Source organism: Sinohyriopsis cumingii, chromosome 5, assembly GCF_028554795.1.
Source record: "Sinohyriopsis cumingii isolate HCF-2022 chromosome 5, ASM2855479v2, whole genome shotgun sequence".
Lineage (NCBI taxonomy): Eukaryota > Metazoa > Mollusca > Bivalvia > Unionida > Unionidae > Sinohyriopsis > Sinohyriopsis cumingii.
In genome coordinates, this window is record NC_142965.1 from 51470297 (window position 1) to 51614475 (window position 144179).

The 144179-nt window shown below is 35.6% G+C and overlaps 2 protein-coding genes across 6 annotated transcripts in view; one reads left to right on the forward strand and one right to left on the reverse strand.

Annotated features, from left to right (window-relative positions):
- The first annotated feature begins 32215 nt into the window (after positions 1-32215).
- Positions 32216-91421, forward strand: LOC149799154 (A disintegrin and metalloproteinase with thrombospondin motifs 4-like). The gene is made up of 26 exons (XM_089958144.1): positions 32216-32281; positions 36097-36163; positions 36868-36937; positions 38514-38775; positions 39225-39378; positions 41031-41236; positions 43671-43757; positions 46084-46184; positions 53738-53866; positions 59245-59361; positions 60145-60239; positions 64060-64136; positions 64633-64910; positions 65707-65773; positions 66365-66500; positions 68937-69121; positions 71827-71947; positions 73325-73414; positions 74542-74711; positions 77412-77481; positions 78446-78526; positions 80273-80515; positions 80982-81092; positions 81820-81920; positions 83968-84082; positions 85446-91421. Exons 1-26 carry the CDS (start codon positions 32216-32218, stop codon positions 85526-85528), a joined length of 3282 nt encoding a protein of 1093 aa, XP_089814270.1. The 3' UTR covers positions 85529-91421.
- Positions 91422-112485: 21064 nt separating this feature from the next.
- The window catches only part of LOC149799155 (A disintegrin and metalloproteinase with thrombospondin motifs 18-like), a 55969-nt gene continuing 24275 nt past the window's right edge, over positions 112486-144179 (reverse strand). The window contains exons 15-20 of one of the 5 annotated variants that reach the window (XM_089958303.1): positions 139387-139476; positions 122857-123035; positions 122242-122323; positions 120353-120385; positions 113053-113125; positions 112486-112597 (exon numbers count right to left, since the gene is read on the reverse strand). In XM_089958303.1, the coding sequence (XP_089814429.1) occupies positions 113082-113125; positions 120353-120385; positions 122242-122323; positions 122857-123035; positions 139387-139476 (428 nt within the window). In that variant the 3' untranslated portion in view covers positions 112486-112597; positions 113053-113081. Of the gene's footprint in view, positions 112598-113052; positions 113126-120352; positions 120386-120609; positions 120705-122241; positions 122324-122856; positions 123036-139386; positions 139477-144179 lie in introns of all 5 variants that reach the window. The other 4 variants (XM_089958302.1, XM_089958300.1, XM_089958301.1 and 1 more) reach the window with 4 other exon arrangements.

The window sequence follows — 144179 nt, forward strand, 5'->3', positions numbered from 1 at the left end:
AATATTAGTTTTGTCGCACCCACTGTCTCATATGTGGCATTTGCATGTTAGTTCGACTGTTTGGAGGTGTCACGAAAAACCTATTCTAAAAATTTTAGAGACATTCCTATTTTTGGCATTTTCTTACCTCTCATGTTCAAAACGATTTAGTATAAATTTGTTTATCAACACGCGATTGAATCGGTTGTTGTTTAAAAGCAATTCACATGATTGCGCACATGGTATTTTGTTAAAACTTTTTCACGCGGTCTTGATAGTAATGTAACGATTCAGGACGAGACGTACATTGGTTTGCAAATATAATGTAATGTTAATTGTCGCATATTCGAATTTGAACCGGTAAACAATGAAATCATACAGCTGATAAATATAATGTGATGTTATCGGTCGTTTCAACGTGTGTTAAAATACAATAATTTCAGTTAATGAAATTATAACTGAACTTCATTGTTGTTCGTATTGTTTTTCTTTCAAATCTAAATAAATCATGCAGATAAATCTATATTTCACCTTCATTTGCTACAGAGTTTGTTTAACTAAATGTATGAATAACCTCATGTAAGTACGAAAAGCGTATGCTTTTGAACAACACCATTGGGGACTGTTAAACTAAAATCATCTATAGCTGTGATTTTAATATTCATAAATGGTTAAAGGTGTCCAGAACTGAACTGATGACCGACTGCACAACTACAATATTTGTTTCAATACAAAACGTGCAAAATCTAGTGTCGTATGTAACTTTCAGTGTCAGCTATCAAAGAGCTTCCTCCAGAATGGGCAATATAGACTTGTAACATAAGATGCCACTATGGTCCCGCCAAATCAAGGAGTTTTTTGTATTTAATGAAACTTATGGTGCAACTACACAATGCCTTATTGAAATATACACTTGCCTTTACAGACAAAAAAAACGGCCTTCCAATCAAATACTAACTCTTGCAAAATTAATATAGATTGTAGCCCAGAACAATGGTGTGTAGATGATGGTTGTTTGTCTGTTGTCTGTTGGTCTGTTAGGATAGATGTTAATTATCATGGTATAACATATTCCATTCTCCAATTTTATGACACTGTGGGTTTAAACTAAATAACAGTCAGGAAGTGAAAGCAACAATTTTAGTAAAATCAGCAAATAATTTATTTCCCTAGAATGAAAAATGAAATGTCACATATCATACTACGTTTTATCAGAAATCCAGAAGTACGGGATGAAATCTAATAGTCCTGAATGTGCTTATGCACCAATAGTCTTGAATTTGATGCTGAAAGGCAATGATACACTCCAGTATGATTTTGAATGAGTAGTCTATAGTCCCAAGTAGTGTTGAGTCCAAATAGTCAATAAGCACTTTGTAATTCCAATATAATAAAACTATTTTTCGCACTGTAATATACGCTTTTTATGTTTGTTTACTTGCATTATTGGCAGGAAGCATAAATATTTTAAATAATTTACCTCCATATTGATATACCTTGAAAACAAATGTATAAACATATTTTTCGATGTATATCTTTCATATTTTGGACTTAGTCTATTCAATTAATTATACAATTTATATGTTCAAAATCTGCTCTGAAATTTTATTAAATAACAAACACATTTAATGCATGTTAACAGTACAGACAAAACCTAATTATCTTTTACTAAGGTTATATATTTTCGTGTGTATAAAATACGTTCCCACAACACAATCATTTATGACAACAAAATAACACATGTGCGGATCATTTTGTTTTGTCCTACATTTATATTCCTCCTTAGATCGTCAAGTTGGGTTTAAAATCTTCACAATACTTTCAAAATGTATATATATATATATATATATATATATATATATATATATATATATATATATATATATATATATATATATATATAACTTTAATTAAACGAAACTCTAATTTTTAATAATTTTTAAAACTTTTTGATATTTAACATTATGAATCGGATATTATAGAACAATAGTTCTCAAAAGTTCTTTTTCTCACGGTGCATTTGAACACTGCTGAGGGTTTCGGCAGACAACGTAATGATTGCTGATGGTATCGGCGGACTACATAATGGTTATTCTTATTGTTGTTTGTATCGTTATCTAACTATTGTAAAGCTCTTTGCATAAAGCGCTACATATGAAAAAGAAGTCATTAATACATGTTATGTTTCCACAAAATAATAGCACACAACTGCAGTTCAGGTTCTCGATTGTTCCTCAACCTTTCAGAGGACCACCGACTGGATCTGTTGGATTACAAGCGGTACGCGCATCACAGTCTAATGTAGGTATACCACTGAAAGAAATCGCTCCAAGTTTCATTTTAAACTGTAATATATAAATCATTCTTCGTCACTGATGTATGAGACTGAAATGTAGTAATAATCTAAAAATGTTTTGTTTTTTATGTCTCATAAAAAGCTGATAAACAGCTAAATGGTTCCCTCTTAAAAAAACAATAGAAAAATTATAAAATGTTCACAGAGATTTGATATTTAAATATGTTTAACTATTGTCCTTTCTCACAGATTTCCACAGAAATAATTCATAATAACAAAATGACAACACGTTTGGCGATATTCCGTTCTCACGAACATTTTCCATGAATGTGTTATGCCGAGTACCGGTACTTGAGATATTGGCAAGGAAATATGAATATATCACGTAGGTTTGGCTTAAGGAGGTCAGGGAGGACTCGGCCATACATGCGAGCCTATCAACGAACATTGAAACTTAAGTGAAAGTCTTATGCAGAATATATGTGTGTGTATGTTTCTGTATGTGTGTGTATGTTTTTGTATGTGTGTGTGTATGTTTCTGTATATGTGTATATGGACGCGCGTGAGTAGAGACTGCTTATATTTGAGTTCACATTGTTACCAATTACAATGAGACCAACACTTTTCACTGACTAACAGTCGGATTGTATAGATACTTCGTAAAATTGTCAGATCATTACTCTCAAGAAAACTAAAACTAAGTATTGACTTTTGAATTGATATAGTCTCAGAAATTGAATTAAGAAAATGTCTGAAGACCAACTCTCACTCTAAATATCGTACTTAAAACCCAATCTCTAACTCGCTGAATTTGAATTAAGAAAATTTCATAAGACCAACTCTCACTCAAAATATCATACTTAAAACCTAATCTCTATCTCACTGAAATAAGCATATATTTAAGAGAAGGGCCGACATAAGTCAGTGCAACTCTTAGCAGCTGCGCAAATATTAATGTATCTATTCGCGAAGGCATACAATGCACAGAAATGAAAAAAAATAACCGGCTCTATCTTAATAGTTTAATATGGTTTCTCGTTGACAGTCGTATAATACAAATACAGTATTTACATTCAGGGCAGAAGTGAAAAGCATTTGGCAACATACCACAGTTAGATTTAAATCTTAGTTTCAAAACATTTAACCTGTTGAGCGTAAAACACACAAAAAAATAGTTTTACTTCAAACATATATAGCGCCACAGCAACAGTAGAAAGTAATTTATATGCATTCATGAAAGTATAATGAAATGTCATTAGCGGATCGCTTTATTTAATCTTAACTAGCGTCTCAGTAGATGTTTGTAATTAATTGCAACGCGTCTATCAATGATGAAATAATATACTGAAGACTCCATTCACCTGTAGATGATAGAAAGAATTATTCTTATGTAAATATATGTACGGTCTGTGAGAAAATGCATACAAACGAGGTAATAAGTACTTTTCCAAATGCTCGATCATAGAATTTGGCTTGTGCTTACATATATCAAATAATGTGACATATAAATTACATAAAAAAATAACTGTATTTGCCAATAGGCCAAATGACCCATATTGATTCATACGAAATTTGCTGATGCCATTACAGAAACGTTAATAAGAAAGGGGTAGGTCCTGTATGAGTCAATTTCGGTCCAATTACCAAAGTCGGACAATTTTTTGTTAGATAAAATCTCATTCGGCATTGTTTTGTGTTAACTGATTAAGATTTTGGTGAATGCGCTCAAAACAGAGGTTCCATAGCATTCAAAGTTATGTCCTCCTGACAATATGCTAGATTTAACTCCATGAAATCCTGCATTATTATCTATTTTCTGCAGTCATGTTTAAAAATTGATGTGACTTGATATTCCTTAGTAAAGTATTTGCAAAACTTACATTATCTTTTTTATGTGACTATGTTGTGTCATGTATGTATGTATGTATGTATGTATGTATGTATGTATGTATGTATGTATGTATGTGTGTGTATGTATGTAAGTTTGTATGTATGTATGCATGAATGCATGCATGTATGTACGCACGCACGCATGCACGCACGCACACATCTGTGCATGCATGCGTGTATGTATGTATGTATGTATGTATGTATGTATGTATGTATGTATGTATGTATGTGTGTGTGTATGTGTGTATGTATGTATGCACGCACGCACGCACGGATGTATGTATGTATGCATGCATGCATGCACGCACGCACGCACGCACGCACGCACGCACGAATGCATATATATATATATATATATATATATATATATATATATATATATATATATATATGTATATATGTATGCATGTATGTATGTATGTGTGTGTGTGTATGTATGTATGTATGCATGAATGCATGCATGTATGTACGCACGCATGCACGCACGCACGCACGCGTGCATGCATATATGTATGTATGTATGTATGTGTGCATGTATGTATATATGTATGTATGTATGTTAAAGGTTCTGATTAGTTTTTCCACAGGCAAAATGACATTTTAAAATAGTATATGCACCCGCACATAGGACACACCTAACACATACGTGTGTGATGTAATATGGGTAAATACAGCATGAGCAAATAAAGCATAGAAGGCAAAAAGCATGTTGAAAATGTTGGTATATTCTGGCTTAGATCTCGGCTGACTCGAATAAAGTCTACATAGGCAATTCTGTCATATTTTACAGTTCTGAGAAAGTATCATTGTATCAAAGATGTTTGTCCATGGAAAATGGCCCACATCTTTCAAGATTGCTGTCTGCGAATGGTGAGTACAGAAGCTATTGTTGTGAAGCGAGGAATTGGTAAAACTATATTGTACATACTAGATGTTATTTATACTGTCGTTGCCAATAATATATCTGCTGCTTGAAATCATTTGCAACGTTGATAGGTTTGTGCAGGAGGGGTCCCGCATTCATAGATGGATGATCGAAAACAGACTCATTTTGCAATTGTCAAATAGGCAGCTGGTGTCACTTAACATTTGTATGCGTCCAAAATATTGTCACGAGTTGTTGAACACTACCAAATGACCACCCGATGGATCCGTCTACTCATTGACCCGCCATATTGATAGACTCCTTGACAGGCGCACGACACCTAAACTTTTCCATACCCTCTATATGCCGTGATGAAGGATTTTCCTAGGTGTAGACGGTTTGAAAGTTAGTATACAGGTAGCAGACAGTTTTCCAGTGTGTGAACAACATACCAAATGTGAAAACACAATGGCTTTTAATAATTAAATAAGAAGACTGAAAAGCTGCTGAGGTGCATGGAGATTACTTTGAGGGGTGCATTGATGTATGTATGTATGTATGTATGTATGTATGTCTCTCTCTCTCTCTCTCTCTCTCTCTCTCTATATATATATATATATATATATATATATATATATATATATATATATATATATATATGTGTGTGTGTGTGTGTCTGTGTGTGTGTGTGTGTAACTTTTAAATACCCCACGTATGTATGTATGAAAAATATCTGACAGTTGTAATCGCTTCAGTCTTCATATCCATACACTACTTGAAGACCTATTATCAGTTATACTATTTTTATTTATTTATTTGCTGTATGTTATACCTTTGCAGGATAAATATCACTGTAAGAAAAAGCTTATCCAAATCAAGATCAATAAGAGTGTCATCAAGCAAACATAATCTTGATTTTCCCATGAACAGTGGAAGCGTTTGTGATTAAACCAATTTATTGTATGAAACATATTTTGCGTCTAAATATATTTTACACTCATATACCACCTCGCCCGCCATCTCCTTTCCCCATTTAAATATTGACTACAAATTTAAATATTGAGCACTGTCACCAGATGAATTTTATCATACGAGATAACATGGAAGCAATTCGATTTTTATACATCTGTAAAATCTAACAAGAGAGAGAGCGGAGCAAGTATAGGTACGAAGTCGAAAAGGAGAAAACATGATAATGCGATAACGTATAACAGACACTTCACACAAAGAACTGATATCTGTAGCTATGCTTGCGTATCTTAATTGAATCTCTTAATGTACATAAATATACCTTAATAACATTATTTTTTTTAGATGTTCTCATTATTGTACACCTGAGTTAGACTTAAAAGCATTTTTCATATTGTGTATTGTGTACTAAAATTATATTTTAGGTGCACGTGGTAGATCTACTTAGTTTATCCAGATAAAACAAATGTATCATGAGAATAGTTGTAATATGATAAACGAAAATGTTGGTATAAAAGAGGAAAGGAAAAGGAAATAAAATCAAGACAGGCATTATCGGTATGTAATTTTCATGAGAGAACAGGAAAATCAAAAGCTTTGCTGCACCCTCTCTCTCCATTGTTTCCTAAAACCTAAAACAACAACAACAGAAACATAAGAAATCATGATCAGATGCATTTTATTCACAAAGATAGTCAAAATAACAAACATAGTCAAAATAACAAAGATAGTCCAAACAACAAAGATAGCTAAAATAACAAAGACAGTCAAAATAACAAAGATATTCAAAATAACAGCGATGGTCAAAAAAAGTTTAAACTAAACTAATTACTAATTAAAGAAATAAAAACTGTCAAATGATATATTGTATATACTCTCAGAATTGTGAATCCCATCTTACAAGGCTCTGTTAGAATTATCACGAAAACATTTCTCTAGTTGGTGTTTGTTCGATGTTTGCAGACTTATGTACCGCAAGTTAAATAACAAAGATATATAATAACACTAAGTACTACAGAAAAAAACACAAAATATCTTATAAATTTTTTTCTTTATAATAATGACTTTTATCTTCCCATTGTATAGTAAACCCAAAAAGTGTAAATGCAATACTCCCCGACGCTAAGTTTAACTGGCCTTGGATTGAACTCATTTTGTTTATCTGACAGTAATATCACTTAAAGGCCTGTTCATAAGTGTATATTTAATTGGAACACTTATTTTTGGTCGGATTGCTTCTATTATTGCCGTAATTCACACAGCTGTCAAAACCGTTACCCCAAAAACTCAAGGGGCGATGACTTTTCTTAAATGGAAAGATAAAAGTATGCAGAGGGATAAAACAGATTTGAATGACTTTGTAAATCTATAGAATGGCGCGTAATATATGGGCCTTGCTTTAATGAAGATAGTAGACCACGAATCACTTTCAATTTAATATTTAAAACTAATTTGACTTTCAAGAGATAGATTGAGATAAATGATTGTCAGAAATTGCATCGCTTAACTGATACAATTACGACGAATCTATTTCTGTTTTAATTAAACCACTCTGTGAACTAACCCATGATACACGATTTTGTACAATAGAGGTATGGGGCCCATTTTCAAGTTTTCACTAAAACGTAATGACCGCACACGATTAGAAATAAAACTTCCCAGGCCCCCACCCCCACCTCCACCCCAACCCCCGAAAAAACTGCTATCAATTTGTAAGATTGAACATGTAATAATTTTCAAGGCCACAAATCAATCAAACATTGAGAAAAATAACTATTATGCACTCAAAATGTTTTCACAATGCCATAATTAAATACCATAGTCTAATCTTTACATCCAGTATATCGTCTCCTGATACCTCCATTTACCTTCGATTAATTCAATGTATAACGTACGTACAAAAACCAGACGTATAACCAAGAAGATACACAAAGGAGTCAGCAATTGCTATTACATAGTTATATTCTGAATCGAGAATATATTGCTTAACATTTCCACCCCTAAAGACAGAAAAGATTGTAAAGAAGAAAAATAATAAACAAAACAGAATTTGTCAAACATACTCAAATCTAATATTTTATAATGGTTTGGAATAACTGGAACCTCTTTCTCGTGAACATACGAATGCGACGGCTATTTCTGATCGTACATGGGAGGATTCAGGAGTAAACTCTAAGGGGTTGTTTCGGTTTGCATAAATTGGTCCAATTTCTTGTTGGGTAACCTATTTTAGTTTTTTATTTTGAAAATTGTAGTGTTTTACAGCACGAAGAGCTTTTGATCTAACCACCAGAATGTACTGTAAATCCACCCCAGAGCTAGTTAACAAATTCGATAATAGTCGTAATTTTGACTCGGCCAACTCGATCTACTTCTTAAATGCTTTGATTTGTTACTTTACACATTGTATTTTTAAAAAAGAGAAGATACTATAACAGAAAAATAAGGTCACACAATCATGAACCTTAGACTAATGAAAATAAATATGTAAACTTAAGGAAAACATATGGTTGCTTTAATTATAATGGTTAGTTTCATAAGTATTATACGATACACAACAATGCGATTTCTCACAATCAATACTTTTGTAGGCCAGTTTCATAAACATGAATGTAAACGTAACCTCAGTTTTTAAATTGTTTCCATTTTAAAGTATTTAGATAAATATCATTGTTAAAGATATTGTTCTGAGATTAGAGAGCCTATTGATAAAAATAGAAAGTGTTGATACTGATGCCAACAATTGATTAGCTACACTACTGATTGATTTGGGTGATTTTAATTTTTGTATGGAGGATGTATATCGTGGAATGTTTCTTTTCTGTGTCATTGGTGCTGGGAACAACATCGAACGGGTGCACTGTTCAAATATTTTTTTCCTTCTGATTTCTTAGAGCTTTTCATTTAAGGTCGTTGCGCAAAGAATTCAGCACTTTGTGGCAATTAGCAAACTCATACGAAAATCAAATGCAACAGCCCTAGTTACTGCCCCTTAATTATGTGTCTGTAGCTGTGTGGTTAACTGTTGGGTAGCTGGAGGTACAGTCATCCGGTTAAAGTAACCATATAGGCACCAAATTAAGTGTCAAATAAAAAGTCAGGGGTAAATACTTCTCTGAAAGTGTATTTATTTCTATATATGTCTTGAATCTTGACATGACTCCATAAATCAACAGACATCGTAGCAATATTACTGAAATTTTTTTAAAGTTACGTTAAACGCCTAAACCATACACACACACATTCTGTCTTCGATATTATATAAAAATTCTATAAAATATTATATAAATAGATATATTAAATATACATATTACATCCCCTCATAAGAAAAAGAAATACTTAAGCAAAAAAGCTCTTTTTATTGCTATAAGTCAAACGGTTAAATAAACATAAGAACATCTTAATAAATCTTACTTAAGGTAAGATTTTATTAAGTAAAATCTGATTTTTGTTTTTCATGAAAGTAAGAAGGTCTGATCACTAAGAAAACTAATCAGAGAAGAAGCTAAACTAATGTAAACTTCAAAGTGTTGTAATGCCAATATCAGAGCCAAACATTTCTTCCCGATTGTGGAATAATTTTTCTGGTTTATTTTATATTTTTGTTTAGAAAAATAGCACACTGTATGATCGACACCATTTTTGTCTTCTTATAACAATACTGCTCCAACATCACTTGCATTAACAGAGAGTTTAAACGACTGACTTAAATTCGAAGCTGTAAGAACTGGTACACTCTTAAGTATGGCCTTTAACTTATAAAAAGTCTCCTGTCATTTTTCAGACCAATGAAACTTAGTTTTCTTGCGCAATAAATTTGTCAGGTTTTCAATTGGAACAAAATTTCCAACGGTATCCATTCATACACCAAAATCAGATTAGTTGCTTTTTACTAATAAAGCATAGGGAATTCAGAGATAGACTTGACCTTAGCGTCTATAGGTTTAACTTGTTCGTGTCCCACGATATGTCCTATAAATTTTACACTAGCACTGCAAAGCTCACCTTTAGAAAAATACATTGTCAAACTTGTATCAGTGGTTCTGTCAAAGAATTTCCGAATTCTCACTAAATGGTCTTTCCAGATGTCGATGTAGATGATGACACCATCGATGCAAGCATCACAGTTATGTAGACCAGATGTAATCATGTTCATTAAACGTTGAAAAGTATTTGGCGAACCTTTCGTACCAAACGGCATCACTTTATATTGAAAAAGTCCATCTGGAGTCCCGAATGCCGAATTTCTTTGTCCTTTCCGTCAGTGGAATTTACCTATATACTTTTAGAAGGTCAAATTTGGAGACATACTTTGCATTTCTAATTTTATCAATGCAGTCATCGATTCTTGGTAACGACAACGAATCTAGTCACACTGTTCACTTTTCAATAATCAGTGCACTGCGGGAAGTATTATCTGGTTTTCAAACAAGTATTCATCGTGAACTCCAGTCACCTTTACTCGGTTCTATGAAATCATTCATCAGCAAATACTGAATTTCTTTTTCAAGCATTCCCTTTGAGAGGGTTCATCATATACGGGTGTTGTTTCATTTGTGTGCAATTTACAATTTCAGCGTCATTTTAGAATGTATTCGTTTTTGTAAGAACATCTTTAAATAAGTGCTAATACTAAAGTTCTAACTGTTTATGTCCATTCTTTTCTTCTTACTGCAAAGGTGAAAGTTTCTGGTCCAGATTATTCATAATTTCTGAATTCAGAAGATGTGCTACTCCAACATCAGTAGAGTCCGATAGCATTCCTTGGTTTAAATGCTCAATGAGTGGGACAGGTACAACTAAATTAATTATATGATTAACCTGGCTATCTCTCTCAACATACTCCTTTAACATATTTATATGACACAGTTGTTTTTGTTTTTGCCTTTCATGAGTATGTATGATATAATTTAAATCATTTACTTTCTTTTCAACTGTGTAAGGACAGACTACCTGGCCTGAAGAGGATTTTGTGGTACGGGCAAGAGAGCCAGAACTTTATCACCAGGCTGAAAATTCCTTTTCTTTGCATTTGTTTCATACCCAAATTTCATTTTTGACTGAGTAGAGTGCACGTTATTTCTTGCAACCTCACAAGTCTTTGACAACTTAATCGAGAAGATTAAGAAAAAGTTTCTCTTTTAAGAACTTCAGTGGTCCACGCACAGTATGTCCAAAAAACTAGCTCAAAGGGATTGAATCCCAAAGAATCTTGAAATAATTCCCTAACAGCAAACAATAGTAAATGAATGGCTTCATCCCAATCTTTAACCGTATCAAAACAATATGATCGAATAATATTTTTCAAAGTCTGATGAAATCATTTTAAAGTCCATTGGCCGTTTAGGGTGATAGGCAGAAGACTTTAATTTTAGATGCCTAATTCGTACGTAACTTGCCGGAAAATTCCAGACATGAAATTTGACCATTGATCAGATTGGACAGATTTGGGAAGGCTAAATTTAATAAAAATCTTTATCAAATATTTTACTATTGTTTTAGTTGTAATATTTCCTAAAGGAATTGCCTCTTGGAACCTTGTTGACACACACACTATGGTCAACAAGTATTGGTTACCTGACTTGGTCTTAGGTATGGGACCAACACAATCTACCATTATTCTGCCAAATGGTTCATCAAACACAGGAATAGGATACAGACGAGCCTAAGGTATCTTCTGACTGAGTTATCCTACCATTTGACAAGTGTAACAAAATCGGCAGTATTTACAATTATCACCTTTAATTGTTTGCCAATTGAGGTGATCCAATGTCTTGTGATAGATCCTATTAATCCCTAATTGACAAACCAAAGGCGTTTTATAGACCAGACTAAGACTTTCCTATCTGTACGATTTTGTCAATATAATTTGATAGTTTATTGACCACTCGTCACCAACATGTACCTTAGATGGCCTCCATTCTCATAAAAAATCCTATTTTGAATGAAATAACAAACACGTACTTCTTTTGCTTCAGTTTCACTAATAGCCCATTGAAACAAACAGCTGATCTCAAGAGCTTTTCCCTGTTCGACAACAAGTGATCATCGTTTGTCACCCTGATTAGAATAAAGAGAACGAGTAGTTAAAAGAGAATCGCTATTATCAATGCACGAAGGAGAAGTGAAAGTGACCTCATCAAAAGCCTGATTGACTTTCTGATTCAAACAAGGCAGGTCATTTACAAGTGGATTATCCACAACCTTATCTCCAGCTAGGTCACTGCCTAGTACAAAAAGGAACACCCTCAATGGGTAAAGAAATACTATTCCAATTGTGACAGGTCCTGAGACAAAGTCTGATGAAATATTTACACAATAGAGAGGAACATTAACAAAGCCACACTCTACTCCCCTAATAAGAACACTCATTAGAAGAAGACTTTTCAGAAAAAGGAAACGTACTTGATAATAAAAGACTCTGAGAAGCTCCAGTGTCCCTTAAATTTTTATAGGCATAGGTCTGTCCGAATTACCAATGAGAGATATTGAACCCTTCGACATGAATGGTTCATAATTCTCAATCATAAAATCTGACTGGAATTTATTAGACCCAACAAATGTATTGTTTTCAGTACATGATCGTGACATTGTGCTCTTAGAAATAAGAACATTTGAAACAGGTCTCTCTTTATTATGATGCTGATTTTGCAATTTGTAACAATCAGAAATAACGTTTCCTTTCTTCTTGCAATAGGTACACGTAAGAAGAGATAAAGTGTTCTGATCAATCTTATCAGAAACTTGATTTCTAAAAGCTTTGCCAGATTGAAATATGAAAGGGATCGTAATAGGCTGATTTATACTTTTAACAGAAGACCGCTGAGTGGAAGACTTACTAACGAAAGAAACTTTATGAGCTAAGAAATATTCGTCAACAGTACGAGAAGCATTTTCTAATATTTCGGCTATTATATTCATCAAGATAAGTAATAACGTCACCATGGTCGCAGTTCTTGAACCATTCAAGTAATACGAGATGTCTGAGATTTTCGTAATCTTAATCAACTTTCTTGGCTAAGCACCACCTATCAAATAACTGCTCTTTTTCTCATACAAATTCGATATGAGTTTGTCCAGCTTTTTATAGTTCCTGAATTTTTGTCGATAATCCTCAGGGACTAATTCGAAACCCTTTAAGTAGCATTCCTTAACCAGAACATAACCAGCACTTTGCTGTACTGACAGGGAAGCTTAGATGTCTCGGGCTTCGCCAAAAAAATGCACACTGTAATAATAGAGTCCAATGCTCTCTTGTGAATTTCGAATTTTCAGCAATTTTTTCAAAATGAACAAATATATTTATCTACTTCTTTTTCCATAAAAGGGACATTAACCTAATGTTCTTAGTAACATCAAAACTTAAATTTGTATGTAAAGTGGGGATGTGCTTTTCACTTGCCAGCTCTAATTCTTGTAATCTAAATTGATATTCCCTTTATTCCTTTTCTCTTTCTCTCTGCAATTCTCTGTCTTCATTTTCGTTTTGCGTTTGCATTTTCATTAGTTTCTCTCATCTTTCTGTAATTGATTGTGTGTGTCTGTCTCCTCTTTCTCCAATGGCATTTTCCCCCTCCCCCTTCCTCAGTATCTAATTACATGTGCATTTGATTTTTCCTGTTATCTATCTGAAGCTCAAGCATTCATAACTGTAATTCCATCTTGTATTTTAATTTTAATTACTTTACCTTTATGTTAGAGTTTGATTTAGACTTACTAATCAAATCCAAAACATTCTTTTCCACCATATATTAGACGAATTTTTAAAGAAACCTTTGCTTCAGAAAGATAATATTTTCTGTCAAGCTGAAACAATTCATCATTTTTCAAGCAGTCTAACTGCTCCTGGGTAGGATTTGAAATAAAGAACTGCACCTTAGATGACATTGTATAAAGCTTGTTGATTTCACTAAAGATTTCTAAAATGTGAAATAATATTTGTGATTTTTAAAATTCAGAAACTAGGGAAAATGTAAATTTAAAAACAAAGTTATCTGAAATATTTTAGCGAAATTCGTATCCCAACGAGCGCCCAATTTTCTGTTATGATTCTATGCTCTTTAAATAAGTAACAGAAAAGCGTGAAATACAACAAGCTTTGTAAAATTTAAGAAATAATTTTTTTCCTTAAAATACAGAGTGAAAATGAGAAAAAAGAACTTACATGCAAAATAAATCCTAAAATAATCCAAGATTTACAGACACAAGTCCTAATAATTTAAAGTCCTGAATACAACTCAGTAAAATTCCTTCCTGAAGAGATACAAAGCTGAAGGCAATGACGTGTCTGTTATAGCTTATGGAGTGCTGATGTGTCCAGTCTTTTGTTGAATGACAGTAATATAATTCCAGGTTTGATTCCAGCATAAATTCTAGTGAATGTCTTTATCCAAGAATTTTATCCGAGCACTTTCGTATTTCCAGAGAAACAAATTGCTTGACTTCAATAATTTGAATAAAATAAACGTCAGTCCAAACTTGTCACAACATAATACAAATCCTAGATGTTAAAGTACAAATAGTAAAATGTTCACAGTAACAGTATGTATGGGTCTCTACTTGACTTCATATCACAATTAGCATTTTATAAAGAAACATTACCTAATGGAAAATAACCTTGTAGAATGATCTAATGAGCCTTGTTTACTTACAAGACAACAACCTCTAATATTCACTTCGGAAACTCCAAAACCCTGACCCATATCAACATATTTACTTGTTAGTTTACCTGAATAAAAATCCTGATATTAAGTTCATACACATAGAGAGTAACAACGCTATTATTAGTTGTTTACATAAAATGAAATAAACAAAATGCAAGAAAAAATCAGGTCAAGCAGAAATTAACTCAGTTTTGGATAAAGTCAAGTCCAGCATACAATGTAACTTTAAAACAGTATGTAACGAAATAAAAAAATTAAAACTAATAAACAAACAATTAAATTAAATACATATAACACCTATCTAGACACCTCTATTAATTACTTTTTATGAGACCAATGTTAACGCTTATACTTATAAACGGATGAATAGCATCAGGAACATTGATAACTATCGTGAGGCTAGACCTCCTATATTATAAATTTATTAATAATCGGAAAGGAGCTAAACCCATTAGAATATAAACTTTAAAAGACCTTTATAAACTTGAATGGTAATTGTCAGCAGCTCTGTTGTCCGAGGGAAATGTTTTACTGTTGTTTAAAGGAAGACCTGAATATGGGCAACTACTTTTTACTATTACCTGGGAATGATAAAGTTTAGGACTTCCAATCAAATACGCCCCTTGAAACCGGTCGTTGGAACAAGATCTAATGATTGTGATAAAAGTGACATCGGAGGTATGTTAAACAAATGATATCTGATGTATGTTTCTAAAACCGTTCTATTTTAAAGTTACAAACCTTATTTGCATTCAATAACCGAACACTTCTCAAACATCTTTACAAATTTGTTGCTGCAATACTGAATATAATATAATAAAATTTTTGTTATTTGTGGAAGCGGAAAATTGTCATGCTTCATAATGATATACTAGTTTGTCTCTTTTACAACTTTTGTACAATGCAAGATAGTTACTGTATTCTCCCTTAACAATGTTAAATTTATGTACTCAAATGACATGACATTACCTCCAAATGTTCATTCTTGCTCTGACTTTAAAGTTGACCAGTGACGTGATTTATATCTCCATAGGTTAGTGACGTCGCCTTATAATATTGTAGCAGTTGTTTTATTCTCATATGCCACTTTTGTGTAGCCTGAGATGTTCCTTTCTTTGATAAAAGTTTCTTTTTCTGTTTAGTAAACAGCGTCAATATCTGATGTATTCAATGACCGTCAAAGTGCATAGATGCCAGCTCAATTGACAAACAATGGAATCACTAATTTTGTTTGCGACTGCCTCTTGTACTAAATTGACAAACAATGGGATCACTCCTTGTTTTAGAGCGCCTCATGAATAAACTAAATTCATTTCCAAGATTTTAAATATATAAAGACTGCAAAGAATAATTGATATCACATTTCAATTACTAGTATGGTGAAAAGGAAGACTTCATTGTTGAAGATCAGTGTACCATATTAACGGGGAATTGAAACCTCAGCAGTCAAGCTGATTCATGCTGAATGGATAATTGCGTTTCAAGCAAGAATTTACGAAAGATGAGATCCAATTATTCGCCGTTTTAAGAAAGCTGGACGTGTTCAATTCAATAATTTCAGGATTATTTACATGGCAAATTTAGTGGGGTGTGAGCTTGAGCTAGTGTCAATATATACAATGTTTCATTGTTAATTGTGTTGTTCATTGGGATTGGAAATGTATGACACGTGATGTCACAAGGATTTAAACTATTCAACAACAGTTTCAGTGGAATTAAAACCCCAAATTTCAACATTCTTCAATGCAAATAAAGCTTGGAAGAAAAAATGATTTGTTTTCAAAATCTTACATTAACCGTGCTTTGAATAAAATCAAGATGTTAGGTTGAAACGACATTCAAATATTCAGTTTAGAATTAAGATATGCCACTTCTTAATTCTGTCCCCGAAGTCGCTCGTAATTCTGTCTTGTTCAAGAGTGCTCCAAAAGAAGTGATGTCATCATTCGACAAATCTAATAACAACGACACTCGTATAGGGCGGACAAATTGATTCTAGAGGGAATGAAGAGAGGCAGACCCGGTTCTTTTAAGTGGGTCTGAGAAGAAAACGCGTGCATTAGATGAAAATAAGACTCTGGAGAATATTAGTTATCAGCTGTTGCACTGGAATACTTTGAAGGGCAAGTATGGGCTGAAGACCACCCAGCAGTTGCCGATTTAAATATTAATTGGTAAGCATACGACACGGACTTGCAAAAATTAATGTACTTTAGAAATGCCTTGAGCGAAAATATGCTCAGAAATGCTTGGTCTAGTACTGTATAATATCAAACGCAAAATGATAAGAACATATTTAACAAGGATTATCTACTGTCTGCGACATAGCGTGGTGTTGGTTTCTTATGCTTGCAGCGCTGACGTCATCAAATCTTGTGTTACTGTTTTCGACTGAAATTAGTTGACCCACGGATGTCGCCCATCAACTTCGGATTAATTAGTACGCATCTGGAAAATGACAGGGTTTCTCACTTCGAAGGAGAAATTGCATGCCTCATAACGTGACAAAACATCGATGTTAGCACTTTTTAATGGCATCCAACGATGTTTAGGATCAATATATTTCAATATTCAATATCATTCAGATGATTTAGCATATGCAGTATTTTTTGCACTTAACAGTGGCATTGGGGCTTTAAGTCTTTGATTTAGGTTTTGTTATCAAACATATCCGTTTCTTTAAGTCAACGTCGCAACTTCAACATTGTAAGTCAGTGGTATGAAAGTTGATATTCATTGATATGACAAATATGCAGCAAGATAAAAGTAAGAGTTAAATAGCGTATCGTTCATTAACATTCCATTGTCGAGACTTGTCTTCCTTGGCGACTTTGTGTGGTTTTTCTTCATTATAGGATATTTTATACAGTATTTTATACAGTAATTTCAATATTTAATATAAATAGTATCTGTAAATTGTTTGTTTGTTTGTATTTTATTGTTTTGGCGGCGGGGGTATATATAAAAAGAATTCAAAAGTACCGCTGAAAGTTCCGCCATTACAAAATGTTGTGGTATATTCAATCTCTTGATATGTTTTTAGCATTTTCAGTAAACAGAGACAATGTGTAACCATCACTTTAGGGACATGCCTAAAGTCTGATTGAAATCGATTGTATTATGTATCAAATCGCCTGAGTGAAACGGACATTTAATTGCAGTTGCTTAAATACGAGTACTTACTCCCTAAATTAAATTTGCTCCACCTATCACAAATTGCCGTCAATTACATTTTTATCAAAAGTGAGACTTCAAAAGAATTGAACCTTTTTATGCACAAGATCTAATATAATTGTTACATTATTTCGTTCGAAAAGACACAAAAATGATTGACTGACTGGGTATGCTTACGGTGGGACTCATGGCATAAAGAGATTGATTTTGAAGACAACTATACCCCACAGATCGCGTTCGATTGGCATGCGATGATAGCGTTCAAAGAATATATAACTTCAAAAAAAGTTTTTAAAAGAAGTAACTGAAAACTTTTCAGCTGATAGTCATATAGGCATCAACTGAATAAAGCTGCCACTAGCTTTACGGCATAAAACGAAAATATCTATCGCACGGTATTTTGCACAAATGAAAGACTAACAATAAATAAAAAAGACTGAGTGTGTGAAGTCATGATTTTTAACTTGGAAAGCCCTAGATTTCAAATTGTGTAATTGTTTAAAAATTGTAATACAAATTGACAGCCTAATAGTGTACAAACCTACTCTCTACAGACTCTTGTAAAATTAAAATCTTCCCTATTAGTATCGATCCAGTTTTGATCTCTGAAATTCGTATGATGGTTTGGTGTTTTTCATACATATGATAATCTCTATGCTAGTGTATGTTATGATTATCGAAGCATTGATCATTCGTGTCGATAAGACTATTTGATCTGCATGTCTTTGAACTCGACTTTGAAAAGTGGTTATTGATAGATATGTCGCATTAAAATAAAAGATGCTCTTCCATAAAAACTGATTCATGTAATATTCACACAGAACGCACAAACTGACGTATTGGTTATTTGTTGCGGCTTAATCCCAATATTTTTATTTAAAAATTGCACTTACCTGCATAAAGGTATAGCAGCAAGAAAACAATACAGTAATAGCTGTATTCTTAACAGACCTATCTAGGACAAAAACCTACAAAACCACCATGATTAAACTAAACGCAGAAAATAAACCAAAATTGTTGAACAAAGATGAAATTTACTATGTCCGAAAGGACGTGTATAAAAAAGATCACGTGTCACTTCGAAATCTTACTCATATTTAAAACCTAGAGAACAATTCTGAGAAACATTGATATAAGTTCTTATTTACTACTTCTAACACCAGACTATAAGCTAGTTCTGATATGTTGGTAACGCTACAATGACAACGTCATTTGCTCATTTTAACATATAACGGCTAAGAATATTTTTAAAGGAAAATTGCCTTTCCTTTTCTATTGGTGTATTTCCAATAGCGACTACTGTGTCCTTATAGACAGTGTAAGCATATAAAAAAACGTAGGACGGTATCACTATTGTGAATCTTGTGTAATGTTTTTGTCCTCAATACACATTTTATACAAAGGATTTTACATGTACCAAAAAAATAATAATTCTGAACTGAATAATATCTGAATCAGCCCATTACTATTTGTAAAACCCAGGATGAAAGACTTGAATTTGCGATTTGATTTTGCAGCTGTAAGTAAACTGAGCATACTTTCTTTTTATTTTTTAAATATATTTTATATAATCATTCAGATATAATTACTTGAAATTCAACGGGTCTATATTTCTAAAGGAAAGATAGAAAGTGATCCATTGTATTTAACACACAGTTTCTTTTGTGATTACTTGTTTGCATTTTGATTTAAACAGTGCCCTTTTCTGATGTGAATATGAGCGGATGTACAATGTACGATGAAATAACAGTGTTGATAGTACAGTGGTCTCCGTATCTATTAAATACAATCTTCAGGTACAATACTTGCGTTACCAATTACAATATAAATCTTTCTTGATGTGTAAATTAAAGAATTCGGTTAATGATATGTGGATCATTCCTTTACACAAATAAACCCAGATCCAACCAGATGAATTTCATGGACATATTCGATCAAATGTTTCATGTACACATAAATATATTCTAGTAAATATATCAAATTAACAGAGTAGTTTGGAACCATACCTCTTTGCGTCAACTTTAGATTTAGCTACCATAATAAACATTTGGAAGGAACAAAAAAAAGCAAATAAATACATACTTTATCAATACCTCATATTATGTTCTATTACATGATAACTATCCTGTGTGTAGCTTTATTGAATGTACTTTATTTCTACTGACAGGGACTTAGTTTTACTGTTACAATGATAATTCAAAGGTATATCGTGTGCAGAACCAATAGCCAATCAATACCGATAGACTCCGTGACGAATTGATTTCGATACGGTTAAATTTGTTAACAGTGGCAAAAGATAGTTCGCTTCGACCGCATTGGTTGCATGCCTCAAGTAATTAATGCCTTTTAAGAAAGGTGACTCTGGAATATTCTTTGCGAACATAAACCATTGGCACAGATTTGTCAAATAGTGTTGCATAAAAATATAGTGACTAGATTTATTGTGTTGTGATCAGCGCTCTTGTAATACTGCTATTCTTAACCAAAGAATATATCCAACACTAACTGGCTGATATATTGAAAGCCTATCAAGTGTATATTCCATAAAGGAGGCATCAGCAATTCCAAAACCCAAAACTTTTCATAAGTTCCAAGACTAGGTGCTTAATTGTATAGTACAATATTGTTATAACGTCATAAGGAATAATGTGATTTAGTGTATATAGATTACTACAACTGTGTTTAAAGACCGACCGGAAATTGCAACACTATCCAGTACTTGCGTGTGAACTTCAAAATGCATAGATCAAACTTTATGGCATCATTTTTTTGGCTTTTGTATATACTTTTGGTTGCAAAATCATCACTATGTACGGTAAGTAAATTCTTATTATAAAATATATTTCTGTTGACAACAAGTTCTAACAAATGAAACAATAACTGAATTTTACATATCTTCGATTAATTGTAACCTTTCTGATCATTTTAATGAAATGAAATGTTAAATGAAATGGTTAAATCCACAATGTAATACACGTTGTTTGTATTTACAGTTTCTTTACAATCAACTATAAAACGACTGCCACAATACATCATAAGACTATAAATATTAATCATGATGGCAAATATTCGTGAGAATTCAGAAAAAATGCACATGTCCATCAAGAGGAAACAAAAGAAATGTTAGAACTGTTTGCATTCAAAGTAATGTTCCAAAGAACTTTAAAAAAAATGGACTACAGCCTCAATGACGTTAATCATACGTTCCATTAATAATACTGTAAAATACATAAACCAATTACAGATTTCCTAAAATATTATGTCTAAAAATAATTGTATTTAAATTATTAGTATCCCAATATTTCTAAGGATCTTTAAATTTTGTTCAGTAAGATTAATCAACTTAGATCAATGGACTTTGATTACATGTGGTCATTATAAAATAAATTACCCACCAATGTAAAAATTTCAACATTACATATTGCACACAGGATTGTCAACCGTACAGCTACCTATCATGAATATTTTGATCATGTCTCGTATGCAATGTAAACATTTATATCTTGACTTAGATAAAATACTTTTATACTTCAATAAACACTTGCATGTGTTGCGTGTGTGTGTGTGTGTGTGTGTGTGTGCGAGGGAGAGAGATCTGGATTTTTAACGTAGCTTTAACAATTTTAGTCATATCGCTTCGACGTCTGCAATGTGGCAGTTTATCAAGCAGTGGGGCATCATGTCGCCGACATGTAACATCATGTCCCATCCACTCACATTATCCTGATACAAGGCCGACCAGTCCTAACACTAACCCCTTAATGCTGAGAGCCAAGCGAGACAGCTGCTTGTACCATTTTATTATTTTTTGTATGTCTCGGCCAGGGCTCGAACCAGCGTCCTCCCGCATCCGAGGCGGACGCTCTAACCACTTAAGCCAAAGATCGGTGTCCTTGAAACGAAAATGGATTGGCTTTCTGCATAATTGTTTTTTCCTGCCTTGCAAGTCTATATTATAGAAGATTCTTGTGCAAGTATATGAGTCAGCACTGATTCGTAACCGTAGCAAACACAATTTTGAGTTGACGCCCATTATGGGTGATACATTTCTTAAGGCGTTATCCATTTATATTAAGAAACATGTCAGTAAATAAGCAGAATTAGTGATAAAAAAAAATTACTGCGTACTTTGTAATTAGTGACACATGGTATGCCCAAAACATGATTATAATTGAAAAATCATGTTCTCTACTTACTGGCGATGATCGTACCGTGGCCTGTCTCATTGATTGCCAAATAAAGGTTATCTTCAGTTCACGGTGTATATGTTTCTGAACTCCACTAACAAGCGATATGCCCATCCAGATTCATCAGAACCACATACGCTATTGGATTTCGGGATGGATTCTAACAGGCGTTCGCTGCTACCTTAGCCACCTGAGTAGATTAACTAAACGAAATACTTCACGTTTCTTTCTCCCACAATGAGGACGGGAGGATTGTATTTTGTACATACAATAGCTGTTTGCAAGTTTCTCATTTAAACAAAGAAACATCTTTACTTGTTTACTGAGCTGAATAGCAAGCTTTAATTTAGACCGAAGACTATCGTACATTAAATTTCGGGCAAAAAACATGATTCAATGTACCCTACTGTGGGATTCACACTAAATCGTAATGAATATTAGGGATCAGACTTGTGCGATGTTGGATTATGTCACTTAAAAAAATAATATATTTTTACATAGAAACGGCTCAAGCAATCCAAAACCACAAACATATGATGGTTGCTGTGAATTATATATGCTACTCTTAATGGAATATCCCATGAAAAGAGACATGAAACTAAAAGGAATAGAAACTCGAACCCTGCTACTGAATGCCCCTAAAACAATGAATGAATACTTAATAATTGATAAATTTAGAGAGGCTGAATATAATAGTAGTTTCGTACATAAAGTGTATGTTGGTGTATCAAGTTCTGCATTTTCAGACATGACACATGATTCACATAATATATCTGTTAATGGTTTCAAATATGACACATGATTCACATAATATATCTGTTAATGGTTTCAAATATGACACATGATTCACATAATATATATGTTAATGGTTTCAAATATGACACATGATTCACATAATATATCTGTTAATGGTTTCAAATATGACACAATGATTCACATAATATATCTGTTAATGGTTTCAAATATGACACATGATTCACATAATATATCTGTTAATGGTTTCAAATATGACACTTGATTCACATAATATATCTGTTAATGGTTTCAAATATGACACAATGATTCCTACAGAACATCTGTATCCAGAACAAAGAGTAGGAACGGACGATTTAACGAAGTTCTTTAATCACAAACTATTCTCCAATATGTTGTGTACGTTTTGCCCGATATGTTTCTTTTAAATGAGAGCAATGGCGTTTATTAACAAATAAACAAGTATTTTTTCTTGTTGTTTTAATAAGAGACAGAAGTCAACGTACGTTCAAAGTTCAGTCTGTCCCTCAGTTCACAGCACTATAAAATAATTAGGTAACATGAGATTCAATATTGAATACGTTATAATGTAATGATCACTTGTTACTGAGCTGCGCAGTATGCGTTCATTTCAAAAGCAGACATTTTTAATTTTTGTGAAGTGCAAGTCCATGGCTGGGCCCACACTGCTTATAGTGGGTGACCTTGGTTGGGTGGGTGACCCACCCTGCCTACAGTGGTTTACCATCCTTGGGTAGGAGACCCACACTGCCTACGGTGGATTTCCTTCTTTGGGTAGAGGACCCAAACTACTTACTTAGGTTGTATTGGTAGAGGAACCACACAGCTTACAGTGAGTTACCTTCCTTAGATATGGAACTCACACTACTTGAAGTGGATACATTCCTTGGGTATGGGACCACACTGCTTTAAGGGTTACCTTTCTTTGGTACAAGATCCACACTACTTACAGTGGGTTATCTTCTTTGGGTATGGGATCCACACTGCTTACAGTCGTTACCTTCCTTGGGTAAGGGACACTGCTTACAGTGGGTGATTCCCTTGGGTATGAGACCCACACAGCTTACATTGGGTACCTTCCTTGGGTAGGAAAATACTGTCACATCTCAGTAAATATGGCTGTAAAATAAACACAATTTATACTGCATTTGCTGCAATATTTTCTCTATAATACATTTAGTAAAGCATTCAAAGATTTCGTCAAATACTTAGGATAATGTTAGCAATTATTTGCTTGCATTGAATCTGTCCGCGTGGGTTTGAGTCTTGGTCTTGGACTGTGTGGTTATATGAGAAAGCTTGTCAGTCGCTTTCTGTGGGTGCTTGGTTCTTACCAGGGTTTTACCTGGTTCTTCTTCCACCAGTTCTAATGACCGCCATATGTATATGCGCCGAGAAATGGTGTTAAATCCAGAACAACAATAACAACAACAACAACAACAAAAAACTTGCAGTAAAGAAGCGCAGGCTGAATATGTTACACTGTAGGATCTTATAGACATCATTTTATAATGATGTCGTTACAGTGAAGCGCAGCTCATCCGTTCTAAGCAGGCTGGTTCTTTTCCACTATTTAATTTATTTAAATAAGATATATGAATAGGTTCCAGTCAATGCTTGTGTACTAGTGCGCAGATGGGATGTTCTAAGGTTCAGGTGGCCCAGAGGTCAAGACAGTTTTATGGCTGCGATATATTCTAAAAGAATGTGAGCTGTAAGCGACGTCGACTGTGCAGTGATGTGCAAACTATTAACAGGTACAACGCTGCATTTTAGAAACTTATATATATGAAGGAAGAAGGATGATAAATCTGGATTGATCTTTATACAAACGTGCAACTCAGTGGATAGACTCCCATTAGAGTTCATTTTATTACGAAGTCACTACGTTTCAGAATAATATATTAAATTTATTTTGAAATCTGGAGTGCGAACTACAAAATTAAAGCAACAGTAATCTATATTTAATTGTAGAATGCGAATGCTTTTTCATCATAGACTTTTGTCGTACGCCCAAATATTATAAACAGTCTCCCTCTTATTTCACCTGATTACATAAATATGTAATTATGCGGTTATTAAAGGATACATAAATGCTGAGACGTGTCCATAGAAGATCAAATTAGTTAAAGTACAGTTACATTGTATTGGACACAGATCTGTGTTCAAGCTTTACATTTCTAAAAATATAAATTAGTCGTTTCATAGCATCTGTATCACCTAACGTACTTTTTGTACTAATCGAATGCTTCTTTAAAACTCGCAATCAAAGTAAAGCAAAGTGCATAAATTATGATACCTTGAAATGATTCAATTACTGGTGAATATATGATACAGCGAAAAGACTCGAAATTACCTGCCATAAGTCAAACAGTTTTTCTTTTATTTACTTTTATTTTTAATTGGGTTTTTTTTGGTTTTTTTTTAATTGTTTTCTTTTGTTGTTTTTTTTTCTGGCATAAAAACTTGTAAATAATTGAAGAAAACGATAACAAAAAGAATGAATCTAAGAACCCTGCCCATCCTTAAAGATTAATATTTGGAGATAGGTGTTTAGTTATGACATCAAGTATTTAGCTACTAAAATCAATGAAGTAAGTATATCTCATCGGCTTGCAAAAGAATAATCGAACATAATTCATTATTATTTACTTTATAACTGTTCTTTGACCCTATTAACGTGTAAATGTTTACAACCCTTTCTGAGATCTATTGAAAATGGAGAAATGACAAATAATAGACAATTGTGTTCTCCTGCAGAGGATGTTACCCTGCTTTATCGACATTGTTAGGAAGTTATGTAGCCCGATCACCGATAATAACTTGATTTTCTTTCTCCACAGAGGCTTATCGGGACCGATAGTATGTCAAGGAGCACGATATTGGTAGAGAGAGAGAGAGAGAGAGAGAGAGAGAGAGAGAGAGAGAGGGTAGGGAGGGAGAGTGCGTGTGTGTGTGTGTGTCAAAAGACGCTGGAACATAGCCGTAGATACAGGTATTCATGCATAATAGACACGTTTCTCTGGCGACCCAGTAAATAAGGTCTCGTCTAAGTCACACAGTCAAGAATCCATAAAATACCAAATATACACCAAACAGATTGTAAAGTGATATGCCTGGGTTCTACAGGCGAGTGCGCCATACCAAGAATTTAATATTGCCGTGGATAAAAGGCAGTCGAGCTTAGCAGGCACACTCGCATCGTAACACAGTAATTATCGATCATCGCAAAAGATGAGTGTGTGTGTCTGTGTGTCTGTGTGTGTGTGTGATTTGGATTTATAACGTAGCATTCACAATTTTTCAGTCATATCACTACGAGGTCTGCAGTGTGACAGTTTATTGTGATGTCTAGCACTGGGGCATCATGCATGATGTCCCACCCAGTCACATTATCCTGACACCAGGCCGACCAGTCCTAACACTAACCTCTTAATGCTGAGCGCCAAGCGAGGCAACTGTTGGTACCATTTTTATGTCTTTGGTATGACTTGGCCGGGGATCGAACCCACGACCTCCTGTATCCGTGGCCGACGTTCTAACTACTAGGCCATCGGAGCAGTGACCAAAAGATATTGATATGAAATAAAATTAAATATGGAAAAATAATATTATCATACAAGTTAGATAATTTCGACCTCTACTAAGAGTCCATCCTTTAAGAGAAGTGCCCTTTTTGGGCCCAGGACGGCATGACAAAATATTGTCTGTTGTTTGACCCAGGAAACGATGACGTAATATTGCCCATTGTTTGGCCAGGGACGGCATATGCATAATATTGTCCAATTTTGTCTTAGGACGACCTGACAAAATATTGTCCATTGTTTAGCCCAGGAAGGGCATGACGTAATGTTGTCCATTGATAGGCCCAGAACGACTAAAATTTTCTTTGGAAATCCCCAAACGGTCAGTCTTTGTGTTTGTACTCTGACAATGAAAGGCTTTCTTGGTTCAAAATGTGTCAACATCTGATTATTGCTAATAAACTACAGACAGACAGACAGATGGGCATGTACCTTGCATTGTCAGTAATTAAAACTGAAATTTTTTATAAATCTACAAGGTCTTAGAAAATAATTCAAATTGTCAGTTCCACTCAATTTAGTTTAAAAAATTTAATAACTAACTTTTATATGCATACGCTAGCAGGGCAGAATCTCTTATTATCGTTGTTTTATTGTGTCCATAGGCCTTTGTGTTTAGTATTTCTTGTAATACAGGTTAGTCAAACACACAGGTTAAATCACATGCTTTCCAAATTCCTTCATTATATAGCACTTAATCTTATCAGTTTTCACTTGTCATACAATTCATGATAATACTAGACATTTTCATTTTGATCTTTAAAAAAAAATAAACCTAACTTTGACGGGTCTACCCTGTGTGTTGACTCTTCTGTAAGTATTTTAAGACTGGATAAGACACTGACTTCTAAAGTGTTGTATATCTGTTTTAAGAAAATGTTTGGAAATATGATATAAAATTGGATGTTTATGTCTATCTGTCCGTCTGTCTGTGTGTCTATCTAACTACCTACATAACAACCTACCTACCTACTTGCATATGTATGCATGTATTTATGTATGCATGTATGTATGTATGCATGCATGCATGCATGCATGCATGCATGCATGTATGTATGTATGTATGTATGTATGTATGTATGTATGTATGTATGTATCTGTCTGTCTGTCTGTCTGTATATCTATCTATCTATATATCTATCTATCTATCGTCCTTTCTTTTTTGTCAGAATATTAATATTATAAATACCTATGCGAAAATTTTGTTCCAGCGCTTCAGTAAAAATAAAGGTCAGGTAAGTGTCAATCTACCAAAGAACATATGTAAGTATTGACTCAGTATTGATTTCCAGGTGTGACAAGCGGCTTGATATGTTCTGAAAGTCAGGTGAACAAATATTATTTTATACCATCAAAAATATATGTTATATACAAGCAATCTGGAAACTTGGTAACTTTATGCTTACAAAAGCTTAAATATCTTTGTACTATTTATGACATTACTGCGTTTGATTAAACTCGCCTTATAGTCTACAAGGAGATATTTACTTATGCATCAAACAATGACGAATATTTTCCTCAGATTGTTCCTTGACATTTTTGTTTTAAGCTTGTGAGTTAAATATTGTAGATTAAAACAGTGAATGTATGTATATAAAGTTTTATCAAATTCACTCACAACGAGTCTGCCTACACGTGTATATCTTATTCTGTCGTTTGCTTGCTTTCATGTCTGTTTAAGATGATTTGGGGAATAAAATAAAGTAATAAAACTGGATTCGCAAACTACGCAAATCTCCGTTTTCTGGAACGCCTTATATTCTGTTGATTCGATCGCCTACGCTCTCCCAGACGATTATTAACTAGCATTTTTATAAATTTAGTTTGCTGCAAAAGACATCCGTTTTTTCAGTCGAATGCCTTGACATCAGATGTTTTTCTTGAGATCTGATTAAAGGAACTAAAATCGGCTTTATTTGCTTATTGAATGATTGTTGTGTGTGTATATATATATATATATATATATATATATATATATATATATATATATATATATATACACATACATAGAGAGGGAGAGAGAGGGAGAGAGAGATATGGGTGAGGAGGATGTTTTTGTGTGTGTGTGTGTGTGTGTTATTTATAATAGTGCAATGTTCAGAAGCATGGGTTGTAGATTTGCTGGTATGTTCTAACACACATTATCAGTAACATTTAATGTCATTAAAAGTTTTAATAATATTTAGTACCTTAATAAATTTCTGATGTTTATGAGTAAATGAATTCACCTGTTGACATTTGTTCATTACCTGTACGCATTATTCAATGGCTTTATTGATTAATAACATCAGATTTATTGTGAGTTTTATTTCTTAACATTTAGTGCATTTAAGGTTTTGATCGCTCTAACAAGAAATATTAGTTACAAGGTGTAAATTGTTTACAAGAAATTCATACATTTTATACGTATTTTTATCTCTAACGGTCGCGTTTGAAAAATATATAATTACGGGAAAATGTGTTCTCTGCAAAGGAACAAGTACAGCGATTACACAAACAAAACAAAGTATGGGATCAAATACATTCTTAACAAATTACTCAGTTAACAACACAATAAATATAATCGGTACAATTTCAGCATCAAGTGAAATTGGCCTTCAGGTTCTCTGCTTTGTGTTCAACAACCATATCAATATCAGATTTCCTACGTACTGTACAAGAAATAACGAAAATCATAAAATATTTAGACCGCCTGTAGTAGACCTTGTGATAATTGTGTCCTTTCTTATACAATGAAGCAAGAGGACACGCTACTTTCATAATACGTACAGTTGAATCACATACTTCTATATTATATTCCTTTAATTAATTGCCTTGATTGAAGATGTTATTTTTAAACATTTATTACATCGATTAAGTACGTGTTTATTTTACGTTTATAAAAAGGGTAAAATAATTTACTATTTAAAGACACGACAAGAGAGTCAGATGTTATTCTTAGCTACAATGATCAATTAGGTCCCACTGTTCTTAAGGAACGAACGTTAGGTCAGAATGATAGACTAAGAGACAACCGAAGAAGCTAGAATGATGTCAGGGGACGGGGACGGATGCGGTTGTTGCACCGCGCGCCAGAGGTCTTGAGGCGCCAAAACTTCTTTGGGCCATCATCTCATTCCCAAAATTACGAAGGCCTACAGCTTGTGATCGAAACACCTACCCATCGGACAATAAGACACTGAACTGGATCGAGCATAACGTACACACATCCAACAATCGTTTACATGTCATTCAGCCATTATTTTGTTTTATTTATTTTGTTATATCCAATTACGTCAAACGTATACCACTTGTATACGTTAAGAATACGTGTAAAGGAAGGAGTAAATGCTCTCTAATTTCGTATATGAATATATCAGCGATACGAACGACTACACGGAATTGCAAGAAACTGGTATCATCATTTTGTTTATACATCTTTCTTAATTATTACCAACCCGATAAGTAAGCTAAAAGTAAAACTAAACTTAAAAGATATATTTTTACCTCAGACAACATTATCCAATGTGAAATTTGGCCCGCTTGTAGGAATCTGTTAACAATCTGGAATAAGTTAAAAGTAAAACTAAACTTAAAAGAGATCTTTTTACCTCAGACAACATTATCCAATGTGAAATTTGGCCCGCTAGTAGGAATCTGTTAGCAATCTGGAATCAAGAAAGTGAAATATTCTTTCTATCAAACATAGATTATAGAAAGAAAGGCCACATCTGTGTATATTTTCGAAACACAATCAATACCTGCTTGGTTGGGACTTGCACGTTCTAAGATATTTTGCATTACAGGTCTTTTGTTGGTCAGGAATGTGGTTATTATATACCTTGAGTGCTAACAAGTACACACTGTATTGACGAAGATAAACCATCATGGTCTGAGCCTATAGTGCAAAAATGTACCCATATATATCAATGAATGTCTAGAAACACGGGTGAAGATCACTCGTTTAAAGTAACCAAGCATGTAACAAAATATACCGTGATATACTTGCGCGAGTAAAGATATAAGCCTCATTATATCTGAATACAAATCAAGGATACCCAATACGTAACACTGTACTTTAATTAGAGCTGGCAGCAGGACCCATAACATATCTACGTTAAGATACAATACAATGGCAGCTTAGTGCATACAGTGCCGTCAAGTTTGAACATACGGATAACTAAGAGATGTCAGAAACAGGCTGCAGATTTACTGATGTATTTGTTATGAAATACCATTGAAAACAAGCAGGAACTTTAGATATATCGAATTATTTAATATAAAAAATGTGGAATGCACGTTTCATGAGATATTATTAAAACAAGATTAAATAATTAAATATCAAGGGTGCATTTACACTGTATCCACTATCGACTATAATACGATATATGACATAGCATACACGTCTCTTGAAATGCTATTGAAAACAAGCTACAATAATATAATATAATGAGTAGATCAGAGATATTATGGCATCAGCGATTTTAAATGTTTAATTACCATATCTTGCGATTTTGTTGTGGACAATATTAATATATTCTGAACCGTTTCCACCTAAAGACAAGATCTAACAAAATAAGGATCAATTATAAATGACAAGCATTCTTGATTACCGTTAAACTGTATCCTTCTGTATTTTTATGTGCAGTAATTGCGGTAGCTTAGTTGGCAGAGCGTCGGACTCGTAATCCAAGGGTCGTGGGTTTTGATAACAGCCCAAGCCAGCCTATATTAGCTGCCCCGGTCTTTCCTTGGAAAAAGCACTTAGCTAACATTTGATCGAGACAATGGTAGAATTGAAGTTTCAAATCATTCTCTGTCTTTTACAATGTGGCGAGTGTCATCTTCTGTAAGTGCTACCAAATTTAATTTATCACATCCCGTAACATAATGAGAGAATAAATGAGAATTATTGTCGTCAAGTTTATGTTCTTCTTATTTTCAGACTAATTGAAATTATTAAAATTTACAGCGATTTACCTGCAAAGGAAGGTGCAGAGGGTTAAGTTGTTTTGATGGGCTAGATTCGCATTGAGGACCCGTGTTTGAAAACTATTACATTCGATGATTCGATGAAACATCTTAGATGGTGAGGGCATGAATAGAGTAGGTGGATCTACCTCATCTTAACCTTACATACTTTCAAATCAAGTATCTCGGCCTTCGTTTTCGATAAAATATAACAATGAGTGTTGTGTTACGAAATGCATCAAAAGTATCCGTTGGTACGAATCTTCGAGGTGTGAGTATGGCATGTGTAATTTGGTAGAGAGAAAAATAGTGTAATCTAAAACTTCAATCGCTGTTTAACAAATCAAAATCCAGCTAAGAGCAAACACGATTGAGAAGCAACTTTCATGCGAAATTGAGGTCAAATTTCCTATATGCAATCAATGCTATTTAAACAGTAGGGGTATAAATGAGGTCAAAGTTCCTATATGCAATCGATGCTATTTAACAGTAGAGATCAAAGTTCCTCTATGTAATCAACGTTATTTAAACAGTAGGGATATAGCAGGGTAATAATATATCCCAGTCCTTCATGCAAGTCTATTTGTTTTTTGGAAACACAGCTGGGTTTCCACGATGTAGATTCTACTTGATTCATCATATTTTAATATGATTGTGTAAACAAGTGCTCTAATATTAAATGAGACCATAGTTAACATAGAAAGGAAAGACGTGCATGATTCTTCAATAGATATCGGACGACTTTTGTTCAAGATTGATTGCAGAAACATTGCAAGTCATTTTGAAGAAAAACCAAGCAGGTATACATTCTAAGATTAAACTGCATATAAGCTTATAAATTATAATCAGCGATTAATAAATTATTACTGGAGAGAAAAGTTATTATGCAGCTCTCTCCCCCTCCCCCGCTGGTAAACGGTACCCATCGCATGGTAGACTGGTGCGCGCAGGTAAGGCGATGGGTGTCGTTTACCCGAGGACATGGATTCGAATCTCTGCAGAGTAAGAATTACAAATTATCTAACATGTGTGATAGTATTATTTGCATTAAGCATTGACTCTGCCTAGTATTATCAAGCACGTTCATGTAGATTACATAGAACAGTGATAGTACTTTCCTTTTATTGGGTGTATATTTGTACTCTCTCTCTCTCTCTCAATACATTTTTTGACATTCATATGATCACACACACACACACACACACACACACACACACATCTAAAATACTTGTATATTATTCATATATATGGTTTTGCGTATCTCTTAAATTATAAGTAATATTTTAATTTTGAATTTTGTTCAAGTCCATTTGCGTACCAACTTTTCTCTTAAATTTCCGTTTTGCTCTAAAAGCATATCTGCTTGCATATTACATCTCTTTATCGAAACCAAGCTATAATATTTTGTATGCAGCAAACTGCGCATTGGTTTTTTATTTAATGAAGCGATGAACTGAGCCTTTGAATAACAAGGTGACATCAGATCTTAAAATCTTCCATCAGATTTATCAGACTGTGTATAGCGTAAACCATAAACCAGTTCTTCTTTCTCTCTCTCTGTCTCTCTGTCTCTGTCTCTCTCTCTCTCTCTCTCTCTCTCTCTCTCTCTCTCTATATATATATATATATATATATATATATATATATATATATATATATATATATATAAACAGTTCCTATATATGAAGTCAAACAAAATACAATGAATGGCCGTTAATTGCATATTATAAAATTAAGTATTTTGCATAAATAATACACGATTTAACGTAAGATACTATTTTCTCAGTTTCTTTTAATTTGATAAAAAATAGTTCATTAGAAATGTTATATACTTTCTTTTTCTTCTTTATATATGATTTTTGTGATGGCTTCATTTACCATTTAATTTCGCAGATATATATATATATATATATATATATATATATATATATATATATATATATATATACCTACCTTCCTTGCATAAATTATTATAATGTTTGATATCAATGTGGCTTTCAATTTAATCGCCTTTTTTAAATAGAGAGAACGTTTACGGACTCGTTTTAGTTTGATCTCAACCGTGACGGTTGTGGTATAAAAATAAATAGAGCTTCTTTTTCTTCAAAATTGTCTTGAAACCATATTACCATTATAGAAAATCACGATATGATAGTTTTTCCTTTTAGGCGAGTTTATAATTTAATATCTCATATTTAACCATACAATTTTACATTCATTATGCTATTTTGTTGTGCATCATACAATATAAATGAATTGGAAAAGATAAGTCATAAATGGATGGATACACATATATTAATATAATTCCTCATCGTTATCCAAAGTTGTTAACAATATCTGCAATTCACATAACATCAGCTAGAATATCGGTAGAAAGAGCTACACAATTTCGAGTTAGGTATCATTTTCACATTGTTGTTATGTAAGTCATCTTTAAGTTGAGTTAATTTCATTTAGGTGAAAAATGTTGATAAACAATCGGCGAATTATGCAACAAATCCAGAGCTGTTAACGATTTGATTTCGTATAGTAAGTTTGCTATAACTTGTTTTATATCGCTGTTTTTAGTGAATCAAAGCTGCCTTGTTTTAATAGAAGTCATTTTTTTTTCGCTCACCAACCTTCTAATCATAGACGTGGTACTATAGAATGAGATAATGAAATGAAAATACTAATCACCAGCCTGTGTCTTGCATAAGCTGTCCGGAGTTTGTCACATGAAAAAAATCAGCTAATTTACTAAAATTCTCGAAATGTTCATTTCTGTATCAAGTATATTTGACACGAGGGTGCATTCAAGTTTAGACCTAGCGAACTTACCATAAAGCAAGTGATTTCTAAAGAAAAGTTGAACTCTGATTGTGAAACATGATTCTTAAACACTAATCAAATGAATCAAATGCATGATACAGGTGTTAGTTGTGTTTACAAATATTATCGTTTTCCTTTCCGAGACACCACTCAATTTTGAAGAAAACGAGACTATTAACTGTAGTACAATATATAATTACTCCCATACCAGCGATCATAAAAGCGTCAAACTTATCGCTATATAATAAGCTACCAATGAATTACATCTGGTACAAACCGTCTCCATATACAATGTTACCTTTTCTCTCCTCCGCGAAGGTGTATTTATTGTACAGTGTAAATCTAAACAAGATCACTTTCACAACAGAAATATTTAGGCTAAATATTTCGAGAGCAATTAAGTGGTTTAGCCTACCTAAAGATTTATTTATATTCAACTAGCTCCACCTCTCCATTTGTTAAATATTTCCTTAATTAGTTTTGTATTATACTTAACGCAGAGGGAGTTCGTATCGAACAAGTTATAATTGCAATTTAATGGTTTATATCATCAACAACAAAAACATTTTTTTTTTAGTGCAACTTCAACAATAGGGTTTGTGAACAACTTTGATAACGTACTTTCTTTCTGAAAATATTGCCCTGGCTGTTGACAGTTTATAAATTCCGTTTAGCGTATTTGCTCTTATAAACACTCTACTAGACCTTACGGTGAATTGTGATACAGTGGACATTTAAGAAATGAAACGGCTATTGCTACACATATTGTCAATATAGTAATCTATGACTAAACACAAATAAAAGATATAAAAAAATTGAAAGAAGACAAAAATGAATGAAAAACTTACCTTACATTTAATACATTAGTACAGTTTGTGATTTTCCAGGATATTGTTTGTAACATTTATTTTATATCATACATGTTACAAGAGGAAATAAATATATCAGATATCTAGGTGACAATTGCTGACAATACTATGTTGAGAATAGTCTGCGTTTTTTAAGATTCTAATGAAAAGGACTGACCATTTAAATATCTCCTCTCTCTCTCTCTCGCGCGCGCATTCATTATTATTATTATCATCTCCAAGCAATTTGTCACATTTAGCCCAGTTTCAAAATATGTTTCAACATTTATAAAGGTGTGTACTAATGTGATAGCTTGTGATACGTTTGTATCTTTAAAATCAAGACCATACAATAGCTTAATACTGAGAGAGAGAGAGAGAGAGAGAGAGAGAGAGAGATCATATACATTTTTTTATTTGCCAGTTCTCTTAAAGATTCTCGTCAGCCACTTGGGTATCTGGTATTGACTGAAACCTGTATAGTCATTACTTTTTATTTTGTTAATAAGGCTGTCTTATTTTAATCATACCAGTTCTTTTGAAAATGTTCATGCGTCCCATTGTTTTCATGTTTTATGTACTTTTGTAGATTTTATATTTGAAACAATATTATAAAATATTATTTACTGAAAGATACTGAATGTCGGCAAAAATGTATATGTATATTGATGATGGGAGTGAACACTCACTGCTGTCGTATCTACGGAGGAGTCACTATATTACCTTGAATACGAAATATTGTATAATTTGGGGAAGTCATATGTTGTGATCATTATGTTCAATGTTTAATAACATAGATAATACATGTGGTAGGGGACCCAGCTTGCAGAGTGGTCTTACTATGCCCGGCCGGTTCTTTTTTTATTTTTTTCGTCAACTGGAGCGCGTGGCCCCGAAGGCAATAGGTCCAAGGCAACCGCCTTGCTCGCCTTTCCCCAAAGCCGGTTCTGGTACTTACTGGGGCTTTCACGCGGTTTTCCTGCACTACGTATACTGGCCGTCGTGTATAACCCGTCATGTGCTGAAAAATGGCGTTAAACCCAAAACAACAGCTTAACATTATATGTTACAAAATTACGTATAGCGTTCTCTTTCTCTCATTGCAGGAGAATGATTATATTAAGAACAATCCCATGCTGCAGGATTTCATCGATGCACATCAACTCAATAAAGGTAAAACAAAATGGCTACTGCTGACTGAATGAGAAATGTGGTTCAGAAAATACTTGTATTTCTTACAACATTCGGGACATTGGATGCTACTAATAATATTGTAATCAGTCATGAAATTATACATTTGTAACAATGGATGGAAATTATTTATACTAGTATACCACATTATGGATGGAGTTTATGTATACTAGTATACCACATTATGGATGGAGTTTATATATACTAGTATACCACATTATGTATGGGGTTTTGTGTATACTAGTATATACCATTGTGTATGGGGTTTATCTATACTATTATACCACATTATGTATGGGGTTTATATATACTAGTATTTAACATTATGTTGGGGTTTATGTATACCAGTATACCACATTATGAACGGGATTAATGTATACTAGTATACCACATTATGGATGGGGTTAATATGTACTAGTATATTACATTCCTTAATCGAAATCAAACTGTGATTTTCGAATGTTTATTTCCAAAGTTATTATGTTACGGACTTATGTTAATGTAATACATTGCTTGCTATTAATAATCGAGTTAAAAGTGACAATTTGTCTCCTGAGCGATGATAGCGTTTGAAATATTTATTTTAAGAGGATAATTTCAGTCTGCCTTAGATTTTTGTTATAAATTGTGTCGACTGAATTATCTTCTATAATCCTATCTGGTCATTATGATTTATATTTCTTCAGAAGACCTTGAGTTTGATGTATCAGTCTTGGAGGAATACATAGAACATGATGACTCAACGAAGAAAAATAGGTAAGACTTTCAACATTATTTTCCACTGATATCATAGAGAGAGGTTTAATCATCGTCACTATCAGTAGATATTCCTGCAGAATATTGTAATAGAATCCACACAATGACAATACATTTTAACTCGGTGTTAATTTATTCATTGATAAAATCGACGGGATATTTAAACAGGTTTCCAACAGAATTCAACCCTTCATGTGTCAAGGTACTAATACAATTTTTGTAATGACATGTTATCATTTCCATCCATTAAAAATAAATGAAAACACGACGAGGGCAATGTAGATACGACCAAACAGTCAATAAAATCCAGGATAAACACAGGAAATTAACTTCAGTCATCTCTATAAATGAATATGCCTAAATCCACCATCCTGTTGTGTGTGCATTGGCAATTCCTATCATTTCAATTGCGATCAGTAACAGTATTAAGCTGGATTCTTATCTTGGGGACTCTGACAGTAATAGCTTTGATTGTACCCTGTACATATTAAATTTGAAAGATTGCAGTACTCAGAGTATGAGGTATCACAGCATGTTCGGTCTATATTAAGCTACAAAAACAATAAAAACCAGGAAGAACACATATTCGGTTTTTATGTCCAAATTGCAGTTTATTTCGGTCTGGCTGTTTCAGCTTAGAGAATACTAAATCCATGTATACGTTAATTCAATAAGAAGTATTTCCTGATAGAGCAATTCTTGCCATAAAATAATGAAATATAATGTCTCAGTGATGTCACAATATAGATCACTTTCCTTGTTCTGAAATATATTTATTATTAGTGGCATTTGGTCATTTCTTTTTATTAGTGGTATTTGGTCATTTATTTTCAAACTGATATTTATTCATTTGTTTTTATTACTGGCATTTGGTCATTTCTCTTGCGAAGAAGGACCCAAATAATAATAATAATAATGATAATAACAATAATAATAACTGAATTTCAGACAGAACATATTCGGCTCATCTCTGTGCGACACAGAGCTTTTCCGGTTTCTCTGCTCACAACTGAAATTTCACCTCCAAAACCTGTTACCTCTTACCTCCACCACACACATACAACCCGAAACCCCTTTTAGGGTATCTGTATCATGGTGGTTGTCAATTCGCGTGTGGACGAGTTGGAGATAAACAGAACTAAACATTGATCCACCGTAGCGTTATAAAAAAGGCTGTTAAATTCGAGATTTTGAAAACATCATAAAAAGAAAACACGAATAATATCTTCAGTTTCAAAGAACTCACCTAGATTCGTATAACAATAGCTGGAATTCAGGAAATATTGTTTAGTAAACTTGACCACCGGGGATATGATGTTAAAAACAAACAACTGGTCTTTCGTGAATTTTACACAAAATTATAAAACATACACAAAATGTGTGCTTATGGTCTTAGAGGAAATTTCAAATAAAGGATGTGGGGGTGAGTATGTGAGTACAGATTTCGTTCTCAATTTCACTCCTCTGCAATAAAAGATTTCCGTATTCATTATTTGAAGTAATATAATGGATTTTTATATTCAGTAGCCTACACATCATATTTACATAATGTGACATTGACAATTTTATATCTTAGTATTCAAAGTCATGACCTTCGCCGTAGAAAAAGATCTGGATTTACCGACACCCCTGTGCAGTTATCCCTAAAAGCATACGGAGAAGAGTTCACGCTTGAACTGTGGCACGTGCAATCAGTGCTTGACCCTGATGCTACCGTAGTTATACGTTCAGGAGATGGAGAAGAAACAAAATGGACAGGGAACCATCCTGACTGTTTCCTTCGAGGCGTGGTGGCGTCACATGCAGGGACCGCATCCATGTCTTTCTGTGACGAACTGGTATAATTGGTTTCTGTGTGCACCTGTATTTTGACACAGATAAACATATATATAGCAACAGAATATGTCTCCAATTAGTGTGTCGTTTAGATGAAATGAATTTTCTGTTTTGAACGAAATAACGATAACAATGACGTAGAAAGATTATTAAAACAACAAGACATTTTTAAGTCGTCTTTATATTAAAAAATATGAATATACAAACTAAAAATACCTACACTATTATAAAAGTATTTGACTTTGTGGTATACTTTTTATATTTAAACGTTGAACAAGGTTTTGAAACGCCCAGTATAACTCTATTTTACATAATGTAGAATCATTTATCAAATCTTAAAATCTTAAAATTTATTTCAGAAACTTCGATAACTATTGGATGTTGAACTTTTAGTCAGATTGTCCCTAATATTATCTAATGTACTATAATATCATGCGATTTTATTGTACAGGTAGGAACAATGAATGACGGGATACATGAGTATCACATTGAGACATTGCCAAAATATTTGCTAGAAACCGGAGATTTTTATGGAAATGTCCTGGTAGCTCGGAGGAGCGTAGCCTCAGTTCCACTGGGATCTCCAATTTTTCCCAATCCAACCGGTTTGTATCCCTATCCACTGTTCTTTACTTATTTTACCATTTCAGTCTATGCAAAAATCCATCCGATATCTCAATGGCGTTTAGTGTGCATATTTACTTGCTAACATACAGACCATCATAGACTCTTTGCTTTATATGCACAATGAAGGATTCAGAACTAACGTAAAGAACCTTTTGTCGCATGTCTGATGTGATGTGATTTGCATTTTTAACGTAGCTTTAATATTTTTTCAGTCATATTGCTACGATGTCTGCAGTGTGGCAGTTTATAGTTTTATAGTGATGTCTAGCACTGGGGCGTCATGCCGCAGACATGTAGCATCATGTCCTACCCAGTCACATTATTCTAACACCAGGCCGACCAGTCATAACACTGACCTCTTAATGCTGAGCGCCAAGCGAGGCAGCTGTTAGTACCATTTTTGTAAGTCTTTGGTATGACTCGGTCGGGGATCGAACCCACGACCTCCCGCATCCGAGGCGGACGCTCTAACCACTAGGCCACCTGAGCGGTCGCATGTCTGATACCTACCTGTTTATATAAACACTATTCTGAGAGGCAAATTTTAGTTATTCAGGTCTGTTTAGTGAAACTAAAACGACAGTTCCCTCTTAAACTTAGAACATCGATTAGAGTGATGAAACGTTTTCTTTACAAAATACAGAGGCATTTGTTTCGATTAAAACAAAAATGTGAGGTTTCAAACACTTATTAATTATGAAATGGAGGTTAATATTGTTAATATTTGTCTGCAATGTAGGTAAATATTGTTTATATTGGTATTTAATGGAGGTAAATAATGTTTATATTGGTCTGAAATGGAGGTCAATATTGATTCCAGGCATCCTGATATTTATCTACTAAGAACCTTGAGTATACAACACTTTTTCTGAAGCATATGTTCATGCTTTTGGTTATAGAACATAAACAAAAAACGCAGACTACCAATCAGGACCAGAAACAGCAAAGGAAATATAAACAAATAACATAACAATCTGCCAACTACTACCAAAAACAGCGAACATTTGCACTAGAGTAAAGTATATCCCTCAGAATGCGAAGTTTAGCTGATTCGTTTCCGGAACGTACAAAATAAAAGCCGTACTCAAAAGAAAAACATACTTGTAAATCTATAAAGAACAAAACCAGGCCTGGTACTAGGGCAAGGCGAACGAGGCAACCGTCGTGGGCGCCGCGCTTTCAGACAGTGCAATTATTTTGCTTGTGGCCCCGCGCTCATCGCTTGCTGCCTTGGGCCATGCATGCTGCCTTGGGCCTTTCACGTCCTAGGGCCAGACCTGAATAAATATGCAATCAACTTAACGTAGTTGATATGATTTCTCAGTAAAGGTGTAAATGCGCACGAACTATCGATATAAATGGCCAAGAAAAGCCAGAAAAGACACTCGACTAAGAAGTTAGTGAAAATATAACGAACAAGATCAGCTTTTAAATTCAAAATAATAGATACGTGAATGGAAGAGAATAGCATAGCACTTTCAGCTAAGGACCTTTCTCATGAACGTGCACAATGGGATCTTGTTCCCTGAGATTGACCTTCAGATTATGTAGCATTTCCAGTTTGACCTTTGGTTATCACGGGGTGGGAATATACCCTGTTTCCCGTTCTTACTAGTATGTTATTTTTTAGAGCTCGGACCCAATTATGGGATAGACTTTAACGCGTCCATTTACAACGAGGAGAACATCAGGCAACGCCGCTCCACGACTAACTCCTCGTTTGAGATTGAGACGGCCTTATACGTGGACCAGAAGATGTACGAGTACATGGAGAATGTGTTAATGGCAACAACTACAGAGAAAAAGATTGACCTGCTCATGTTAACATGGAATGGGGTAATTTACGTTATATTTACAAGGAAAATGGTGTAATTTTAGTTATCTGTACATGGAACGTGATTGTCTAAGTTATCTTAATATATAATGAAGTAATGTTCGTTATCTTAGCTTTGTCTGTCATGAGAACACAAACTATGCCTTGTCTTATAATAAAGGTATATAGAAATGGTTGCTACTACTACTAATAATAATTGACTGTGGTAAAGAAATTCGCTTCAATGTAAGTATAGCACGGTTACTGTCAGAATTTTACCATAATCTGGTATTGTACACGCTGAAAGAGAACAAGAAAATATGAAATTATTAACTATCTGCCAACTAAATTAAAAGATTCCCACATTTACCACTGAGTTGTACTGACTCATGTTTCTGTATCAAGACCATTTTTTTTTTTCATTTTTATCCCCCCCCCCTACAAATTATGTAACAGGGGATAGTTTCGTAAATTGACCCCTGGCAATTTTGTTAAATTTACGGCTGTGGTATGACTTTTTGAGCTATTATTGTCACATAGTCACTGCACACTATGTAGCCACTGAAATACCAATAGTCGGTTAAGAACCAGAGCTAGCCACTTATATAAGTAGACACGTTGGTTCAATGCAAGTAGAATATCTCAAAAACTGCCTGGATGATAAATATTTTGAATTGCATCAAGCTATTAAGTATACAATGGTTTTCAAAATTGTTGCCGATGGAAAGGGCTTGTGTTTGCACTGTGAGCATAACGTGTCCTCAAAAACGGACTTCGGACATGATCAATGCATGAATAAATTTGGGGGTTGGTTGCATCAACATTTTATGCTATGAATTTCCACTGACTTGTCAGGTCAAGTGAATGATATTCTTATGTTTTGCTTTATTATACCTGTCCAAAAAATATGGAACTTTGTGTCCTCACTTCTGTATTTTTTAATGATTTTTTTTATGTTAGGCAGGTATGTGCAACTTTAAATTTGTGCATAAAAACTGTCCCTTGCACCCCTTGAGGTTGAACTTTGTGCATCATAGTACTATTTCTTCATTATAGTTACTATATATGGACTATCACATTTTGGTGCTTGAAATCAATTAAACAATTTATCATTGAGTGTATAATTATGAATAAACAGCTTGATTAAAACGTAATATACAAACCATAATTGCAATTAAAATATAAATATGTATGTACTGAATTGTAGGTGCTTATACAGAATCCAGAATGATAAAGTCCTAATGTGCGTTGTTTCATTATCCACATAAATCAGTGTCGGCCAAGCGTCGCAGTAGTGTTACTTTATCTCATAAACCTCTGGGTAAACATTGACAACACTCAGTATATATCTGATTCATATGGCATCCATCTACAACTCGGATATTGTTTATGGATTCAGTCTCATTGGTCCCTATGTCAATTCAAACACCAAATGTAGGCAAATTTCAATTACAATGATACGGTGAAATGCTCTTGACCAGACTTGTATATGCAGCTTATAACACGAAGACTTATCATAAAGGTTATGGATTTTGGGTATGACCTCTGGATCTGTTTGTATATGTGTGGTCCTCTCTCTCTCTCTCTCTCTCTCTCTCTCTCTCTCGTTTGCGTGTGTGATAATTTGCCACAAAAGCGTAGATATCTATCGAAAGAGATCGATCGAAATTTATGTACAATTTTAAGAGACATTATTTGATGAGACCATTCAAGATATAAGATGCAAAATACAAGAAATTTTAGTTAGCGTTGATTTATAAATTACATAGAAGCATTAGCTCTGGACGAGTTATTTTCCCAGCATGTCATAGCATAGATAATTCATATGTCAGTAGATAGCATATCAATTTACAAAGATCTTCATTTATGATGACACTTGTCCAATTATACCTTTAGTGGAAGTTTCTCTCTTTTCAAAACATCATAAATAAATAAGTCAATTTACATATATTAAATATATTAGGGCTATCTTCAAATCTAATCAATCGAATCCAAATTAAGATTCGTCAGATATGAAATTTATAAATTATTCCTGACTCTTATTTCAAAGTAACATATTCTAAAACTGTTTCAATAAGTTCTTAACAAATTACATTTACATAATTGCATTGCCTACGTTTCTTTATTGTACACTGTCATTCCCATTTCAATCTAAAGATTATTAGCGTGTATTATCAGTTTGCATAAAGACCTTCCATGATGCAGACCATGAACACAGATATGGTAATATACTTATTTTATTAAGTTTTTACTTAATAGAAATATATATATATATATATATATATATATATATATATATATATATATATATATATATATATATATATATATATATATATATATATATATATATAATCAATAATTTTCCACCAGTCTTTAATTTAATTATCCCACGTTAGTGCTTAAGGCTTCTGACATCGAATGTTTATTCTCTTTTTTCTTTCCAATGTTTACAAGGTACAAGCTGAATATAGCAAACACGAACAGCTGGGTTACAACGTCACTATACTTATTAAGAATATCGTATTCTACCAGACCAATCCTGTAAGTTAAATCAGTCATGAAGTCTAGCTAAACTACTTTCTCTTTATTTCTTTCTCTCTCTCTCAATATATATATATATATATATATATATATATATATATATATATATATATATATATATATATATATATATAATGTATGGATCAGGTATAACTATTTGCTAGTAAAGGTGTTCAGTCACCGTTCCGGTGTATTTCAGTTAAATGTTTGTGAGAAGACGGATGTAGGTACAGGTGGGTATGTTTATGCTAATATAAATAGAATTTCGATAGATTGTGCGCACATGTTATTTTTATGCTGATATAAATAGAAATTCAGTACAGAATGTGTCATTTTATCGTTATACGAATATAAAAATAATTTTAATACATGATTCGTAATTTTATCTTTATGGGAACAGAGCTATGGTGTAAATGTAGCCTATGAGACTGAGATCAGGATTCCATGTACTTATAATGTCAAAAATGCAACTCTGGGTGCTTCGAGCAGGAAGGTTGATATGGCACACCAATAATATCAAATGCATCCAATAACTTTAACATGAATTAGACGTTGGCATCGCTGATACGATCTTACGAAACCATTGTTAGGTACACAAAGGTTGTTATTCGGATCATCTCTTAAAACAGTATCTATTATCGACAGAATATAACATCAACGTCTGCCATCATCAATGGGTCACATTGTCATTGCCTGTCACGCCACTAATTTACACGCGGCATGATTGTTAATAATACTTTGAAAATGTATCAACAACTACATGTCACCTTTATGTGCGGTTGCGGTCAGCATACGTTAATGTTTGTGAGCTCATTTTTTTTTAAAATGAAAATATGAAACAAACAGAAATAGATACAGATATTGATCTAAAGTTTGTCTAACGTACCACTGTATGGAGTAAATAAGAAGCAAGTTGTACTCTGCTCTTTAGATTTGAATCTACAAAAATATAAATGCAAACATATCAAGAACGGTAAAATGGATATTTTTGTGACTGAGCCAGAGTTGGATTTGCATTTAAGCCATTTTTTGAAATTTTGCTAATACTGTACATACTGTTTTAAGAGGCAATACGCAAGGGGGTCGTGAATATAAACATATCATATATACCCTTTTATAAGCTGAATCCAACTGCCAAACCCACCAACAAACAACACAAAAACTCATCTACGGCTTGTTCCACTGATTAGTCCTACGAAAGTGCATATACTCGATCTGTCGGCGTATGTATAGACGGCAGATCCGGGTCTGTGCGGCTTGTAGTTGGAAAAGACTTATAGGCGAGGATATACGATAGTTTGTGACAATATTCTCACACATTTTCGGTCTGTAGTTCATAAAACACTGTCATTAGTCTATTGTCTGTTAGGCTCAAACAAGCGTCAAACTTGAACTTCTACATTAGTCATAACGAACGATGTTACATATTTTTAATTCTGAAGTAACTCTCCAAACAAATTCCTGCTTATTACTGTTCTTGTTAGATAGGCAATTAAAACACGTGTAACCCTGTTTGTGTCTCCTTATGGTCAGATAAACCACCTTAGAACGTTTAATTCATTAATGCGACCGCTCTGGTGGCCTAGTGGTTAGAGCGTCCTCCTCGGATGCGGGAGGTCGTGGGTTCGATCCCCGGCCGAGTCATACCAAAGACTTACAAAAATGGTACTAACAGCTGCCTCGCTTGGCGCTCAGCATTAAGAGGTTAGTGTTAGGACTGGTTGGTTTGGTGTCAGGATAATGTGACTGGGTGGGACATCATGCTACATGTTTGCGGCATGATGCCCCAGTGCTAGACATCACTATAAACTGCCACACTGCAGACATCGTAGCGATATGACTGAAAAATTGTTAAAGCTACGTTAAAAATCCAGATCACACACACACACACACACACACACACACACACAAACACACACACACACTTCATTAATGCCATTCTATAAGAGACGTTTATAGATACATATATTTTATTTGTATTATAATTAAAATCCATAGTCCACACTAGTACAATACAATTCTGTCAAATTACGAATAGTTTGTGTAAAATGTAATGAATTGAAAATTCCAAAGTAATGAGATTTTTCTTATATTATTTACCCGAGCAGACCATGCTGCAAAATGATAACTATCAACTAATATTGAATATATCGGTATTCTGTACACTTATAGTGTATTAATTTACAACTGAATTGACAAATTGAAATGATTAATGAAGCACAAATTCCATTCCACAATACGTAATACAAAACATAGGCAATACGATTTTTCTCTCACTTAAATGAATATTAATAGGAATAAAACTGTTTTTATTACGTGCTTTCAGGCCTGGTACATCTCATCAACAGTCCTAACGGTCAACTTAAATTCCATCTGCAATGGAACGAAAAATGAATTATCCTACGATCATGTCCATCTTCATACAGGGTACGTGATTAATCTGAGTGCACTATTAGGGTCAAACCATAATTGGAAAGGGGTGGAGAGACAAAGCCAAAATCAAACTGCCCCCTTCCCCCGTGAACGCCCATGTCATCGATTTGCAAATGTGTTTGTTTTCATTGTTATAATATAATTTTGTTTAAATCTCTTTGCATGCATAAAGTCATCTACAGATATGATTAACATATCGGAAAATTGGCTAGAGAAGATGTCATCAAATCAAATTTCAAATTATTGAATATTGTTGTGATATATATGGTCATTATCGTAGGTCATATCACATATCATTAAACAAAGTGATCAAAATTTTATTAAAAAACGATTTCATAATATGAGATCTGAAATATACAATAAATATAAAAATATGAAAAATAAGTTTTTTCCACATCCCACCTTTCACTATACATTGCTGCAGTTCTTGGTTCTACTCCAGGCAGACATATTGAAAAGTACGTGATGATCCATCAAAAATCTGTGGTATACTCCAGGGCTTCCTGTTTCTGACCGTCTAATTGGCCATCGAAAGACACCACACAAAGTAACTTGCGTATAATATTGATCGTACAAGTTTGATACATTTTTGTGCGATCCCTGTAAGATAAATGGTGATTTGGAAAGAGCTAACAGCCCCTTTACGCATTGCCTGTGCACTTGTCCAAGGCTTTTTCTAGTCAAAGGGAAATCCCGTGGGTACATGGGGCTGGAGGGTGGAGGTATGTTTGTGGTGTGTTCATTCTTGGAGACATTCTCGTCAAACGGAAGATATAATTCATTTACACGCTGCGATGCTATTTCATGTGTAAAATGCAATAAAAAATTATTTCTTCCCGTTATGATATAATTAACTGAAGCAGAAATTACGTTACATATAATCTAATTTTAATGACAGTACTTGTAACATTGTTCAAAATGATAACGTTTGCCAAGAAATATAAACAAAGGTACAACATCACATATAAATGTGTTAATCCAAAATCTCATGGTAAAGAGTCTAAAGGTACGGATGCTTGCCACGTTTATAACAAAAGCGAAGAGGTTCATTATTCAGTAATGGCAATGAGGTTTATGGGTCAATGTATATCATAAACTGGTATTCTGGCGTCGATGACATGTCAGACAGTTTGTTTGTAGAAGGCTGCGAGATTATGTACCTCCATTGATCAGATGAACTGGCGTTGCTCCCCACCATTCCTACTTGCTAAGGTTGATCTCGTTGAGGCGGGTCAGGTTGGTGGAATTTGGGTCGTCAAAGTTCTCCAAGATGTCCTCGTCCTTTTGAAACATATCGGGCACGCACCCAAACCTCATTGTTATTATCAACCAGGTGTACTAATCTAAATACTGGCGAGTAGCTGCAAGCTTGCTTGCCGCACTAATCGACAAGTGCTTTCTACGATTAGTAGAGTGCGACTTGGAAAGTCAAAGGCAGAACACACAACAGTGCTGCGCAACTTAACCAAGCACAGTCTCTATACGAAAAATAATGTCACAACCAGGCTACAAACCATCATGTATGGAACAGGTGCGCTGGATGACAAGCCGAAGCCATCAGAAGACACACCACTTTGGTGGTAGTGGATGAGATCAAGCGACGTGTCAAGTAACTCAGCATTAATTCTCTGCCGTACCCAACATACCCAGGATCGCAGGATGGATCCCGTACTTTACGCGGTCAGTATCTCTTGTTCTACCTTTCACAGGGCCCCCGGTGGCGTGCGTCGTTTGCACGTTAACGTAAATATTATTCCTGACCTTCATGTGTTTGTCGCATTCGTTGATGTAGAGTCGGAACTTTTCCTCCGATACAGCGTTATCGCGCAGCGCCCTGGACACACGGTCCAGGATTGTGTTTAGTTTGGCCTTCGTGAGTATGCGTTCTGAACTTTGCAAACAATGCCATGATCAAAGACAGCAGGCCACAAACCATACGCAATTCCCGTCACACCACTTTCTATATTTCCACAACGGTCAGGGAGACATCAAGCGCCATTTACCACAACTGTATCGTTTTTAGAGACCCCGCCATAGTTCGACCTCCACGCGCAGTATGCGCTCCACCGACAAGAATCTTTTCAGCGGAGAATTTGTCGACCGACAAACTGCGTGTACATAGTGATGTCACCTCAGTTTCCAGGGTTAAACGGAACTATGAATGTTCAGCAAGGGCGGACATTATGGTAATACCGTGAACTCATGCCTTAAAAGTTTGGACCTGTCATGTGACATAGCCCACGTCTACCAGGAATCTAAGTGTTTGGGGTTGAGATGATATCTGTGATGTGGCACAGCGCATCTTTCTCCCAAACGAAATGGGTTTTAAGGCTCCTGTCGAATGTGAGCGTGGAATTTCGAAGATACGAAGAGATTGGAAGTGGCGATGGATATCAAGTAACCAAACTACGCTCTGTCGTCATAACAATCTTGTCCAGTCCGCCCCTGAAGAAACTTTATGTTTTAGCAAAAGCGCGATTATCTTCAGGCTGCCGATAGTGTTTTCCATTTTACTTGGGTGAGGATTACACGATGTCTTTCAGATGTCATCGTGCTTTTGTGTATGGTAATTGGGCCTCAAAAGATGTTTGCCACGGAAACGTCCACAACTCTCATTCGTTCACCACCCGTTCGAGCACCAGTGTTCTATCAGTGAGAACAGCGGAGACCGGCTGATAGTTGTTGTTCCCAAACAGCCAGAAGTAGACCTATAAGTACAGGTTCATTACAGACTGATTGAACATCTCGAGGTGTCCCAGATTGATATAATAGTTCATGTAAATGTCAACGAAGTCCTTCTGGCTGATTTTAAGGCATGTGTCAACATTCCGACCGCAGTCCATTAAGCGTAGAATCGGCCGTAAGACGCGGGTCACATTTGTGGCTTCATCGTCCGACAGAATTTCCATTTCCTCGGAGTACCATCCCAATGGTCATTAGCGGCCGTCATCGTAAATTTGGCCTTGTCGTCCTTTGGGAACATTATTGCCGTGCGGCGCTGCGGGCTAAGTTTGGTATGATTGTTGAGACATCGACGTCTTCGGGGCAGACTACCGAGATGATCTCCATTGTCACGGAAAGAGCTGACTCTTTCGCACTGAACCTAACTTGCGTCACCCCTTTGCGCCCTTACCTACCGTTGTTCCTCTTGGTGGATTTCCTAGTGCTCGTAGCTGCCTGGTCGCGGTCCGTTGGTCTTGTATGCCGTGTCGACCTCGGACGAAACTAAGAGCGCGTTGTTTGCAGGTCGGTCGCTTAACAGCCTTGATCAAGCGCTGGGCCAGCTGTATTTGACTTTCAGAAATGGATGGGAATGGGTGACTGGGTCAAACGCCAGAACCTTCAAACCATGTAAGTAGTACGGGAGCTGTCTGCTCCTAGATGAACCCCCTCAGCTGGGCGGTCACTGTTTTCCCAAGATGTTTAAAGGTGATTCCAATGGTTGCCATGACGCTATATAGAAGAAGTCAAATACCTGGTAGTAAATCTCTCTATTTAAGTCTTGAAAGTTGGACATTCTACGAGGAAGTCAAGGAGAAGCCGTTGGCAGATGGCCCTGGCTGGATGAGAAGGCTTCAATGGGCTAGTTGAATGCACAGTAAGCCCAGAAAAGCATTTCCACGCAGATTACAAGCTCTTCCACTTCTCAGAGGCAATATACTGCGTTACTACCCCTTCGCCTACCCCAACAACCTTTGTTCCATTTGTGGCTTGCTCGGTGGCTTCTTGGTTGCTGGTGCCTGCTCTTTGGGGATTTCGAGTAACTGGTTGGCAGGCTAATGCTTATCCATTTTGTACCTGTATATGGGTAGAGATTCTACCAGTTTAATAAGAGCTACTATGTCTTGAGGCATCAGATCCAATGCCACCAGAGTTTCTTCCTCAACTCCTGCTTCGCGATTATGAACTCGATAGTTGCCTGTGCCATCTTGGCGTGCTCACCAGGTTAGATAACAGGCGCGTTTTGTTGAATCCTCAAAGAGCAATCTGCTGCTCGTTCTCCTTGACCAGAAGTACTTGGAGCAGATATTTTCGTTCAACAGGAGTATCGTGTTTAATGCGCATTCCATCTTCGCAAGTGGCATGACATGAGAATGGCAAGAAGATGGGGAAAGATTGGAAACGCAGGAGGACTCTAATTGATGTACTCCAGTACATATAAGAGATGCATCATGTGGCGTGCATATTCTGTTGACATTTCAACTTCTGCCTTACAAAAATTAGGAGAACCATAATGGTGTTGTCGCGTATGGCGATCCATGTGGAAGTAGAGCTTGGTCAGGAACATACGTCGGCGTTTGCGTATATCTCGCGGTCGAAGAGGCTGGTGGATTGTTTTTGGAGCCACATTGTGGCCGAGAAGTTAGAAACGTCCATCTATAACTTTAAACTCACCAAAGAATCCTTTAAATTGCCAAACCTCTACCTTCCCTGCAAACGAAATACCGATTTGGTCGCTGATCGTATGCTGATCATCACCAGCGACATGCATACGCTCAGTGTAGTCTGTGCGGTCTGCATGGCCAACATGTTAACGTTCTTGGAAAAAAGGCGGAGAGCCCCGCTGAGGCAAAAGCGTGATTGAGAAATTGCTGTTAGCCTCGGGAAGCTTGAGTTATGCGCTGAGACAAGTATCTTAGGTAGAAACTCCTGCCACTCCACAACTGCTTAGTGCCGGGAAGGTGGCACGACATTTGTCCAGACCATCTCAAGCCCGTTGAGGCCCTTGTAACATCATATAATCCGCATGCTGACGTACTCGTACAGCCAAGACCACAATTTCCGGCACAATGCCGACTTGCTCTTTATTCTCGACCTCAGCCGCTACTTTGCTTCGGGCTAAATAAAATTCAAGCTGGCAACCTTAAACAGGAAGTTTGTCCCATCGAACATTAGCTAGCCCAGGTGTCTGGCCGGTCAATATTTTGTCGTTTTCGGAGTACCTGGCGGACAGAATAGCCGTGTCAAAACTTATATTGTCCATATTCTTGACATCGATGACAGATTTGGTTGGAGTACACTTGGGTGCACGGAACAGGCGGTACTGCGAAATGAAGAGGTCTAGTTTTATATACATCGCGTAGTGTCAGCCGGAGCCTTCAAATATGTAATTTTCAATGCGCTTTTGGATCGCAGATTTGTATTGGGAGACCAGAAGTTCTACCTCGTTGCGGCTCATGGTGTTGGGGCTACAGAAGTAGGCTGTGACCTGGACGCCTTTCTGCTGACCTAGCAGGCTTTCTCGAGTTGGGACGTCAATACCAGGCTAAACTTTACTCCTCTGCGTCAGCCTTACAGGTATGCCAAGCGGGAACCAGTGCAAGTAGCTCTTTTTTACAGATTGGCTTTCGACACCCCTTCTCTTTACTGTTGTGGGCGTGAATTGTGCCTGATCTGGATCATGGGTAATGCTTCCAGTGGCGGTGACATCTCTAGTCTTTGCCGTTCAGCCTAGTTGTCTGGGGATGGGTTTAGGAGATTGTCCTCGGGGTTCGACTTGACACTACGAAACAATAATTGCTTGTTTGCGTTCCAGGCCCTGGATCCCAAAATTGCTGCCAAAATATCATTGTATTCGGTGATCTGCCCCTCCGGGAGCAACCCGGTCATTCGTGTAATTGACCGTTTCCAATTACAAACCATACTTTCATCTCTAAATAGCTGGTTCCTGTCATGGGCAAAATAATACCTCCAATTATGCATCAGCAGATTGCAAGGAACCTTGGTAAATTCTTACTTTAATATTTTTTTAGTTTCGTTGCCTTTTTCATGCCTCTTCAGAGATGCTAGTTGCCAGAAGGTTTCTACGACAGACACACTTGCTCATTGCCAGAACGTTTCTACGACAAGCAAATATGCTAATTGCCAGAAGGTTTCTACGACAAGCCCAGATACTAGTTGCCAGAAGGTTCCTACGACAAGCACATATTCTAGTTGCCAGAAGGTTTCTATCACAAACAGATGCTAGTTGCCAGAAGGTTTCTACGACAACACAGAAGCTAGATTCCAGAAGGTTATATCGACAAGCACAGATGTTAGTTGCCAGAAAGTTTCTACAAGCACAGATGCTAGTTGCCAGAAGGTTCCTACGACAAGCACAGATGCTAGTTGCCAGAGGGTTTCTGTGACACCATATGCTAGTTTCCAGAAGGCTTCTATGACAAGCCCAGATGCTAGTTGCCAGAAGGTTCCTACGACAAGCACACATGCTAGTTGCCAGAAGGTTTCTACTACAGGCACAGATGCTAGTTGTCAGAATGTTTCTACGACAACACAGAAGCTAGTTGCCAGAAGGCTGCAACGACAAGCACAGATGCTAGTTGTCAGAAGGTTCCTACGACAAACATAGATGTTAGCTGCCAGAAGGTTTCTACGACAAACACACGTGCTAATTTCCAGAAGGTTTCTACGACAAACATAGATGCTAGCTGCCAGAAGGTTTCTAAGACAAACATAGAGTCTAGTTGCCAGAAGGTTTTTACGACAAACACACATGCTAGTTGCCAGAAGGTTTCTACAAGCCGAAATGCTGGTTGGCAGAATGTTTGTGCGACAAACATATATGCTAGTTGCCAGAAGGTTTCTACGACAAGCATAGATGCTAGTTGCCAAAAGGTGTCTACGATAAGCACACATGCTAGTTGCCAGAAGGTTTCTCCGACAAGCATAGATGCTAGTTGCCTCAGGGTTCCTACGACAGACACAGATGCTAGTTGCCAGAAGGTTTCTATGACAAACATATGCTAGTTTTAAGAAGGTTTCTATGACAAACCCAGATGCTAGTTGCCAGAAGGTTCCTATGACAAGCATATATGTTAGTCACCATACGGTTTCTACGACAAACACAGAAGCTAGTTTGCTAGAAGGTTTATACGACAAGCATAGATGTTAGTCACTAAAAGTTTTATATGGGTTAGGCAAACTCGCGATTCTTCTACGATTGACCATATCAAAATATAGTAAAACTTCACCAACAAATTTGGACCATTTTCTGCAAGTGGCAACTTTAAATAGGTTTGGTTCACATTTGAATGGCCTCATCAGAACCATGCTATGATGTTAATCTGCACAGGAATTAAGTTACAGAGTCTCCATTTTAATGAAGTTTCACTGCATTACATAGTAGGTTCTTTCAAGTATGGCGACCAAGTTAACATATGTAAGTCCTGACTACCTTAGCCGTATTTATATGTTTCTCAGTCTTAATGTCGATTATCAGTTCAGTTAAAACAGACGTAAGTCAATATATTTATTTTGAAGTTGTTTGTGGTATGTTCCAAACTGGTTTAGCTTGATATTATGGAATAGTGGTTGAACTTCGAAAAATGTACGAAAAGTAGTGCTCCTCCATATTCTTATTGATATCAAAGACATTTTGAGTCCTAGTTTTCATTTCAGTAAAATATTGATCTGCCTCATGACCACATACATACAATATTATCCAAACAAGGTCTTGCAAAATATTAATTAAGTTAATTCAAGCTATATATGAGTAAATTCATTGTCGCTCTCTTTAACGTTCCATAAATTATTTTGCTTCATTTTAGTCAAACGGGTACGACGACATCAGGCTTCGCATATGTGAGTGGTGCGTGTAAACCGTCCCAACGTTGTGCAGTCAGCTCAATACGGACCTTTTCATTGTATTACATCTCAGCACACGAACTCGGACACACGTAAGCAGTTGCAAAAACACATATAAACATTCGTTCGATCTGCCAATTGACGATTTCTTTATGTTCCCTAAATTGATATGTTGTTCTCCGGTTAGTATATAATTATTGCTGTGATCCACCAAAGGACTAATTGTTCAAAACTCAGTTAAAGACCATCTATTGATCAAATTTTGGTATTTGCTTCGTAGGTTGGCAGAACAACCTTATATATATATATATATATATATATATATATATATATATATATATATATATATATATATATATATATATATATATATATATATATTTAGCCGGTACCAATACAATTATCTAGCCTGTATGATAATATTAAATATTCGTGTTTAATAATTTAACAAAAATGTTAATGGTATCAATATTTTTCTGGCAATTATAAATAAATAAATAAATCAATCAATCAATCAATCATATATATATATATATATATATATATATATATATATATATATATATATATATATATATATATATATATATATAGACAGACAGACAGACAGATAGATAGACGGATGGATGGATGGATGGAGATGGATGGATGGATGGATGGTTGGGTGGATGGATGGTTGGATGGATGGATATATAATAGATAGATAGATAGGGAGAACGAGAAAGAGAACAAACTTGAAAAGTTGAACGAATCTAGTATGTGAAGGTCGCCTTCGAGATATATTGATCCCTATTGGACAAGCAAATAACAACTAAAAACACAAACACCTACAAAATATATAATGACATCATGCTACGGCATTGAAACCAAAATCAAAAATACAGTCCATATATATATGTTTTTAATAACCTGTAGTTTGTCAAGAGCTTTCGACTAGTTAATGGTGCCTGTCGATAGTGAACGTTATACAATTGTTTACATGAAAAAAGAAGATACTACAAATGCAATGAATTGATTACTTCAATGGCTGCATATGAGCTGGGATGTCGAAATTCATACGCGCTCTAAAACGACGTAAATATTATTCAGAGCGATGCTAATTATTCAGCTGTTACTGACTCCATATTGCATATGTAACAATAATTGTTTATTGATACTCACTTTCAGGTCAACAAACTATGCTATGAATCAGGTATTTTTGTTTGTGATTAACTTTTTCATCCTTAAAATATCATGTTGAACATTCCATTCCATTACTGACACAATCGTAATTGGTCAAGTGGTCGTCCTTAACATATCATATTGTACGTTCCATTCAAATACTGACACAATCGCAACTGGTCAAGCGGTCGTTCTTACCATATCATGGTGTACATTCCATTTTATTACTGATACAATCATAATTGGGCAAGTGGTCGTCCTTAACATATTATGTTGTACATTCCATTCCAATACTGACACAATCGTAACTTGTCGAGCGGTCGTCCTTAACATATCATGCTGTGCATTCCATTGTAATATCGTGATTTGTCGAGCGGTCGTTCTTACCATATCATGCTGTACATTCCATTCCATTGTTGCGCAGTCTAAAAGCGTCAAGTTTTTCAGCTCTTTAAGTGATAAATCATAATTATAAATAATTATTGAAGTTATTATAAAATCAGTTTTTTTTTTAATTTTCTTCTTTCTTTGGTTGTTTAATAAAATATTTTCTGTTGGTGTAGAAATGGAGCTAGTCTTCTTGAATACCCAACTCGATATAGGTACCACATATCAAACACGGGATCAGTCATTATATTTAGAAAATGGCAATTTGCTAAATGAATGAACATAAACATTTAGATAAACTGCAGTGGATTACTTTTTCTTTTGTTAAACAGAAAATAAAATAGTTAAGAATTTTTAGTCATGAAGAGTTCCAATTGTGTAGTATATCGAGGTAACTAACATTAAGGAAAACAACATCGTTACTACCGTTGTCTAGAAAGGAGTCACATGCACATTAAATCGAAAGACAAAATCAAATCCCAAGTTGTAGGAAGACACTGGTGTTTATTTTTTTATCAGGATTCATGCGACAAATAGCTGAAGACCTTTCTGAGGCCACATTTTGAATTCTGAATCCGTTATAACAATTTTTTCTTGATCGTTGTATTTAATTGGACGTTCACAAAGATTAGAAAGAAGAAAAGTCTTTGGATGAGACCATTCTTAAAGTTTTCGAACTTTCTTCTTGGGCGTTAATCTTGGGCGACCTGTTTTTAGATGTACGATCAAAAAACACTTTCTCTGAAGCTCTTGATCGAAATAGCCTTATCCCAAATAATTAACATCAGAACAAAAATAAAACGGATACTCTTCGGCAGTTCCTATTATATTTTATTTCCTTCTCTCAATTTCTGAGCACCAAAATAATAGTCGCGAAACGATGGTATTTTCATTAGGTGAGAATTTTCAAGAGAACATTTCCTTTTTCGCGTACCAAGCACCGCCTCCCCGAACACGATCCAGCAAAGATCTAACAACACACATGATCACTGTGCACCATCGTCGCTAAGAAAGCCTTTCTGCTATCTAACAATTAACCATCTAATTTTCGATATATATCCCTACGCTAGAAAGATTGGCGAACATGTATGTTAAGAGTCTAACCAAATAGTTCGAAGCATTTGGTTTCCTTACTTTGTTTGTTATGATTGCTTGGCAAGGTCAATCAAATATATGATTGAATTTTAATGTAAACAAAAAGAAATATTTGTAACATTGTGCTAAGATGCTTATTTGTAAAACGAATATATTCGTACTCTTTGGAGCTTTAGCGTTATTACCGTAAATCTTCAGTTAACGAGATGCGTAGCTTTCGCGTTTTCTAGTGCAATCGTCCAAGCTTGTTCTGGAAACCGAGGTGGTTGATCGTACTCGAAGACAAGGTACAGATCGTGCTTGGCCACACCCCTGGTTTTTCGGTGCAAAACCACGATCCTCCAAATGTCTACATCGTCATGCTGCTCTTCTTTCTTAGGTGTATAGACTTCAATTTCTTACACCACTACTCCTTTGCTCGATTTTTTTTTGTGGGGGATGATTGTTGTTTTTTAGCTGGAAAACTAGGACGTTTCCAGGTGCCATCCATACAAGTACTAAGATGTACACAACCACAGGCGAGCATTTCTATAATAAATAAATTCTGATTTTATGGTGACGCCTAGGTCTGTTCGACATGTTTCAGATCTATGGAATTCCCGTTACACGAATCATTCTGCATAGACAGGAACAAGTGAAACGAGACCTTTGTCGAATGATCTCTATTGTCGGAGCCAAGAAACGGTTTGGAATTGACACCAACCGGCTATACTGAATATGGAAGAATAGGCAAAACGCCACAACAAACACATTTATCCCCAAGAAAAATCTAGCAATGATGTTGGGGTGCAATAAATAGAAGTCAATACACCTGTGGATGAATAACACCTAAGACAACATCTTAGACACAAAACAAGCAACAACGACAAAAGAGTCGCTGAATACTAGCAACAATTCGAGCAACGCTTGCCAGAATGAGACTTCGAGCAGAAAAGAGGGTGGCCCTATGACCAAACTTTACCAGCTACATATATTTACATAGGGGCAAAAGGGTGAAAATGCATTTAGCTAGTACTACTTTCGTGACAAATTGCAGATTTCCATCACCGTAGAGGAAATCGCATAAGTTACCACATCAAATGGTGTTAACATAACTCTTCTAAGATACCACCTGATCGACCTGTCGAATGGGAAAAAGCCTGAAACTTTGTAAACTCATTTACTAATATTTTTATTATTAGTAACTATCAACAAGTGCGTAAGCATCTATTTATACAACCGATGCGATTCTACGTTCTTCAAAATAAACCCTATGCACGTACACCAAATCCAGCTATTCATAATCACTACAATTTACAGTTATGAATAAAAGTTACAGAAATTAGAAAACAATCAAAGACCCGGATTTTAATTTTTTATAGATTAACATAATAATTTTCACTTCGTGGTAACAAGCATCCTCATATAGAATCAAAAGATAACAATGTTCGCCTTCCTTGGTTATGCATGCAGGTAAGAACTTCAACCTACAGTGATTTATGTTAGATGAATCCGGAGTAACTATGTATGTAGTGAACAGTTAGCTTGTGTAAGATATAGTTGAATCCCTAAATTCACAACTTGGTTCCGTCCATTTTCAAGATGTGAGCTAAGTAGAGAGTGTACGACTTGGATTTCATTCTCATAAAGGGCGAATTTTAATTTTCTAGCCTCATTATAATACTGACTACATATAATTTCGTCAATAACCTATCCTACTACAAGATTTACCTTTGCACTTTGATATCAGTTTTGTCTACATTTGTAACTTACACAAATAGCTTGTATACAAATTAATTTCTGTCAGAGGCATTTAGATTAGCTGCGTATTTAGACAGTTGATCGTTGAATCTTCAAATAAATTTGTCTGCTGCACAAGACAGCCTATGTAAAGGACTAAGCTAATTTCCATTTTCTAAATAAGGTGTTGAATTGAACACAGGAAAATCGATGAGTGCCGTTACTTGCGAACCCCGACTCAGTTCTCAGTACAGGACGAAATATGGTTCACTAGTCTACGTTGTAATGTTTTATATTCATATGTGTGTATATCTGTATTTGAACAAGGAAATTACCAAAACACTGAATCGGGATGAAAAGTAAATTTACAAGGACTACATTAAAAACATCGTAAACAGAATCACCTTAAGAAAACGATGGGATTAAATAATCAATGATAGGCAATCTCGCATCAGTCAAGTATAACAAAAAAAAAAAAAAAAAACTATCAACAACTGTTGGTTATATACTTTCTCGTAACACAGACATTTCCATTTTTTGAAGTGATAGTGTGTGCACTATATCATATATGTTTTAATAATCAACAAACGCGTTATAATAAAACATTGTAAATACTAAACAGGTCGCTCCGGTGGCCTAAGTGGTTAGAGCGTCCGCCTCGGATGCTGGAGATCCTTTATTCGAATCCCGGCAGCATCATGCCAAAGACATTTACAAATGGTACTAGCAACTGCCTAACTACCTCACTTGGCGACATGGTAACAAAGTGCCAGACATCACTATAAAAGTCCACACTGCAGACAGTGCAGCAATATGACTGAAAATTGTTTGAAATCTCCTTTGAAATCCAGATTACATACACACACGCCACCAAATATAAACTTAAGCTGCCACACTGCAGACATCGTAGCGATATGACTGGAAAACTGTTAATGCAACGTTAAAGTCTAAATCACACACACAGACCAAATATAAAGAATAGCTTCTATTATTTAGAACACATTGTTGCTATTACTAGTAGTACTAGTGTCATAATTAGTACCAGCAGCAATAGCAGCGCAATCATACACATTAAAGAATTCTGAACTCTTTTTTTCCACATTTCCAGACTTAGTTTTTTGCATGATGTTGACGTTGGTTGTCCCGCACCTAACGACGGTATCATGGGAACTAAAGGTTGCAACTGGAGCACGTGCAGCAAAGCCGCGCTGGAGCATTTTATCCAGTAAGTATCTTAAAATATAGCAATGTTTGTTACGCAACACTGTTTACGTAAGACATAGTCCATTTGAACATTGCTAAAATATGTATACACTTGAATGGCAGAACGTTATCTAACAAACTGTAACCGACATATCACTTTAGCCTTGACTTTGCCAATTGTTTGAGACGATTGTGTTTGTGAGAATGAGAGAGTAAGCGATTTTTCAACCCAAATATCAACAACGTAGTCTGTACTAACAAACATTCGCTTGCAGTATTTGAATATGACACTGAAACTAATAATTTTATTTCACTTAAATTGATCACACGTAGTAAAACCTGTCTCATCCGACTCGCATCATTCCAGTTAGTGAAGTGGGACATATGTCTATATTGGACTATCCAGTATGACTTCTTGGATTCTCGATAAATAAAGCACGATCGTTTCGCCATATCAAGAATTAGTTGGATATAAATTCAGATATGCATGACTCGATTGTACAAAGTCATAACTATCCTCATGTAATATTGTTATTTTATTAACTTTGAATCTATTTCATACCTGAAGGATTAAACGAACTTACGTTTCATATAAAGGAGAAACTCGTTCATTCGAAGTAGTTGTCGACATAAGAAACGTCGTTGACAAAAATTAGTTTGGATTCATTGTTTTGGGCAGTATTAAATCTGTATGCTTGTGGGGATATCTGTTATATATATATATATATATATATATATATATATATATATATATATATATATATATATATATATATATATATATATATATAACTTTTTGTTGCAGATCATCTTCAGCTAGCTGTCTTTTTGTAACAAATATAGACGAAGCGGACGTACCCGTTGACTTAGTGAATAGGTCTCTTTCAGGACTATGGATGGGTAAGATTTTTTAAGGGAATGTCGAACGTATGTTTGTATTGGTAACAAAAGGCCCAAAACAAAGTAATCGATAAAATAAAATAAAAAAACAAGAGAATGAGTTATACGGACATAATTTGAGAAAAAATGAATATTTTAGCACATGATTTCAGTGATTATTTGGTTAGTTATTGCCCCATATCTTATTTCAGTCGAGTCTAAAACGTTACAAATGATGTCATTGCGTGTCAGTCTAAACTACTCTCCGGAGATGGAGGCAAACAGTGCCACTACCTGCAGTTCCGCTCCTGTCTTAATTTCCTTTGAAAGAAGGACTGGTATGGGGTGTAGGGGGGTCTATACAGATATGAACTCCTGAGAGAGTGACATATGTAAGGTGAATTTGTTTACATTTGCAAAATATACATTAGAGAGAATGTTGGCATACCTCTATGATATTTTCATGTACTGTGGCTGAATTTTCTTTGGATATTGTATTTGTATTAATTGTACAAGATCTAAGAACACAGCAAATCAAATGAATGTTCTCGTGTGCTCAAAAAGTCAGCCTGAACTACTCGGAAGTACACTATCTTTCAGCAGAATTTTGCCTGACTAGACAATGCAAACTTCTGAAAGTGCAGTGAATGGATTACCATATATACAAAATGTAAAACGTTATACACTTTTCTTTTACATTTGACTTCTGAAATCCAGGAAGTAAAAATGACCAAGAGGAGCTATCAGTTTCTACAGAAAAATTGCAGGTATCAGTTTAGCGTGGCAATGTCGTTTCGAGAGAGGTTAGAGTGCCACCAGAGAAGACGTTTCCATGGCATGACTGAGTCAGAACGTCCCCGTCTGTTTTCAACGAGAGTCGAACGAGAGTGACTGCCTCAGCAAGAATCAGACGTAATCAAGCTGATACTTCCCAGATTTGTTAGATTTTGGTGGACGAATATCTGGCTAGATTAGCAAAGATCATATGTTGATAATGAATAATAGGCGTTGAAAAAGAAAACTAGTTTACGATGTTACAACAAAGAAAAATAACATTTGAACCTTTCAATGCTATTTCTGTAACTTTGAATACAAAATAAGTCGTTTAGCTTCTAAAGCTTCAAACGGTGGCTTATGCTTCTATTTCGGATGAGAAGACATAAAATTGTTGTGACCTCAAGAAGGTTAATAGGAAAAAGGCAAAACCTATGACGAGTGCTGATGACTTACTTCTCGGAACACGTCTAAGCTGGTGGATATAGCCCGTGACACTGTAAACATGTTTCGCGATACAACACATGAGTGAGTTGACCTTTCCAAAGAATTATAGGTTACTGCATTTGTATGGGAAAATATGAAGTGAGATTTTCTGATGGAAATACTGTATGACCTTGCATGACCTTGGGAATGCAGTATATCCATCCGTCAAAACGAGTTCATATTTTCCCATACAAATGCAGTAAACTTTTTATTACATGCTCAATTTTTTATTCTACTTAAGGCTTAATTATGTAAACAAAAATACACTACATGAAACAAACTGAATGTATGCCGTATTCCAAACTAAATACACAAGCGCAGATTCATCATTAAACAACAACAACATTATTACGCACATAACTCCGATCTGATAAATTTACACTTAGTCGCGCGCTAGACATAACTTACGAAAGAAAATGGCGTTTTGGTCCACTTAAAATTTGAATTTGGAGTCATATTGTGAATGAATGCGCATTGCAACAACTTTTCCACTTGATCTGGAATGAATAGAGTTTGGTATTTTTGTCGATTTTTATGACATATCGTGATTATGCACTGGATTTATCTGTGCCAATTCTACATGAAATACATTGGATTGAAGCAGCAAGGGAGAATCGTGTTGACAGCTGCAACTGTGTTTCCGTTCTGTCATTGAATGTTTGAAATCATAATGTGTGGAAAATCTGAAGTCCTTCAATTGCAGTTATCAAAAAAACGCTATGGGATTTAATAATTATTTTCATTTTTAGTGCAGTAAGGAGGATGTAATTGCACTTGGAATATAGTCAAAATTACAGTACAATTTCAAAATGCATAATCAAGCTTGAGAACCCATGACATGGCTCATGTAACTTGGATTTGCAGAAATTAGAAAGTACATTTTGAGGAAATTCTTTCGTATTTCAAACTATTTTACTTCTTTTTTTCCAACTTATACATTATTACTTTGCGAAAGGGTCGAGTTCAAAATCAGTCGTGTTCATATATAATTTTCGTGTTTTGTTTCTTTTCACCAATGCTCAACCGTATTCCGATTTCACAACAAACATTCAGATTACATTCTTTAGGATACGAAGGAACAGCCCGCGAGCGAGCAGACGTCATTATATAAAGCAGATATCACGTTGTATCGCAGCTGAAGTGCTAAACACATTATGATACCGTTCATTCATTCCTTTATATAGAAACGAAATTGGATTCAGTCAAGATTTTAGTGTACAAAAGTTAGGAAATGACGGACTTAAGTTTAGATCATCAAGGGATCGAAACCGCGTTTATGCAGCGGTATCATGTAAAAGAATATGAGCTAGGAGGACTAGGGAAAATTACCCAAGTGTTTTCGGACAAAAATATCAAACTCTTCACAAGATAATGTTGTTAAACAATGCCCTCTCTCCATATATCGTTGGACCCAGGGTCAGTCACATCTTTTATTCCCTAAAAGTCATATGTACGCTGACTTTGTTATCAATAGCAAATGACAACAGTGCAAGACCTACCGTCACGAGCGTATCTACTTTCCGTTATGTTTGACATATTCCATGTAATACAAAGTAAACAACAGAACAAATGATTCTGCAAGAATCTTACAGAAATGGAATTACGGTGGTAGTGGTCTTTTCAGAGATGTGAGAATACTACATGGAAAGCAGTTGATGCAATGTTCGAATGTATTTCAGTGTCAGTTCACTGAAATTATCATGTTTTACATTTAAACCACTTCTCATCTTAAGCAGTTACTTAAAATTTTCCTTTGACTGATTTCAAAGAACATTTGGAGACCCGTTAAGTAATTTAAATCTGTTTCAGCTTGAGAAACTAATACGATGAACTCATTTTATTAAATTCATTTAAAATGAGCACTCGTGTAAGACCCTCCTTAAGAAACACATGATACCCCATTAGTTGCGCACATATTAAATTAAAGCCCCCAAAACACACAATTTACTCTATCAGTTACAACGAATCAATATAAAGCCTTCATACTAGTGTGTTGTGTATTTCTTTATTCGTAATTCTTGTAGCTTACACATAGAAAGTAAGACCATACTAATACCAGATTAAACATTACTATTTTAAAATTGAAGAAATAATTTCAACTTATTTTGCTGTTTTCGATCTGTTTGAAATGTTGTACGTTTTGCAGTGGACAGCTACACAGTCATCAATATATAGTAAAATCACGATATATAAGGACTACGTGATGTTGATTAGAGCATGTTTTATGCAGTTAAAGCAAAAAGAAAAAAACTAATATTTATTTTGTTCAAAAGTAAATTTGAGCGTCTACAAGGGAACGGATAATTTTATAACCCCGATATAGAGCTAATTCTTTTGTTGCTTACGTAATTTTAATGTGTGAAGTGCATATACCGTACGATGTGGACGTAACAATATTAAAATTATAAAAGGCTTGGGTTGAATTAAATGCACGTAACAGAATTCAGAGCGCTTTGAGCAACGAATCAGCCGTTGATTTTCTATTTATTTTCGTTTTAGTTATTTTATGTTTTTGCTATAATCATAACTAGAGCGATCGTGAGTGTGAGTTTAAAGGAGTTTAACTTTTTTACTTTGACAGGAATGATGTATACTGATGATGAATATTGTGAATTTTTACATGGATCTGGGTGGAGATTCAGAGAATTTCCTTACTGGGTATATCTCTCTCTTTCTCTTTTTCTCTCTCTCACTCTCTCACTCTCTCTCTCTCTCTCTCTCACACACACACACACACACACACACACACACAGTACGATGGACAGTCTATAATGCTAACTTGAAGAACTGCAATTTAGAATTGCATTTCAGTCTTAATTTCATTTCAAAAAGATGACCGATTTGAATGTGTGTTGTTTGCTTCATATATGTTGACCTAAATGTAGTGTAAGTGCATCTTAATTAAGAAGCACGTGTAGACAGGATAATTCATATAGCATAATTACGAAATTGTTATGAATATAATTTTTTACTTATGATTTTCGTCTGCAGGCGAATCGCTTTTACCATAATGTTGACGTAATAGGAAATACTAGAAGAGTGTGACGGTCGAACGGGGTGGGGAAGGTAAGGGATACACCAGCAAAAAGTAATCGTGGGAACATACTGTATTGTCACTGCTTTATTAATAAAAATGTTTCACTTGCACTAATAGGGGGACTGTTCTATGCATAGCTGCGCTGATATGAATACGAGTTCCTTTACATACGGCAAGATGACTAACTACATATCAGCCATACCTGCTCGTTATTGCGGAGATGGGAAGGTGTGTATTGGTTATGAGAATTGCAATATCTGGGCAGCCACGGGCCTAGACTTGTCCCTCTTCACCGTGGTCCAGGGGGGCTGGGGAGAGTGGGGGTCATGGACCTCCTGCTCCCGGACATGTGGCAGAGGAATGATGTATCGACAGAGAAAATGTGACAATCCAAAGTGAGTTTACATCCGTCTGTAACATCTACTAATCGAATACTGGATTTTATTATGGCATCACAAATCAGCCGCACTTTTCTTTTGGCTTAATAAGTGTCAGAATAATTTAACCATTACCATAAATCCAGTTGTGTATTCGATATATTTAATAGTCTTAATACCAAACTATATAGCTTTCGGTATAATTTTAAACACGATACCTGAGTAGGAAAATTAAAAGTAAAGTCATTTTCAGCATTATTGTAATTATATAGCGAGTGTCAAGAAATATCATCGCTTTCAATTTTATGGATATAATATATAATAGAATTTGCAGCTTCTTTTCGATAGGAAGCACGAAAGAAAGGCAACCCGACAGATAACATTAAAACAAAAGCAGACCGATAGGTAACATAACACAAAGGCACCCTGACAGGTAGCACAAAAACAAAGGCAGACCGATAGGTGGCATAAAAACAAAGGCAGACTGACAGTTGGCATAAAAACAAAGGCAGACCGATAGGTGGCATCAAAACAAAGGCAGACTGACAGTTGGCATAAAAACAAAGGCAGACCGATAGGTGGCATAAAAACAAAGGCAGACTGACAGTTGGCATAAAACAAAGGCAGACTGACAGTTGGCATAAAAACAAAGGCAGACCTAAACTAAGAATCTACAGTAAGAACACATTGGGAACAGTTTCGAATCCACATTGTTGAAGTGCATTTATCTAACTCATTATTATCATGGCTATGGCTATTAATTGACATAATGACTTATTTTGTCAACCAATTAAATGATTCTTTCCGTACGCAGACCAAGGAATGTTCCGGAATGCAAAGAAAGCGAACCTGAATATGACGCTGTAGCATGCAACATAAATGTGAGTACAACATGTTGGATACATTGACCAGTTTAATATTTATACAGACTTCCTTATTTTGATATCTACAACACCCCCCTCCCCCCAAAAAAATAAAAAAATCAAGTAATTAATTTTTACTTTATGGTAAGATTGGCAAACACGAAAGAGCGCTATTTTGACGTTGGTAAAGAAATGTTGAGTATAGAGATTATTGTGTCTGCTTTGACCACATCATATCGAAACATTTTAAAATAATCCATACTCTCACATATGCAAGTATGTACGCAGATATTCTCTCTCTCTCTCTCTCTCTCTCTCTCTCTCTCTCTCTCTCTCTCTCTCTCTCTCAGGATTCATGTGCAAATAGGTTTTTATTGTTATTATTAATTCATTTACACATCAGTATATTGCATTGAATTGAATATTTGTTTTTTTGCATACAACAAATAAATCAATTTTCGTTCTATTCTGATATTTACAGACAAAAAGAGAAGCTAGTATGCATACGTATAACAGAAATATTTAAGTGGTTGATCGAAAGGGTTTTATTGTATAATATATCCACACACACAAAAACATGAAGTTACAAAAAATGACTACTCACTTCAGCTCTGTGACAATGATTCAAGCGTCGCATCTACGCTGAGGAAACAGAGAGCTGGGGAAACCTGTGCACGTCAGATAGCTCACGGACTTGTGAATTCCACTGTGTATGATGGAACGGGTGATTGGTTTTTCTATGGTGGTAAGGAGTGTGATGTGCTTAAATTAGATAGATAGATAGATAGATAGATAGATAGATAGATAGATATAGATGGATGGATGGATGGATGGATGGACGAACGGAAGGACTGGCGGACGGAAAGAAAGACGTACATAGATAGATAATTAGATGGACGGCGCATGGATGGATGGATGGATGACTTGGACGGGCGGGCAGGCGGACGGACAGACAGATAGATAGATAGATAGATAGATAGATAGTAAGCTATACCTATATATCGACATAATAAAGAGAAAATTTAAATGAACATGCTCCAACTAGATACATGGAAAGATATCTAGTTAAGCAGATAGACAGACAGACAGACTGATAGATAGATAGACAGAGAGATAGACACACGGACGGACAGACATACAAACAGACGGATATATGGATATATTGATAGATAGATAGATAAATAGATTTTAAAAAAGTGTATGTATACATTGCAAATCAGTGGGTGCTTTACTGTCCCATATGATTGTAGTTGCTCAGTACTTTGGTCGTATTTATGAAGATGTAGAACTTAATGGACGTAAGAGGATTTGAGAATCAACACTGACGAGTTCAAAGGAACTCTTACCAACTGAGTAAACTTGGAACTCTTACAAAGTCAGACAATTAGGTATTCGTACGAAGTCAAACATCTAGGAACTCTTACCAAGTCAGACAACTAAGAACTATTGAAAAGTCAGGCACCTAGGAACTCTTATGAAGTCAGACAAATATGAACTCTTACAAAGTCAGACACCTAGGAACTCTGTTTACAAAGTCAAATAACTAGGAACTCTTGCCAAGTCAGACAACTAGGAACTCTTACAAAGTCAGACACCTAGGATCTATTACGAAGTCAGAAAATATGAACTTTTACAAAACCAGACAATGTGGAATTCTTACAAAGTCAAACAACTAGGAATTCTTACGAAGACAAAAAAACTAGGAACACTTACCAAGTCAGAACAAATAAGAGCTATTACAAAGTCAGGCACCTAGGAACTCTTACAAAGTTAGACAACTAGGAACTCTTGCCAAGTCAGACAACTAAGAACTCTTACAAAGTCAGACAACTAGGAACTCTTACCAAGTCAGACAGGTAATCTTACGAAGTCAAACGTATTAACTCTTACCAAGTCAGACAGCTAAGAGCTATTACAACGTCAGACACCTAGGAACTCTTACCAAGTCAGACAACAACGAACTCTTACAAAGTCAGACAACTAAGAACTCTTACAAAGTCAGACAACTAGAAACTCTTACAAAGTCATTCTTACAAAGTCAGACAACTAAGAAATCTTACAAAGTCAGACACCTAGGAACTCTTACAAAGTCGGACAACTAAGAAATCTTACAAAGTCTGACACCGAGAACTCTTACAAAATCAGACAACTATGAACTCTTACCAAGTCAGACAACTAAGAACTCTTACAAAGTCAGACAACTAAGAAATCTTACAAAGTCAGACACCTAGGAACTCTTACGAAGTCAGACAACTATGAAATATTACCAAGTTATACAACTAAGAACTCTTTCAAAGTCGGAAATCTAGGAACTCTTACGAAGTCATTCTTACAAAGTCAGACAACTAAGAAATCTTACAAAGTCAGACACCTGGGAACTCTTACAAAGTCAGACAACTAGGAACTCTTATCAAGTCAGACAACTAAGAACTCTTACAAAGTCAGAAATCTAGGAACTCTTACGAAGTCAGACAACTAGGTAATCTTACGAAGTCAAACATTTATTAACTCTTACCAAGTCAGACAACTAAGAGCTATTACAAAGTCAGACACCTAGGAACTCTTACGAAGTCAAACAATGAACTCTTACGAAGTCAGATAACTAGGAACTCTTTCAAAGTCAGACAACTAAGAACTCTTACAAAGTCACTCTTACAAAGGCAGACAACTAGATTATCGACATACGAAGAAACAAACAACTAACAAACTAAGAAAATATAAACCTCATTTTTTTTAAAAAGCCTTGTTCGTTGGTTGTTGATAGCACATATTGCAAAGTATTGAGACTATTATTTGACCTAAAAATTGGAGTACACGGGAATTCGATCTTCCTTTACATGTCTTATTTTTGACACGATAATGTTGAACACTAAGTTAACGATGACGATTCAGCAATGGTTCTAGAAAATCAATTCTTATTATTAAGGTTTTTACTTCTATTTCTTTGTGGTGCTTTCTGCTAAAAATAAATAGTTTTAATCCTGAAAGTTTTTGTCAAAATACTACTACTACTACTACTACTACTACTACTACCACTAATAATAATAATAATAATGATAATAATAACAATAATAGCATACCTAATATACTAAAATATAATATAGTAGCCAAATATAATTCACTCGACTTTATATCAGTTACAGACTATTTCCAATCAAGATCGTTATTTCATTTTCCACAGCCCATGGGCAATGTGAGGTTACTTGCAATGTCCGTAGTGGATATACGTCTTCGGCTACTCAGAGGTTCGGCATTATGCCAGATGGGACTGCCTGTACCTCAACAGCTACACTCAACGTGGCGGACACAAATGGCTATCCTCGGGTGTCCGGTGTTTATGGAGCCTGTGTACAGGGATATTGTGAGGTATGTTTAGATTATTTTCTGTTGTGTATGTAGTCTTCGTACATGGATAATGTGAGGTATGTCAAAATTGTAAAGCTAGTTATTCTGGCGATGTTTTCCTGTGTTACATTTATACCGCTGCAGGCTGTCTTGTCATCTCTGAAAACTGCTTTAAAAGTCACTTATATGAAATAACCACCCGTCTCAAACATCCAATCTTTCTTTAACTTTTTGAATTAAATTGTCATAGAAATAAACCTCAATTAAACAACAACTGTTTTATGAGATATTACCTCTTAGGGGCTTAAACTAAGTAACAAAAAAGTAAAACCCAAGAAGACTGATACTATCCAAAATATAAATTTATTTCCATTAAAAGCAAAGTCAAGCTAACTAAAAGAATTGAAAGTAACTTCAAGTATGATATGAATTCCTAGAATTTCCAAAATGTACTATCAATTTCACAGTAATCCGGAGGCGCTCTAAAAGTATTCCGAATGAAAAGTAACTCAATTCTAATATCCAGATTTTTACTTCGAGGTAAATCCCATAAGTTTAATGTCACAAATGTTTGAGTGTTTCACTGGAATCAAATAAAATGAATAAATATCCAAGTCCTGCATTAATTTTACAATAATCCAGCAAGGTACTGTCTGTTTAAAATAAAAGTTCAAGCTCTGCAGTTTCAACGAACAATAAATAAATAAATATAAATTCCTCTCATAACACTCAAAAGATTGGTACTGCCTAGTACCAGAACGCCGTGCTTTAATTCCTTTATAGTCGCCTACTGCGCATGACATAAACAAATCTGAATCGCTAGAACATATTCCCATACATTTAGTTATATTTCGAAATATCTTAATAGTCAACACTTGACCATTTTTTTTAAATTTATCAAATCACTAGCTTTGGCAGTCATGAAATATCTACATTATAAATCTAATTCCTAGATCACGTGATGTTTTTCTAACCTCCATTCAACTCATGACCTATTTAGAATGAAAATAGGATGTTGATGTAAACATGGCAATTCGACCTTGATTTATAAATGGAAATATTACAACATATTGTACCGCTCGGGTGGCTTAATGGTTAGAGTGTCCGCCTCGGATGCGGGAGGTCGTGGGTTCAATATGTATGTATGTATGTATGTATGTATAAGTGCTCTCTATAGATATTTTTTTGGGGGGACCCGAGTGGCCGAGTGGTCTAAAGCGCTCTACGTTACGGATCACTGCCATCTCACCTCTATCTGCGTGGGTTCGAGTCCAGGATTCGGCCAATGTGGGTATGTGAGAAAACTTGCCAGATGCTTCTCGTGGGTCGGTGGTTATTCTCGGGGTTTTCCCGGGTTCTTTCTCCATCATTACTACTGGCCATGCATAGCCTATCGTGTGCTACAAAATGGCGTTAAACCCCACAACAACAACAACATATATATTTTCTCACTTCTTTTAAGTGGTTACTTAAGTCCGCTTTGAATCCATACAATTTGTTCGTGTGAAATAGTTCTTACTCTTTCTTTGCATGTGCGACTGTTTAAATTAAAAGAAGCGATCGACACTTCCTTTCCGAACAAAGTCAATATTTTAAAGGATACCAACTAGTTTCTGCAGACTTGAAATATTTACAGTTTTAGTTTGTTATGTATTCTGAGGGGAGACAGACTGATTATGCTTTTTGAGAGCAGAAAGACTGGTTATATATTTTGTGAAAGACTATAAACCTATTGTTTATTTTCAAACAATTCACTAAAGTAAAGAAAACAATATTCTACATCTCCTGACAATTTTTAAGGGTCGTTTATTTACACAGCAACGGCTTAATCAAACGCGGGGCCCGATTTGGATCATTTTGGCGGGGCCCAATGGATTTACGCGTAGGGCCCCTTGTGAGCACGACATTTGGAAATAAACTTTTAAAGAAGTTGTATATGATACTGAACATAAAATTCTCTCCCATCGCTTTAAAATTACTTGCTCTCTATAGATTTATTATTAAAAATTTTACTAACACGGGAGGGGGATGGGGGCCTCTGTGAGCACGGGTCCCGATTGGACCAAATAGGTCCAATCGGCCTAAGGTCGGCCCTGTATTTACAACTCTCGCATCCAGAATCGGGGTGACTGATATTTAAGACTATAAGGTTATGTTTCTCATTGATTCAGAAATCTACCAAACCACCATGATATTAAAGTTGATCTGGGGAAAATGACGATGATAGACTTATTAGGACCAGATGTCAATTATAATCCATATTACACAGATTAGAAACTCCAAATATGAAGCGGGGTGGGGGTGGAGGGGGCGAGAAGAAAAGAGAAATGTTTAAAGGTTTTATTCCATTTATCGACTTTCATTTAGTTATGGTCGTTATGAACGGAGTAATGTATAAAACAAATTCGTTTGGAGACGCCACTATTATGTGGATCCTGTTTTGAGAACATATCAAAATACAGGAAATATTCACCATCATCTACCAAGAAATCGCATCATTTTCAGCAGACTTAAAAAAAAAAGCATTTGCCACTTAACCGGAATCGATTTATATAATTGGTGCTGACACAGAAATGAATATTAGTGCTTGTAAAAAAAATTTTATTCTTATATTTTCTACGTTTCTATTAGCGAACCAGACTAAGAAAGTTCGATTTTTTTCTAAAAATAAATAAACAATGGTTTGGTATCATGTGACTATACATTTTTGCCTTCGTTTCGTGCAGAGCTTCGGCTGTGATAATTCCAACGTAAATATGTCACGGTATGACGGCTGTGGAGTGTGCGGCGGCGATAACTCCACGTGTGATGTCTATGAAGGTGTATTCACTGATCCTACCATTCAGGGTTGGTTTTCTGATATGTAACCATTCAACCATCAGTCTGTTTACATCAACCTGTCTGTCTGTCTATCTATCTATCCACACACACACACACACACATATATATATATATATATATATATATATATATATATATATATATATATATATATATATATATATACACATCCATCTATGACCTAGCTAGAGCATGTACATTTCATTTTTCTATTTATTATGTCAACACATAAATATGGCTTATTGTCAATGATTTGTGTGTGTATGTATATATGCATGCGTGTATGTGAGTGTGTTTGTGCAACTATATAGATGTGCTTTGAATGTAACTATGCATATAATAGAGGGCCACAAGGAGGATTAGTTCCATGCAAATAATTGTGTAACCCTCTTTGCATAAAGTAGCTATTATTATTATCCTCTCTCTCTCTCTATTTCTCTCTGTGTTTCTGTCTTTAAAAAGTAAATCCGCATTTGATCACCTATAACAATCTCATTCAAACCTATCCTGGTCTCTATTTTCATATTTAGGTTTTTTCAACTCGTGTCTGTATATCTGCACAAACCTTTTCCGAACATCTTGAACACATCGCAAATAGCGCACGAATTAATGCCCGTGATAACATACATATATTCACTGTGTTTTTGAGCATCTTCAACAATTGATCGTTTCACAGCTGACACTTATCGCTTACTAATCGCAGACATTGCCGCTCCAGAACGTGTCATCTTCCATAAATTTGCATCCATCTTTAAAATTGTTCGATTCGGCATGAGAATTGCATCTGTAAGGTTTTATAAAGTTCGGTCTTGGTATCACTCAGAATGTACTCAGTGAGTGTCCTGATTTTACAATATGCTTTTTATTTAGTAGCTGAAGTTTTTCATTCTGCGATATTTTTCTGTCACTGTCATTTACCTGCGTTCACTCACATGAATAAATCTACAGGTGTCAGGTGTTATTTACGTGCAGTTGCAGATCACTTAATCGACCGTTACTTTCTCTATCGATCGGCATCAAAATAAAGAAAAGAAGTTACAACAAAACATTCAAAATGTTTTACATATCCCCTGTAGTTTCCCCATACAATAGTGAGATGGGGGTGGGGGGGCTTCTTATAAAGGGATCAAAGGTCAAATATACAAAACGTGCAGTTAAAGTGAGTTTTAATTTTGTCAGTCTTTGTATATACATAAGTAAAAGGAGGACACATAAAATATAAAACGGATTTTGCGTTACGACGCTCATGATCAGGGCACAGTGGGGGTGGGTGGGTCAACAAATGGTGGGAGAGCATATAATAAAAATCGTGGGAATTTGCGATGGCAAATACCTATTATTCTTATTCTTCTTCTTCTTGTTATTATTATTATTTTATTGCAGGTAATAGGACAGATATGGCGTGGCTGCCGAATGGAACTTATAACATACAGTTCTACTTCACGTGGAGTAATATGCAGCAGGTCTATATAGGTGAGTAGTTATTTTATTTTACGGTTTCTTTTATAAGCGTTATAGGGGGCCCCGAGTGGCCGTGTGGTCTAAAGCGCTCTCCGTTACGGATCACTGCCATCTCACCTCTGTCTGCGTGGGTTCGAGTCTAGGATTCGGTCAATGTGGGTATGTGAAAAAGCTTGCCAGAGGTCGGTGGTTCTACCCGGGGTTTTTAATACTGGCCGCAATACATAGCCTATCGTGTGCTGAAAAATGGCGTTAAAACCGACAAAAACAACATAAGCGTTACAGATGAGTGTGGCATATTTACTCGTCTAACGTGCATCCGACAGCGAACAAGTAACACCATGACATGCGCAGACTAATCAAGGCCTATTCCATTCGGGTCAATAACCTATTAACAATCATTGAGTCTCGCTCATCCAGAACTTTTGAACGGCTTCTTGAGATCTCATTGGTCTGAAAGTTCTAGTCAACTTCAGCATCTGAAGAAGGACAAAGACATGAACCGCGTCAAAAGAAAATTCATCCTCAGAATGTATCTCATCATCTTAAAGATAATACATGTCTCAGTTTTAACTTAAGAACTTAAGGTCATATTGAATTTCCTTTCATCATGATCTGTATAAAACACGTGTGTAGCAATTATAGGTTCTGATGCCACATTAATTCCATGATAGGAAAATGCATGCATTCAGGTGTGACATGATAAAAGTATGAATATTTGTATAGGAAAAAAACGTATCATATTACTTCACCAACTAGTTTTCATATCTAACTATTTAGTTTCTAATTAGCACAAAACAAACCAACCTCTTTTACATCTGTATGTTACTATTTTTACAGTAACAACTATAAACAGGTAAATACTATGCATAAAATATGCGAGTTGCAACGATAGATAACATTTAATATAAGAAAATAGGATTCATGTTTTCGTATTATTATCAAGTATTCCTGATCCACTTTCGTTCTCACTCTTTACATGTGTCTTTGGTGAAGGCACAAAAAGATCTAAGTTCACTGTTAAACAATGTAATAAGACACATGTGATTTTTTGGCGTTATGTAACTGTGGAAATTGTGATAACTATGAGTTTTGCTGTTTTCTTTCTATTTCCATCCTTTTTCTTGTTAAATTCACAGAGTTGTGGTCGAAGGACGAACAAGCAGTCTTAGCCTCTTGGGTTACCACTTCATTTATATTCGACAGTCGAAGTAATCCGACAAGCTTCGCTGGCACCTTTTGGACATTCCTCTTTTCTGGCCAATATTTGTATGCCGCTGGACCTATAAATGAACCTGTTCTGATAAAAGTAAGTTACTGCTACATACTAGAGTAATATTCAACTGGCTTCTGGTCACACTGCGTCGATGAGTTTCATGAAAGAATCTGCTATCCATATTAGGGTATATATATATATATATATATATATATATATATATATATATATATATATATATATATGTAAATGTCCCACGGTCCACTTTGTAGAAACCTTGCACAAAGTCCCCTCTTCTTGCAAGAGGTTTGTGGGTTGGCGGATTGTGCCTTCGTTCAAGGTGTCCACTTAATTTGGTTCTCGTTATCTAGAGGTTGACTTCCCTCGATGTTATTGCCCGGTTTGAGTAAATATAAATATAAGTGGTGAAACTTATAGGTGGAATAGATAGAGATCTGAGCAGATATATAGAGCAGACCAACACGAGCCCCCGTGCATGTAAACAAACAATTTAATCAATTACATAAAACAACTGTGAGAATTCATTATATCAGGAATATACTCTGCTTCAAGAAATAAAACTTTCACCGAATTACAAAACACAAATATATTTAAATAAAGTAGCCGATATGTTTACTGATAGAATTAGTTCATCATAGGATCGAGTGAACAATCGAAGTCAATGCCTTGTACAAAAAGTGCATAACCTGCTTCTCCGGTTCACTCACTTCTACTGTAGCTGTTCCTTTGACTTCCCTCTATTTTTTCCTCTTTCGGTCCTCAACTCTGTGCGTAGCACGTAGATTCACAAATACCTGGATCTCAGGATAATACGTCTCAATATTCGTCTCGGGATACGTCTCAGAATACGTCTCAGAGAAAATACGTCAGAGGATACGTCTAAGAGATAATACGTCACATGAGCCATTTTCTCCCATTAAAAAAATATAAATAGAGACAACCTAAATTTTCTATTGTTTATGATAAGAGGGGCTTGCATTATCCCCCTCTCGTTATCAGATCTTACTATCGGTGCTAAACAGATGCTAAGGCTATCAGTCGGCTCCACGTGTCCTATAATGACCCTAGTTAGTTTAATGGCTAATTCATCACGCATAAACACCACACATTAACACCACACGAAGCATAACGGTTCCGAGCCAGCCTCAATTTACACAAGTGAATGAATGAGATACATTACATGCCTTACTACGTCATTTCAGTCAATACACACTCAACCTTAATCATACGTGAAATCTTCTAAATTCGGTGAATTCACACGGATTCTCGTAACTCATATTAACTAATGTAATACATGAAATTCTTAGAACCTAATTCTTATGAAAACAAGACGACAATTCAAACAATTCGTCAAACGTATCTAAAGAATAATGTACGACTTCTTATGCATAAACTCAGCACAGTTATGCGTCATAAAACAAATTAATATACGAATGTAGCAAATAGATTCATGCAAATATAAGTAAATAACTTCAGCAAAGCATTATATATGGGCATCACAAATTACATGAATTGTCACAAATACCTTTGAGCTTTCATCGTTCCTCGCTTCTACCGCCAAATTTGTTCGTCGGTTTTCCTCGACAACAGTCCTCTTGACAACAGTTTTACAAGAGAATTTCTCCCAAATTTACTCACGGTGTCTTATTACACTTGTTTTTTCTTGCAAAAAAGCTTAAACGCGACATATTACAATTTTCGATGTGGCGATATTAAAACTAGGAAATTTAGTGTGGGAAACACGCCCCTTATTTAGCGTAACCAGTCAGAATTAAATATATTTGCCTCCTTTTTATAACTAGGCGCCAAATCTGGGGTCAATTTGACCTTCTACGTTGCGACTACTGGTTCATGGAAAATTTCAATTTTGACAGTTCCACTATGAACCGAAGTTTACCGTGTCCCTAATAGTCCGTCTGGCTGTTATATAAACAAAAGTGTAATTAATAATCACCATAGTCACCGACCAGATATTTAGAAATTCTCGCAGTATAGCGATTTAACAAGCCGCCTGTCACCATAATTTTAATTAATTGTTCTCTGGTCTCAACTAATGTATTCTGCATAGATCGCCAGAAATTTGCCCTTTTCACTGTATATATATATATATATATATATATATATATATATATATATATATATATATATATATATATATATATATATATGTTAAATTAAGCTAAACACATACAGGTCATTTTCACATGATCTTATATTTTAGCCTCAACACGGAGGAGTTAGTGCTGCACTCTTAAATAGAAACAATGTTTGACACATAGAAATGAGTGCTGCATTCTTAAATAAAGAATTTCTGAATGCGTAACCTGGACTTACAGCTCACCGTATTCTTCTCTTAGGATACGAACATTAATGCTTAGGTTATGCAGTAAAAGATAATTAGATACGTTTTATGTATATGTGCGTGGTCTATAATTTATTATGTTAAATAATTCGACCAGGTTTGGTTACATTTAAAAATTGTCCAAAAATCTTGGAGTCAGGAAGTCAGTGTATCAAAAAAATCAACCCGTTACCAACAACAACAACAACAACAGCAGGAGCAACAACAACAACAACAATAATAATAATGATAATAATAATAATAATAATAATAATAATAATAATATTATTATTATTATTATTATTGTATTAGTTTATTCTTCTTCTTCTTCTTCTTCTTCTTCTTCTTATTATTATTATTATTATTGATTTATACTGAAATAATCTATCATAAAATAAATTCCTGTTTAAACCGTTTTGTTTGTTTTGTAGTTGTACCAAAAATCAACCAACAACAATACGGGCGTACACTATGGTTATTCGACTCCATTATCCAGTAATAGTAAGTAGTGTTCCGCTTGTATGTTTTGATAAATGGACAAGTCGCACCAGCAAGTATATGAACCAGATTGTATGCCATCCTTGTTTAATGTGCATTTCAAAAGATTATATAAAAATCTCAAGGCAGGCAATAAGTGAATCGTTACATAACCAGTACTGGAGTGCCAGCTTAGCATTATGTAAAGGTAGCTTGGATCACTAATGTTTACAGCCTTGGTTTTCATAAAGTAACATACACAGATTTAAAGTGAAATATTTCACCGACTTCAGGGGACAATATAAAACATTCTCAAGTTGACATGTTTTCTCAAAGGCAGGGAAGCTTTTTCAAATGAAAAGGGCCGGCTTCATGTCATAAATTCATGATTTGCAAGCCATGGTGGATACCATAACCTCGGAAGTTGTCCCAATGCCAACACTTTTACTTTTTCATTAACGTTTGGTGATATTTGATATTTGTGGTATATTAACAGAACTTTACATGGCTCTTTCTACAGGAATTAAACCTTTAAGTGTATTATGTTTCAACTAGTTTATTTCAACTTGTTGCAGATGCTGGAAAATATTTGTTATTGACCTAGAAATCGATGAGCCATAAAGGTTTAATTCTTGTGGAAACATCCAAATAAAGTTTTGCAAACACAACGGTTTTTGTGTTTTATTTGTTTATCTTGTCTATATTTTGTATTTGCCTTTGAAAAAAGACTCACTGAGGGTCGAAAGCGCTTAGGTTAGTTAGATACTAGTTTTGCACTGTTGTTTGTCAGTTTATTGCATTTATCCTAATCAATCTCTGACACACGTGATCCCTTGTTGGATCCAGTGCACTTAAAAGGACTGTTATTCACCATATGATTTGTATTCATTATATATATATATATATATATATATATATATATATATATATATATATATATATATATATATATATATATATATATATACGCATATGTTGTATCTTGCAGCTAGCACGTGCAGTGGAACCTGTGTACACGGTGTATGGAATTCAACTTTGTGTGGTTGTATATGTAACACTGGATTCTACGGTAACTAACTCTCTCTCTCTCTCTCGTGATTGTTTTCATGTGGTACCTTACTAGTACATTGGTAGTTTCTGTCATGCCAGGAGTGCTCGGGATTTCCCGAAGAAAATTTTATCAAGAATTTAGTGATATTAAAAGTATATTTTTTGATGACAAAATAATTTAAACGAAGTATTATTTGCTTTTCAAAGAAGCTGGTTTTTTAACAAATTAATTTTGATTGTTACAAATACAGTCTCTCTCTCTCTCTCTCTCTCTCTCTCTCTGTTTCCTTGCCTGCTATATTTATAGGCTTCAGTGTTAACACTTTCTTTGTTTGTCAACAAGGCTCACTAATGTCAGCACAAAGTCTTTGAAAGAGTGTTATATATACAATTAGCTTAATGTCCCCTCTTCGTTACAATTTTTAGACTTTAACAATCAACGTACATATAAAACAAATGCATGCATTTATAAGGTAGAAAGATTTAATTTTTTCGGTCGCGGGGTGGCTGCGATTTTATTTTCAGCTGGGATATTTTCTTTTTTTTCCAAATTGTCAAATGTGTTATAAAATAATATAATGGATATAATATGGTGTTGCTCTGATATATTAGAGCGAGATACACTGACAGACATGAATTTAAAACAACAGTGCATGGCCCCTGCTTCAGAACACTAAACTGTTTGTCCCTAATGTAATTGCGGTATACCGTGGTACTTATGGCAGGAAGTTCAGAAAGATCCAGGTACAGAATTGTTAGTGGTACTCACGAGGACAAAATAGGTATACAAAAAGGTTTGAACGCATTAATACCACCTCCAAACTTCCAGGATATTTATTAACATTTATTTCTATCAATCTTTTCTTGGTAAAGGCAATTTTTAACAAAATAATACCAGTTCTTCTTGGTGCCTGTAATCATCAATTTATCTACCCGAAACCCACCCAAGCAAAACGTTTTATAGTATAGAAGTGGTTCCCAACCACAGGGCCACAAGGACGTTCTGGAGGATCGCGGAGGATTGCCGGGATTTAATTTAGGGTGGCAACACTCATCAACGTGTGAAAATGGGGTCCTGAGGCTCAGAAAAAGTATTTTTTAGGGTCACGGCCCAAAAATGTTCGGAATCATTGTACTATAGTCTTATCTATGAATTGGCTTAAATGCACTGCATAAGAGTTGCGCACAGCGAGAGTTTTGCTGAACATTAAGTGCTTTTTGTATGAAACAATTGCTTTGCCTCTATGTAAATCGTGGCAATGATTTAGCAGCTGCGTCGAATCGAGACTCCCCATTTTCATTTTAACACAGGAAATGTTGCATATCTGTAATTCGGTATATGCTTAGATAATTCAGTTTGCTGTGAAAAATAGTATAGTCATCATGTCGTACTACTATGTGCCTTTAATCAGTTAGGAGTCTGGTCAAGGCTACATCATGTTAGCCAAGATAAGCAAAACTATTAATACAAACCAATAAATCAGCAATTCAACTGTCTATAAAGTAAAGTAAGTTGTGGTTACCAGTATGGACACAGTAATTCGTTCGAATATATATATATATATATATATATATATATATATATACGTGAGCTGCCATTTATTAACCTGTTTATATGATGGAATTGATCCCTTTGTGTGTTGTATTTTTTGTACTTGTGAAATCAGCATAATCTGATTATTGTAACGTTCATTACCAATTTCTTATTCAAATTCGTGACATTTTTAACAAAAAACTAAATATCTCTGGGTTTTTATCTGTGTAGGCACCACGTGCAACACTACCTGTAACAAAATCTGCTATAACGGAGGAATACTGAATGAGACGAGTTGTGTTTGCCAGTGTACGGATCACTGGTTTGGTACGCGGTGTACGTCGTGTCGCAACCCGTACACCGGGCCGACATGTACAGCCTGTAAATACACTAGCTGTCTGAACTGCGGCACGTTCAACAATGCCACGTGCAGGTGTGAATGTCTACCTGGCTATGGGGGTCTTCAGTGTGAAAGTAAGTTTAGGTCTAGACGAATTTGTAAGAAAAGATAAATGATGTAATGAATGCATATTATTTGTTTTCATAAGTTACAACCTTAAAATTTTTGTACCTATGATTGATAACTTTATTGTTTTGGTAAGTTAATGTAGGATATGTTGACATAATATATTTTTCGCTAAGTTCCAGCTAAAGTCAACCATTCTCAAACTACTTCATGAGACACAAGCCACTAATAGGAACACAATCGACGCCAAAATGTGGGCTGCAAATAATAATAATAATAATAATAATAATAATGTGGACTGCAAATAATAATAATAATAATAATAATAATATTATTATTATTATTATTATTATTATTATTATTATTTACTTACAAAAATCGATTAAAAGTCTCCTGCGAAGGGAAGAATCTCGATAAGCCTGAAATGCTATCGCACTATCACAAGATGCACCGTCTCATATATCTCATTTTTAGTGAGTTGTAATAACACCCTGTCCACGTGTGTGGCTAACGCAGCGACCGGGAAGTGCGTCACGGACAACGTCAACATGGAGACTAATTGCAACTTGGCATGTGGATTGTGTGGTAGGTCCATTGTTATTATCGATATATGTAATTGCTATCTGGCACGTAGATTGCGTAATAGGTCTATTGTTATTATCGATTTATATAATTGCATCCTGGCATATGGAGTGTGTGGTAGTCTAAGATCGTTTATCTCTTTCAATAAAGCTTAATTATCGGTTTGTCGCAAAAGTTTCAAATTTTTCGTTACAACTACATTTTTAGATATCTTTTCTCAGTGATCCGCCTCGGGTGTAGACGGTCGCGGGTTCGAGACCCGACCGTGTCATACTAATAAAAATGGTACTAACAGATCCCTGGCTTGGCGTTCAGCATTAAGAGATTAGTGTTAAGACTAGCCAGCCTAGTGTCAGAATAATGTGGCTGGGTGGGACATGATGCTACATGTCTGTGACATGATGCCCCAGTGCTAGACATCATTATAAACTCCCATACTGCAGACATGGTAGGGATATGACTGAATTTTTTTAAAGCTACTTTAAAAATGCTCCTCCCCCTTCTCTCTCTCTCTCTCTCTCTCTCTCTCTCTCTCTCTCTCTCTCAGGCTATTCACATGTTAATAGGTTGCACGAAGCTATGGACTTGTTATGATGATCGTACTGCTAAGATGACAATAGCAAATTTTCGCACATAAAAATTAAAGGAAAATTTGCTCTCTTTGACCAAACAATAAACGTCGTGGTAGTAGTTGCTAACTTCATTGGGTACTTTTGTGCGATATTTCTAGTTGCTCAAGAACCAAAAGACTACTGTGCCACAACGACAGTTTCCACAGTATCAACGACAATGACGACAACGACAACGACGATTGCAAACTGCAATTCAACTGTAAGTAATGATTTCATTCCAACGTGGTTGTCTATAATGTTAATCTCTCTCTCTCTCTCTCTCTCTCTCTCTCTCTCTCTCTCTCTCTCTCTCTCTGCGTTGAGGTTCAGGTAAACTCAGATATGCAAGCGGGTGTGTACTTTAGCGAAACACTTTATTTGTCTTGATAGAACATCGCCTAATAAGTTCTGATGTCCGGTTTAATACCAAACCAAAGACAATGCATCCCCCAGGAAGATCGGGAAGTAACAGCGTTGTATACTTCTATTTCGAGTAATTAATTATTATTTCTTCTTTTCACTTGATAATTTTTTTTTGTGCGAGTATAACTATTTTTAATCATGTAATGCAAATCTGATATAAATAGGAAAATGTTGGAGTATGGCCGGTGACCTTTAATGATTACATGAAAAAGCGATTTTATTCTAACTGTATATCTGTAGTTGTTAAAAGTATTAAAGTACATGTATAAACAGTACAGAAAGAAGAAAAACAAATTCATTCAGATTGTGTGATTTTCTCCATTACGATATCATCATCGCTCACAATATCCAAGAACATAGATATGTACAAACATTTTTATGACAAGGATGCGAATAGTTTTTGCCATTTTCATTCTCATACAATGAAAACGGTTCTCTAGAAGCCTCTTGAAAGATAGTTATCAAGGTATGAAATACTATTCTTCCAAATGTATTTGAAGATCAGTATCATTGCCATATATCAAAGGAAGGAGGCTCTAACAGCAATAAAAACTCCAGTTCTTTTCATATGGGAAAGCAGTCATTTTAACCAGAAACGTACAGGTGCTTTTTGCAGTAAATTAATTTCAGAATAGGCAAAATGTTTTTAGAGCTATTATTGTCAGTTTCCCAGAAAATGCCAAGGTTTGAATGCTACCATTATACTTCATGTTTTTGTTTTGTTGCTGTCCATTCAAACTTGCGTTTGTAATCATTTCAGGAAGATTGTCTTCACCTTTTCAAGGAATATGTTCAAACCCTGATTTCAATGGAATCACATTAGGGGGAGGGGTCAGGAGTGGAGGGTTGATGTACTTATATTGATTGCCACAATTTAAGTGAATGTGTCAAAGTATTTTGATTCCATTTAGTCATTTTTTTTAAAAAATAGACGGTATTGTTCATTTCTGATATAGGCAATAAGCAGCGACACGTACTGTAAAAGCCAGTCTCCAGGTCCATAAAATTGTTTGAGCACAATGTGAGACTCAAACTCCACAACCCAAAGTTTGAAAATCAAATTTTGAAGTAACATTTTGATCCAACTTTCAACACTGAAGAAGAACTGTTAAATTATTGGTCTTGTACTGTTTGCATGCAGCAGTTAACAAAATATAGTTATTTCTGTGCATATATGTTTTATAATTTTGAATATACAGTTTCACATATGACGTTTATTTGAATTTAGCCGATTGGCCATCATCAGGTATATACATCTACAATTAAGTATTTTATTAAAGTTGACGGTGGCATGTTTAATACGTGTAGTAACACAAATCAGTATACTTTCATACATACACTCTCATAACTTCCGCTTTGAGATGCTGAAATCATGTCCAAAGTCCTTGTGACCTAATAATAGTTTGCATGGTTTATAGCAGGGGTCTCAAACACGGGGCTCGTGGGCCGCATGCAGCCCGTCAAGCCGTATCATGTGGCCCGCAAAACGAATGGCGTCACAAAGAGTCATGAGAGATAACAAAGGTGGTGCAGCCCTTGGACCATCGAAAATACCTTCATCTGGCCCTCAGGATGGTTTGAGTTTGAGACCCCTGGTTTATAGTGGTGAGTCTTAAAAAAAAAAAAACAAAAAAAAAACCACCGTATAAGAGAGCAGAGCCATCTACCTGTTGATGTTGATTGGCAACTTCCGTTGTCATCGGACACTTAAGGATCCCAAACAACAATGAGACTATTTTTTCACGTAAGGAACAGAAGATAGATTCCACGTTATGCTGATAATATCTTGAATTTACATAATCAAAGAAACCATTTCCATCAATAAAATGTCTAATTTTCTGTAGTGTCCCTGGGCATCATTTACCTGTGACAATTGCAACTGTGAGACCTTGGATGTTGTATGTGACGGAAGCGACAACTGTGGCGATGGATCGGACGAGTCCACAAAAACTTGTTCAGGTTGTAACACTACAACTGGCTTTAGGAATATATTACATTAGACTGAAACATGGTTATGTTTAGAGTGTTAAAGGTCATTTGTTGAGGGGTTTATAGAATAAAGTGATTAATCAGCATTATAGAAACTGGTGAAGTTTGTTACTCTATCAAATAGTTGGGATGCAGTACGATTACGCCTAGGTCATGACTTAATTTCTTGGCAATATGTTCAAGTCGTATCACGAAGAAGTGTTCAGATTATTGCATAACAATGTGTAAAAGCTCTTCCGCTTATGATTCAATACTGATTTTTTAAGTTTTCACAGCAAAGCATATTAAGGATGTAAGCCAATAACTTGTGGAATATTCTATGCTGCACTATAAATTGATCAGATTTTAAAATATTTAACTTGTCAGACAATACCTTACTCAATCAGTAACATTGATCATTAGGTTCTGTCTAGATATCCAGTTGTAACACATTGATGCATGCCGGTCAGTTTATATCTGTAATCATTTGTGTAAGATTATCGTTACCTAGGAGACAGATTTATATTGGCACATTTACTTGTTGCCCAGTCTCCCTTATAGCAATGAATTTATTTTATTTTGATGAACTTTATTTCGATAAATGAATAAATCTTGTTTGCGCGAACACACTGATCGCTCAGGTTTTGTATACTGTGAATTGCTCTAGCAGCATCACGATATTTTGTTACAATCTTACATGTGGCAGCTTCTTAATGTTGAAACATACAAAATGTCACGTTGTAAAACAAAAAAGTGTTATGGCTCTTTTAATAAGACTGGCCCAGCTTGTACAATCAATATTTTGCAAACATTATGATGAGTCATAAATAATTTGATTAGCTTTGTGCACTTTCCTTGTGGTTTCATTTAAAAAAATCCGACGCAAAATGACCCTTGAAATAGTTACCCTGTGAATTGTTTTCTTTACTGTGCTACAATGAACTATAAAATGTAAAATCAACATACTTGATCACAAATGTGAAATATTCTGTTAAATTTCATTGTACCTGTAAATATACGTGGATTTTACAATATTGTCTGTACTAGTTTCTGTTTTCCTCACGAAATAAATTAGAGCACATGGCCAGAGACTCTTCAGTGTCCTTAATAAATTCAATTTACCACTTTTACCTCTGATCAGTTTTGGGGCTAAGTGACTCTTTTCTCTAGTCAAATAAGCAAACATTTTCAAAGCACATCCAAATGTAAGCACTATACAATAGCTAAATAGATACTTACATTTGGAAACTGTCTATGATGATGATCAATTCCGTTGGATTTATCACGTAAACTTCAAATTAGCCAATTTTCAGCGAAAACCTGTTATATCATAACACTTCTTTTTTTTTTACAGGCTCATCAAGAAAGGAATTCTTTGGAATGCCATTCATATATCTCCTACCAACGGTCGTCATTCTGTTCAAGAACATGCATTGACTCAGACGATGCATATGTGCAATCGCGTTTCCATGGAGCAAATTTATCAAACTCCAGTAGCACATTCTGCTCAGCAAGGAACCTTTTAATAATTGCAATTTGGAAAAGTGTTCGAAATTTTTTCTAATTTTAAAAATTCTAACCCTAATCTGTATTAAGACTTTTAATTGTGTAGACCTTTTGTCATATTCTTCAAAATAAGAATATGCTGGGAAAGAATGTTTGAAATTGACTTTTTAAATGTTTTTCTCTGTTTCATAAATTATATATTTATCAAGTGCGTCCTAGTCGCGTGGCTGGGGCATCGACGTTTGCCCAAAGTGGGGATAATTTACGAGTGTACATATTGTTGTTCTGTTTACTCTCTTTTTCTTCGCTTTTTTAAAAACCAAAATCGATCTTTAAAGGGGTAACCCGAAAGTGAAGAGAAAAAGAAAAAAAAAAACCCACTGACATATTTGTATAGTATTTGAAGTGTAGCTAATTTATAGTAAACGTTTTTATTAAATTTCCTATCCATCTCCTGTTCTTACCACTCATATTTCCTGTCATTAAATAAATTTTAGATATAATTCTTTAACATATTTCCGGTTATGGGACAATACCAAAAAAATGACAACGTCATTGTAAAGAACAATAAAGGAACGATGTATGTTTCTTACCAGTTAGTTTCTGCTGGAGCCGGACGATGAAAATTCCAAAATACATACATTTGACATTTCCACGGTATTTCGATCTACTGAATTTTGTTGTAACAACAGCTGCTGTAACAGATAGTTATGTCTAAACAGTATCAACTTTGTCCAGAAATATGTAAATATATTTATGTCTTCACTACCAAAGGATTATACGATATATTGTTATAGCTTGTTATGACCTTTTATACCAATTGTGTTATTTATTTTTCGTGTACTTGTTCAGTACCTTTCTTCAAGAGGCATTCTAATACTTGTTGTTTTAGTTTCTATGGTCTTCGTTGTTTTCCTTTTCGTTAAAAAGAAACTTGTAATAACTACGCTGTGGTGATGATATGAGGTACGAGTATTTTTTAAATGCAGGATTTAAATCTTTTGCTTTATCAATATATAAATGATACGTAACTCCAATTATTTTCCGAAAATCTCGCATGGACCACCTACCAGATATTGTAGCTTCCGTATCACCACATTAAAAGCTGCAGAAAACTGTTTGTTTTCACTACGTCATATAAGGGTACAGAGTAGCTTAGTGGTTAGCGTGCCGGAGTTGCAACCAAAAGAGTGACGGTTTGAATCTTACTACAGGTATAGCCTGAGTCGGCAACCATAGTGTATCCCTGGGCAAGGCACTTTACTCTAATTTCCGCCACGCATAAATAACATTTGAGTATTGCTGCGCTGTGCAACACCAGAATCAACCCACCCCATTCTATCCCAGCTGTCAAAACGTTAACAGTTTTAGAATCGAAATAATTGTATGATTCAAATATTGTATTATTTCAAAATTCATATAGCAGTCCAACAGTCTTTTTGCCAGCGTCTAAAACAACATTGAAGTTCACCTGGGAGACTGCTTTAAGGTTCACATTTTCTCTATCCAGATTGAATAGTTAAATCTGTGACATGCTTCGGTGGAAGAAAGGAATAATGTACTGCAGCTTCACTTTCAAGGATGAATATCAACACAATTCTCTAAAACGTAGGGACATTCAATGACATTTATGCAAAGTAAATCCAACGTTAACACCTATGAGAATATACTTGTTGTGATGTGCCTCTTCGTCTGCATACTAAAAACGTTCTTACGCTAAAAAGTATTTGTAGTAATAAATTAAAATAAAAATCTTTATTCATTTATTCCTTAATAGTATTTCAAAAACATAACCAGCATAGTACATTGATCGAGAAAGCTTTATCATCATATAAAACCTACTCATCATAAACACACTATAAAATGATGATATTTTTTAACATCAACATACACGTGTTTGAGTTCCACGTTGTCTCCAACAAGTTTGAGAAAGCTTTATGATCTCTTATGGGTATAAAATACTAGCGTTTCACGTACCTACTCGAGATAATATTATATTTCAACAAAGCTGTCATACGAGACTAATTGTTTTTGGAGACTACATCATCTGTTTCTCCATGTGATTTTCTGTTTGATGCATAGAAAACCCCTATAAAAGAGCCACCTATCTTGGGGAAACTAATTTGTTTTAATGTGTTCTTTGTGAACAGGTTCCATAGTTTATACTTGCAAAAGAGACTCAATCGGCGTGATTCATATATTGTTGAATATACAACAACTGTTAGATTGTTTTTTGATGTATTTGTCAAGCTTTAGGTAAAACCATAATACTTATCTGTAACAACTACTTTAATTATAAAGCTATTGTATTTAATAGTTGCTATGCAATCATGATGTGCTGATTTTTGATATGGTGTTTTTGCATATGTGCTTTTTTTGCACCATATTATATACTATTGTATAAGTTGTTGTGGTTTTGTTTCTCTTTTTAGCTCAACGGGTTGTAAAGCCAAGAGTGCTTGTATTATATTCTTGCACGCTTAATTCCTTTACCGAATGTTCTGGTTTGCAAACGATGTAGTCCGTCATCCTACATTTGCTTCTGTACCATCCTTCTCAAACTCCATTCAGAAAGTTATGACCAAATTTGTTTCGAGAAAAGTTTGACATCAAAATCTATCAGACTTTTAAGCATGATGATTTATCTTCCAATAGGACAAACATTATTAAACATATTTTGAAAAAGTAATTTAATTCTATATTTGTTAATACCGAACGACGCAACATAAACAAATATAAAAGAAAGCAAACTTACATTAAGGCTGTTCAAATTTTACAGAACTGATTCTGGTACAGTGTCAAGTGTGGCTGCCTTAGCTAAAGAATATAACTTAAAAAAAAAAAAAACAAATTTGCATAATCCTTCTTGTACAATATTTTAATTTGCCTTGTTGTGACAGCATTGTATCATAGACATGCTAAAGGTAAATGGATCCCGGTGCCAGTGGCGTAAATGATGCCCAGGGCGACCATGATGGACCAAAGGGCCAGTATATTAGGCCTGAAGGGCCGAAGCGGCAGGAGATTTCTTGGGAAGGAGCTAGTGCCTCCTCCCAACAGTTAAGGGTATTGGGGGAGCGCTATGAGCTCCAACAGTTAGGCCCAGGGCGGAGCTCTTGCAGCCAAAGATTTTTCTGCAAGTAACTGCCATTTGGTGGCTTTTCTTGGCGTCTAAATTCTGTCATTCACGCAAAACAATCGATCACAATTTTATGTATCCTGCCTTTTCCACATCAGGTCTATTCCTTCACCTCAGACATATTACTATTAAGCATGTTTAGAAACCATCAATTTTAACAAAATGAATTTATATATTTACTTTTCATTTACAGCAATAAATATATGTGTACACATCAGCTTAAGTTTTGCGAGCTGTTTACTCTACGAACTTCTAAATGACGTTATTGGAGTCAGTTTTAAGAGAGACATCTTTTTCTGCTGACAATATTGCCAAGACGAGATAGTTGATCAATGTCTGGATCCCTCTCACTCGCTGTGATACGAAAGATGATTAGCCGGTGATGTGGGGAGGGGGGCGTTGATGAACATAGTTGCAGTTTGTTCATGAAGCACACGCTGGCAGCATAAATGAGTTTGCAAATTCTTGCTAAACGTGTGTGTTATGTAATTTACTGAAAGGTCGAGATTCAAGAGTTACAAATGTACAAAACTCACAATTTTGATCATTTTCTGAGAAAAGTATCAGCAATTTTGGCGACCCAAGGATTCGGACGCCCGGAGCAATGTGGGCAACATGTCCACGATGAAACGTTTGTAATATCAAGACCTTTAAAACGTTTGCAAATAATACCGATCCAACACTAAATATGGCTGCAGTTACTTCAGACATATAGACATATCCAAAATAAGTCATTAAAACAAACAAAGAATAACAAAACATTTACACCATATACCATATATAACGATTCCTTATACATTGAGATCTTTCTAAATTTACAAAATACTGGTCCAAAATCGCCACCAAACTGTGTTGATATTACGGAGATTTTACGGACCTTACGGAGATCTTAAAACGACTGCTCAATGTACAAGAAGGATTCCTTGGCAATAATTTAAAAAATTGTAATAAAATGTGATGGGCATGATGCCTGCATCAGGATGTTTCCATCTAGATTACCATGTCTTTGTTATCATAATGGCTTGTGGTGTGCTGTCGTTCAAATGAAATTTGTTAAGCAGAAATAAACCTCGTACTGACCCATTTGCACCTGCTAGTAACGTTTTTACTTTTTAAATTTAAAAATACAATGTTCTGCTTAATATGCAATGAAACACAGTCTAGGGGCTGTTTATTATTATGTAATTAATTGTTCAAAGTTATCACATGGCAACGGCATTGAAATAGCGTTTCACAAACTTATGTTAAAAATTTGACGTCAAGTAGGTCACATTATAACACGTGTGGTTTCTTAATGCACTCAAATGGCTTATCACGAAACTTTTGACTGGTATTTTAAATCAAAATCATTGAATTTGTCGTATGATAAGTATAATCGTATGTTTATCGTCATTTCAATTTGAGATTTAATTTTGTTGAACTATTTTTGTACTTTGCTAGCTTTGTGAGACAGAAATGACTAATATCATCTATACGTATAGCCTCAAAAAACACGATGCCTTTTGTAGTATTGGTTTTCATTTGTTTTGAGTTTTCGAGGCTGTCAACGAGTATTTACTATGTTGGCAAAACATCCGAGTAATCTGAGTGATTGATGTTTACATTTTCAAAATTGTACAAATTTTTTTTGATGAAGTAAGAACGCATGTCGTATCCTGAGTATGTAATGACTCTTCGTAAAATAATTGTAGCTCCCCTCTATGGTTGAATTTAATATTGTTCATGGTGACCTAATTAGCGAGGTGTAAGTAATAATTATTTCTTACAAGCCATATTAACTGGTACTGTCTTTGACGCTTCATTGACGCTGAAAGACTAAAAACATTTGACACTTTTTTCTTTTTGCAGCAGCAGTTGTCATGATCGAGTCACACATCAGGAATAATACAGCTTTAGTACAAAAGCATGTTACTGTGACCTATTTTAATGTTTAACTGAACTTGGTTACTTTTCGTTTTATGTTAAACTCTCGGGTACTGTTTAAAGTAGAGTCGTGAAATTCAGAGAGAATGGATCTTTATTAGAAGTACGACAAAACTATAGAATCAGATCACTGTGACTTCTTTCATTGACTTAGATGATATGATGTGCACATCAAATTCAAAAATATCATTCAAGGAAGTGTCAAACATTTGATAAGGTAAACATCTATAGGAATAATATCTGCGCATTGAATAATGGTCACTATAAATTGAACTTTGCAATTTACTGACTTGAAATTGTCTTAATTTAATTTATAAGAAACTCTTCAAAAAAGGTCAGTGTATGTCTTTTTTGACTTGATGCATTTCCATTAGTACCATACGCATATCACAATCTATAACGCTGTGACTTATATTTCAATTCTTAATTATTTTGAAAGGTTTGTTTAATTTAATTTCTCATTAAGTCGTTTTGCCCAGTATCAATGGCTGTCAGTGATTTCCTGTCATTAAATTTTACAGGAGATTAACCATATGCTATGGTGACCCAAACGTCCGAGGTCGAGGTCAGTCTAGCTTGAATTTATCTCCTCTGTCCAAACTTATATATTTTGAAAGCTAATGAACACCATTTCATACTAAAAAGAGGCAAACTGTAAAATATGAGATTTTAAAACGTGCTTGCTTGTTTGCTTGTTTACTAGCCTGTTGTGTGTTTGATACAGCCCCTTTTGAAAATTAATAAAAATCAATTTTGCACACAGATTTTCTTTAGTCATTTATTAACAAGCTTGTCTTATTTTATTTGATTATATAATTCCAGAACCGGCACATCTGTTTAGAAATGTTTTGATTTTCACTCATTCATACATAGTGTTTCAAGCTTCGTAATTTACACATTTATCCTTTTTCAAACAGACATACTCTTTACGTGAAAATATTAAGGGATTTTCCCTCTTTCGTTTTTTTATTAGAATTAAAATGATCTTTTCTGAAGCTTAAATAAGATCATATGTCCTGCTCTGTGTTCATATTCTTTTAATTTCAAAATCAGACAAAATAACAGACGTAAAGGTTAAAAATTTGAAGTGGAATATTATGCAAATCCAGAATCAACATATATTGGTCATTCACGCACCTTTACTGTAAGTATATGTTGTAGATTTCTGAAGTAAGGTGTAATAATTTCTTAATTCGATGAAGAAACTTTGCTAAGTGATGATTCAATGCAGAAGGAAACCCATATAGCATCTATGATATTTCATTACAGTCCGCGAATGCATTAGTAAACTGCAACAAAAACGATCTATTAAATGACAAAACTGATTGCTGATGATAGCCTACACACACACACGCACACACACACACACATCAAAAAAAGGGCTGAACATTTTCACCAAACATTGCCTTAACTTCGATGAATTGAATTACATGTTTAATCCTACACAGATCTAACGATAACTAATGGATTTCCAAAGAAGAGAAGTTCTTTGCTTTTGCATTGGATAACGTTTTATTGAATGCTTTGTTTACTAAATCATAATTATTCTTCATTAAATATTACTGTCATGTTTGACAAACGATGAGATTTTGTGTTTCATTGAAAATATTCATTTGACTTCTTTGAGTTTACCTTACTAGTTCTTTCTTCTCTTTCCCTAACAAAATGTTCAATAGGACATTCAAATGTGCGGGAACGTTTAACACGCAGTTGTTAGTTATGTAAACATTAAAGTACCATGTAAATGAATGGCTTATATACCGTATTGGATGTTGGTATATATATTTTCACATGTATATTTTATTGTCGGGAGCGAAACACTCATATCGAATCCGTCCTGTCCTTGTTTTCGAAACAAAGCCGGCTGGCCGCTGCATCCTAACGTAGGCTCTGATTACTAGCCCAAAACATCATCGTAGAAGTCGTATGTAAAATATATAAGGGGAACCAGTAATATGTTTGACGTGTTATCAGTTTAATTTATGGAGCGTCGAAATATGCACTGAACATTATCTATTGATTTTTTTGCAAATTTACTGACATCGGTGACATCACATTTAAAGAGTTTGCAAATCGGACAAGCAAACACAACTTTCATGTAAATGTTTAAAGATATGAAAATAAGCAGTGCCGGACTACAAAATAGGCAGAGTAGGCAACGTTTGTTTAATAATATTTAATAATTTTTTATTTAATAACATCATATATATATATATATATATATATATATATATATATATATATATATAAAATGGAACAGTTCATTCTTATGGAAAATGATAGGTAGTTTTATGGTAGGTAAAAATCAAGCTCAATTTTTCGATTCCTCTTTCAATAAAGAAAACAATTAATGATGAATTAACTGAGATTTCTGCCCTATGATTGGATATAAACTGACACATGACACTGTGCTGAAATTGTTCACATCCATATATTCTGCTGTCAAATTTTGACATCCAAAAGGTTTCCAGGGCACTTTAGGTCAAGCTTGTCCTGTGCCAAACTCCTTACCACTCAATAATATAAACGTCTTTTCCCTTCCTTTCTCGACCTGCTTCGTGGATTTAGATCAAATTAGCAGCATAAGATAAAATTTCTTATTAGAAGTTCAAACAATATATTAAAAAAGTCCTTTCTGAATCGTAACGCTCACCCCTGTAGCAAAACAAAACATATGCTTGGCGTTCGGAGTCAATCTACAGACATAAATTGTGCTTCTGTGTTTCAGTACGTTTTTACTAATTCTTTTTGAAGGCCATCATCATATTAAATATGTTGAAGTTGTTGCTAGTGTTGTTTTTCCCATCTCTCTGGTTTTTGGGGGTTTCGTAAGTTATTATAGCTATTGTTGATTACGCCTCTTTTTGTGGGTTTGCACTTTTATGTTGTTGGATATGTCGTTGTTGTTGTTGCTGCTGCTGCTGTTGGCTCTTGTTTGCTATTTCCAGATTATGTCGTTTTCTTTGTTGTTGCTTTTCATTTGGTTTTTGTTGTTCGACTTGTTCCAGTTGCTTTTCTTTCATTTGCTTTTGCTGCTGTTTTCCTTTGTTTGTGTTTTGTTGTTTGATTGGTTCCGTTTATTGCTGTTTATTCTGGATTTTAAGAGTTGTGCTTGTTGTTTAGCTGCCTGTTTATGGTAAATGGTTATTTCATTGATGTTGGTTGTCACTTCTGTTCCTTCTATATGATCTTGTACTGTCGGGCGTTTTTTGTGTGAATGTCCCACTTTCCCACACTCTTAGGCTTCCTGTGGTATATGCAGCCTTATACCATATATACCACGTCCATGTTAAAAAAAGACTTTCTTGATAGTCTTGATTTTTTTAAAATCTCTAAGATTCTTACTCTGTTCATTATTGGCATCTTCTTTATGTCAATGCACTGTGTTTCTTTCTTATAGGAACGTGCTAGAAATGACCCCTTACTTGTCTCAATCCTTTTCGCATCGATCGAAATACTTCTCCAATTCTGAAAGTTCTGAATACAGTTTCCCTTATTTAGGAAGTTCTAGGTGATTATATATTTATGTGTTTATCTTACGATAGTCACTTCATTCTTTAATGCATCCTAAGCATAACTTTCCGAACTTTTCTTCCCGTCCTGTGTTAGAATTTTGTGTTCTTTCGGTCAATTTGTTTCGTTCGGGCCGTGGCAAGGGTTTGGGTAGAATCGGAGGACTTTCATTCCATGTAGTTTCGTGCATTTTCATGGACCCTGTACGTGGTCTGTACAAAAACAATTCAAGTTAAGATGGAAGTAGTTTGACAAGCTTGCGTCAGGGTCCATGCCTCATCATCAAATCTTCACACACATGTGAACTTTCCAGTCTTCGTGCATCCTGACAACAAGGAAACATTTCAATATCAAGATTCTGTCGGTCAATATTCGTGACATTCATTCCAAAATAACTGAGCACGTGCAGATTGCATCAGGGATGTGTCTTACAGTGGACATATGGACTAATTGAATAATATCTTCCTACATATGAGTGACAGCCAACACAGTGAAAAGTACTATTTTAGCTTGCAAGCCGTTTACTGGGCATCACACTGCTTAAAGCACCATGGTACGTTGTTGTTGTTATAGGGTTTAACGCCATTTTTCAGCACAAGATAGGCTATACATGGCGGCCAGTATTAATGGTGGAGGAAGAACCCGGGAAAACTCCGGAAAGAACGACCGACCCACGAGAAGCTACCGGCAAGCTTTCTCACATATTCACATTTGCCAAGCCCGAGACTCGAACCCACGCAGACAGAGGTGAATTGGCAGTGATCCGTGACGGAGAGCGCTTTAGACCACTTGGCCACTCGGGGCCCCCTTCCATGGTATGTACTATGGATATCACACGTAGCGACGTGGAAAAGTATCTTACAGTCATAAAACTGGTCATTCTGCTAATTCGCTTAAAGCATTTATAACTAAATTATTGCATGGATGCCCCAATTTGCATGTACATAAACAATGAAACTAGATGGGAAGACACACTAAAGATGCTGAAATCTATTTCAAAAGTTGACTTACACAAACTCCCAGGTATTAAATGTCATGTGGCTATGACCACATATCACCTCAAGGTGACACAAAAATTATCATTGAAATTTTAAACACATTTGAAGTGGCAACTGATCAGTGTCAGGGAGAAAACACAATAACTGCAAGCTTGGCGATACCATGTATCAGAGGTCTGCGAGCAGAGCTGAATGAGAAAGCCACTATGTTTCAGCTGGCGACAAATCTTGACCGTAGATGGAAGTTTGGTTGGCAGATTGATGCTGAGAAGGACACGCTAAGGTTGCACATTCTTGGCCCTAGATGGAAGCTTGATTGCCAGATTCATGCTGAGAAGAACGTGCTAATGTTGTACACCCTTGACCCTATATGGAAGCTTTATTGCCAGATTCATGCTGAGTAGGACAGGCTAAGGTTGCACACTCTTGACCCTAAATGGAAGTTTTATTGCCAGATTCATACTGAGAAGAACCTGCTAATATTGCCTACCCTTGACCCGATATGGAAGCTTAATTGCCAGATTCATGCTAATAAGGACAGGCTAAGGTTGCACACCTTTGACCCTAGATGGAAGCTTTATTGCCAGATGCATGCCGAGAAGCACAGGATAAGGTTGCACACCCTTGAACCTAGATCGAAGCTTGATTGCCAGATTCATGCTGAGAAGGACCCGCTAATAGTGCACACCCTTGACCCTATATGGAAGCTTTATTGCCAGATTCATGCTGAGAAGGACATGCTAAGGTTGCACACCCTTGACCCTAGATGGAAATTTGATTGCCAGATCCATGATCAGAAAGGCATGCTAAGGCTGCACACCCTTGACCCTAGATGGAAGCTTTATTGCCAGATTCATGCTGAGAAGGACCGGTGAAGGTTGCAAACCCTTGAACCTAGACGGAAGCTTGATTGTCAGAGTCATGCTGAGAAAGACAGGATAAGGAAGCACACCCCTGGTCCTATATGGAAGCTTTATTGCCAGATTCATGTTGAGAAGGACAGGCTAAGGTTGCACCCCTCCCCGGTCCTATATGGAAGCTTTATTGCCAGATTAATGCTGAAAAGGACCGGTGAAGGTTGCACACCCTTGAACCTAGATGGAAGCTTGATTGCCAGATTCATGCTGAGAAGGACAGGCTAAGGTTGCATACCCTTGATCCTATATGGAAGCTTTATTGCCAGATTCTTGTTGACAAGGACAGGCTAAGGTTGCACACCCTTGACCCTATATGGAAGCTTGATTGCCAGATTCATGCTGAGAAGGACAGGCTAATAGTGCACACCCTTGACCCTATATGGAAGCTTGATTGCCAGATTCATGCTGAGATGGACATGCTAAGGTTGCACATCCTTAACCCGAGATGGAAATTCGATTGCCAGATGCATGATGAGAAGGACAGGATAAGGTTGCACATTCTTGATTCTAGAAGGAAGCTTGATTGCCAAATTCATGCTGGGAAGGACAAGCTAATGTTGCACACTCTTGACCATAGATGGAAGTTTTATTGGCAGACTGATGTTGAGAAGGGCTGGCCAAGGTCGTAGACCCTTGACCCTAGACGGAAGTTTGATTGGAACACCGATTTTGAGAAGGAGAAGGCTAAGGTTGCAGACCTGCTGAAATCAAAAGTCACAAGTCATCTTGCCCGACCGAGCATGAGGAAGCCCCTTGACCACAAAATAAAGATGCAGTTGTTCATTTGTGCATAATAATCAACTTCGGGTGCATCAAAGTGTAGAAATGGATGGATACATACCTCTCAGAGGGCATGATTAATGACGACCGTGGCCTACTGACAAACTGAAAAGATACTACTGACACGTTTCTAGAGTTAGCGACATTATTCATACGTTATCTATCGATACCTGCGCATGAGCTCAGTAGAGCGACTCTTCTCAATCGCTGACAAAATCTTTATGGTAGAAAATGCAGGCTGTCAGGCAGCGTCTTGAAAATTTGATGTTTCACAGATGCAATCAGCATTTATGTAACTGGCTTCTTTTATATATTTCTTATACAATATTTCTTAGATTCATGTCAAATATAATCATTTAATATATATTTTGGAAACATATTCATCAAATATTCCAACCAAAATTATTGAAATTACAGTTGAACAATCATATTATAGTGATTGTAATTGTAATTGACAAGCATATTTGAACTCAAGTCTGTTTAGCAGAAAATATTATAATAGAGGAGGGTTCTGTCCTTAAATTCACAAATTACTACAATCAACAAAATGTTATTTTGTTCTATATTGCAATTTTAAAATTGATATTAAGCAAATAAATACAACAAATGAGGACTCAGATAAGAATATGTCATGAACAGTACAAACAGAAAAACACACACCATGACAATTTGGCATTAACCTTTTTATTAAGTCAAAAGACGTGAAAGCTAAGAAGCGAGGGGAACATGTTTGTTTTGAAATCCTATAATTTATAAAAGAGCATACTAAAAAAAATCTATACGTATATTTATAATAATTGCAGTTACTGTTGAGGACAAACTAAGACCAAGTAACGATGTTGCAATTCACTAATGAACTTTAAAAGCTTAGTAACATTAGGCTCAATGAATATGTATTCATAATGCCAAGCAATGATACAAATATGTATTCAGTTTTCTTTTGTAAAACATGCAACAAGAGTTCAAAATAGTACTCGATTTAATAGTATATCCCACGATCCGCTTGCGAAACATCTAAGGATGACAAACAAATCATAGGAACAAAGAAACATTTTGGGAACACTCAACCCGGAGTCAAGAGAAAAGATAGTTATCCCTACTGTTACGACTCTACGTCTTAAAATATGTAATAGATAGAAATGAAACCAATAATTTATGTAAAAATCAACAACTTATTATTTATTTTTCTTCAATACAAAGTGAAATTAAAGAGACACTTATAGTATTGTGAAATAAATCCCAGAAAATCCTAAATGCCCAATTACAACTCCAAACATAAAGGATGTTCTGTACGAATTCCAATAGTCTTGAATAACCTGATATACCACAATGCCATATGGAATCCAAAATGTATTTGAATGAATTTATAAAAAAACCCACAAAATTAGTGTATTAATCTAAACATCAATGAGCACTTTAGCAATTCCAAAGAATATTTTAGATAATAATTCATCTTTAATTATATCTGTTCTCAACAACACGATTAGAAACTCTGACCATGGATTCCTAAAGACTAATTTAGAGCACGAGTGAATGATTATTGTATCAAAATCCTATTTATTTCACTTGACCTGGATGTGAATCGTTCTGACGGAAAATTACAATCTACTTGTAAACAGGACTTGGTCTAGAATCTTCCAAACTCAAATGCTGTGCAAACAGTCTATTTACAACTCACAATCTTAGACAACATTTAAGCTCACATTTAATTACACATAACGTTACAAATAAATTGAATAATTCAAAACTAGTGCACATGCGGAATATGCAAGTTGGTGATAACCCTTTAAAGAGAAAAAAAAAACCCATCAAGGATCTGTTACAAACGAAATTCTAAGGAGAGATACTCTTCTAAAACAAGAATTTATCTATTCAAATTGCATACTCAATATTTCACATCTTAGGGATTGTCATATTTTCAAGAAATCATGCCCCGGGTTGACTAAATGAGACGGAACGGAACCGGGTTGGGATTAGATTTAGAGACGACACTGAAAGTAATTTTGTTAACGATATGTTCATTTTTTTATAATGCAGTTGAATGATGAATGAATTTTACACCGTACTCATGTATAAAGTCCAAAATCGAACTAATCAGGACATGCAACTTCAACGTGAAATCAAACAGGAATCAAATATTGGCTCAAAAATTGAACATGTACATTTCGTGGCGTAGATTAGACGATCACGATGGACTTCCGGTTCCACAGCTCTCGCCGAGTAATCAAGGAGGCATCACTCATGGTATATCCCTCCAGTCTGCAGAAGCATATATCGAGAGCCTCCTAATTCCCTATAAAGCCCATTGATTCCTATGATTATTTCTTTCACTACGAGTAAATTAATAGTGTACTCCAGGCCCATGTTTCCATCAACAGGAGCATACTGGTTGCACTCAACCAGAGTTCGACGACTCTCCTAACAAACAGCTACAAAATATAATGACTGTGTAATACACAAGACACGGTTAAGTAATTATACATTATACATGCATGCAGGCGTATGACTTTGCTTCGTTACCCTTTAAATCACTTCAGCAGAACTGTTGTACGAGATTATTACTATTATAATAACTATTTTTGTAGATGAATTTGTGTCCCATATGCATAGCATCAGTAAATTAGAAAGATCTCAAATATTACTGATTTTAATGCATTCATCGTAGAATTGAATTTAACATGTCTGTTCCGTTAAAAAAATAGTTAACTTGAAAAAGACTATAGTCAATATGATAGCACTGCATCATGTGCCATAGATTTGACTGTCGGTACAATATAGAATCAAATCTGATCCAGTATATCAAACAATTCTATTCGCATAGAACTGATAGAGAAAAGGAATGCAATGTTATAATTCACATACCTCTACAGCTGACGATTACTCCAATGAAGGTTATTGATGTATGTCTTTTTCAATACACAATCAATACCTGGCCAGCTGGACGATATTCTGTCTTACAGGCTTTTCGTTGATCAGGAAGCCAACCATAAAATAGACAACTTCCTGGCACAGTTTGTTGTATTGTGAATTTGATCCGATTCTAGTAATCAAATCTACGATCAGAGAATTGGAGGTAATTACAGAGGCGTAGCTATGATCTTTTGCGCCCGGGGACGAAATATAAAATTGGCGCCCCAGCCCCCTCCCCGTTTAATCACATTTTTGAATATTACCCTTGTTTACTTATTATAATGTAACGTTGTAAGCCTCATTTTGGCGTTCCTGTACCTTGGCGCCCGGGGACATATGTACCCCCCTGCCCCCCCCCCCCCGCTACGCCTCTGGGTAATTGGGTTTCCCATTACACGCACTTTTCGCGTACAAAAATGGGTAAACCGAACACAGCATTTTCAAATAGCTACGTCGCCAAATAAACCACTCTATGGTAAAGCTGTACGCGGCAACGAAACCCGAGACCATTTGCGTTCATGCATAATACATACACATTTTAATACACACAATTATGTGACACTAAGCATATCGAATTTTCTTCCTTAATTCGAGACATTTAAATACCCTGCATGCTTGGTTTGGAATTACAGATTTTCAATAAACATTTAGCAGCCATTATGGTTTAAAATGCATTTACGATAAACTGACCTCTCTTGGAATTAGTAGTGTCTCGTCTTTAATGAAAATGTATATCACAAAACTACAGTATTGACATAAACATATGATATTGCAAAATCTCAATTTAAGGACAATTGTTGGGAACCTTAGTGAAACTGATAGGATAACAGTTATCAAGAACCTTGGTCTTATAATAACTAGCAGTAGCTTTCGAAATGTATTCTGAAATTCTTGGATATTGTCATTTCAATACGCACGAAAGCAGCATAACTCAATCCAACATGTATCTTTCTTAGTACCAAAACTATTATACAATCGTCTTCTAAACCTGTACGTATCATTCCTCTGTTGACATATAGTTTGACCTAGTGATGTTTTCTTAATAATTGTTTTTTCAATAATACGTTGACTTGTTTCACTTTTAACATAATTAATTAATTAGTTACCCACCCCAATTCCCTGTTCCTTATATTAATAATGCTTAACCTTTACAGAAATTCTGTAAATTTTGGTGTAAAATTTTAGATATTATAATGAATTTTCAATATTAGTCAAGATTATTTCTACAGTGAACTAGGAACTAGAATAATCATTTAACATTTTATAAAATCCTAAATAAACTTGACATTCATTAATAATTTTAGCAGTTTATACGGGGCCGCCAATATATAATTGATATTTATTTGCTGTACTAAAAATTAGAAAAACAGTTTTTTTTAGTACTTTCTGTATCTGTATTGTTTTGAGGAGGTAATTTGACATCGTAAATGGGTACCGACGTTTATTCTCCAATTTGCCGTCATATGCTGAGTCTTAATCTCTTTTTTACTGATAAAATTCAAATTTATTTTATTTCTACTAATCTCACACATGAATCTATGTATTTAACATTTTTGTGGCAGATCATCATCAGCTACCCGTTTTTTTTCCTAAACAAATATAGATGAATTATATGTCTCGCCAACTTAGTGAATGATTCTTACTAAGTTTATATTAATAAAAAAAACAGATAGGTAATCAATAAAAATGGAATCAATTATGTGCACACGTGTAATGTGAACAAATCACATTTGATCACGCGATTATTGTTTCATTATAATGTTGATTATTAAACAATATCGTATTGTGGTCATATTACATACGCATCAAACACTTTCGTAAAGTCTCCAATGACGCCAAAACGTACTATCGGAACTTGCTTGCCTATTTCTGATAGAAGTCGGACAATTTTAACTGGTTTAAGAAGACTCAGAGGTGATTGTAATAATGCTTTCTTAATTATAATATTTTGCCGAATAAATTAGAAGAAAATAAGAGAAAAAATAATTGCGTCGAAATTAACAAGCGACAACGAACATAGCTGCTAAACTTCTGTAGCAGGAAGGTTTGATCCTCAGTGATTTGTTCCAGTCTACAATTTTGTGGGTTCTGGAATGTTGTGCATATTTAGATTATACTTATTGTATAAGTGGAGTGGTATAAAACTTTAATTCGTTCGGGAAGTTGGATAGTTTGTAGATCCACGACTTTAACCAATTGTCTGTGTTTACATGAAGAACGGCGGCAAGGTCAAAGAAGCTGTTAGTTTCAGTAATACAACAATTTTCGAAAATAATAATACTATTAAGGCCACGAAGTAATGTACCTTTCTAGCCTAATAATGTGATGCGGTAGAGTGCGTCGTTGAAAAGAGCAACTTTTTGTCGTCTTTGAAATGAGTGATTGAGGAATTAAATCCTGCAAAAATTGTCCCGATGTGAGCTTTTATGATCAATCAACTCGTTGTTATTGTACTTGTAATCACGTCAATTTTGAGCTGCCTCGATATCAGGCTCTCATTTAATAGCCCCCATCATAGTAGGAATGGTGAAAGTTATCGTCTAATATCAAAGTGGTTGTCAATTATTGGGAACTCACGTATCCAAGCTGAAAGATCGTTTCCCACGAAGGAGGCCGTATGAATGTATATCATCAGGCAAGTCAGCAGCATCGTACGGCAATTTTGGTACAGGTTGGTGACGAAATTTTTAGTAGCTGAATCTTGCTGGTAAATGGGTTCTTGTGTGGTCTTAGATTGTTATTCATCTCCAAGACGTCTAATTGTTTCACCAGCCTCTAAGACCATCAAGGCATCGCCACATGGGTCTCCCAACGTGTCTAACAAGCAATGTTTTTTTTTTTACATATGTCTAACCATCTTATGCACTGACATGTGAGACTGGCAAGCCCAAACACCCTTTTTTTCTTCTTCAGAATATCATGCCGCACCCAACATAACTTTTTTTTATCAACGCCATCGCCTGCACACCGTTTGATCCCACGGAGTCAGCCTTGAATTTAATTGTCACTGAAGTAATTTTTAATGGAAGTTTGACAAATGCCAAATTTATATATTATCCGTTACCTTTTTTAAAAATCTGTGTCAAATAAAGAAAAGAACATGAATGGAAGTGACGTTTCAAGAGAAGATAGAACAGTACCGAGAAAGCAGCGGACGATTTCCGAGGTAACAGTCAGTTCAATGCACTTTTCATGCGAGTATATTAAACGCAATTTGCATTCCCGTCACGCGATGCTGATATCTAATCAAATTCACAAGATTCGTAAAGCTTTTCAACACACACACACACACACACACACACACACACACACACACACACACAGAGACACACACACAAACACACACACACATATATTTACTATGCACAGATAAAATTAGAACAACAATTAGACACTCGAAAATGGAATGGTATTTTTAGAGACATGTTTTGTAGTAATTTAACTCACCGCAACATATAAAGTAAAATATAAGAGATTAAACATAGCCATAAAGAATAGAATTACAACTTTCACCAATACAAAATGATTTCAAAACTTAGTGACATATTGCCATCCTATGGTGTTGAAATACTGATACAAATTGCTTGACACTAAAAATATAAGTTAAATAATTTCTTTAGCAGAAATATGTTTGTAAATAAATAAAAACATTATATTAGAAACCCTAGAATAGATGTAGATTGATCATTTATTGTTTCTGCATTTGTAATTATGACTTGCAAATATGTTATAGATCAGAGATCGGGCAGAGCTAATCAATGGATTAAAGAAGACTTAACATGAAACGACAGCACACTACACCCGTCTGATTTACAAACTGCATCTATTCTAAGGAAGGTAACTCGTCCAGGACTGCGAATAAATGCCAATTAATTCAAAATATTTACTTTGACATGAATGCTGCATACCGAAGAAGCATATTGTAAATTCGTGAAATGATCTGGATGGAGATCATAGTACTATCATACTAGCTCTCGCTTTCTCTCTCTCTCTCTCTCTCTCTCTCTCTCTCTCTCTCTCTCTCTCTCTCTCTCTCTCTCATAGCAGTGTGGAACAAAAATGCATCTCTTTCGTGAGGCACTTCATGCATCATTGTACAGATGGGTCACGTTTGCTCAGCGCCAGTTAGCATGTCGTGTATAAACTAAGGTATTATTACAAGAAATGGTTTGATGTCTGAACATTACCGCAGGTTAGAGATAATCTCTTGCGCAAGGTTGACGTGACCAGAGAGAAGATCCGGCATCTTGAATCGGCACAGGCGTTAGATAGCGAGACTTACCACCTATGTGTTACAGCTTTGTCCTAAGATCAAAGGGGGAAACGGGGCGTGTTCTAAATCCGTCCCCACGTGGACAGACAGCGAGAAGGACACTGTCCGTTGAACCTGATTGGAATAGTGAGTGTGATAACAATTTCGATCCGAATTATAACTTCTAACTAGCAAGCGAAAATTTAGTCTCTCCTAGGAAGATTGCTGAGCAATATAGAATTACAATCGTAATCTGGCGGTAAAACTTAGAGAGGAGATTCTAAGGAAATACAAAGCTTCGTAAAGGAAGCTTTATTGGGGGACAGAGCATCCGGTTTAGTTAAGTCCCGTGTCTCTAAGAAGGGAGAAGAAAGTGAGACTAGCAGCGCAGTCGGAGTCGACAAGTCTAGTGGATAGAGAGAGTCGAGGAGGAGGAGGATGGAGTTGAGGAGGAGAACGTGGAGGTGGAGGAGGAGTATAGAGAAGTCAAGGCAGTGGAGACAGTCGGGAGGAAGAGAAGGAATTCGAGGAATAGGAGAGAATAATACACAGATGAGATGAACAAAAGGACAGGTGGAAAGCTATCTTACATTACTAGTCAAATGATTCAATAGGCTATCACAGGGTCGAGCGGAAGGAGAGTAGTTCGGAAAATTTAATCATTTGACTGTTGAATTGTCATTAAATTGTTATTTGTTGAATTTCACTATTTTGTATAATCATTAATTCAGTCGTCGGCTTTGCTGACTGGGGGCTCGGAGCTTTACATCAATCTTTCACTAATTTAACTTCCAACCAAAATCCAGCCTGGGTGGGACTTCTATAATATTAAATAGAATAGTGAGAGCACCCCACCCAAACTATAACACACCTACCAAAGTGGCGGCATAACAGATGGGGTGGAATGGGGTGAGTTGATTCTGGTGTTGTACAGCGCAGCAACACTCAAATGTTATTTATGCGTGGCGGCAATTAGAGTAAAGTGTCTTGCCCAGGGACGCACTATGGTTGCCAACTCAGGCTGGTCCGGTAGTAAGATTTAAACCGTCACTCTTTTGGTTGCAACTCCGGCACGCTAACCACTACATTACTCTGGACCCAGGGGTAATGGTCGCTTATATGACGTAATGAAGACCAACAGGTTTAGGGCTTTTTTAATGTGCTGATTCGGTAGATGAAATCTCCGGTAGGTGGTCCATGTCTGTTTTTCGGGAAATAATTGGAGTTATGCGTCATTTAAATATTTATATAGCAAATATTCCAATACTTCATTCTACCTCATATCATTATAACAACTAGTTATCACATGTTTCTATATTTAAAAAAGGAGAAAAAAAAACGAAGAAAGATCATAGAGACTAAACAACAAGTAATAGAATGCCTCTTGAAAAAATGTATTGAGAAAGTAAACGAACAATGGAAAGCACAGTTGATATAAAAGGTCATACAATCAACAACAATATATCCTAAAATCCTTCGGTAAGGATAACACAAATATATTTACATATTTCTGGGCATATTTATACTGTATAGACATACAATTTTATTACAGTCAACTGTTCTTACAACTAGATTCATTAGAACGAAGTTTACTGGTAAGAAACATGTATCTTCCCTTTATATATTGTTCTTTACAATGACGTTGTCATTTTTTTTGGTATTGCCCCATAACCGGAAATATGTTAAAGAATTATATTAAAAATTTATTTAATGACAGTAAATATGACTGGCAAGAGTAGGAAGGAAATTTAATACAAACGTTACTATAAATTACCTACACTTCAATTAGTAAATGAAGATGTCAGTTGCTTGTTTTTGTTTGTTGTTTTGTTTGTTTGTTTGTTTCACCATCGGATTACCCTTTAAATTACCCCTAAGTTGAGCAAAAAGTCGATGCACCAGCCACGCGATTCCGACGCCCTTGATAAATATATAATTTATGATACAGAGGAAACCAGATACAAATGTCAATTTCAAACATTGTTTCCCAGCATATTCTCATAAAACATAGTTTTATTCGTTACTTTTTAAGCACGTGAATTAAAGTTGTATATAATTAACACAATTAATACAGATTAAGGACAGAACCTTTAAAATTACCACCAAAAAAATCGAACACTTTTCCAAATTGTAATCATTGAAATGTTCCATGCTGAACAGAATTTGACACCGGGGTTTGATGACTTTGCTCCATGGAAACGCGATTGTACATATGCATCGCCTGAGTTAATGCACGTTCTTTGACAGGTAGGATAGATATGAATGACATTCCAAAGACTTCCTGTCTTGATGAACCTGCTAAAAAATTAAAAGTGTTAGTGTCCGCCAAAAACGGGTTAATTTTTAAGTTGATGCGATTATCCTACGGAATTAAGCATCATCATAGAGAGATTCCAAATGGAAGTATCTTTTTAACTATTGTATAGTGCTAGCATTTGGATGTGGTTTGAGAATTTGGCTCACGTGACCAGAGAAAACAAAGTCACTTAGCCCCAAAACTGATCAGAGGCATGAGTGGTAAATTGAATTTATTAAAGACACTGAAGGTTATCTGGCCATGTTCCATAAAACTTACTTTCTTGAACACATTAAGTAGTACAGACAATATAGTAGAATTCTCGTATAGGTACGATGACATGTATCGGGATATTTCAGATTTTTTTAATAAAATATGTTGAATTTGCATTTTATAGTTCACTGTAGCACAAAAAAGAAAACAATTCACATTGAAACTATTTCAACGGATTTTGCGTGTTTTCAAATAAAACGACAAGGAGAGACGAAAATGTTAATTAAATTATTTTAGTCTCATCATACTGTCTGCAAAATATTGATTGTACAAGCTGGGTCAGTCTTATTATAACAGCCACAACACTTGCTCGTTTTACAACGTGACATTTTGAATGTTTCAGCATTAAGAAGATGGTATCTGTAAGATTGTAACAAAATATTGTGCTGCTGCAACAACAATTCACAGTATACAACATGTGAGCAATGAGTGTGTTGGCTTAAACAAGATTTATTAATTTATCGAAATCAAGTTCATCAACATAAAATATATTCATCGCTATAAGAGAAACTGAGCAACAAGCAAATGTGTCGGTAACAATTTGTCTGCTACGTACGTAACGGTAACCTTTACGCAGATGATTGCACAGATAAAGTGGCTGACATGAATGAATGTGTTACAACTGGATATCTAGTTACTAGATAGAACCTAATAATCCATGTTACTACTTCAGGATGGTATTGTCTTACAACCTGAACTAGTTAAACTATTTTAAGATCGTATCAATTTATAACGTAACATGCAAACATCAACAAGTTACAGGCTTATATCCTTAACATGTGTTGGTGTGACAGCTTAAAATATCAATATCGAATCATAAGCCGAAGAGCGTTTGCACACTATTATGAAATAATATGGATCTACTCTCTTATACGGTGTGTTTTTATATTTTAAGCTTGTGCAGACTCGTCATCATAAACCATGGAAACTATTATGAAGTTAAACCATGTCTTCTGTCCCAGAGGTTACAAGGACTTCGAACATGAACTCCATATCTCAAAACGGAAGTTATTAGAGCGCAATAATGAATGTATACCGGAATGTGTTTATGTTTTTTATGTGAACATGAAAATATGCATATATGAGTGTACATGGGAATGTGTGTATGTATACGTAAGTATATATTTTTAGGACTAATAGAATGTTTGTGCTTGCGACAGTTATATAAATAAGTATTCAATTATGAAACATATTTTCACATAAAGTTCAATTGAGATTACAGGTTGAAGATGGGATCTGATAACACAACTTTTCTTCCTCATTTCAAATTCTAAATACACAACTGCTACTGAATTGCATATCATTTTATTGTGAGCACCATCATCAGCTCTACACATTTTATCACAGCAGGGTGTTTGCGTAATATTTAGCAATGTGGGATTTTCTGAACTAATAATACTTTTTACAAATAATAAAAAGTTATAATTGTTTTCAACATACATTTCATCAAACAGATACACACATATGTCTCTACGCGTACTGCTAAATCTTCCGGTGTCAATTCTCAGTGAGTCGGATCTAGCCCTGAGTTTTGTCAGTGCCGCTAAATCTCTATTTATGAAAAGCCGAAGCTAATCTTCATACACAAAGTACATATAAAAAGATCAGAATAACAAAGAATATGTAAAATTGCATAATTACCTGTAACATAAAACGCACAAAAGTGACTATTTTCAATTAATACTTAAATCAAACTATCTTTACCTAAAGTCAACAAATCTACGAATATGTCATAAAAGCATTTATCCGTAACTAATCATTTTACTTTGTACTGAAGTACTCATTGTACTTCGTGCTTAAGTACTCGTACTTTGCGCAGAAATACTAGTTGTACTTTGTGCAGAAGTACTCGTTGTACTTTGCACTGAAGTAATTATTGAAAAGATCTTAATAACAAATAGTATGTACAATTGCACGACATATTTACCTTTTATATATAAAGCAAAATAGGGACTATTTTAATGTAAAACATTTTTTAAATATCTAGACAAAATGTAAAAAATCTACTAATAATAAATAAAACATTTATTCTTAAGTAATCATTTCAAATTATACTGAAAGTACTCATTGTACATTATGCAAACATACTAATTGTAATTTTGTACTGAAGCATTCATTATACTTTATACTGAAATGCTCATTGTACTTTGTGCAGATGTATTCATTATACTTTATACCTAAATACTCATTGTGACATTGAACTTAAACACTGAATGTGCTTTGTGCTTAAGTAATCATTTTACTTTGTACTGAAGTACTCACTGTTCTATGTACTGAAATACTCATTGTACTTTGTGCAGAAGTACTCATAATACTTTGTACCGAAGTACTTTGAACTTAAGTACTCATTGAACTTTTTGTAGAAGTGCTCATTGCACTTTGTACTTGAGTAATAACTGTACATTGTGCTGCAATATTCATTGTACTTTGTCCGGAAGTACTAATTTACAAGATTATATGACTACAAATGACATGAACAGTTCCTACTCAATCTCAGAAACTAAACCGGATATCTTGCATTTTATCATTTATTCTGTGATAAAAAGTTGCTAAAAAGTGTTCTCAAAACCTCAGGTGAAATCTCAATGTAATCTGTGTCGGAATCAGTGTCTTCTGATTTACAAATTAGTTGGATGATTCGTTCTCTCCGGCTTTTTTAAAATAGAAAACAACCAATATTAAAATTAGAATTAAACAATAATGTTTGTAAAGGTGATCATATATCTCTCCCATATAATAATTATTCATTTGATGTAAATTGTCTGTTGATATTAACATTTTTGAATGACTGAGTACTAAGATTTTATTAAATGTGCAATCAATATATAAAATATAGCTTCGACTTTCACATCGTGAAAACGGTCAAAATTAATAACGATATCTTCAGCTTCTGTATAATTTACAGTGGTGTTCGTACATTTTTAAATGATTGCAAAAATTCTAATAGAAAAATTATATCCCCAATAATTTGATTTTGGGGTTTCTTGAATATCTCTACAATTTTGTCTTGATCTTCCATTTATATTTGCATGCAATATGTGGAAGTTATTGTTTGGCATTGGAACGTAGCTTTCTGTATGCTGGATTAATATCGACGCTTAAATCACACGTTTCATTAATGACCTGAACATTTAGAACATTATAAGATAGATATCTCTATCAATGTAATGTATTAGTACAAGCTGAAGCAAGGTAGTCTAGAAAAGGGTAGGATTCATTATTTTGTATGTATCGTTATGTTTGTGTGCAGCTCTTGCATTAAAATGAAAGCCCCATGTCTACGCCATCTTTCATACTGAACGAGTCCAGATAACACTTTTTTGGAGCTGCTCAGTATGCTGTACTCCTCGAGGTCATTCACAGTCCGTTACACATTTTTGTAAAGTTATATAAAACCCCATGTCGATATGACCTTCATTTTTTGGAGATGCCCCATGAGCCGTAATCTTGGAGGTCAAACGAGCAGTATTTTCATTCACAGCCAGATACATATTTGTACAGTAAAACCCCATGTCGATATGACCTTCAGTTCAAGACTAATAGCCATAAGGATGTTCAAGATGGCTGTCAAGATAGTCATTTTGTAGTTTAGATCAGGATCACGGTAATATGGGAACAACTATATATAGCATACAAGAAAATGTAAACTCCATCTCAAGATACTGATATGGCTCAATGTTCAGAAGAAGCAAATATAACGAAGTTTTACACATTTTGGTATGTCACGTCAACGTCATTTTAATTTAGGACACGTTACATAGAGTAAAAAATGCTTTTTGAAGACATGTCGATACGACCATGATTTCAAAATGAAAGCGACAACACTTGTCAAGATGACGACCATGGTTCTCGTTTGGAGATATGATCAGCAGAATTTTAATTTAGGACCAACTAGATATAAGATGTATATTGTGAAATCACAGGTCTATCCATCTGTTTATAATTTAGATGGCTGCTGTGGAGCTGGATGTCCAATTCCATAGAAGACAAGAAGACTAGGGATGGATGTATATGCAAAAATTCATAGCAATCTTCAGTAACGTTTAGTGGAATTAGCTATAACAATCTTGTGCTGAAGGACGGACAACATTCAGAAGTACAAACGACAAACGAGAGGCACCATAAGGTTTCCTGGTTTATGAGATAGTTAAGACCATAAGATTGTGTGCCTGAAACGGAGGTCTTCAAAATTCTGTCCTTGAGGGATTTAGACAAATTTTGTTCAGTTAATGTACTTCACAGTTTTAAAGTTAACTTAAAATCAATTATCTGTATTGAAACGGCAACGTAGTGGTATATAGGTAAGCCAAACATTTTACTGTTGGTATCGTGCTGTATGACTATAACATGAAGATCACAAAGATAACATTTTGCCAATTTGATCTTGGGTAGAATAATAATGTGTAAGATATTTTTTATTCCTAATTTGATATAGAGAATTTCATATGCAGTTTATGTTCCATGCCTCATAAAATCACATTCAAAGTCATGCGTTTAAATGTGCGCCAAAAGTTAAGACGAGTTTTAAGACCGAACAATGTGCTCAGATTTCTAACAACTTCCTGTTTTATTCTATCGATGATAACTTCAGAGTTTTTCTCTCTTCTCTACAGAGTAAAGTTTCTAGATAATAACTAAAAATGAACTCATCTAATCCAAGGCGTGCACGTCTTAGGATAAGACCTAATAAAAAATTAAACCTAAACAAATAATTTGTCTGCAATCTAAAGTAAATTATTCGTTATTAACTCATTAATAACTTAACTATTTACATACATCACGCGTGACAAAGATATAACAACCTGTTCATTGTAGGTTTCCTAGTGGATGGCTAACAAAACACAGGAAAAACTCATATCCTGTGTTGAGCTTAAAAAGCGATCTAAGAATGATTTCATATTTTTCGTCTTGTTAAATTGGTTCTAAGCCGTGAAACTAGTTACAGGTGCCAATTAAATAACATAATTTATTGCTTCTGTTTTTTTCCAGTTTGCCCATTCATGAGCATCGTATTAGGAGATTTCGAAGTTAAATCTGAACTCTTTCTAAACTTGAGCAATAACGGTGTCTGCCACTGGATCCTGAGGATTACGGAACATGCAATCTAGGAAAGGTAGACCACATTATCATTTTCTGTAGTTCTGGATTTGTAACAAAGCTTTCGATGCTTTTTCTTGCAAACCCCAAGTTCTGTTAGTAGACTTAATCCTTAAGGTCAGTAGTTTGCTTCTTCTGAAGAATGGACTATACGGAGATCACTGCATTCGAATAGTTAGTATGTTTTCCACTTGAATATAAATTTAAGTCTTCTCTGTTTAGCAGAATCATAAAAAGTATATATTTTCTTCTTTGTCACACAAGTAACCGTTTCTGAATGGACGTTCATTTATTTTTAACGTAAAACAGACTGAACCTATCTAAAAACAAGACAATGGGAAAATTAATATAAGTCGCATTATTTTGGAAAGTGTTATTTCAGCTATAGGCATGCAGATAAAGATTATTACGTCAAATAGTGTCAACGTATCAGAGTACATTAAGCGCATAATTAGTAATCTGTTCACATGAAATTTAATGTTAAATTATGCATCGAATTAAAACGTTTGATTGTTTTCTGAGAATGATTAACAACTTCTTCTGAACTTCTCAAAAATATGTTGATTGTGCGAAAGTAATTTCACGTAACTACAATTTATGATTTTTACTATTATGAAAACAAGCCGTATAGTTTTATCTTATCTAACTAAAAGGTATGTAATACTTGTTCTTGTTTAGATTTTGATCTTATACGGTGAATACACCATGATTTTTCGTACACGTTCTTCGCATTGCATGCATATTTTGCATATAGTTTAGAAAGACAACGGTAACATAGTAAATCCAGCCATTTTTGTGCCATGTTTTATTTCGCACAAAATTCCACTACATTGTCCTTATTACTACCGTCATCGCAGTTAAGACGCACAACATCAACACCAACAAAGGGGGATAGACGAATTCTGAAATAAAAGCAAGTACATATTATTTCGGATATATTTTCATTTCGTGGTTCAATAAACAATTTCAAACACGTTTATTATAATTTAAGTGTGGCGCTCTCACTGCATTGATTAACATTGCTTTCACTTAATGATATATGAAACAAATATCATAAATAAAATCACGGTTATTGTGTCACGTTTGTGTCGTTCCCGATCCGATAATGGAAAGTCAATATGTTGATGATAATGTTGTATATCAGACCCAATACCGTCCGTTCCATCTCATAGGCATGTCAAAATTACCTCTTGCTAACAATTCCTATGCAATTATTTATTCTTTATTTGAACTGAGCGTAACGTGATTACAGTGATGACCTAGAGTAGCGTGTGGTATCTGAAACATGACATACTGGGTACATTAAAGAACATCCACCATACTTTGAAGGACATGTGACATCTGCTGTCTTTATTACCTGCTGAGGAGATGACCGCATCGTCTCGTTCACATCGTTTGTGGCATTTGTCGTCTCGACATGACACTTTGCACTGAAGTGATTACATAATAGGGTGATCATTAGCAACAGATTACATGTGCATGTTTATAAAGGACTACTGAGGGCTTTTAACATAATTTATATTGCCACGGTTTTATTTTCGATTGTTTCAAAGATAAGGCTGAGTAACACAAACGTGTGTTGATGTTATATTTATACAGATGGCAAAATGATTCATACGAAGAACGTATATTAGCAATTCCCACAAAAATCCTGAACAAATCTACAGGCATCTGAGGTTTCAACAAATCGTACGTGTTTGTGTACTTTTAAAAGTGTTTTTGATGTCATTCTTCCACAACTTCACAACCAAACCGCCTTCTTGCTAAACCTAATAATATAATTTATCTTGCATACAATTTTATTACAACTATATACTTGCAATAATGTTTGGACAAAAAGACAGTCCTCTTTTGTTTACAAGATTATATCAATAAGTAAAATCGAAGCATTCTGTATAGTTGAAAAGGCAAATATTGCAAATCAAAATTAACATAATGCAGGTGGGCCACGATTAAAACTGAAGTTTAACACAAAGCATGGAATTTTTCTGATGTAGGTGGAATTCGGGCCTATACAAATAAAAAACATAGGAGGTCATGAATATAAAGTGTAAAGCTAGATGCTGTTTACCACGTAACCATGAGGAACAATGACTGATAACGTTTAGTTTTAATCAAAACATCACTCGTACATGAAAACTGGGATATGAGAAAATGTTAATACAGAATCTTAAATAACCAGGAAATAGCATTTGTTTAATGAAGTACATCTCTGCGAAAAATAAAGATTTCCTGACCTTAGTTACCAACAGTCTTAGCTTCCATAGTCAACTCCAACTCCTATCATCATCACATGTCCACATTCCGACACTTCCAGATATCGAATTATTATTTTATTTTGTAAATGGCGTGCTCTTCACGCAATTAATTGTAAAACATCAGATGGTATAGCCATTCAGTTCATGCACATCAGACTGTTATATAATGTTCAGGTCATATTTACGCATCACAATATATTGAATTAATAACAAACAAAAATATAAAATAATTTCAAACGAGATACCCCAGTTTTTAATTTGTCCTAAGATCATTAAAAAGACATTTTATGCAATATATTTTAACAAAACAAATACACCTGTATCAATAGGGCGTATATGCAGTAGATGGAAATGCTGAAAGTGGTTTAGTAGCAGGTGCATATGTTGAGAACCAACAGAACAAAATGCAGAAAATGCACTGTAAAACAAACACAGTCACAATAAATAAACAGAAAACAGTTACGAAACGTTAGCAGTAAATGAAAATCTATTTTTTAAATGACGCTAATGAGTCAAAGTCGTTAGTCATTATGGTTTAATAAAAATAATGAATTAAAGGTATACCAGCAGATAATTAAATGAACCCCACCTCCTCAAAAGGAAAGACACTAGTCATTTTTAAAATTCATTTTTTCAAATTTGTTGCTAAACTTTTATGAGCTAACATGATCCATTTCTAACAAAAAGGAAACGTTTTACGCTTTCAACATGTCGAAATAATCACAAAAAAAACATTCAGATCAAAACGGTTACTATTATGTTTACGTTTTGGACAAATCAGGCAGGAAGTAACATTTAAAATTTTATATAGTATTGATGTCTTTCATTTTGGTGGTTAGTGTAGGCTCGTAAACATACCATGCATATAAATTTTACTCAATACTCCAATGACCAAGGATACTCCAGCGACTGTGGAAGCCTATAGTATCCTTGATGTACGATGGTACGAGTAACTTACAATGGTGGATGAACTTTGTCATATGCTGGCGTTCACGAAGGAAGTTGGTAAAAATGTTGTTTAAATAGCATTTGTAGCAGTCGATCACATCGTTACCTTCTTATTCATACCTATATTATGTGTATTGTCATGTACCAAGTGCATATTTTCATTAATAAACTTTCATTGCTGAGCTGAATTTTTGTGGAAGCAAATATCACGTGATCTATTGCAGGACATGAGTTCTAATGAAAGGCCAAGCTGGCCTAATTCTTGATTAGTTGCTGTTAAACAGCTGATGTGTTTACTGTAAAGTGATTTCAAAATGCCTTTGGAACTCATTCTGATTACTCGACATTTTTAAATTGATATAACAATTAAGACTTTAGGATTTCAGCTACCAAAATGTTTGTTTTGTTTTATTCTTTTACTTAGTATTTTAGGGAAATAAATTATATTTTAATCGCGCAAAACTTGTTGGTTTTCGCTCTTTCTAGTTTTATTTTTAGGACTATAGAGTCGTGACAACCCTCATACAGAGATCATGACTAGATCGATGATGTGTTGTCAAGTCGTTTGAAGGATGATGGATTTTTTCATCCACAAAGATTGTTATCTGCTTATTAACAAAAGTATCCGCATGCTTCTAATTTACACCAGTGTGTAGAATGCAGATACACTGAATACACCAACAACAACCATGTACAACGATGTATAAGACTGGATTTCCTAAACGATATATGGGACAACAGGCATATATAGGTTAACGTCAAATATTTCTACACATCCTCCTCCACTTTCCACGAACAACACCTTAAAACATTATATAAAAGTGCTACAATGGAGCTGTCTGGGAGACTATTTCAGCCACTAAATCCCTCCAGGACAAACCTTTATGCGACGCCATATCATATTATAATGTTCTGACCAATTGAATATTACATTTTCAAAATTTTGATTAAAACGTATGGAATAATATTTATTGCTCGACATGTGAATCAAACTTTTATGACCGTCTAGAAATTTGGTGGAACGAAACTGACATTATAGCCGTTTATTCATGTTGAAAGCATAAAAAGTCAAGACTGATGAAACTTCATTTTTCGGTCATTACGACGCTTGCCAAAGCCCAAGCTGCAAGTTGTCTCCTTTCCGTCTAAAATTTAGCAGAATGAGGATCATCGAAGTTTGTCTGTTTGATAATATGGTAACTGAAGCAATCATTTGTTTTCACTGACGGTTCTCGTTTACAATGTACTTTTATACATCAGTTTTATTCGGTTGATGTTTTTCTTGTTTATATGGATCTGAGACTGCGTTTGCTTATTTAAATGCGGCTGTCCAAGTGTACGCTACGCTCATGCACATATCTCCTGTACTCCAGCAGATATCGAACGTTTGCTTCAAGGTTTGTAGCATCCCGGTCATAATGCAGCAGGCGTGTGCCAGCAGTTCTCAGAAGTGTGACACTGACGGCACTTTTCTGGCCTACTTTTAAAAACAAATACTTGAATTGTTTAGCTACTACAGTGACCGCGAAACTGTTCCTTTCTTTTTTGTACAGTAGGCGTGCTAAAACCAAAACTTAGCACGTGAAATGAACTAAGCGAGTGCCAAAGACATCACACAGAAATCTAAGTACCATAATTGCGCCTCAAAGATCACTAATTTTCATTCAAGTTAATTTCACTCACAGGGTTGTAAATGTATTATTTTTGTAAGGGTAATTATTCATGGTCAAAACGAATATATTATTTTTACAAATCATGGCGGGATGAGAGTTTGCATAACTTTAAGATCAGTATCGTATTAAAAAAATAAAAGGTTTACAAACGGAAACTATTGTGTAATGTGATAAAAGATTCCTTAATTTCCTTAATGTCAAAAGACAGTATGGCATCTTAAATATATATAGTCCCACATGTTCTTATTATGGTATTTGCTGACAGAAAATAATTGCCCAGAAATATTATACTGTCTTGCAATAAACATCCTTAGTATGCATAACCAATTTTCGAATGCTTGATTTAAATAAGAACTAATTTAAATTTTGTCAATGACAGGAAATAACAAAATTACATAAAGAAACAAGGTATTCTATGATGGAACAATTGTTTTTGTTGTACATGCATTAAGAACCATTTCCTAAGCTGTTGTAAGCATACATTTTGGAGTACTTTGACATTTTGGAAATATGAGTTCTGACAGTATACTGTTATGTATATTTACTTTGTATTGTTTTCGGACTTTTCTCCATGGTTATATGTTATGTATGTCTGTACTGACCTTTGTCCAAAATCATTTTAATGGTGTACCTGACCAGTACTATTTGTTGTAAGCAACATATTACATAGCTTATTTTTTTCTCTAAGTATAAATTAAATATTCAGATATTTATCAATTGCAAACATGTTTAACAAGGTTTAAGTTAAAGATACAACATTAATCCTGACCATGTAAATATCTACAAAGGAAATTTCCTATTAATTTGACGGCATATTTCTAGAAATTGGTAATTGCAAACTAGGTCTAGTAGAGGAGTATAAAATCTTGTTCACATTAGGATTATTCATTGCTGCCTTAATATCCAAAGAAGAATCAGTCTTATTTTTGCATTCAGTTTTTAATTTGTGTGAAATTATTGATTTAAATTATTATACACTGTAATTACAAAGTGTTCATTAATATTCTTTGATTAAAACATTAATTTAAAATAATAGTTAATTCAGACAAGTACATTTTGGATTATATTATTATGAGACATCAAAAGAATGTAAACAATAATCACATTACAAGCCATTGACACATTAGTACATTCGAGACTACAAGCACATGAGCACATTCAATATTGGAATTTATTTGGAATACCACTGTAATTCAACTGGAACTCATACCATTGGACTTTTGATATAACTTTATGACTGTTTGGGATTTAATTTACAATAATGTAAGATCTTAAAATGTCACGTTGTATTTTATGAAACAAATTATTCGTCGAATGTTACAAAACTTGATGGTTTTCACTCTTCTGTTAATAAGTTTAAAACCATAAAGTAATAACAATAAACTCTTTAATAAAAGTGTCTTTGTAATTTATGATATTGCATAAAAATAAAGAAATACATTTATCTGGTTTTAATATCATATAACTTGGTGGGGTGGGGGTGCTCGTTTTCAGTAGATTAGTACAGTCTCTAACATACTTGGATTTATCTTGTTGTTTAATTTTCTTTTGTGAAAGATATAGCATTTCTGTATATTGTTTGTGGTGATGGTAGAGTCTGGTGGCTCCGAGTCATTTTGATATATACTGCTGTATTACTGTATTCCCTTAGCTTTTGGCATGATGATCCTTAAATTTTCTTTTAATAATTGCAAGCAAATAACATTATGAATTAATTAATCGTTGATTTCTTCAGCCAGGAGTGTCACTTTCAACATATTTATGCTCTGTACTCGTCATTATTATTCCTACAAGTTGATATGCCTAGGTAGATACCTTTAAATGTAATCAAAACGGATAACCCTTTAGTTCCCATATTCAATAATCAGTTTTAATACAAAGGAATATCCGTCTAGTACCCATATTCAAATAATGAGATTTAATCAGTTGCGCCAACTCCTTAGTGAATATATTCACATCATAATATGAACTCAGTTATGATGTCAATTATGTCCTTAAACAAGTACTGAGTCGAGACTGAAAAAACGAGAAATTGAAACTCACAAAATCTATAATATCTTTAACATCAGAATACTGTTTTACATGGTAGATAAAACATTTTGTATTGTGAACATTCTTAGATAAATTGTAAAATTAAACCTAAACCTTAAGTGGTTCTGATCTGTGTGTCGTAAAGTAACCACATATCAAATCTACCATTTATGTGCCAGAACTGTCTCAAAATATGCTGCAAGTATGCCAAAGCCGTGTCAGTAGTTTTCCAGACCTTTGTATCGCAACACTGCTGCACGTGTGCCAAAGCTGTGTCAGACGTGTGCTAGAACTGTTTAATGCAACAACGCCATATGTGTGGCAGACGTTTGCCATAGCTATGTGCAAAACGTTGCTCTAACTACTTGCATATGACACATTGGTACATGTGTGTGACATTGCATAACGACTTACATATGGTACACTGCTACAGGTTTGTGTGTGTCTGTGTGTGTGTGGGTGTGTGTGATCTAGATTTTTAACGTAGCTTTAACAGTTTTCTACTCATATCGCTACGATGTCTGCAGTGTGGTAGTTTGAAGTGCCGCATATATGTTGCATGATGCCCCACCAAGTCACATTATCCTGATACCAGGTCGACTAGTCCTAACACTAACCACCTAATGCTGAGCGTCTAGCAAGGCAGCTGTTAGCATCATTTTTATAAGTCTTTAGCATGACTCGGCCGGGGTTCGAACCCACGACCTCTTGCAGCTGAGGCGGACGCTCTAACTATTAAGCCACTAGAGCGGTCATTGGTACCGGATTTGTGGCATATATGCCGTAAGTTTTCCGCAACATTTTGCCACAGACTTTATTTTTATCGTGTGATGTGAGTTTGTCTATGAAGTATTGCAACTTAATTTTCTGATATTCTGTATGGTAGAGGTAAATGTTAAATGCTTACAACTGATACCCTAATATGGTGCAATTTTAAAATTACAATGTTTTTTTCACTTTTGATCTTAAGGCCGTAACGTGTAGTTAGGTAGATAGATTCTTTGCAGGTTACATGTTCTACAGAACCATCACAGACAGATCGTCTTGAATTTGTCATGGATCTTAATAGTTCTAGATTGCACGAATGGGCCATTTGCAGACATCTTTTAGGCAAAAGTCAAAGGTACTTTCATGTCATTAGTATATTACGAAGCAGGGTTTTATGAGAGCCAAGTTCCAAGTGGTACTCAGAATCTGACAGGTTTATTGCTACTTTTTGCAACTTTAGACATCCTGTCAGTTAACGTTCGTGTATTCTTTCCTGGGAACGTAGCAGGCGTTTCAAACGTTTTACAGGCTTGTGTGTATATCACTATTTCTACACTGCTTACAAGGTCCGTAAGTATGCAATAAATGGCAAAGCAAGAGATGAATGAAATCTAGCTATAACACACCATGCGCATGATTATAAATACGATGAGCAACTGGATAAATATGTTAGCATATTATTTTCCCACACCCAATTATTGTTCACTCACCAATTTTCGTGGGTACCAATATTCGTGTATATTATGCTGTTTGTAAGCCACCAATGTAAAGGAACAAAGAACAATAATTAGTCTGCGGACGCAGTCGGACCTCGTCCTAAATATACACATTTAATTTTATATAAAAATGTGATCTTTCGCCAAAGCTGGAAAATTGATACCCACAAAATAACTGATTTACGATTGGTTTAGAAGATATCTCATGCAAACAAAGCCGTCTGAATATTTTCTGATCTGTATAAATCCAAAGCAGTGTTTACCTAGCCTTTTTCTGTCAAGGCGGAATGTAACATCTGACAATAAGAAGTTAGAATACATTAGTATCAAAATATTAGACAAAGCAGCTTCTATAATACTTGAGAATGCTGTGCCTGAATTAATAAGATTATAAGTATGAAGCATCAGTCGAAGTAGGAAATGTTAGGAAATTAAGTAGGTTAGTGAAACGTGTCCCAGCAAACCAAAACGTAGAGAACATCTATCCATGTAGACATATAATTTTTAGTTACATACTTACAGTTGTGGTTGGTGAAGTTACTGTGGGTACTGAATACGCAATAGACGTGGGTTGAGAGTCTGTCACGGGTTTAGAACTACGAGTAGCTATCACAATTGATGAAAAGGAGACATATCAATGATCTTACATAAATACAGTTTAGTCGAATACAGGGTATTGCTTATGATATTTCGTGGTTCTTGTTTTATTTATGTTATGTTTGTAAACTTCCACTGACAGTTTTCTATAAAGTTGTACCCACATCACGGTTATTACAAGACATATTAGTCTTCAAGGTTTATATACCCATATATATGTAAAACTACATTTAAAAACAATACAGCTTGTGACTTTTGCAAATTATCACCTAACTGAATCATAATGTAATAAAATAATAAAGCAAAGAATTGTCATGTATGCTTATGTGCAATGCATGCTGCAATACCGAATAAATATTTTCAACGAGATAATCTTGGTGCAGAAATAGTTCTCGGTAATACATGCATTCTTTGAAGTAATTGCGAGTTTTTTTACTAAGGAATATAAACTATGACCTGGATTGCAATGGGAAACAACCACCTAGATTGATGTTTATCAGAGATATTGTAAAATCAACTCGAAAGGTATAAACGTTTGTTTTTAACTGGTTCATTTTAAAGAAGATATTAAGAAAACGCTGACATCAAAGTGAACTGCATCGTATTGCAGGTTAAATAGAATCATTTATAGAGATTTGCCAAATAAGTGAATGTGCCACAAGACTACAGGAGCCGTATCTGTGGCACAAGTATTAATTTACGTTTTCATCAGGTGCACAAACCATAAAGTTTCACCTTTTTTAAGAGAATATTTGGAATGTTTCCAAGCAGTATATTTGGAGCTGATGTTTCTATTGACCTCGCTAAAATTGTCTCTACAACTAGATAATGGTCAGTGACAAAAGTCACGTACAGACCAACGTTATAACGATTGAGAGCTTTTGTTAACTTCAACGTCAATTGAGAACGAATCTGATGTTATAATCCCTTATCTCCAGCATATAATAATAAATTTTAATCTTCTTGACTTCGAAGCTTAGACTACAACTCTGATAAGCTCATATGAACACTTTAAAATGCACTTTTGACAACACTTCAATCGAAAACCAATAAATTATATTAGTATGTTGGAGCGGTATAACTTATGCCGAACATGTTGACTTATCTTGGCGTTCGAATGAAATGATTGTTAACAGAAGCGAATTTAGTTCTAAATATGGTTTAGAAAAGGCATTTATTTTGCTAAACATAACCAACTTTTATGGCTTTTCTAACCCATTTATAACCCAATTATGAGAAAACGGGTCATGACAACTTTTGTGTCTGGGGAAAGTGTACACCTATTTAATGAGCATGAAGTCTAATTTACCTATTTATACATCGGCTTTTGAAACTCCTCATGTTGCTGAGGCAAAAGGTGCTTTACTCTATGCCCCTTTTGCGGAATAGCTGTAAGATGCGAAATGTATACACTAACACTAGCTGTGAACAATCATTCCTAACTGCACTATTTGTCCCATTATCTGCAATAGTGAGTGTGCGTGTTTGTGTCTGTGCGTGTGTGTGTGTGTGTGTGTGTGTGAGAGAGAGAGAGAGAGAGAGAGAGAGAAATTACCAGTGGTAGTTTTGGGTTGTGGCCGAGGTGTAGAATATCCATAATTGACACCAGTATTTGGAAATGTTGATTTTTGATACAGCTGTAATGTATATGCAAACTATCAATGATCTGCCAGCATAATTTCCATATGTAATTGTATAAACAAAACAAAACCCAACAAAACAAAAAACACAACGATGAGTGCAGTGAGGAATAAACAGAAAATGAATTTCATTATATATATATATATATATATATATATATATATATATATATATATATATATATATATATATATATATATATATATCACAGAGGGGTATGGTCAGATTAATTGTTTAGTGAATAATATAAATTATTTTAAAACGTACATTTGAAGTTCTCTTAAAAGTAAGGATTATCGCTGCATTTTAAAGACTGTGATGTGAAAATTTGCTCTTCAGCTTGGATTTTCTTGTAATAATATTAAAAAGAACAAGGTTATTATTATTATTATTATTATTATTGAAGGCGACAATGAAGATTACTCCAGTGGCGGTGTGATGTGTATATACGTGTTATTCTCTATTAGACTCCAAGTTGTTGAACATAGTCATGTGCAAATTGTGTTGCTCTTATACCCGAAAATGTTACCTTTATTTTAACTGTTTCATTTGTTGGTCCCTCAGCAAACAAATATTGTGCAGCAAAGAAATACGTCCATTTCGTTCCAGCAAATTGACGTGGGTTTTGCCTGTTATCATATACTGAGGAGGTACCGGCGATCACGGACGCGATAATTGGCTTCTCTTTTTCATCACCAGACCATAATTCTTTGAGAGAAACATAAGACAAAGGGGATAAGAATGATGAAATAGCACTGCAGTGAAACATTTCAAACTATCTGAAACTGGAAATAGAATGTCAGAAATTAATTGGATGAACATGAAGCTGTACAATAATGTATGTCACTGACAATCAAAAATACAGCTCGTACATATTTGGTGGGATAGTTCAATGATCCATTTGTGAAGAATAATTGTCTGTGTTGATATTTATTCCATATCATTAACAGCACAAATATGATTTTCATCACCACTGTAATCTTACTTACTAAATGATAAAATCAAGCACAAGTTTTCAATACTTAACATTAACCTGATTGTCAAACACAAACGGCTGATTTACGCTAATTAGTTCATACAATATGAATTATAATTGCTTTTCGTTTTACATTCTTACATTAGGTAAATTTAGGCGTGACACGTTGAATTTCTGGTGGACCTAAATCCAATATTTGTTAAATTTTCCCTGATGCTTTAAATACTGATGGCAAGGATAAGAATATAATGTATCACAGTGATTTTTAAAACACTTCCAGATGGGCAATATTTATGTAGGCGAATTACCAATCTATAATTTTCAAATTCATATTCCAATCTAGTCTAGTACTGTTTAACAGAAATAACCATCCCGTTTCATGAAATAGTAAGTCATCACATTAAAAATGATAACCACAAACTTGGACACTTTCGCAGCTCAGTGAAGTTTAAGCTGATCAAAGAATGATGACGTGAATTTCAGTTACCTGTTCCCAAAAGCACGTATATCAATAGTTATCTTACACTACATGACGTACTAAGACAGTTGAAAAACATCCTGATGTATAAGAAAACAGCAGGGAGGAATAGAAAGGAAATGGGCTTTCTCGCGCCAATATCGCTTACTCTCATATTTCAATGCAATTACGGGATATCAAATAATGATGATTATGCTTGTATGTTATATCTAAAATAAAAAATTTGCTCAAATATGAAATTCTTTCACGGGCAGAATTAATACGTAGCTCCTTGCTAGAAAGACACCGGCGTTCGTGTTGGGTATTCTTTTTCAGTACGTAGAGGGAAGACCAAAATCAGACAACTAAACGTATTTCAGGCTGTATTCAAAACCTTAAAATTATTCTTTAGAACAGATGATTATTAATCTAAAGGAATGTAATTAAATATCTGCGAAGGCTTATGCGAATCTTATGTTTTAGTCTTTCAGCAAAACATATTACTGACTGTACATAGTATAAATTAATATTTTGTCCATAGAGTCCTATGAATTCGCGAATTCCTGACGCCTTCGATCGTGACTAATTATATTGCATGTTACGAACTTGCTACAATAGCAGGAAAACATAATCAGACTGTTTACATGTACAAACAAACAAGAATGCCACATTTTATTAGCCTACCGGTTGCAGCTTCATTGTATTAGCAACTGTTTGGGAAAAGGAAAACTAGAGTTAAAGTTTCAAAAACGTCTAAATAAATAGAAAACAAGCTGGAATGGCCGTAAAAATGTAATTATATAACCCAATTTTCCTAACAAACAAATGCATTGAATAGGCATTTTCTTCTTAATATCCATACAATATTACATTGCAGTTGCCTATTATATTTGATTGCTGAGATTAATTTCTTCTTCATTTAAAGCTTCATATTATATCATTTTACAGAATTTTCAAATCATATTCCATTGTTATTCTCATTAAAAACCGCAAGTAATCATCTGAATTGCATGAAATGTACACTGTTACAACATAAATGAAATCCAGATTTTAAAACCTGGTTCCTTACTGATATGCAACGTGACACTCGGGAATCGGAAGAAGACTTCAATAGTAGTACTACTGGAATCAGAGACCAAACATACATCGATGAGAAAGCAGAAGCATTCACGCTATTTTGTTTTCAAAAATGCTAATCGATAGTTTAAGAAAACGGTGCGTTTGCAGAATGGGCCATTTTGATGTCTTTATTAAAGATAATACTCCTTGGTTTAATGCTACATGTATAGAAACAAGACAAAATCAAAGTACTTTCATTATTTAAATTCATTCACATCCACCGTAAAGACAATGAATTACATAATGAAAAAAAAAACAACAGAATATAAAATGTTCTGCTTAACACGTTACTCATTTACTGAGAATTCAAGCGTAACAATACTTGCAGAGCTGGATGCTCCTATTATAATTGAAGAACACCTGTGAAAAATGTAAAAATCAACAAAGCACTAGTCTTGAGACAGTTTTGAATGAATACATGATTGAGTCATTTCCGCTTTTATCAAATTGCTTACTAAAATTTTTAGCGTCATATTTTTCAGAGGTATTTTTCTTTCAAATGGGTGCAAAGGTTATATTTTACTGATTTTCTAAAACGGTCGTCATTCGGAAGTAGTATATGGGGCCACCCTAGCGACAATGGGAATTAGCATTACAAAACCCCTTGGGCCACTCTAGCGACAAGGGAAATTTAACATGGAGAAAAACCCTGGGTCACTCTAGCAACAAGGGGAATTGAACATGGAAATTGAACATGGGAATGTCACCTGGGGATCAGTGGGAATTAAACATTGGTAACGTCATAGGTTTATAGGGTCAAAACCTTTTATAGGGTGAAATGTATTTGTAGGGACAAAGGGTTGATAGGGACAAACATAGACATACAGAAACAAACAAATACACATTGAAACACACAGAAAAGAGGACAGAAATATTCTAAAGAAAGACTCACAGATAGAATAGAGACTCGATAAAGAAAAGTCTGTTGTATGGGTTCAAAACATTTATTCAAGTACATATATACATGGGCTCTCTGGCCTGTGCTTTGGTCTAAGCACTATCCATTAAATACATAAACATTTGAACATAAAAGAAACATATTTACGAGTTGTTTAGTTATTGACTCTAGTAAACTAATGTTTAAAATTAACGTTCACTCCTTTCTAAAATCACTTCATATGCAACGAATTTACATTAAATGTTCGTTTATAAGAAAAAGTTAAAACAAAACAAGTAACAAACAATCAAATAAGAGAAAGTTCGTGTTTGTCTCTCTATCCGTTACACACGTTGTTTAAAATCTGGTCAGCTACCACTTGTGTCCCAGCATAGATGTTTCCGATCTCGTATTCCCTGTCAGTCGTAAATCTGCTGTTACGTCCATCGTGCTAGGTACACTTATCGGTAAGCAGATCAAGAGCAGTGATCGTCTTCTTCCCATGGAGGTACAACATATGCCATATGAATAGTCACTTTTCCATCGGTGATGTCAAATTTTTCTCTCACCGACCGCACGTCTTCAATAGCCCTCAAAAGTTTGGAAGAAGTTATTTCTGCAGGTGTGCTAAATCCGAGACATACAGGCGAGTTCAAACTGTCGTGATACATAGATAGGCTCAAACGACCTTCATCTTTGACTTGGCAATGACATTTGAGTTCCTCTAACAGTGAGTCAAGTAGATCCGTAACGAAACCTGATACTTCCTCGGCTGGAACGTCAGACGCGAAGTCTTTAAATTTCACGTTGTAGGTGTAAGTTGTCGTTCTAAATTTTCTCGAGGTCGCTGTCTGGGGCATTTGGATGCTAAAATACTCCTTTAGGTCTATTGAATCCTTTCCCTTCTTGAACGCACTTTGCTGTGACGGTATGGTGGTGAAAGAGGTCAATGATGTTTGTTCCTTCTCTTTTTTCTTCTGCGTAGAGTTATTCATCTTTCTCGTCGCTTGTCCTTGCAATGAAGTGTCGTTCTTGGAAGTCGTCTCTTTTTATACTGGGTGATATCAGCATGTCCATAAGGTAAAGTTTTGTGGTCTGGAAGTTTCACTGGTTGCACGTAGTTTGTCATGGCATTAGTACATAACAACTAAGATGTGGTATTGTATTGGTGATGTGATCGTGAGGCATAGAATCACACCCGAGTTTCTCGTTGGACTTGAGTCTTACGCTCTATACTTGCTGTTTGAAAGGATTCATTTTTGTCGATTGGTCTTGGTAGTGACAATGAACTATTGGTCTTGGACGTTGTCCATTTTTATATGCTGACCAATATCGATGTGACCGTACGGCAACGTAAAGTGATTGGGAAGTCTCACTCGCTTCTGGTACACGATTTGATAGATTTTTTCCAGGGGTCGACTGACGATGTGGTGAGTGGGTAAACGTACAATCTTGTTCGGTTGGTGAGTGGTCACTTTAAAGTTTCCATCCTCTCCCGATTGCAAGGCTTCTTTCAATACCCCAAAGTTGACCACACGACTGGTACGATAATTCAGAGTCAGTCCTTTCACTTTACACTCTGTGTGCACTTCTCCTTGTTTGTCCCGGTATTGGTAGCCGTAATTTTTAGGACCGCCACTCGCGAAACTTAGAATCTTGTCGTCGGGGTGTTCGTCTGTCCAGGCTCCTAAACGGTTTTCTTGGATGTCAGGGTGTTGCTGACCCGGTCGATCGATGTAGATGCAACTGTCCGTGTCAAAGTACAGGACGCGTTCCCCTAACAGTTCTAAAGCTTCGTACAATTTTAAGCGAGCATGAGCTGTCACGTAAGCAGCAATGATGACATTTCCAAAAGGGTCGTCTTGTACAAAGTCCAGATCTTCTTCGTAATTGACCAAGATCAAATTCTCTCCAACGACGTCCACGTGTTTCATGTATTTGGTTTTGTCGTGAATCATCTGGAAGTAGCGGGAAGGTTCTGTCAAATATTCCGTCTTGGGTAAACACGGTCGTTGTGCCATTTTACCCCACAAGCAATTTAACATCACTTTGGCAAACGATCGCCTGCCTTCGTTTTTCTCGATGTGGTCTAAAGAGATGCCTTCTTGTTCATAGTATTTCTCTTTGAATTGTATTTGGTCTTCGGGAGTGTGACACCAGGAAGGATAGCCGCTGGCTTCTTGTTTCAGTTTCAAAAAGGCATCCACGTAGTCAGCGAAAATGCCTTTCTGACTGGGGTCACCCTTGTGGTATTGTTGTGCCTTGGGAAAGTGACAAATTTCGTACACTTCTAACAGTTGGTATCCCATGTCCAGAGCTTTGAACAATTCTACGCTGACCCAGGTTCCTGTCAAGGCACGTTCTTCCTGGGTGTGATGACAAGGTTGGTCTTGGTTGCACGTTTCGGCACAAGTACGGCACAATGGAAACATCAGTTTGCCTTGACAATGGTGAGGTAAGACGGGATGGTATAGGTTCGTGGGAGGCAAAACTTTACACTTGATCAAGCCTTCGTATTGTCGAATGTTTTTCAGGTCGATGTGTTCCGTTAACAATTGCGGGTGCCCTACAGAAAAGCGACAATATTTGCACACGTAGGGATACAGCGAACACACGTCCAAGTATTTGATTTCTTCTCCTTTCTCTTCGTCGGCTTGGTACAGCAAACAGGTGGCATTGGTCCTTCCTCCGTACAAACTATCCCTCGGGTTCAGCGGGTCCATGAACTGGTAACTTTCCACGAGGCGTTTAAACTCGGGATCGGTTTTCATACGGTGATCGTACTCGTGTTCCCACATTTCCACCACTTGGTATCCTTCCTGTTCCAACTTTAGGCGCCGCTGACAAGTGTCCTGGTACAAGTCTTCCATGGTTCGTTGCAAAAGCTGATTTTTAGTGCTACGGTCAGGGTAACAGACGGGACATCCGTGAAATAAGCAACCGTTAAACTCGTACACGATCTTTGAGTTTTCTAAGTCCCAGCCATCTACCGAATACGTTCCGATGGTCTTTTCACCCCCTCCGTTGCGGGCATGCTGAATCCATTTGTTTTCCTTGTCGCACAAGTAATGTAACCAACGTAGGGCTTTGACCGAGTATTGACGTTTGACAAAGTTGGTCGTTTGAGGGCTGATGACAGCCACGGTGTTTTCAGGCATGAATCGTTGTCGATACACTAAGGAACACGCTTTGGCAATGGTGCAAGCTTCTTTCAAAGGATCGACCCCCCCCCCGTGTTCCATGAACAGTTCTCGAAATTTTCCACAGCAACGCCGTAAAATGTCCACGTCGGAACGACAATACTTTAGCATTTCTTCCTGAAAGTCGAAAGGGTCTGAGGCGTGAGCCTGGTACCAAGCGTAAAAAGCTTCTCGTTGTTCGGTACGCATGTTGTCGGGGTCGTAATAGTGAGCCTCAGGCAAATGGGGTAGAACGGCATGTTGATTGGCTTCCGTATTGAAAAAGTGTGGAAAGTACCCTTTAGCCATTTCTGTCATTCCAAACGTTTTAGGCATTCGACTCAAAGGCATGGCCAAATAGCTCATCGAATCTTTAAACTGTACTTGTCCCACTTGCATGAAAATGATTTTGGCTCCGTTCAAAGTCACTTTAGGACGCTCGGTGCCTTGTTCCGTATAGTATCTGAGAAGAAACTGTCCATCGTATCCGGAGAAATTGTGAGCCATCACCGTGGCATGACGATGACAATCTCCGTAACGTTCGATGTCCTCTTGGCTCCACGTCTTGTCGATGGGGTCTAAGACCCATCGAGCGAAATCGGCTAGCGTGTTCGGTCCCCGAAAGATTTTTTCACGTCCTCCGGGAATCTTGCTGCAGTGAGGGCAATGACTGAAGATAGGTTCTTGAATGCACTTCTCGCACGCTCGATGAGCCACGCAGAAATTAGGAATGTGAATGCCAGTCTCTTGCATGCATTCGAAATCGAAAAAGATGAAATTGCTTTTCTTCTTGTGACCATCCTCTTTCTCTGGTTGGGGTTGGTATTTTTGCACGTAGCATTGGTGTTTCAAGTCCACGATGTGATGACAAATGTGACATTTTTTTTCCTGAACATACGTGTGCCTTGGTACTATTGGTACGTATGCCTTGTCTACACGTAGGGCACAATCTCAGGAGTTGACAAGCACATTTCTGCTGTGAACCTTGCGTCTTCAGATGTTGTTGGTAACAGGCAGGGCTGACAAACGTGCGCAGACAAGCAGGACAATGCAATGGTTTTTGCCTTTCGCTCAGACAGGGTGGAGAGGCCAAACATCCTGGGCATTTCGATCCACAATGTTTGTGTTGCTCTCGATTATTATAACCACGGTCACATTTCTCACAGTAATATCTGTATCCCAGGAATCCGGGGATGGCAGTAATGGTATCGAAATGTTCATCGTGATAATAGACATGAATGTATTTTCCGTCCTTAAAGTCTTGGCCTCGAAACAACAGAGGTCCGCGCACTTCTTGAGGGTGCACTTTCAAGGTGTATCGTGGAGCTAGGGCATCTTGCAATTTTTGCATCTCAGGAATGCCACAGGGTGTGTCTTTGGACAGTCCGGCTTGTTGTAACAGGAGTTCTGCTTCATTTCGTTGTTTGGCTCGATCGGATCGTTGAATAGTTTTCCAGGTTCTTTTCCATTCTACCGTGTCGTTCTTGTTGACATAGGTTCGTCCCACCACGATGGCACGGGCTAAACACATCTGGTCTTGAGGGTAGTTAATTCGGACGAGACTTGTTTTGGTGTTGCGAAGGTCGTCCACCAATAAGACCTTTTTGCGTCCAGTCCCTTGAGGAGGAGAGACGTGGGCCATTTTCAGTGTGGCTTTACCATCGGTGATGTCAAACTGATCATTAGATTGTTGTACGTGTTGAATCTTGTCCATGACTTTGGAAGGGGTTAGTTCTGCGGGTCTGCTAAACTCGATCCAAACAGGGGATTTCAAGCTGTCGTGATCTATGGATAGTGTCAAGAAATCGTCTTCTTTGGGTTGACATTGTCGCTTTAGTGTGGTGAGCAAAGAATCCCACATCTCGGTGATAAACCCTTCTGCTTTCTCCAATGGTACGTCGGACTTGAAATCTTTAAACTTTACCGTGTAGGTGTAAGTCGTGGTTCTAAATTTTCTAGAGGGTCGCTTTTCCGTCTCTCGAATGTGATAGTACTTTTCATGGTTAACTGGTGGACTTTGGTTTGGAGTGGGCTCTCTATGTCTGGTCGCAGACGTGGAAGGTGTTGGTTCAGATTTGCTCATGTCTTCGTTTTGAGCGAACACTTCTTTTCGTGTGTGAGGCGATACGTCACTTCGCTGCCTCTTACGTTCTTCTTCTCTCTCACTGAAATCGTGCGATCGTTTCATCTCGATTGCTGATTCAGAAATGATTTAACCAAGTTCATTCTCTCCATATATACCCTCTCTACCTCTTGTTGTCACAATGACTTGGTATATTTCACAAGGGCAAGTGAAAGCCAAACATATAGGAGCCCAACGACAGCGGTGCGTCTTAAACACCTCATGCATCTTGATGACCCTTCGATTCAAACCCTACCACGAAAGAAAAAAGTTGCAAGAAAAAAACCCAGACAGTTGGTGTCTTCAAGAGAGCTAGAGACGCCGGCACTGTGTCGCTGGGACACGTACGTACTCCAGAAAACTACGCCACTCGACAACGTTGTCTCCTTCTCTCAGTCACTTCTACTTTGTCGCTGAATACATTCTACCAACCCCGTTTTAACACACGTTTCTTCATCTGATATTTTTAAAAAATATACTAAACGCATTTTTAAAAGAACTACCCTTTTTCGACAGCAGTGACGGCGTCTCCTCCTACTGTTACCACTGTTGCTGCACAAAGATGATCTTTCCTTAAGATCAAAATATGAGACAGAGCAAGTAAGTTGTGAAGTTGAGCGGAGGTGTCTAAACAACAACTGTCAAGCCCCTATGTTCCATTTCTGTTTGTGATAATAACTTGTGATACTTCACATTTTCTAAAGTGGAAATCTTTACAAACCGTACAAAAGTTATATGACTGGCTTCTGACAGTTGTACAGACTCTTCACTTTATAAGTGTCACGAGAAAATAGTGTATCCAAGTTTTACCATTTTCCAAAACACCCACACACTTGCAACGTGACCAGAATCTGTACTTCTTTATTTGTGGATATCCAACAGACCCGTCCCAGCATATATAGCTGGTTAAGAACTGTAGGAATATCACCTCATTTTTTTCAGAAATATCAAAGCTTTTATGTGTATCTTCCCTGTTCCACCCTTTATTAGTGCTTAGGTATATTCCCTAAAAACACAAACAATTTGGAACAAAATTAAATTTTGAATTAAGGTTTCTCTCTGTTTATACGTTTTTTTTTCAAGTTGTTGGTACATGGCATATGACATCCAAATACTTTCTCAAACTGAGAGGCATTTCTACACATGTCATTGCCTTTGTTAAATTCGGTTTTGTTGGTTAGTCATCGTTAATCTTTAATTCTATTTTTATGATGTATTTCTTTTTTGCTAGAAGATTTAATTTATTTATGTTGTTTAGTCTGTTGCTGCAAAAAAGAAAATGCATGTATCTATAGCAAAGTGTTTAAGTTTGTTCAGTTTTTTATTTCAAGCTCTACAAAAGGTACCAAGTTTGTCTTGCAAGGGGATTGAAACTTTAAGTTACGCGGACGTGAAGGAAAACATACCTTTGTTACTACAATTTGCTGTCTTTGTGTTCGTTCTAATCATGCTTGCCTTATATCTTTTTGTTTTAGGATCAAATTTCTTCTGATGTAAATACATACATCAATGGATAGACAGCTTGGGTTATCATCCTTGAGGTTCACTGTATTTTTAGTTTCTTTACTTCATACAAACCCCAAAATCACTAGCTTGAAGGGAAAAAAAATAACAAAAAACTGACACCTGGTACTGTAACACATCTGTCTCTGTTCATGTGAGTGTGCTTGACAAAGTGTTTGAGTAAGATTAAAAATGTTTGTCAGTTTCAAAACTAGAACCAGTACTGTGGCCGTTTAATATTTTCATGTGGCAAGAAGAAATGGTACAATACGCAACAAAGGGATTGTACATTTACACTCCAATCTGTCTGCACTGCAATGGTAACAACGCTCTTGCGTTGACATTATTTTGCCACACTACCTAAGAAAAAACAATTCATCACTCATCATAAACGATTTCATTGGTTATACATATTTTCTTACCGCTTTCGCTTCGAATTGACTTCAGTACCTTTTCGTACAGTGACAAGATCGGACGTGTTTTTTTTTGTTTTTTTTTTTTCTTCTGCGGCTGGTCGCTACACTACTTGCTCTGAATTTACAACCAAACATTGTGTTACGCATTGTAAGTGATTTCATTGGCCAACCGATATTTTACACTTCTGTCTCTATTCATGTGAGTGTGCTTGTCAAAATGTTTGAGTAAGATTAAAAATGTTTGTCAGTTTCAAAACGCGAACCAGTACTGTGGCCGTTTAGTATTTGATCTGGCAAGAAGAAATGGTACAATACGCAACAAAGGGTTTGTACGTTTACACTGTCCAATCTGTCTGCACTGCAGTGGTAACAACGCTCTTGCGTTGGCATTATTTTGCCACACTACCTAAGAAAAAAAAAACAATGCATCACTCATCATAAACGATTTCATTGGCTATACTTATTTTCTTACCGCTTTCGTTTCGAATTGACTTCAGTACCGTTTCGCACAGTGACAAGATCGGACGTGTTTTTTTTTTTTTTTTTTTTTATTCTGCGGCTGGTCGCTACTCTACTTGCCCTGAATTTACAACCAAACAATGTGTTGCACATTGTAAGTGACTTCATTGGTCAGTCGATATTTTCCACCGCCTTAGCTTCAAATTGGTTTCACTTGTTATTCGCACCGCGAGATGATCAGACGCGTTTTTCTGTACCTGACCATTAGTCACTTCACAAACAATAAACTAACACACAAATGATCACGCCATGGGCGACTCAGTCATGTTACGAAATATATCACGACTTGTTTGGATGTACTTTTCTGTGGTCACTCTTTAATCACATGCGTCTTCAGTTCACTCTTGTGATATTTTTTAAAGGGTGTATTTTTTCTATGGATGTAATTGTTATGTTCTATATGTTCTTTCATGTTTTCAGTGATTTTACTATATATCTGTATTTTAATTTAGATGTATAGACTATGTAGTCTGAAATAAAGAATTCTTATCTTATCTTATATAAGTGGAATGAGTGTTTCTTTGAAACTTTCATAAGGAAAATATACCGTGAAAAAAAAACAAACGTACGTGTCGTGATATTTTTAAAGTGGGAATACATGCTCTCTCTCTCTCTCTGTGGTTTTGATTTATACCCTAATGAAATATGTTCCCGTTTGAAGATACCTCTCCAAAATTGTGATCAGTGGTCACCATAATTACGCGAACTGTTCTGTTTGTCATCTTATTTTTTTCAAAAGTTTACACTCTAAAAAATTGTAGAACGATTTTTTTTTCTTCCATCAGTAAATCTTTGGATAAAATAAAAGCTTGAGTTTGCACAATTCTGGTATCTTAACTTTATCCTATTTTGGAACTGCAACATGTCACGGAATTTTTTTTTCTTCTAACATTAGATTTACAGTTTTTCAGAAAAAAAGACAATCACATGGCTTTTTCAAGAATGAAGCAAGCGACATTGCACTGTATAACCCTGCCTATGGTTAACTCTGAATTCTAAAGTCAAAACATGGGTTCAGAAAAAATTGTAACAATGTTCGTCTTAGGAGGATAGGACGAACATTGTTACATTTTTTCCTGAACCCCAGTCAGAAAGGCATTTTCGCTGACTACGTGGATGCCTTTTTGAAACTGAAACAAGAAGCCAGCGGCTATCCTTCCTGGTGTCACACTCCCGAAGACCAAATACAATTCAAAGAGAAATACTATGAACAAGAAGGCATCTCTTTAGACCACATCGAGAAAAACGAAGGCAGGCGATCGTTTGCCAAAGTGATGTTAAATTGCTTGTGGGGTAAAATGGCACAACGACCGTGTTTACCCAAGACGGAATATTTGACAGAACCTTCCCGCTACTTCCAGATGATTCACGACAAAACCAAATACATGAAACACGTGGACGTCGTTGGAGAGAATTTGATCTTGGTCAATTACGAAGAAGATCTGGACTTTGTACAAGACGACCCTTTTGGAAATGTCATCATTGCTGCTTACGTGACAGCTCATGCTCGCTTAAAATTGTACGAAGCTTTAGAACTGTTAGGGGAACGCGTCCTGTACTTTGACACGGACAGTTGCATCTACATCGATCGACCGGGTCAGCAACACCCTGACATCCAAGAAAACCGTTTAGGAGCCTGGACAGACGAACACCCCGACGACAAGATTCTAAGTTTCGCGAGTGGCGGTCCTAAAAATTACGGCTACCAATACCGGGACAAACAAGGAGAAGTGCACACAGAGTGTAAAGTGAAAGGACTGACTCTGAATTATCGTACCAGTCGTGTGGTCAACTTTGGGGTATTGAAAGAAGCCTTGCAATCGGGAGAGGATGGAAACTTTAAAGTGACCACTCACCAACCGAACAAGATTGTACGTTTACCCACTCACCACATCGTCAGTCGACCCCTGGAAAAAATCTATCAAATCGTGTACCAGAAGCGAGTGAGACTTCCCAATCACTTTACGTTGCCGTACGGTCACATCGATATTGGTCAGCATATAAAAATGGACAACGTCCAAGACCAATAGTTCATTGTCACTACCAAGACCAATCGACAAAAATGAATCCTTTCAAACAGCAAGTATAGAGCGTAAGACTCAAGTCCAACGAGAAACTCGGGTGTGATTCTATGCCTCACGATCACATCACCAATACAATACCACATCTTAGTTGTTATGTACTAATGCCATGACAAACTACGTGCAACCAGTGAAACTTCCAGACCACAAAACTTTACCTTATGGACATGCTGATATCACCCAGTATAAAAAGAGACGACTTCCAAGAACGACACTTCATTGCAAGGACAAGCGACGAGAAAGATGAATAACTCTACGCAGAAGAAAAAAGAGAAGGAACAAACATCATTGACCTCTTTCACCACCATACCGTCACAGCAAAGTGCGTTCAAGAAGGGAAAGGATTCAATAGACCTAAAGGAGTATTTTAGCATCCAAATGCCCCAGACAGCGACCTCGAGAAAATTTAGAACGACAACTTACACCTACAACGTGAAATTTAAAGACTTCGCGTCTGACGTTCCAGCCGAGGAAGTATCAGGTTTCGTTACGGATCTACTTGACTCACTGTTAGAGGAACTCAAATGTCATTGCCAAGTCAAAGATGAAGGTCGTTTGAGCCTATCTATGTATCACGACAGTTTGAACTCGCCTGTATGTCTCGGATTTAGCACACCTGCAGAAATAACTTCTTCCAAACTTTTGAGGGCTATTGAAGACGTGCGGTCGGTGAGAGAAAAATTTGACATCACCGATGGAAAAGTGACTATTCATATGGCATATGTTGTACCTCCATGGGAAGAAGACGATCACTGCTCTTGATCTGCTTACCGATAAGTGTACCTAGCACGATGGACGTAACAGCAGATTTACGACTGACAGGGAATACGAGATCGGAAACATCTATGCTGGGACACAAGTGGTAGCTGACCAGATTTTAAACAACGTGTGTAACGGATAGAGAGACAAACACGAACTTTCTCTTATTTGATTGTTTGTTACTTGTTTTGTTTTAACTTTTTCTTATAAACGAACATTTAATGTAAATTCGTTGCATATGAAGTGATTTTAGAAAGGAGTGAACGTTAATTTTAAACATTAGTTTACTAGAGTCAATAACTAAACAACTCGTAAATATGTTTCTTTTATGTTCAAATGTTTATGTATTTAATGGATAGTGCTTAGACCAAAGCACAGGCCAGAGAGCCCATGCATATATGTACTTGAATAAATGTTTTGAACCCATACAACAGACTTTTCTTTATCGAGTCTCTATTCTATCTGTGAGTCTTTCTTTAGAATATTTCTGTCCTCTTTTCTGTGTGTTTCAATGTGTATTTGTTTGTTTCTGTATGTCTATGTTTGTCCCTATCAACCCTTTGTCCCTACAAATACATTTCACCCTATAAAAGGTTTTGACCCTATAAACCTATGACGTTACCAATGTTTAATTCCCACTGATCCCCAGGTGACATTCCCATGTTCAATTTCCATGTTCAATTCCCCTTGTTGCTAGAGTGACCCAGGGTTTTTCTCCATGTTAAATTTCCCTTGTCGCTAGAGTGGCCCAAGGGGTTTTGTAATGCTTATTCCCATTGTCGCTAGGGTGGCCCCATATACTACTTTCGGATACAAATAATTATGGAAGGATACCATTGCTTATGTGTATAGCAAACGTGTTTGTTTGCATATAAAAGCAAACAATGTCCACTTAGGCAATTAAAAATGATATTATTATTGAAGCACAATTTGGTTTTCAGAAGAATAATAGTATAGTAGATGCCATTTTTATATTAAACTATTTGATTCTAAAGCTACCAGAAGAAAAGAAAATGCTTTCCTGTGCTTCATTGACCTTTTCAAAAAAAAGCGTTTGATTATATGGAAAAGATCAGTCTATGACATAAAGTAGCAAAATGCTGATTGAGTGGGAAAACGTTGACAATAATACATTTGCATTTACGTCATGCGCAAAGCACTTAAATACTCAGGCATTTCGATTATTCACTTGGCCTTCGTCAAGAAGAAAGCCTTTTCCACTTCTGTGTTCTCTTTATATCAATGATCTGGAAACTGCATTACAATCAAGTATATCAGCGGGGTGACATTGTAGAAGAAATATCTCAAAAACTTTTATTGTTGCTAATGAGAGTGATATTTTCCGAAATAACCAATCGTCTAAATGTGTGCTTAGATAAGTTACATGCATACTGTATAAGAGGGAAAAGTATGTAAACATTAATAAAAGAAAAGTTATGATTGTTAACAAAAGACTTAGAAGAATTGACGTTTCAATTAAATACGGAGACGTATTTCTGGACACTGAAGATAATTTTATATATTTGGGACTAGTTTCTGCAAACAGAGGGTCGCATCGATATGCTACAGACACTTTTGCTAGAGAAGGTGTCAAAGCAATGAATACTTCTGAATAATCCTAACAGTCTACAATGTCCAGTGGATATAAAATGATTGATTAAATTCTTTTGCATCTCAGTTTTGTATTATGGCTGTGAAATGTGCGGATGTTGAAAGCAGACAATATAGAAAGGGTACATAGACAATATTTGAAGTGATTGCTAGATGTAGAATTTTCTACCAACAATATGTTTGTACATGGTGAATTGGGCAGGTATCCATTTTATTTAAATAGATATGTGAGTATCATTTAACACTGGTTCAAACTGCTAAACACCAGTAATTATATCCTTCAACAATGTACTAAATACTTATTGCGAAAGTAACAATTATAAAAACTGGGTTTTAATGTGAGAACTATACTATTACGCACAGATTTTGGAAAAGTCCGGTATTACCTTATTTCAGTCCATATATCTTGTTGTTTTTTTTATCGTTTTTTAACCACATACCAAAATACATATTTCATTCGGACTGCCGTTCAACAGTTGTCTCGAAAACTTCATACAGGTATAAAGATATACCAGTTATGATCGAAACCACTTCTTAACTTACAATAATTGTTAATAGCAGACATATAACGGTATTAAGTAAATTAAGGGTTTCATCGCACTCTTTACATATCAAGACTGGTAGACTTATAGTAAAAGAAAGATATGAAAGGTCACGTGAACTTTGTGTAAATAATGAGATGAAATATAGATATCATTTGTCATAATCTGTCCTCCATTCCTCTCGCTTAGAAAGTCTTACATTGATCCTTATTATTGGCAGAAACCAAGCATGTGCAAACTAAATGAAGATTTAACAACTCTAAAATACCCAGGTACATATGTGCATAATGCATTCGAACGTCGAGTATCTTCATTCACTGCCTTGTTCTCTCTGTATATTTGTTAGTGTCTGTCTGAGTCTCTGAAGATTCATGAGCACACAAGATTTTATCGATATTTTTAATTTATTCATTTATCCATGCAACCGTACATTGTATATAAATAATGTATTTTATTTTCTAAGTACTTTTTGGCATACGTTAAATTAATAAAAATGTGTTTTGTAAAACAGATAATAAGCCCAGCTAGGAGGCCAATGTGTCGAACTGTACAATTCGAGTACTGCCTTTTTGCACAAAGAACTGCGTATGCATATAAAATAAGGGAAAATGCAGTAAGTACGATCAAATTTCAAAACATTAATCCACATATTAAGATGCATAAGCATGGTATGTAAAAACAACTTGACGTATAAGTCACGTAATACATGATTTCCCTGTTTTCCTTAATTGCGTGCCATAATTTTATATAAGGAAAAATTAACTTCATGACAAGGACACCTTATTATGACCGCTATTCAGTGCAATTACCTCTTTTGATAATCTCAAACCCTGACTAGGTCATTAAAACTTAATGTGAAATAATAATGACCATTGAAATAACATAAATAAAGATTTACCAAGGTAATTTTGTCTCATATCTCCCCATCTGAAGTAAAAGAGGATCTTGTAGGTACCTTTCGGAAGCGTTGCCACGACAACCCTCTCACCTAGGAGTAGAAAACGAACATGTTTTGTTATCCTTTTTTTTGGCCAAAATGTGGTATCAAGGGACAAAACAGATGGACTAACTATTCAATCCAAGCAAAAGGCAGAAGAGAGACAGAGAGACAGAGAGGGAAGCGGATTCATCCTATTGGATCTTTAACAAATTAAGCAATATTGTTGATTCAAGTGTTATGGAATCCGTAGCATAGTAGCATAACTCGTCCGGTTGACTTAGACTTCATCAGTACAACTATGTTAATCCTGGTCACGATGAGTACTTAACGTTCTTGATATTTCATGAGCTTGCATGACCCGCCACTTGATGATGTTCTTTCTGATGTGAAGGTCAGAACGTGATATAGGTGAAAAAGTACCATTTTCTTGTATACTGTCTACGAACGGCAAGTGACATGTTGGTCACATGATGCTTGAAAGCCAACTTTAGTTGTCTGACCATTCCTTATACATGATATTCAAAGGTAGACTCACGTAACATGTAACGTTCTACTTCACATGTTTGAGTTTCATAATTTATTTCGTTTTCTTCCATGAGTGAAAACAAATATTTTGTGGAATGCTTCCCAAAACATTAGAACAAAACCTGATTCAAATGAGATCAGCTCTGCGAGAAGATCCGATGGACAAAAAGTGGTCATGTTAAGTTCACAAATCAACTCAAAGCTTTCAATTTTTAAAGTGACGAGCTTCATTCGGAACATATAGTTACCAATGATAACTCTCCCAACATGCATTTGCAACGCTTTATCCGATAGGCTACTAAAACATAAGCGGACATATAGTTCCATACGTTTTTCGGTGTCTGTCCGATCTAAACGCAGAAATGTGGAAATTTGATTTTCATCGGATTGTTCTGGAGTGATGCTTCATATGTGTGTTCCGTAGTTTATCTGGTTTATGTGTGTGATTAGGATATGAGTGAAAAATCGTGATTAGGATATGAGTGAAAAATCGTGATTAGGATGTGAATGAAATATCGTGATTAGGATGTGAGTGAAAAATCGTGATTAGGATGTGAGTGAAAAATCGTGATTAGGATGTGAGTGAAAAATCGTGATTAGGATGTGAGTGAAAAATCGTGATTAGGATGTGAGTGAAAAATCGTGATTAGGATGTGAGTGAAAAATCATGATTAGGATGTGAGTGAAAAATCATGATTAGGATGTGAGTGAAAAATCATGATTAGGATGTGAGTGAAAAATCATGATTAGGATGTGAGTGAAAAATCATGAGGTGGAGGGTTTCACAGAATGATGTGGTGCAAGATGGAGTTGTCGAACAAGTAGTTGCATCAATGACCTGGGGAATAAGACTTCAGTTGTAACCTTATTATTACAATTAAAACAATCGGAGCTGAATGGAAGTGAGGAAAATAATAGCATCCCTTGGTTCTTATGCTGTTTTTGATTCCAATAAAGAAGACCAAACATGAAGATATATTTCAACAAAGTTGCCTTACAAAGAAAGAAAAAAAGAAACAGGAACATATGTGAGTATTCCACACATATGAGTTGTCTCATAGATGCTAGGCTGATCTTTAAAGTCACATGGAAAGAATATTTAACATAAACCGTTGTGTGTCCATAGTACACAGCATAATTATCTTAGTTCCTTGTACGCGTTTCAAGCGTATCCCAAACATTGAAATACTAGTCTTGAAACCCCAGACTTTCAGACTGTGCATCCCGTGTACTTCTAAAAATTAGCCCAATACCTTCAATCATATCAAACTCTGATTCCTAAGAAAAGTAATTAAATGAGCAAATATTATATTTCTTTACTACAAATGTGAAAAAGATAAAGGTGTAAAATGAATAAAACACAATAAAGTTTCATAAAGGCAAATATTTCATGTTTATCTTTAATGGACTTCCAGGTCCCAACTGGACCGCATATCTGTATTATCATGACCATCAATTTCTGCACACTGAATACACTGGTCAACAGTGAAATCATTACTGACTTGAAAAGGCCCTAATCTGTAGTATTTTGGTGTGCCGAACACGAATATAACCGTGAAAAATTTGTATTGGCTCTCGTTTTGAAGATATTCATATACCTCATTTTCTATGTTTCACTGTGTAAATTTCTCCAGTAGGACTGCAGCAACATCCGGAATAATGATGTAACATTGCATAATACCATCATGCTCACATCATCCACAGTTGATTGCATCATTTTCTGATGCAATGCAATACTAATGCCATGCGGCTGCTGAAGTAAGTTGACGTCAGCAGTGTACTATACATGTGTAGGCCTATTATACTAATGCCAGGCGGCTGCTGAAGCTGACGTAAGCAGTGTACTATATAAAGCCCAATCAGATAGGTTCAGCATTTAAAATATTTTAGACGTTGTGCGAGACAGTTCAAGCTACTGTTACATAAAACTTATTATTTTATCCATTTACGTACAATAAAGAACAGTAATGCCTCGAAAGTGTGTTAATACCGCGGACAATTTTTGCTATATTTGTGGGGAAGTGACATTTGCCAACCAGAAGAAAAGTATCAATTCTCAAGTGAAGAAGGCATATCATCTTTACTTCGGATGCAAGGTTGGTGACCAAGACAAGCCTTGGGCTCCGCATATATGCTGTGCTACATGTACAACACAGCTTTCACAGTGGTTGAATTGCAAAAGGTCATCAATGCCGTTTGCAGTCCCAATGGTGTGGAGAGAGCCAAGCAACCACCTAAATGACTGTTACTTCTGCTTGGTTCCTCCTCTTTCCGGCGGAATAACGAAACGAAAGAAGTCGAGAATAGTCTACCCAAACATTCCGTCTGCATTGAGACCAGTTCCACATGGTGAGGGACTTCCTATTCCAGAACCTCCAGCAGAATATTCTCTTGATTCATCTGACGAAGACAAAGGTGAGTCGACCTGTTCTTCTCCTGGTCCATCAGCATGCAGTGATCCAGATTTTCACTGTGGTGCATCATCAACCCCACACAGAATAACACAGGAAGAACTAAATGACCTGATTCGTGATTTGGACTTATCAAAGAACAAGGCAGAATCGCTAGGATCAAGACTCCAACAATGGAATCTTCTAGAAGAAGATGTCACAATTACTGCATATCGAAAGCGCCACCAGCAATTGGAGCCTTTCTTCAGAAAGGAAAGTAATCTGATATTCTGTTCCGATATTGAGGGCCTCATGAATGCTTTAAAAATCACTCATGACCCACAAGAATGGAGACTATTTGTGGACTCTTCGAAACTGAGTCTCAAGGCTGTGCTTTTGCACAATGGAAACATTCTTCCATCTATTCCAGTAGCGTATGCTGTCCACATGAAAGAGACATACGATAACTTAAGGCAGCTACTGAATTCCATTGAGTATAACAAGTACAGCTGGCACCTCTGTGGTGATTTGAAGGTAGTTGCCCTTTTAATGGGACTGCAGCAAGGATATACAAAATACATGTGTTTCTTATGCGAGTGGGATAGCCGAGCAAGGGAAATGCACTACATGAGGAAGGAATGGACTCACAGGCAGAATGTAGCCATTGGAGAGAAGAATATCCAACACCCAGCTATGGTTGAGGCTCAGAAAATCTTGCTACCACCCCTTCACATCAAACTAGGTTTGATGAAGAACTTCGTGAAAGCCATTGACCGGACTTTGCCAGCATTCCGATACCTGCATGAAAAATTCCCTCGACTCAGCGAAGCAAAGATTAAAGAGGGAGTTTTTGTGGGTCCTCAGATTCGAGAGCTTTTCAAAGATGACCGGTTCAACAACTTGCTGGAAGGTGACGCGAAACAAGCATGGAATGCTTTTCGCCTAGTTTCTACAAACTTCCTCGGAAATGTTAGGGCAGAAAACTATAAGGAACTAGTAGAAGACATGTTGATGAAGTATAAGAAACTTGGCTGCAATATGTCTCTAAAGATTCACTTCCTTCATTCCCATTTGGATTTCTTTCCTAGCAACTGTGGTATTGTTAGTGATGAACACGGCGAACGTTTTCATCAAGATATCGCAACAATGGAACAAAGATATCAGGGAAAATGGTCCACTACAATGCTGGCTGACTACTGCTGGACACTCCTCAGAGATGCTCTCGAACAGCTGTACAAGAGACAGGCGAAGAAATCTAAGATGTAGTCAATGACTTGATTTTTTATAGGTAGGCTATTACAGTTGACCTTTTACTATTGGAATGCATTTCGTTATGTAAACATTAATTTCTTGCAGATTACAAAAAAACTAGAGCCAATTTTGCAATTTGACTGTCATATTCGTGTTCAGCACATAAAAATTGATAAGAATTGACTAATTTTATTTCAGTAACATGACTTTTGTAAAAATTTGTTGTCCAGTGATATCCAAAACTCTAAAGACCTTTAGACACCTCTGCTTATGATAAGAACAGTGAAAACAAGATGTGTGAAGAAATATACTACATACAATGATTAGAAGAAAAGATACATCGTATACGCTGCAATGCACCACTCCTCCTCCTCCAATCGTTATCAGAGTTCCTCTCAACTCGAAATGTTACTAACAGATATTGTTATCAACCATCCTTGCTTGATATAATACATTATTACTCCAAATAGTTAGCATGACTTAATAAGGAAAGTAACAATACCGCATAGTAATCTTTACAACAATACAATAATAATCGAAAATCGAGAGGTTATCAAGGGAAACATGGACATCAAAATAAAGGAG

Coding starts and splice junctions, on each gene's coding strand:
- LOC149799154 (XM_089958144.1), top strand. CDS start 32,216: ATGCAGCTCTCTCCCCCTCCCCCGCTGGTAAACGGTACCCATCGCATG. Junction 73,415..74,541: donor TATGCAGCAGGTCTATATAG/GTGAGTAGTTAT, acceptor TTAAATTCACAG/AGTTGTGGTCGAAGGACGAA. Junction 74,712..77,411: donor ATGAACCTGTTCTGATAAAA/GTAAGTTACTGC, acceptor TTTGTTTTGTAG/TTGTACCAAAAATCAACCAA.